This window comes from Apodemus sylvaticus, chromosome 16 (genome assembly GCF_947179515.1).
Source record: "Apodemus sylvaticus chromosome 16, mApoSyl1.1, whole genome shotgun sequence".
NCBI lineage: Eukaryota > Metazoa > Chordata > Mammalia > Rodentia > Muridae > Apodemus > Apodemus sylvaticus.
Window position 1 is genome coordinate 88,038,101 of NC_067487.1, and position 121,896 is coordinate 88,159,996.

The 121,896-nt window shown below is 41.3% G+C and overlaps 1 long non-coding RNA gene and 3 pseudogenes across 2 annotated transcripts; 1 reads left to right on the top strand and 3 right to left on the bottom strand.

Annotated features, from left to right (window-relative positions):
• Positions 1-13,198: 13,198 nt before the first annotated feature.
• Positions 13,199-26,422, top strand: LOC127666707 (serine/arginine repetitive matrix protein 4-like; annotated as a pseudogene).
• A 29,307-nt stretch (positions 26,423-55,729) lies between these two features.
• On the bottom strand, positions 55,730-58,911 carry LOC127666764 (PRAME family member 7-like; annotated as a pseudogene).
• Positions 58,912-65,731: 6,820 nt separating this feature from the next.
• On the bottom strand, positions 65,732-114,297 carry LOC127666768 (uncharacterized). 2 transcript variants are annotated; one of them, XR_007973704.1, is made up of 4 exons: positions 113,888-114,297; positions 69,501-69,793; positions 67,332-67,539; positions 65,732-66,039 (listed from the first exon to the last, which is right to left on the bottom strand). It is a non-coding gene; the product is annotated as an uncharacterized LOC127666768 (long non-coding RNA). The 2 variants fall into 2 exon arrangements; XR_007973705.1 differs by lacking the exons at positions 65,732-66,039; positions 67,332-67,539 and adding an exon at positions 67,546-67,665.
• Positions 100,540-103,620, bottom strand: LOC127666765 (40S ribosomal protein S15-like; annotated as a pseudogene).
• Positions 114,298-121,896: the final 7,599 nt, after the last annotated feature.

Genomic DNA, 121,896 nt, shown 5'->3' on the forward strand with positions numbered 1-121,896 from the left:
AACAGTGGTTCCTTGGAGCTGATCAAGATAATTCAAATAAAATAAAGGCCCTACCTTGAGTTACATCAGATTGTTTCCTCTCTGTTATTTTGGAGATCACTAACATTTCCCTAGGACTACACTTCTCTTCTTGTCCCTGAGTTCCTTCGAGTGTGTTTTTTTCTGTTTTATGTAATCTAAAAATTACTTGTGCCTTTTTCGCATCTTTGTTTATTTTGTGGATTTGTAAGCACCAGGTGTTGTGGTCCTTTGCTTGCCTCACCCACCTCTTTCATGATTGTGGATACCACCCACAGATGGAATGCAGAAGGCTCAGTGTCTTCCATCCCAGGAAACACACTGCTGATGTCCTTGTGTGCCTGGACTTAGGTAAGGAGAGCTGGCTTTTTGGTTCTTGTGTGTGAATAACCTGTCAAAGGATTCTGCACCAGGGGCTCCTGGCCTCCTCCAGTCCTTCCATGAGCCATGGCCTTCTCCCCATGATATCCCTGACTTAGAAGACCTCTGGTTTGACAGGTCTTCAAGAAACTGCTTTTGAGACTTGCCGTCTGTTTCCTTGTACATATGACTGTAGTCCTGGGAAGCCTGGAACCAAACTATCCCAGCAGATCCCTGACTGCCTTCTGTGCAGACACAGAGACTACAGGATGGAAATGTTAGGTGTATTCATCTCAAAGACAGGGCATAGAATATGAGACAGAAACAGGGGCTGGAGAGTGGGCAGGTGAAGAGGAGATTCTGTGTCCTGAAGCTTCTTTTTTACACTTAGCTCTTCCCCCCAACCATCATTCTGCTGGGAACACAGGATTAGCATCTGCTTAGGATGCCAGCTAAAAGCAAGAACTCTTAACAGGATTTCTAAGCTGGACATGTTGCCATGTGCCTTTAATCTCAGAACCAGGGAGGCAGAGACAGGAAGATCTTTGAATAATAGCCACTTTGGTCTATAAATCCATTTTCAAAACAGCCACAGTTACACAGAGAAATACTATCTGTGGTCTCTATTCTGTGTTGTCAATTTGATTACATCTCAAATTATGCAAAATCCAAAACTTAAGGACACACCTTCAAGGGATTTGTTGTTGTATTTGTGTAAGTTAATCAGGGTCTTTGAAGTAGGAGTGCTCCAATTAAATGCAGATCTCTTTGATCTTGAAAGACACAGACCTTTAATCTGGCTATGGAACAAGAAAGCCAGAGAACTGTGTTATTGTGATTGTTGTTGTTGCTATGGGCCTGGGTTTTTCTGCAATACCACTGGCTGTATGGAAACTTACTTTGTAGACCAGACTACACACAGAGATCCACTTGCATAATTCACTCCCATAGTGCTTGGATTAAAGGCATGGGTTGCCACCCTCAGCAGAAAACACTCATCCAGAGGCTTTAATACAGTCTTTAATCCAGAGATTGAATCTGGAACACACGCCTTTAATTTGGGCCTATATAAGAACACAGAGGAAGAAGTTTTCACATTGCCTGCTTGCTCTCTTCTAGCTAGCAAATCTTTTTACTTCGCTGGCATTAGAGATTCACTTTGCCTTGCTTCTCTATTATGGGGTGAGTGGTCTGTGCTACTATTTGTGTATAGGAGAATTTTACTAATTTTAGCGATTTCCAAAGCAAATATCTGCATCACAAGGGAATGCACTTGCAGAAGCAGGACTGGCTAAGTATGCAGATCAGGGCAGTGTTGGTCTTGACACAGAAAAACTAGCCATCCAGCCTTGAGATGGTGTCCTTCATGTTCTTCCAGTCTTGGAAGAACTTCTCATTTTTAAAGCTTTCATTTAGCTCTTGCTCTTCCACACTGTTTAATCTCTCAGTACGAAATGGATCTGAGGTAGGCATTTCACTCAGGCAGGTGGATCCCTGCAAGTCCCAGTCTGGCCTGATTTACACAGAGAATTCTAGCACAGATAGGTTTATATATAGAGAGAGGAGCAAATGAAGGAAGCAAGAAAGGAAGGAAGGAAGGAAGGAAGGAAGGAAGGAAGGAAGGAAGGAAGGAAGGAAGGAGAAAGGGAGTGTTAGAAGACTGAGTGATGGATGGGTCTGATTGACAGGCCTTGCTGCACTTTTGGAGAATAAAAGTAAACAGCTGTGTAAAACAGTGTTCAGGAACTCAGAGAGTCAACACTGACCTTTCTCATGAGACTTCACCTGTACAAGACAATGCCTGGAAAGTTAGTAGCTCTCACTCTGCAGCCCACCCTTTCCCTCCAGGGCCAACTGAGTTCTGTCCAGCCTGCCAAGGATCTGGGTACTAGTACTTAAGCATGGTTTATATCCAGTGTGATTCTAAGATACTATTTTTGTACTTGGTTGGACTATTGGTTGCATTTTTTCTTTTCAGTATGCCCTGAAATTTTAAGAGATATTTTCCCTATTAATACATAATCTGTTTCAGCCTAGAGAGTAGGCACAAAGCTGTCATTGTGAAGAAGACACTTGAGCATCATTGCTAACACTCTGTTCTCTGAACTTCATTTTTCAGAAAATGTATATAGGAAAGATATATGCACTACAGAGAAATACTGACGAGCATGTTTTCCTTTGAATTTTCTTTAATTTACATCACCTGGAACATTCAACAGAGACTGGAGGACTCAGGTAATACATCTTGGATTCACTGAGAGAATGACAGCCTTTCATAATTTCTTCCATAAAGAGCAGCTCTAGAGGAACTCCTGAGATCCAAATAGCCCTATTAAAATGGGGTACAGAGCTAAATAAAGAATTCTCAACTGAGGAATACTGGATGGTTGAGAAACACCTAAAGAAATGTCCAGCATCCTTAATCATCAGGAAATTTAAATCAAAACAACCCTGAGATTCCACCTCACACCAGTCAGAATGGCGAAGATCAAAAACTCAGAGGACAGCAAATGCTGGAGAGGATGTGGAAAAAAGAAGGACACTCCTCCATTTTTTGTGTGATTGAAAACTGGAAAAACCACTCTGGAAATCAGTCTGGTGGTTCCTCAGAAAACTGGACATAGTACTACCTGAAGAACCAGCTTTACCACTCCTGGGCATATACCCAGAAGATGCTCCAACATGTAATAAGGACACATGCTCCACTATGTTCAGGGGCCTTATTTATAATATCTAGAAGCTGGAAAGAAAGATCTCCTTCAACAGAGGAATGGATACAGAAAATGTGGTACATTTACACAATGGATTACTAATCAGCTATTAAAAACAATGAATTCATTAAATTCTTAGGCAAATGGAAATAGCTAGAAACTATCATCCTGTGTGAAATAACCCAATCCCAAAAGAACACACATGATATGCAATTACTGATAAGTGGGTATTAGCCCAAAAGCTCTGAATACCTAAGATACAATTCACAGACCACAAAAAGCTCAAGAAGAAGGAAGAACAAAGTGTGAATACTTTGATCCTTACTGAAAAGTGGATCAAAATACCCATGGCTTACAGCCAACCAATAGAATGAGCATAGGTGTCCCAATGGAGCAGCTGGAGAAAGGACCCAAGGAGCTGAAGAGATTTGGAGTCCTGCAGGAGGAACAATAATTTTGTTCTGTGGGAGCAGTACCCACAGAACTCCCAGTGCCGAGGTGGTCCAGTGAAGTCTGTAAACATGATATTTTACAGACAGAGGTGAAAGAAAAAAAATGTCTCCTGGGGATAGCAGGCCTCTCTATATATTTAGAAGCTAAAAATCTCACTTGGCAATTCTGATGGCCAGGACATGGTCTAACCAAGCAAACATAGATATGTAAGATTCCATCTTAAAGCAAAAACGTCTGCTTTGCTTTGCTCCAACCATTTATGTTATTATGGTAGAAAAGGTATTCCAGAAACTCCAGTCACTAGTTCTTTTTTTGGTTTTCTAGTCACTGCCTTTCAGGGCAGGTGTATTCTCAACAATGGGCCCAGACTAAGGATATTTACATCTGAAAAATCTTATGAGGTCCCTGCCATACAAATGAATATTGGGCAAGGTAAAAAGAATTTACATTTGAGGTGGTTTCCTAGGGACCTTCCCCCACAGGTTAATCCAATTCCTCCTTTAACTATTGATTTTGCTTGCAGACAGGCTATCTCAGGCCCACCTGAATAGCAAGGGAAGTTGATGAGTTTATTACAGACCCCACCCAAGGAGTCCTTGAACAAGGCAACCTTAGCTTATCCAGGTGTGATTCAGGAACAGTTTATACTTATTACTCAAAAAGGCTCACTTTAGAGTCTGGGAGAAAGACAGTAGATACTTTTTTCTACTCAGAGAAACTCTCAGAGGACGAATTAGTTAGTTCATTCAGGCTAGGCCTAATGGCTAACAGCCAATTAATTTACCAGGCTGGCCCAAAAAGCTGTAGCCAATTGGTTTTACCAGGCTAGAGGCTAGAGGCTGCTACCAGAGCTAATCATTAGAGCTGATCGCCCTGGGCCTACGAGGGCCCCAGGCATGACACAGAGAAGAATGAAACCAGCAGACTAGGCAGAAGTACTCTTGAAAGACAGCGTGAGACAGACAGCTTCCCAAGCTCTACAATGTCACCATTTTTTGCCAGGAGGCTGGGCACAAGAATCATCCTTCTTCAACTCCTGGGTCAGTGAGACATTGAGACCCAGATGAAGAAGCACTTTAGCCACATGGGCCCTGGACTTTGGGTAAACACCCTGTATTGCCCAAGAAAACCAAGCTAGCCTTTTACAGATGTATATGATGCTTAATTTGAGATGTTAACTTGACTGGACTTTGGGAGATACCTGAAAATACATTCAAAGTTCAAACCACCTCTGTAGTCATGTCAGTTTGTAACTCCTGTGGGACCTGTGTCTTCCTCGACCTAAAAATCCTGGTTATCCCACAGCAGACCCACAGTCTGTAACATCCCAGGGGCTGAATCACCAGTCAAAGAGTACACATGGAGGGACCCATGGCTCCAGCTACCTATGTAGCGGAAGATGACCATTTTACACATTAGTGAGAGAGGCCTGTGGTCCTGCGAAAGCTCAATTCCCCAGAATAGGGGAATGCAAGTCAGCTAATTGAGAGAGGGGCTTCATCAGGGGGAGGAGGATGTAATAGGGGGATTTTCAGAGGGATAACTTATTCAGAAAGAGGACATGTAAATATTTGAGATGTAAATAAAGCAAATATTAAAAAAAGAAAAAAAAAGAAAAAAAAAGAAAGAAAAAAGTGAGGGCAAGTCCCATGTTGTTTACCCAGAAGCCTTTTTTTTAGCTTAGCACTGGCTTGAGCTATAAGCTCAGCAGACATTGTTTGAAAAGATGAAAATGTCACCAAGGTACTACAGGACTCAGAAACCCTCCACTCAGCTGCTCTCTGTCTGCAAGGTGACTTTAATGTAATGTCATTGCAACAGTGCAATTCTTCTTAAGTAGCCACATATGCTGGGTCAATTTAATTGCTGTTAATGTGACACTCGTTTGAAAGTTTCTGTCTGCTCGGACAATGCAATCATACTGCCTCATTCCAATCTTATGTTTCGTTTTCATCAGCTCTATTGATCTGCAGACTGCTCAGAGCTTGCATTCTATGTTACACATAGATGACTTTAAGTTTTTGTTTGGTTTTGTCCTAATATTTCAGTGAAATAGAAAGGCCCAGAATATAAAAATATGTCACGAATTAATCGTTAGGAACTGCCTTTTATATAGAGAAGCTGAATGACTTCTAATAACTCTGACTGATTTTAGCATCGACAACATCAACATGAGTCCTGCTCTCCCTATTTGTTGTGCAACAAGGATGTGGTTTTCTGAGCAGGCCTGTGCAAAAGGTCAAAGCCACATTTTCCACTTATGAGTGAGTCACACCCCTTTCTCAAGAACAATTGGATCTTAAATGATGGAAGACACTGCTGGGAGCTTTGAGATGAATAGGGTTAAGTTCATGCTTCATTGTGACTGCATCTGCAGGAGGTGTTTGAGAGGTAGGGAGGCTAAAATAAAGGAAAAGAGGAAAAGTCATGCAGAGTAAGAACATGCCCTATGGACAAATCAATGCACACCACTGAATAAAGTAAACAACACAGAGGTTGCCAAAAGGATGCAGTGTCCATTTTGGTTCATTATCTGTGATAGTTGATTGGCTTTTTATAGAAATGCCAGAATCCTTGTGGTATCTTTTTTTTTAATTGGATATTTTATGCATTTACATTTCAAATGTTATCCCCCTTCCTGATCCCCCACAGAAAATCTGTATCCCACACCTTCTCCTGCTTCTATGAGGTGTGTCCCCGCCCTCCTGCCTCCTTGCCCTGGCATCCTCCTACACTGGGACATTGAGCTTTGATGGAAACAAGGGCCTCTCCTCCCATTGATGCCCAAGGTCATCCTCTGCTACATATAATGCTGGAGACTTGGGTCCCTCTATGTGTGCTTCTTGGTTGGTGATTTAGACCCTGGGAGCTCTGGTTGGTTGATATTGTTCTTCCTGTGGGGTTACAAACACCATTTGCTCCTTCACTCCTTTCTCTAAGTCCTCCACTGGGGACGCTGTGATCAGTTCAATGATTGGCTGCCAGCATCCACCTCTGCATATGTCAGGCTCTGGAAGAGGCTCTCAGGAGAGAGCTATACCAGGCTCCTGTCAGTGTGCACTTCTTGGCATTGACAATAGGGCCTGAGTTTGTTGACTGCTTATGAGATGCATCCCCAGGTGGGGCAGTCTCTGGATGGCCTTTGCTTAAGTCTGCCCCACCCTTTGTCTCTGTATTTTGTTACCCCTTCTAAAACGGATCAATACACCCACACTTTGGTCTTCCTTCTTCTTCAGCTTCATGTTGTTTGTGAATTGTATCTTGGATATTCAGAGATTTTAGGCTAAAATCCCCTTAGCAGTGAGTGAATCTGAGTGGATACCCTGAACAAACTTGTGAGCTAGTTCTTTTTTTGTTGTTGTTTTGTTTTGTTTTGTTTTTGTAGTTCATAAACACACATTTACAATCACAAAGAAATTCTTGTGAACCATACCTGAAAGCAAGTCTGTTTAGTCATTGATTATTTAGACATGAAACTTAATGTCTCATTTTATTTTTTACGTTTATCTAGTGGCCATTATGTTTCTAGTAAATGATTTCTACATACAGGACGCCATCCTGGAGAACTTCCTGAAGGGACTGATGCCAAGGTAGGATGTCATCCTTAATGTCACAGAGCATTTTGTTTGATTCATCACAGGAATGGAATGGTACAATGTACATTGATGGTCTTCTCTTTTATCTCTCATTTATTTTGATCATTTATTTCATACATTATATTCTGATTAACTCTCTCCTTACTCAACTGTTTCCAGATTTTCCTGCCCCATGCAACTATATCAAATCCATAACCTTTCTTTCTTTTTCAGGTGATAGAGCAAACACCTAAACATAATTATTATTATTATTATTAATTATTATTAAAATCAAATCTTGTAATAGGGAAAAATGAAAAATAAACAGATAAAAAGACAAAGAAAACCTCTAAGAAACCTCAACATACACCAACTCAAATTGACAAAAAACATTTACACAAAACCACAAAAGTATAAACCACACTATACTTAAAAAGAAACTTTGAGGTAAAAGCAAAAACAATACACAGCAAAACAAATAAACACAAAAATAAAACAAATATAAAATTCCTGGAAAAGCATTGTGAGACAAAGAACTGCCAACATTGTCTTTGAGTTTTTTTGGTGTTTTCCATCTAATGCTGGGCAAAAGGTTTGCCCTTAAGAGTAGTTTGGATACTCCGTGAATGTCCTATTGTTGAGCACATCTCTTGAAAAATAAGATTTTTGTAAATCATACCTAAAAGCAAGTTTGATATTACATTTTTAATTTAGGCCTAAACACTAATGTTTTCTTTTTGATTCATCTCATGGCCATTATATTTTCATAAATTGATTTCTAAACTACTTAGACACAAAAACATGCTTACACACAAAATCATGCATACACCCACACAAACATACATTTAAATGAAAAACATTGATGCAAAGAAAATTTGTATGATTTCTGGATTTTTTTTCAAATTAAAAAAATTTAAATGGCAGAGTGGGGGCCTTTGGTGTAGGACCTTGGCTGGACGCAAGCAGGCAGGAAGCTTTTCACACACAACTGCACTGTCTGTCCATCAGCTGATGTCCTGGTTATGCTCATCTTAGGGAAACTCATTAGTCTGCACGTGTGTGTGTGTGTGTGTGTGTGTGTCTGTGTGTGTGTTACATATGTATTACATTTCAATTCTCAAAGATTACTACCCTAACACATCCATTTTAAAAACAGTGACAATTAGAATAAATCTTCCCTAGAACTATGTGTAAGAAATGAAAAGGGGAAAAAGGGGATGAAATAAAAGAAAACACTTTATCACAATCAAAATCATTCGAATTATTGCCACAAAATACTACTTCATGCAGTATCTTCAGAGGTTAAAAACTGTTGAGAAGCAAGTAAGCACATTCATTTCCTAGCGTGCACTTGAGTGTGAAAGACAGTAAGAGGGTGGAACAAAGAATAATTATGTGGGAACAAACCTCAATAGGACAGTCAGAGGATGTGAGCATATTTAAGTGACTTAAATAAGAAAGAACAACATACCTCAAGTTGAGATGGATCAACTCCACAGCATGGGACTTTAAAATGTGCTTGCCAGTCCTCCTGGTCACCAAGCCTGTCTTCCGATTTGTAACTGAGGCAATTTGGAGGCGGGGAGGGCACAAAATGTGCCTGTTGAGAGATTAGAAGAGGAAATTTTATATAGTCTGCAGGCAGTATTTTACAGAAATCCTGGTTGCATCAAGATACTTTATCTTAAAAACTACAGATATAATATACTCTTCTGACCACTCAAACACTTGTAAAAAGAGTTAATTACTAAGGTGTATAACAACCAACAGTTAAATATATGAAGCATAAGAAAACAACAATGAGGAATAACAGAATAGCTCACTGAGGGGTGACAGGACAGGGGAGCCACTCAGGGCTTCTTGAGTGCAAGCCTGTGTGCTAAGAAGCCAAACCAGCATTGCACTTAAGATTCTTTCTTTAAGGAGGAACTGGACAGTCATGTGGGTATCTGACACCGGGGCTGCCAAACACAAGTTCTACCACTGAGCCACACTCCAGTCAATACCCCAACTTACTCCATTTTCTTCTACTAATCATCAAGAAAATCATTATAAACCTTTTTACTCACTGTTGAAGAACTATTTATCAAGCTTCACATACCAAGTACAAGAAGCTGTGGGGAACACCAAAATAAGACATGATCCCTGCTCACAGGTTTATAATCTACTACAGAATAAAAGCAATGCGCGAAAACGACCTTACATAAATAGAGATAGTTTTAAGGCAAGCACAGTAGATCCTTATGATTTAGGGAAGGATGCCTTCCCACTGATATGTGAAAGAAGCATCTAAGCAAAGGCTGCCTTTGTTCTAGGCCCTGAGAGACCACCAATATTCCTCTAGAGAAGTGATCTAGTTTCACTGGGGCGCAGGGAGGATGATGGAAAAAGCAGTAATAAATGGGAAGATGCGTGGGTAATGGAATTATGGGTAAGAGTCCCACAGTCCACTCAGTTGCTATTCTGTTATCCACCAAGCGATCAGCAAACTCTACAAAAAGACAACCTCAACACAGGGTAAATATTAATATTTTTAAAGAAAGTACATCTATGACAACACATTAAAATGTAACTAAAAGGAAGCTAAGAGATCAATCCGGGAACTATTATAATAAACAGGCAAAATAAGCAGATAAGGCTGATGAAAAAAAAAAGCAAAACACAAAAGACACTGTGGGAATGAAATTAAAGCCCTAAGAATGACAGACAGGACATTTGTAAGCACACGGGACAGATAGCTCACTGGTTAAGAGCACGCTGCTCTTGTGGAGAGCCCACGTTAATTCATGTTGGGTGGCTCACAACTGCCTGTAATCTTGTAATTCCAACTCCAGGGGATCCAATGTCTTCTTCCAGCCTCTGTAGGCACTTGCATGCATGTGCACACACAAGTCCCCCTCCCAAGATGCAGATACATACACACGATTAAACATGTGGATCACAAGAGCCAGTGTGACACTAGGGATCTGGCTGGCAGCACCTTCTAGAGAAAGGAGAATACAGTTGCACTCAGTCTGAGGAGCAAAGGAATGTGTAATTTGGGCAGGAACAGTAAAATAACCTTTGGATGAATGGAAGAAAACAAAGTAGAAGAAATGGGGCTTGAAAAGCTAGCAGGGTTTAAAGAAGTGTCCCTAGGAACAGACAGCTTGTTTTCCACTATGGGAGGTTTAAAAAGAAAAATCTAGAGTGAGAAAAGGGCACCAAGACAATTGAGAGAAGGATATTGAAGATCTAAACCAGAGGGAAAATGATATAAAGGGTCCTAGGAGAGAATGTGGTAAGAACACAAATGAAAAGGTTCTCTGAAGAGAGGGGAAAAAAATCCGTCAGACACAAAAGAATGATATAGAAATTTTTCCCTGGTAAGAAATTCAGGCATTAAGGCCAGGCAGTGATGAATACCCCTTTAACCCCAGCACTCAGGAGGCAGAGGCAAGTAGATCTCTGAATTTGAAGCTAGCCTGGTCTACAGAGTGAGTTCTAGACAGCTACGGCTACCAGAGAAACCCTATCTCAACCCAACAAAAACAAAGAATTCACGAATGGGTGTGTGTGTGTGTGTGTGTGTGTGTAAATAGGACCTACTTAGTCTACTCAGTTGCTTGCATATAAATGCTTTGAGGACCAGACACTTGGCACTGAATAACCAATTAGAGGGCATCTTCCATAGGGAAGACAACCTCTCTCAGCATCCCTTAGTTTCCTGTAGTTCTTGTCTGAGGTTGGGGTCCCACGGGATTTCCCTCTTCCACTTTTCCCCCCTCATTGTCCTTGTTCAGGCCCTGCCATACTGTAACAATTAAAGAAGATGAGGCCAGAAACTTGAGAAGGAGCAAGGGTGGGGCCATGGAAGTTGTTAGAGGAAGGAAAGGGAATGGAGAGAAATGATGTAATTATATTTTACTTAAAACAATAATAAATACACTTAATGTTTTTAAAAAGAAACACAGATATTACGACTCCAGTTAAGAGCACAAACTAGAGAACAACTGGAGAAGAGAAAAGGAACAGTCTACTTAAAAAGGCAATGAAGGTCAGAATCCATGAGCGGTGACCAGAAGACAGGTCAACTGCAGAGAGGGCTGCCCCTGAAAGTACTTAGGAAGTCTCCTCCCAGTCAAGACAATGTTGGCTTTAAGACACGCACTGGGCTTAGTAGTTAAGAACATGCACAATTTTTTTTTTTTTGCATGGGATCCACGTTCAGTTCCCAGTACCTACATGAGATGGCTCACACCTGCTGTAACTATAGCTCCAGGGGATTTGATAATCAGGTGCATGCATACATACATACATACATACATACATACATACATACATACATATGTACATAGGTGCATTCATTTTCTCTCTCTCTCTCTCTAAGATTTATTTATCTTTTAAAATTTAAAGAATGTTTTTTTTAAAGGCAGTATAGTTAGAAGTTCGAAATACTGACACTGAAATCTGAAATACTGAAAACCAATAAAGGGTTCTGAATGCAGAGAGTAATGCCTTGCTCCAGAACATATAGCCCAGGAAAGAAACAGAACTTTGGGAACTATAGTGATCACATACATTCCCACACTGAGGAGTTCATGTAAAAGAATTAAAATGCCAAGAATACATTTTAGACCAAATTATTTGATCTCTACTTATTCATAAACCCAATTCTAAATATATACAGAGCGTTTAAAAAAAATGGCTGCAAGTTTACTCCTGGCTAACGAAATTCCCCAAAGCAAATAAAAACTGGAAATATTTTGAACTATATCACATATATGATTTGAATGAAGGAGAGAGGAGATGTCTAAGAATATTGCTTCATTAGCAGACATGAGACAAAGCTGAGGAGGTAAGCCCCCCCCCACCCCTTACTGCTAACTCCTACCTCCAGGCCCATGTGATCCAAAGTCACATCAACTCTCTACCCAATTAGTGAGGATTGCATTAGGAGAACTCAGCACTTTTAGTCCAGAATCCCTCTAGAGACCAGGGAAATGATGAGTTCCATCACATGGCCAGTATCAACAGCCACTGAACAAACACCTCAGGGACATGGAGAAAGACATTTATCTGCTGTGCTGGCAGCAACTACAACCAGCCTTCCTAACAGAGTCCTTTCTGTAAGGACCGCTGTCTAAGTGACCTGTCATATAGCTTTATAAAGTAGCATTAATACTGTGGGCCAAAATGAGATTGATCTTTGAGCTTCGTGGTCTCCTGTTGTCAACAGTGCATTATAAAACCAATACTAAATACTTTATAAACAGGTCTCCCTACAGTGTATTAGAGAAACAGTGCATATTTCATGCTCCATAGTTAGGTAGCCACATATCCATCAGGCTAATAAATTATTTATTAGATACCCAGAAGTGCAATAAGAGTCAATAAACTAACTTCTGAATACTTGTATGCAACGATTTCAATGGAAATTGTAACCTGGATGAGAAAACATTCTCACTAACAATGGCAGATGGAAGACCCTCTCTCAAGTATACCATTAGAAGGGAGCACATACGTTGAGAGAGAGAGAGAGAGAGAGAGAGAGAGAGAGAGAGAGAGAGAGAGAGAGAGAGAAGAAATTCCTGTCTAGAAGATAATTTTTGTTACTGAACTTTAAGCGATAGCCAACACCATACACATTTCTTTTGTTCGTATATACAGGCCTCTGATTCCCCCATCCTCAGGGAAATAATAATAGGTAGATACATGTCTATCATACCTCAACTCAGATGACAGCTCCTACTAATGCTTTGCAGTTGTGATCTCAAAGAAACTATGCAATGCCTTGAGAGTGTATACAACAAGGTCTGTGATATACATGCAGTAAGGAACGCAGAAGTTATTAACCAAAGATTTAAAGGATCTTTAATTTACTTTTTTTGGGTTGGTTTATGAAGTAGGTGAAGGAGATCTGTAAAGAATGCTGTAATTCATGTCAACCAAAGGAATAGGACTGTTCGACAAGTGGGAGGGGCCTGTGTACCCTGGCGCTCTTGCCCAATGAAAGCACTCATCTCTGCTTCCTGGTGATGAAAAGCATTAGTCTATGTAATGCTGTCAGGTCAAACACAAAAGCCATATGTGCATTACGTTATGGTCAGGGAGAGAGACTCTACAAACATCCCTGTGGGCTCGGGTTGTGGGGCTGAGCATGCGCAGAAGGTAAGGTCCCTTCTCCATCCATGCACCAGCCTAGAGAGACTTACGTGCTCAACATCTTACCTCACAGAGAACCATAGCACATCAGGAAAATAAAACACTTCTAGATTGTAGTTGATACCATGAGAAAGTTCCTGAAAGAGGGAAAAAATGGTCTAGATGCGCCCAGGGAGCAAGCCAAAAGATACCAGACAGCACTGAACTCCCAGGTACCGCCGTTGAACTCTGCCAGCCTGGTTCCCTCCAAGATTGACTTCCTTTCTGATATGCTAGTAACCACACCATTCACTTCAGGTTAAAAAAAATGCCTTGATCCTTTCCCTGAATCAAACCCCAGCCAGAAAGCTCAGATCCGGCTCCCCGTCATGGTGGTTTTCCATTCGCGGTAGAGGTGATAGAGGTCGTGGAACTATTGGACATCAGAGGTGGGAAAGAAGTGACATCCGATCTACCAGGAGCTGAATGGGAACAGAGCCTGTATATTCTATTAAAAAGAGGTCTCACTTCAGAAAATTCTACCTGGCCACCTGATTTTGAGGTCTCACCTTCAAGGCAAAACTAGCCAGGTGAATATGATGTGTTTAAGGCAGGGCTGCACTGTACCTATAGGATTTACTAAGGCTAGACTATTACCTTGCTCATCCGCAAAGCCTTCTGGGAGGAACAGTAAAGAAAGTCCTACCTCCTAGCCCCAGGACCTAGTATTTCAAACTGTTGGGGTTCTCGCTTTGATTATCAGTTCCAGGTATGCACATCTCCCCTGAAGGCAGAAATGGTTTCTTAGGAAAGCTCAGGTGGCCCTTCTCTAGCAGGTCTTCGAAACAAGGGATAAAGTTGGGGGAAAGTAAATTTCTATTTTTAAAATAGGAAAATACTACATAAGGCCCAGGGCCAGACAATAGGACATCTATACTAGTCAAGATGTCTAAATGCTCATAAATAAAGTAACAATGCCCTAATAAGTATGTTAGCAAATATGTCTTCAAGGTGATATGAAAGTCACCTTTGGATGCAGAGTCTCAGGGTCTCTCTGCACTAGAATGGCAGTGAGAGAGAATCTGATCCCAAGGTCACAGGCTTCCCATCTTGTCACTATCTAACCGTGTGACTGGCCCCAGAAGGGCACTTGGACACCTTAGCATTATCATGCAGATTCTGGCCCCAGATTGATCCACCTGAGGCACAGTAACTTCTGGGAAGACAGAACTGTGGAGGAGACATAACCTCAGAAGGAGGCTCGGGAGCCATTTAAACAGAGAATTCTGGAATCCCAGGAGCCCGAGAGAGGTTTCCAGGGAGTGCCCACACATTTCTCTCCTCATAGAGATATATTACTAGCAAAGTCAAGTCCAAGGATACATCTTGCCCATAGCAACTAAACGGCCAGGAGCCAGAAGCAAACCCACCGTGTCCTCTCAGCCACAGCCTAACCTGACTGAATGTTGAAGAAAAACAAATTCTCGGCATAGAATTCCCTTCCCAAGGGCTCACTGCTCACAGCCTCCTAAAGCCTCGGTCTTCCTAGGCCAGGCCCCAAGCAGGACTCCGAGGCCTCTCTTCGGAGCGAGCGACCCCTAAATCCCCCATCACGATTGAGTTCCCTTCCGGTGTCCTCTAGAAATAACGGGCAGGTCTCTATAGTAGCTTCCGGAACCCAAGCAGCGAAAGTTTCCCCATCTAACCTGGGCAGGAAGGGAGTGGCAAGGTACAGCTATCCACTCGCTCAAAGCACTGAGTGCCCCAAAGCTGGAGGTGAGGGTGAAAGTTGACGTTGTGCAGGAAGGTGTGTGTTTTTTCTTGTCATTTACGACTCTGAGGATGGACTCACGTTGCCCGCTCTTTCCTTTCTCTTACACCTTTCCTACTAAAGGAGGAGTCCTTGCTTGGTGAGTGGATGTAATCCGCGAAGACACGAGAGACTTCATTAGAAGCCACTGAGGGTGCTTAGCTGCCTCCTACGAGGGAGAAGGACGCGCACAAATGCCTGTAGAGACTTTTCTTTTTTTTAATGGTTATTATTGTTATTATTTTTGGTTTGTTTGGTTTTTTTGTCAGACCATAAGGACTTTACATTTATTTTGCCCCTCCCTCTTGACTCCTTTAGTTGGAAACTGCCGAACTGTCAGCTTGTGACTGTGACTTTTTTTTTTAAAGAAAGAACGAGGGAAAGAAAGAGAAAGAAAGAAGAAAGAAAGAAAGAAAGAAAGAAAGAAAGAAAGAAAGAGACCTCATCTTTATTTCTTTGACCCATGTGACATTTCTTCAGGATTTTATTCAGCCAACTTTTAAGAGACAGAGACAGAGAGAGAGAGAGAGAGAGAGAGAGAGAGAGAGAGAGAGAGAGAGAGAGAGTTAGCTGAGGGTTCTGGTTAAAATATAAACCTTGGCCTTTTGCATTTTTTAATTTCCAAGCTATAATTTTTGAGGCCTGTAGCCCCTTCTTTTTCTTCCCCGTTCCCCTTTCTTTATTGTTTGAGGTTAAGGGTGTCTACAGCCCTCCCCTTTCTATTAATTTGTCTCTTTTGTTTGAGTTTAGTGAAGACTACATTTTTGTATAATTTCCTTTTTTTCTTTCATTTACTCTGAATCGCATGTCGTTTCCCTGCATGACTCCTAAATCTTCCAGTTCTTCTAGCAGGGGGTTTAAAAAAAAATCAAAACAAAACAAAAAGATCTAGAGATCTCCTATTTCTGTGGAATTCTTTCAGGAATTTGTGCTTTTGTTTTTTGGCGTCTCTCCTCTCCCCTCTCTCTTTGCTTTCGATACAGTGACTCATGACTCATGATGGTTAACATTCTAGGTTACTGACACACAGCCCGGGAGCTCAGGAGTGTCCGACGGTCTTTTTGCTTTCAGATCTCTGGGTCAGGGTCCACGGCTGACTTCTTTAGCAAATCGGCCAGCCCGCTCGCCGCCTCCCGAGGGCGCTCATAGGAGTACGACTCGGGCAAGGACACGTCCTCGCCGCCCTCCATGAAAACCAGCTCGGCTCTCGGGCCAGGAGAAAGGGAGTCCCGGTGGGGATCTGAACAAGAGTCGGGACCCCCAACAGTGGCAACACCTCCGATTCAGGGAACTCCTTCACCACCTCCTCCCCACAGAACAAGGAGGCTCTCCTACCTGCAGGAGCAGCTAGTCAAGGTCAGTGTATTTGGGGTGGGCGGGTCTTAGCGGCAACATTTCGCTGTCTTAGTATGGTGCCCTTTTCTTTCCTTTATTTGCAGGAGACAGGACATTCTATTCATGTATGTGATATGTATATAGCACAAACGTGCACCTGTATACACACACACACACACACACACACACACTCACACAGGCGTGCCACTCCAGTTATGTGAAATTTGAGACACTGTCAGTTAAAAACATACCATAATACTGACCAGAATAAATTAAAAACATATTCACACCAAAAAGCCCTTGCATATATATATATATGATTATAATAGTTATATTCATATTTCTAAAAGTTAGAGGCAACCAAGTCCTTTGTGAATAAGCTGTGGTATATCCAGGCTCTAGAATATGTTTTAATTCTTTTTTAATAATTGATTTATTTTTATTTTATATGCATCAGTGTTTTTTGCCTACATGTATCTGGGAGAGGGTATCAGATCCCCTGGAACTGGAGTCACAGACAGTTGTGAACTGTTCTGTGAGTGCTGAGAATTGAACTCCAGTCCTCCAGAAGAGCAGTCAGTGCCCTCAAATACTAAACCATCTCTCCAACCCCTCGGACTCTGGAATATTATTTGGCTCTAAAAAAAAGAAGAAGAAGAAGAAGAACATGTTAACATTGTATACAAAAGAAACATTTAAACATGGGTGCACGTGCATGCACACACGCACACACGCACGCACACACGCACACAGGCATGCAACTCCAGTTATGAGAAATTGTGGAAAATATTGAATTTTCATATGAAATATTGTTGTGCATGGTTGGGGGGTGGGAGATGACTGTTAGAACATGACATTTTTAGGGCCATGAAACTATAACACATGACATAGTCATGATGAGTTACCGTTCAGGGATTCACCCTAAGTCATAGGATGTATAACTCCAAGGGCCGGGGTGGGCTTTGGATGCTGATGTAAGATGCTGGCTCCTCAGTCCTAACACGTGGACCCCTTTGGGGAGGGATGTTGGGTACAGGGGATGAGCCCCTGGAAGCAAGGCTGAATTTTAACATGCTCCAACATAGTTTATTCACGACAACACACCTCCTGCCACTGTGAAGTTCGGGCCTTTTTGTTGGGTGCTGTGCTTGCTGCCTGTGTTTTTCCTTCAGAAAAAGCAGCTTCGTGTTTGTTCAGAAGCCAACGGCAGGGCCATCCCTTCTTCACCAACTGCTCTGTCGCCCAAGCAATCACAGCAAATGGCACCTGGGGCAATAGTTCGATGATTATAATGCTCGCCAAGCAAGCAGATGTAAATGCCAGGTGGGCTCGAAGGCCTGTCTTGTATCCTCAGGGTGCAGAGCCCAGGGTTCCCTGGGGCAAGCAGCCTAGTGAGCAGAGTCCTGTCAGCCAGCTCTGGAGTTAACCGAGAGACCCTGCCTCAGAGAAGAGGGGAGTATGGAGAATGATCCCTGGCATCAGTTAGCATACACGTGTGTGCACGCACGCACACACACCCATATCCATGCACACGTGTGCACATATTATACACGTGTGCACATGTTGCACACATGCCCAGGCACATGAAGAGAGTCTGGAAAAAATAAGTGAATCATAGCGTTAAGGACTCCATGTGCTCTCACAGGAGTAATTGTGTAGTCCGCACCATCCGTTCAGTTGCCAACGCCTCAACTTCTTACCAGGCACACCCTTACAGCAGCACTGGGCTTGGTAAAAATGGCAGGCCCCTGTCCCGGGTTTATAATTTACTAGGCAGATACCCATGTGGGGAAAGTCTGCTAGCATACTCTACCCAGAGAAGCACTGGGGCTCTCCTTCAGCTGGGGCTCCAAGTCCACCTTTGTTCTAAGTGATTCAAGTCTTCTAAATGTTGGCCACATGCTACTTAAGCGGTAATAGCAATAACAATGATATTAGTATTGATTAATTTAAAAGCCATTGATTAGTCTGGGTTTCTATTCCTGTACAAACATCATGACCATGAAACAAGTAGGGGAGCAAAGGGTTTATTCAACTTACACTTCCACATTGCTGTTCATCACCAAAGGAAGTCAGGACTAGAACTCAAGCAGGTCAGGCAACAGGAGCTGGTGCAGAGACCATGGAGGGATGTTCCTTACTGGCTTGCTTCCCCTGGCTTGCTCAGCTTAGTTTGTTACAGAACCCAAGACTACCAGCCCAGGGATGGCACCACCCACAAGGGGCCCTCCCCCCCCTTGATCACTAATTGAGAAAATGCCTTACAGCTAGATCTCATGGAGGTGCTTCCCCAACTGAAGTTCCTTTCTCTGTGATAACTCTAGCCTGTGTCAAGTTGGCACACAAAACCAGCCAGTACAGCCATTAACATTTATTGAGCTGGATAACATGCTAGACACTGTTAAAAATGCTTCTCATGAACAGCCTTCCTCAGGTCCTGTTAGTGTCTCCACAACTTTATGTCTATATCACTATTAAAATCTTTCTGTGAAGTGGTAGTGAAATTGAGGCACAGACCCGCAGACTTAAATTTAGTTAATAAGCAACAGTAGCGGCATTCAAATGCAGACCCCTCTCTTTAAAACTAGATTCCAAGTCCAAGAGATATATAGCCGTTACCTGCTTAATTTTGATATACATGGACAGCCCAATTAAATAATTTAGAAGCAGCCTTTCACGGCAGAATGTAAATGATGGTGAAATTATGGGTATTTATGCCCTGCCAGCTCTGGACAAAGGGCTCAATAAATATGGGCTAAGTGGAAGAGATAAGAGCGGAAACCAAGGGCAGCACAGACACAGAGGCAAAGGGATTGTAGTGGTGATGGGCGTGTGGCTGTGCCGCCAGACAGATCCAAGTTTGGAACTGTGAGTGACCTTGAGCAAGTCACCAGTCCTTCGGAGCCACCTCAGTAAATCAGCCATAAAAGGAGGGACAGCTCTGCAGCTCTTGGGAGGATTAAACAAAATGATGATTGTGACGAATCCAAGACATAGAGGATGACTTTAAGGTGACACTTGACAAGCTGTGTGTGGAGGGTATCACAGAGGGGCACACTCCTTCTCCAAAGAGTTCAATATCCAGAGCAAAAGGCACGTGGAATTATATGACTGACCAGAGGAGTCGTATAGAAATGGGACGAGGTCTAGGCAGGAGTAACCATGGCAACACAAAGGGCACCCTCAACCCAGACTGGCAGTAGAGAGAATGTCCTAAAAGGCTTTTCAGAGAAGACACGGTCAGGTCAAACCAGAATCACGTGTAGAGGAATGGCTAGGTGACAAGGACAGTGACAACACTGTCCTAAGGTCTGGAGATAAAGGACAGAAGAGGACATTTTGCTTAGGAGGGAACAGTCTGTTGGGTCAAGAGCCAAGACAAGAGGTGAACAGAGGTCGTCACGAATCTAGAAAGCTCTATCAATGCAATCTGAAGTTGACTCTTGTGCATCTTGAAATGAGCATGCCCGAGTAAGGACCTTGGAAGGAGTCCAGTAAATCCCGAGACAAGAGAGACTGTAAGGCAAAGCCCCCTACCCCTTGTCTGATTATGAACAAGCTTCTATCTGTTTGGGGGGGCGGGGCTCTCAATCTCTCCATTTGCAAAACGGGCTACGTCAAAGTTGCCCAAACTTAAGCTAATCACGGGTCACTTTCTTGATTAAAAAAAAAAACAACTATATTCACACTGGTTCATTTATTGTAATCATATCATGTCTTTTCTGTATTGAAATGTGTATCACTTTCTGAAACACAAAAGCTCCTAAATAGAAAGCACCTCTGATGATATGATTAACTCACTAACTCTGTCTTTAACTCTGGTCAGTTACAGTTCCCTTCTCGAGGCCCTGACCCCAAGGCCTGTTCCTTTATCTTGGGGAGATTACAAAGTGTTAGAGAGGTGCTAAAAACCCAGGAGCACCCAGCCAGGGCTTTCTCATTCATGCAAGCAGAATGACTGGACAAGGGCAAGGGAGTGGGGGATCTCTCACCGCACATTTGATGTCACTTAATTAACACTGTGCCCAGGAAGGCTGCCTGGGATGCTCTGAATCAGCCCCAGGTCATGATATGTCTCCCTTACCTGGGGGAGACAGAACTGTACTAAACATCCGTCTACCTGTGAGGGCTTCTCTACCTCTGCTCTTCTAAATTCAGACACCTGGCAGGCCATCAGTCACTGAAAGGAGGGAAGGTGGAAAGAGGAACAGAGGAAACTGTGGCCTGGGCAGATGTGGGGGAGGGAGCATCAGGTCGGAGTAAGGCAGAGTAAGCAGGGTGATGACAGCTGTGTTTCTTCCTGCAGAGGACTTCAGTCTCCATGTCTCCAGTGTGCAGAGGTGAAGTCTAGTTTGGTCCCATCCACAGCCCAGAGCTCCCCTATCAAAGAGTGCTCTCGTAGCTCCTCCTACACCAGCACTCGATCCTCCAGTCCCTCATCCAGGTCCCCAAACCCCAGAGCCTCCCCCCCAGTTACACTCGGAGCGCGGAGCGGGTCCACCTCCTCCGAAAAAAGGTGGGTGTGTCTTTGACATTTGATCCACTGTATCTTCTTCTTCAGCAGGGAGTTTTGGTAACTAGAGATGCCCAACCCTGACACACACACACACACACACACACACACACACACACATACACCATGGACTTGACTTTGAATACCTGCTCCAGCCATTACTACTGACAGCCTTGGTTAAGCCAAGGTCTCTGAGATCCTGCTTCCTTCTGTGGCAATAAAAAGAATAAGAATGCTTGGCTCAGCCCCGTGGCTCCTCCCAGGGGCAGAAGCCCTTAGAACACAAGGAACTTTCCTTGTTATTGTTTCCCTTGGCATGAGGAGGAGTTAAGCATCAATTAACTCGTGCTGTGTGAAAAAGTAACCAACACCATCCTTCAAATAAAAATGAGTTTACTTAGTTGCTGTAACTCTGTGGATTAGCGATTTGTGCTGGGCTCAGCAGGCTGGCTCAGTTGTCAGCCCCCTCCCCTCGTGTGTTTTTTGACCAGATGGTGGGTTGGCTGGGGGGCTGGGGATTTAAAGTCATCCAGTGATTAGTTGTCTCTGCACTCTGTTGTCTCTTATCAACCAGCAAGTCTATCTGCTTGTACACATGGTAGTGACAAGGGAAGAGAGAGAGAGAGAGAGAGAGAGAGAGAGAGAGAGAGAGAGAGAGAGAGAGAGAGAGAGAGAGAGAACTACAGCTGGTTTTATATTCTCACCCCCCAATTTCAACAGTCATTGGTATTGCTTGGTTACCTTATATGGAATAACTATGTCATGGAACAGTCAGACACAAGATCTCAGGAACTGGAACACCCCATCAAATACAACCCCCATGCCTCCTTGGTCCCAACTTCCCTCTTTAAACAGAAACCCCCAGACAGCAAGCTGGCTGTTCCTCTTCGACAACTATATAATCACAATGCAGTTGCTTCCTTGGTTATTTCAAAACCAGCACTTGCATTTTTTTTCTGTAAGATTCCTCAATGTGTGTGTGCAAAGAGCAAACCTGCAGGACACTTTTCCAGGAGATGGGGGCACCACCATACTTGATAGGAATGAGTCGTTCCTTCCTCCGTAATATTTCCTAAGAGTGGGAAGTCAGTTGTGAGAGAGGTAGAGCTTGGACCACAGAATGAGTAGCTGAGATGCATCATGAAGAATTGCTCTTTCTCTCCTGTCCGCAGGAGATATAGTCCTTATTCTCAATGGACCGACAGACGCCTATAGCCAACTCCTGCATCAGTGCCAACCCCCACAATGGCATTACCCATCTCCTTTTGTAACTAAGTACCTATCTTGCACTATGATGGGAATGTGTTCAATTCAAGGTTATCATAGCCAAATTAACCTGGGTTCTGCTCTTATTCAGTTGCCTGGAGACCTCAGTTCTTACCACGGTCTCAATACCCTCTGCATCCAATTGTTTTCCTGAATGGGGGATGCTTATCCTCTCTTCTTAGGGCAAGCATGTCCCTGCATCTTTCTGACATGTAGGAGTAATTAGCATCTCTGCTCACTTTTGTGAACCATTAGTAAGTAGCTATTGCTGGCACACAAATAATGCAGTGATGGTAGATCTGACCACAAGAAGGCTACTTAGTAACAGGCAAGTAGTCCACACACTGTGGATACTCTGCACAAGGAAACAATCTATTTCCTAACCATACACCTCAGAATGATCTGAAATGTAAAACTTGTGAATTACATGTTTCTAGAATTTTCCACTTCTTTATTTTTTTCCAAACTATTCATGAAGCCACAGAAGAAGCAAGGCTGTGGACAAGAGAGGAGGGGCTACTGTAATTTGCCCAAGGCAAATCATTTTGCAGCCAGAAACTCTTGGATTCATGTGTCGACTAGCTGTGTGACCCTGATCAAATTACATCACCTCTCCCTGCCTTTGTTTCTCCATCCATAATATGAAGTTAATAATAAGTGAGATGCATGCATGAGTTCATTAATAATAAGTGAGTTCAATGCCTGGCATGCACATAATAAAATGTATAACAGTCATAATATTTCCAATGTATTGGCTAATTAGATAGGTAGGTAGATAGATAGATAGATAGATAGATAGATAGATAGATAGATAGATAGATAGATAGAGACAGACAGAGAACTGATTTATTCTAATTTAGATTTACAACCAACTTTGTAGGGTTGATACTATTACTCCATTTTGCAGATGAGAAAACAGAAGCCTAGAGTAGTGGAATTACCTACCCAAGATTATACAGACAAAAAGTGCCCAGGACAATAAGCGTTCACTAAATAACAGGGTATTGTCCATATTATTATCAATCACTCAAAAAGGAGGAGATTTCATCCTCTGGTAAAGGGACAGGTTCCTTTATGAGACTTGCGCAAAGACAAAGAGCGCCACCTGGGGACCGGGTACACAGAGCCTTAGCCGCTGTCCCACCCCTAACAGGCTGCAGGCTGCTCAGGGGCTCTTCTGTCTTCCCCAGGTCCTACTCCCGCTTCCCCAGCTATTCGTCCAAGTCTGGCAAGCGGAGCCCACCTGGCAGAAGCTCCAGGTCTCGTCGAAGTCCCAGCTACTCCTGATACAGCCCCAGCAGGTATCACCCCACCCCACCCCCAGGGCGGATCCCGCCCCTCCCCTTCCTGAGCCTTCTCCTTTGACCTTGCCTTTCTGTACCAATATCCCAAGCCCTAACCCTACAAAAGTAGGGACAGGAATTCTTGCAATCCTTTTTGTCCAATCAAGAGTGGCAACAAGGCCTCAATGTGTCCCTTATTCTACTAACCTTTCGCATCCGGGTGCTCGACCTTGCTTGACTTGCTGCAATCTCTTGCCCCCATGTTCATAGCCCCGACTCTTGCCCACCCCAGGGCCTTCTGATATGTTCCTCCTCACCCACTAATATTTGTGCCTCTGCTAAGGGGCACACGCACACGCGCGCATGTGCGCGTGTGCATTCACAGAGGCCACTACTCTGGCTCATGCCCAGCTCACCCCATACCTGCTTCCCATGGTGCTCACGGAAGCAGATTCTTCCCAGAGTGGGTCATCTTCCCTTTCCTGTCTTGTTTGGGGCCCCTGACAAAGCCTAGCCTCAGTGAACACAGCTAAGCGTCTCACACAGCGTGTACCTGTAGAAAAGCCACTCCAGCCCTAGTTACCTAGCAACATCTCCTCCCCCTTCCCTCCCCGCGCCCGCTGTTGTACCCCTTCAGGGAACGAGACCCAAAGTATGGTGAGAAGGAACCACAGCCCCGAGAACGGGCACGCAGGAGGCGACGGTCCTACTCGCCCATGAGGAAGCACCGAAGAGACTCCCCAAGCCACCTGGAGGCCAGGAGGATAACCAGGTGAGACCCAAGAGCGGGCATTACCTGCTTCCAGACTTCTCCCCACTGCCACATACATATGGACGATGGCCTGACTAAGTCTTCTTTTGCCTCCCTGAAACTGGACTTAAGGATTCGCGGGGTCCAGAATGCCTCTTCCAACCCCTAAAATGATGATATTTGGTTCAAAGCCTTCCCTAGCACGGAATCTTATCAAGCTAGGCTAGCAGTGAGGCAGGGACCCGGATAGCATGTGGACCGAGCTTGTCCTGGAAGACAATGGGCCAAAATGAGGAATAGTACGTAGCTAGGGGGTGTTTGTTCCCACAGGGCAGGGCATTTGCCTGGTAGTACAACCTGGCCTTGTCCTATACCCTAGAATACTCAGATGCCAGGTTAAAATTAAACTATTTGTGATCACACCTTTAACTAAGTTCAGAGAATGCACATAATATTCCTGAGATTTCCAAGGTTGCTTAAATGGTGCTGTGGCGAGTAAACTTTTGAGTTAAGACCTGGTTCTGGGGTGGGGCGGCTAGAGACTTTTCCTCTCCTTAGGCTGATTCTTGCCCACAAAACAAGATATCACTCCCAAGAGTGTCATGTGGAGGAGATGAAAGGGAAGAGGTGACCTTGCTTTGTAAATTTAAACTTGGGACACACTGTGTTCTAACATTATTGACTCAGTGGTCAGAAGTGGTGGAAGTGTGACCTGTGACAGCTAAGGTCTCTGAGGAGAAGTGCAGTTGGCAGAGAGCGGGCAAAGGCTGTGAGAGAAATTGAATTTCTCAGGCTTTGAAAGCTGGATTGGCTGGATGTTGCCCCCTCCCCCCAGATAGGGATATCTTTCTAGACATCTCCACTCACCCCAGAGACCAGCAGGTATCATGGAAGCACACTGTATCCTTCCTGGAGAGGACCAGGAGGCAGAATAAAAACAGGGGGCCCAGAGTGACAGATGGAGTTGCCTGCTCAGCCTACAGTGCTCTCTTCCCAACATCTGGGCATCCATTGGCATCTTGGAGGCTGGTCACCAATGCCGCTGGCTAACTGATCAAGGATGTAGTTCATTTTCTTAAAAATCAGTGTGTTCTTTTTCACAGACCTCCCGCCCCTTATACACACACACACACACACACACACACACACACACACACACACCATGCACTTGTTTTGAAAAAGAAATGATATACTACAGTAAGTGGAAAACCAGCCTCTCCTGCCTAGAAACAGAACCTACTAGGAATAGAAGGTTCTAGTAAAAGTAAAAATAGCAAAGCAAAAACTTCAATTAAAGTGGCAAGGCAGACACTGTTGCTAGCTGGGAACTCTGAGCCCCAAACCTGATTTGATTTGTTGATTTTTTTTTTCTTAAGTGACATTATCCCTTTTTCCAGCTTCAGCAGGATTTTTTTTTGGTTTTGTTTTGGTTGGGGGGGGGGTTGTTTTGTTTTGTTTTGTTTTGGTTTGGTTTGGTTTGGTTTGGTTTGGTTTGGTCTGGTTTTTGGTTTTGAGACAGGGTTTCTCTGTGTAGCCCTGGCTGTCCTGGAACTCACTCTGTAGACAAGGCTAACCTTGAAATCAGAAATCCACCTGCCTCTGCCTCCCAAGTGCTGGGAATAAAGGCATGCCACCACTGCCCAGCAGGATACAGCAGGAAATAGCTAGGCCTTTACTAGTCTCAGAACTACAGGGGTGGGGTGATGGCTTTTGTTTGTTTTGTTGGGTTTTTTCTGGTTTGCTTTTTCTCACTAAGAGACTGGGGGATAGAAGGATATTGTTTTCCCTGAAACCGCACTGGGGCTCCCTGAGCCTCATTGAACCTCACACTTCCTATCTCTGATCTCTCTCCAGTGCCCGCAAATGCCCCATCCCCTACTACCGACCCAGCCCCTCCTCCTCCAGCAGTCTCAGCAGCGCCTCCTCCTGGTACAGCAGCAGCAGCACCAGCAGCAGCCGCCGCTCTGCCTGCCGCAGTTACTCCCGGAGCTTGAGTCCCAGTCGGAGCCACAGCAGCCATAGCCAGACCCTGAGCAGGACGCGGACCAGCCGCAGTTCCAGCTCCAGCAGTCTCAGCCTGGGCTTCAGGAGCCGCAGTCGGAACCGGAGCCTGAGCTACAGCTCGGCAGAAAGCTATGTACTCTGCAGTCTCCTTTACTACCTGCCCTTCAGACCATCTCCCGGGAGACAGATACTAAATGTTCCTGGCTCCTGGCCTCCATGATTTCCTGGGATGGTGGCATGGGATACAGGGACTTCTATTCCTTTGCCAAGCTGCTAGGAGCCTCTCTACCAGCACCATCTTGAGGCTCACCGGGGCGGATGGAGAGGGCCACCTGTGGAAAGCTATGATCTATGATTCAAAAGTTTGGGCCTGCCCAAGACATGTGACGACAGACGACTCTGTTCCAGTCACCCACTGCTTACAGGATATCTCCTAGAGGCCGGGGTTAATCCGTCCCTCGATCTATTTATTTTTATTTATTTATTATTTATGTGATGAGCTCTCTTCCCTCACCGTTAGCAGTATTTAATTATTTATTTATGTATTTATTCAGAGAGATTGTGTACCTTGATACGTGGTCATTCGTGTATTTGGTGGGATCTTCTAAATTATTTGTGTACCTTTAAAAAAAAATCCTGTTGCTATGGCTGCAGTGGGTGGGGCCAGAGGCATCTTGGTCTTTTTCATGAATGCTCTAAGCCCTGAATATCCTGGGACTGACCCAGGTCCAAACCTCACTGGGCCTCCACCCCATATACACCCGCTGTACCATTGCTATCACAGAGGTGTCAGAAAGATGAAGTCAGCCACAGAGCTCCTGGTTTTCTGTTCAGGGTTGGAGCCTAACATTAGCATGTAAAGCTACACAAATTTAAAAGAGCTGCGAAGAATTCCCTGAATGACTGCCTAGTGTCAGAAGTGCCATGTCTTGGCCAGAGACACTCCCTGTGCTTGGGGAACTATGTGGGTAAGAATAGTTTGATACTAGCATGGCTCTTGGAGACAAAGTATCATTCTGATGATGTTTGACTGATGCTTGCACATCCACTGGGAGATAATAGTAGGGAAGGGCTAACCCAGGGAAGACATCGTGCTCATCTCCATATTACTGGAAGGGATCTATTCCTTCCTATGAGCAGAACTGGTTGGTCTCGTGTAAATTACCCCTACCTGGTTCTCCTTCACTCCTAGCTTTTGTGATCAGAAAGCTGTCCTGCTTTGTCCGCAGTTGACAAACACTGTTCTGATAATAGGGCAGGGGACCATCCTGGGGGTGGGGGTCGGGGGACCCACAACCCCAAATCAAACCTCCTTTTGCTATGATCAGCAGCTGTTCCATTAGGGACAGCACCAAGCTACTTCTGAAACTAGACAATAAAAGGCAGATGGAAGGACAGTCAGATGTCCCTCCCCCCCCCCCCAAAAAAAAAGGTCACTTCTAAGCTCACACTGGAATCTAAGACCTGGAGACCTTTTTTGTTTTGCTTTGTTTTTGTTTTTGTTTTTGTTTTTTTATTTTTTGTTTTTTTGTTTTTTTGGTTTTTTTTGTTTTTTTGTTTTGTTTTTTTTTGTTTTTTGCTGCTGCATTTTTCTTTTTCTGTGGTGCTGAGGGTAGAACCTAAGACCTCATGCACATTAGACAAAGATTCTATTGAGCGCCGCACCCTCAGTCCTGTGCTAGAGTCCCCTGCCCTCATCCTCTTCTGTGTATATTATGCACAGTCTCATGAGTGTCTGTGTCCCACCCTGGTTTTCCCTCCGCTGAGTAGAAAATTGATTTGGTGATATATGTAGGACCCATGCCCCCTTCCGCTAGCCAGCCCACCAGAGACACTCTGGCCAAATGCAACATCATCAGACAACACTTTAAAGAACACTACACCTTCTCTGTTCTGCACCGATGAGCCAATGACAGTGACACCATGGTCACCCTCCCTCTGTACTGAATTTTTATTTTTGTTTGTGTATTTGGTTTTTATTTGTTTTGTTGTTATTGTTTTTTTGGTTTTTGTTGTTTTTTGGCTTTTTGACTTTTAGCTTTTGGTTTGTTTTGTTTCATTCATGATTCATCTGTTTTGATTTTTGTGGGTTTGTTCTTTTCTTTTTCTCGGAGGTTGTCAATTTTGCACTGTAGATACCATGATGTGAGCCTGACCTCGGAACATGGCTTACTTAATAATTTATTATTTCCTATTTATTGAGTGGTATTGGCAAGTGAGGGGGACCAGCTCTCTTGCTGAGTTGCTATTAGAAATCCATCCACCTCTCAGTTCTGGGTGCTGCTGTCTGTGGTGGGGAATTATCACCCAGGTAATGAGTGCTAGACTTACCAGAAGAATTGGAACCACAGAAACAGAGGCTTCTGTCATACAAATTAAGTCCAAATGGATCTAAAGCACTAGTTCTCTCTGGGAAAAAAACTCATTTAGATGGAAATTAATTGAGGAACTCAAATACCTGTACTCAAACCAACTTCTATTAAAAAGTCACAACTGAAACACTGAGAGAGAATCCTTTTTCTGTGGCCATGAGAAATTTCGTCTGTGTATTAACAAGCTGAGCCAAAGAGAAAGCAATGGGATTCTTTTGTGGTTCTCTTGCCTTTGTGGACAAAAGGAGTGGGTTTCAGGCCTCAGTTTTATCTTGGAAACCCAAGGGACTTGGCCAGTATGTTCTGGGAGGGAATGGGAGAGAGCTCTGCTCTGATACAGTGAACTCCATCCTGGTGCTTATTGTGGATGTTGTGGTAATTTTTAATCCCAGCCTGAGGTTTCTACCCCACCTTAGACCATTTAGTTCCTGGGAAAAAAGACACACACTATCTTTTTATTTACAATAAGCCTTAAACAGCACAAGAGCTGGGCAGATCTCTATTCTCTATGCTATGAGAATCTACTTTCCTATCGATAAGCCCAAGTTATTACTATGATTTATCTGGGCTGCTCTTAACTCCAATCTGCCAGCCCGCAGGGCCGTGTTTTCTTGACTCCTCACCCATGGTGGTTTCACCCTCCTCCTCCTGAACCTTCTCCCCTGTGCTTCTTCCTCCAACTCTGGGGAAACCTCAACCCCACCTATGTGTCCTCTGCCTAGCTTTTGGCTATCTTTATTTACCAACCAGAACTAACCGGGGGAGGGGGGTCACAGGTCTACATGCAGACTCCAGGTCTTGGGGTCCCATGCTTAGCATTACAATAGACAGCAAGGCTGCTGGATGTTAACCAAGGAAGGAAGCAAAGGGATGTAGGGCTTGGAATTTCCTGCCGGGCAAAGTAGGAACAGCTGGGATACAGGATGCACCAAAGTGATGATAATCCCTGAGCCTGACTCCAAGGTTTCTGTGTCCAATTTAAACTCTCAAGTCCAATTTCCCTGGAGTCACGCTGGGGGAAAGCAAAGTGGTTTCCTGCCCTAGATCTAATCACAGCCCATTGTCAGGCCATATCTTCTACAATTATTCTGATGAGCTGGCAACGAAGGTCCTATTGCTACTTTTCAGATGGGAGGGGCTGAGGCCTGTGGAAGAGGACTGTCACTCCCAGCTCCTAGAACTGGCATCTGTCTGACTCCGTCCCTTGTCCCTCAGTGGAACCTTTCTACGGGGACCTAAGCTGTGAGGACTCCTCACAGTGTCTCTTTTCTCCAAGGCTAAGCTATTTCCTCTAGTGGCCATTAGCCAAAAAGACCTTGCCAATTCTGCCCACACATACCTCAAAGCCAATTCTCTACAGTAGGGGCTAGGACTCCCATCTAGAAAAATCCCAAAGCAGAATACTCTCAACTATCCCTGCTCAGCCTGACCATGCAGCATCTGCCCAGAATATAGACACATAGGGTGTTGTCCCCTAGCATCCTGGGAGCCTGTCTCAGCATTACAGGGACCACAGCCCAACAAAACCTTCCCAAGGGTTTCCAGGCTTTCAGCCTGTAGGATTCACACCTTTGTTCTAGTTAAGGTCTGTGCTAAGCTATTCTCATACATGTCCCAGTGTCTTCTGTGTATGGGAAGTTCAGAGAAGGAAGACAGGGTGTTTGGGAGCTCTTATGGCCTGCCTGCAGTGTGTCACACATAGATCCACATGGCTCAGCACATGTGTTCAGTTGTGTGTGTGTGTGTGTGTGTGTGTGTGTGTGTGTCTTAGTGTTTTACTGCTGTGAACAGACACCATGATCAAGCCAAGTCTTATAAATGACAACATTTAATTGTGGCTGGCTTACAGGTTCAGAGGTTCAGTCCATTGTTACCAAGGCAGAAGCATGGCAGCATCCAGGCAGGCATGGTGCAGGAGGAGTTGAGGGTTCTACATCTTTATCCAAAGGAAGCCAGGAACAGACTGGGCATCCTCAGGCATCTAGGAGGAAGATCTCCAAGTCCTTCCCCACAGTGACACACTTCCTCCAACAAGGCCGCACCTTCTTAATAGTGCCACTCCCTGGGACGAGCATATACAATACAAACCATCACAGTGTGTTTTCACACACACATGCAGAGGCTAAAGGGATAACTTCAGGTGTCATTGTTCAGGTGTCATCCAATTGCTTTTCTGAGGCAGAGTATTTCAGCAGCCTGATAACCAGTGTGCCTGTGAAAGTAGCCTGTCTCCACCTCGTGCAATGCTAAGGTTACAGGTGTGAGGCACCAAGCCCTGCCTTTCACATGGGTTGTGGGGAACACATTTGTGAGTCAGGTGCTTTATCAATCGGGTCATCTACCCTGCCTGGGTTTGGGATACCTGTGGTATCCAGAGGGTAACAGCTTCTATGTATTTCCTCAGGAAACCTACTCCAAACCATCTCACCATACACCCTATGTTAGCCTTCACCGCAATGCCAACATTAGATTTTCTTCCTAACAGAAACTGAAGCATAGAAAACCAAAGTCACAAAGAGCCACAGTCTCCAGAATCAAGGACAAAATTCAAGCAAACTGACTCAGAACCCCAGGTTGCCCGCTGTTCTCTATAGCTCCAGAGTTTGTACACATCTAACCTTTTCGTGGTCTGACAAAGATTTTACATCCTAAACATCTAGGGCAATTCTACTGCCTCCTGTGTAGCTTTGGACAAGGATTGCACCTGTAGGTGACTGGTTTGCTGATCTGTAGAGTAAGTTAGCAGCAGTAACCTCCCTGGGATTCTATGGGAACAAAATTCGATAGTCAGTTCCTTAAATACATGAAAGTAGGGATAACATTTGGTTAATGCTAACAAGCAAAATTATCTTTTCCAGTACTGAGTCTGAAGTGGAATAGAGGGAGTCCAGGGATCAGCCTAACAGAGTCATCTTGGAACACAGGAGTTTTCTAGAAATATTCCCATGATAAAATTTCACATCTCCTCCCCTCCAGGACAGGTTGAAAGCACTCATGGGATATGTGGGTGTGGGTGAGGTTAGCTCTGGGGATATGGAGAGTACAATACACACATTTCCAGGCAAGAATCTCAACTCAGTGCTATCAAATCCTCCAGTTCTCAAGGGGACATTTCAGGGTAAAAGTCTTATATTTAAAATGTTCACAGCATCAAATGTTTCAAGTATCATGTAAGTCACTACTATTACCGCTACTCTTACACACACGCACACTCATTCACAGACAGAGAGTCACACATACACAGTCACACATAGAGTCCCACAAAGTCACACATAGTTACACACAAAGTCATGCACACAGTCACACACATAAACAGTCTCACATATACACATTCACACACATAAACACAGTCTCTCATCCATACAATCACACACATAAACACAGTCTCTCTCAAACACACTTACAGTAACACACAGAGTCACACAGAAACACAGTCACACAGACACACAGTCACAGACTCAAATACACAGTCACACACATACACAAAGTCACACACACCTATACACAGTCACACAAACCTATACACAATCACACATAGTCACACACACACACACACACACACACACACACACACACACACACGAGTCACACACACAGAACTAATTATTCTCTTCACTCATCCTGTCTCTTGTCCAATGAAAACCTGCCTTGGGAATCCTGAGGATGGGGTAACCTGCCTTGGGTAAGTCTGTGGTCACCTGCCTGCCACCCGCTCCCAACCCCACACTGATTTCATTCTTCCTAAATAGGTCGGTTGTGAAGCTGTACCCAGTGTCCTCTTCTGACATTCTCTAGTGACTAAGACCCTTTGATGACTTAACGGTCACATGCTCTTTGCCCACACTGGCACATCACCTTTGGAGTGCTCCATTTGACAGAAGATAGAGTTAAGGCCCCAGGGGCAAGCTTACATAGCTAGTGGGCATCTGGGTCCAGATCTGACATTTCCAGGAGCATTTCTTTTGTTTTTTTTTTAATCCCCGAGTGTATGGACCCCATCCTTGCAGAGCTAGACCACCTCACTCCCCCAGTAGCTCCAATTAGATGACTTGTCAGAAACTGTGTCTTTTAGGAGGCCGTCCCTGTGACTAATGTTGTCACTCTCTGTGGGTGACTCAGGGACAGGCCCTTCACCTTTGGATCTTCTGCCCAGACTCCCAGTTACCAGGAATCCTGCCTATTTCTTTATCTTGCAATTGGCCTGGGCAGATGCCCCACCCCCTCACCTCCTTCCCCCATTACCCCTCTAGTGCCAGCTGTCCTGGCTGTAGAGAAAAAAAAACAACCCTGCTTCTCAGATGCCTTCTTTCCTTACCAGATTGGCAGCTGCCTCCAATGCTCCTGCTTCTGATGATGGGAGATACATGCAGCCTCTCTGCTGGGTCCAATCGATGAAACAATTCAGGCCATGGGAGGAATGTTGGGAAACAGAGCTGACTTCCCAGGGGATGGAAGCCAGACTCTTGCCCCGGTGCTTGCAGCTTGAACACTGAAGCAAGTCAAGCCCTTCTTTAGGACCCAGTCGCTCTACCTATTAAGAGGGGTAGGAGGGTTACACAGAGGGTCTCAGCAGCAACTAGTATTAAAATCACTTTGAACTGTTAGCCCGCCGCAGATGATATATGTGTGTTCTAGGGAGAATGCCAGGCACCGGTGCTTCTAAAAATCTCCCTAGGCTACTCCAGTCTGAAGCCAGGGTGGAAAACCACGGAAGAGGATGGCACCCACATCACTACCCACAGCTGGTAGATGTCCTAGGGTGAAGGACACACATCTAGGTGGGCATAAAGCCAAAACTAAGATCAGACAGCATCTCCATGGTGCCGATCACAGACCGGGCAGGTGTCTGGGAGCTCCACCTGTGTCGACGTAATATACCTACATATTCATCTCCACAACATCCGCAGGAGATAGACGCCATGTTAGCGTCAATTTCATAGTTGTAGAAACTGGGGCACAAATGGTTGCTGTAGGTCTCACTGGTAGTAAGTGACACAGCTAGGCAGCCGGTGGGAGTGGGGGAGGGCGGGCAAGGCAGGAGGAAGACGAGCAAGGTAGAATAAGTACACTTTGGAGGGTGAAGCAAGACTTCTTAGGGCTGAGGAATGTGCCCTCCAGGCAGATGCTGGGTCAGGAGGGGAATTAACCAAGAACTGAAATGAAGCTTGGGATCAACCACAGGGGAAGCACGTGCATGGGGTGGGGGCAGGGCGGTGATTCCGTCAGCTCCCACCCCTCTCTCCCTCCCTGCTTTTTTTTTTTAACCTCAGTACTTACTGATAACCTGTAATTACTTCTCTTGTTTAGTGCCCATCTCTGAGGGCATAGGCCTTCTCTGCCTGTGTGTGTGTGTGTGTGTGTGTGTGTGTGTGTGTATGTATATGTATGTATATCTGTGTGTAAGTATCTGTGTGTGTGTGTGTGTGTATGTATGTGTGTATATGTATATGTATGTATATCTCTGTGTAAGTATCTGTGTGTGTGTGTGTGTATGTATATGTATATTTATGTGTGTATATGTATATGTATGTATATCTGTGTTTAAGTATCTGTGTGTGTGTGTGTGTGTGTGTGTGTGTGTGTTAGAAGGCTACAGCAAGGTAGTGACATGTCCCCAAGGGAGTGACATGTCCCCGAAGCAAAGTCGCTGATCTACCCTGGGAAGAGAGAAGGGAGCACAGGTGGTAGGGCAGACATGAGCACCTCCCATCCACCTGGCCTTACTCAAGGCACAGGGACACCTACCCTGGGCTACAGAATGACACAGATCTCAAAAGGAGCGGTTGGAAGCAAAGACTATGGTTCATCGTACCTGTGAGTCCATATGTGGATTTCATGGTCTCTCTGAGCGTCGAGGTTCTTACTGTCCGCTGAGAATAACAAAAGACCATCTTCACAAAATGACTGGAGAGCTTAGAGGAGCTGGTGTGTACCAGGCACTCAGCAGAGAGAGGGATTGACTTAGAATCCCATCCTACCCTGTGCCTCCATCCCTGCCCAACCCATCCGCACCCTCCACCCCTCCCCACCCCTCCCTATCCCACCCCACCCTTAGAAATGAGGAGCAGGAGAACCAAATGTCGAGATATGCTCACAAGAAGTTTCTGGAAGATTCCATGCCACCTAGGCTGGGAGAGCAACTGCTCCTACCTGTTACCTTCCATAGTGTCTCCTCCACCCAGAAGAACCCATAGTCTCCAGAGAGCTGGTACCTCCGCCATGCCCCAGCCTTCGGGCACTCCGTCAAAGCTTTCCATCCGGGCCTTTCAGTGCTATTGTGGAGAGACTGTGGGCTGTGCGCGCCTGTCAATCAATGTGGAAGACAGCTCTACTTTACCACACCCCGGGACTCCAGCTCCACATCGTGGGATAGCCCGGAGCCAAGCAGCCCTTGGTTGACTCACAGTCAGCTTTTCTTTTTGCTTTGTGTTTCTTTGCTTTGCTATAGAAACTTATCCGATGCGTTCTCGAACTGCAGCAAACACTAGGCCTCTTTGGCAATAGACTCTTGCACAGCTAAACCTGAAATGAGTAATACCAACCATATTCAATAGAGTCACATCACCTAACAGAAAGGGGGCTGGGGAGGTAGCTTAGACACTGAAGAGCCACACCCAAGGTTGTCCTCTTGGTTGTTTGTGTGCGTGGATGTGTGTGTGCGTGCGTGTGTGTGTGTGTGTGTATGCGTGTGTGTGTGTGCGCGCGCTCGCGTGCGCCCGCGCGTGTGTGCATGTGTATGCGTGTATACCTGTGCATATGTGTATGCATACTTTCTCACACATAAACATACTCTCCTGCACTCACACACACACACTCATAGGTATACTCACACACACACACACTCAACAACAGTCTCATACTCACACCCATACCCACTCCTGTACTCTACACACACACACACACACACACACACACACACACACACACACGCACGCGTGCACACACACACTTATACATACCCTCACACTCATACACTCACACACTCTCCCACATACTCTCTCACCATACACATACATGCACACTCACACACATACCCATATACAGTCTTGCACACTCCTTACACATACTCATGCACACTCACATGCACACTCACAGACTCTCATACATGCTCATACTTATACACACACACACACACCTGAAATAAACAGACTTGAAGAGGATAATGGGATGGAAATGGTACACACACAGAGGGAGTGAGAGAGAGAGTTTGTTTTGCCTCGACCTCTCTCCCTCAACTCCTATTTCTACATTAAGGAATCTTTTATTTATTTATTTATTTATTTATTTATTTAGGTTTTTTGGATTTGTTTTTTTTTTTTTTTCGAGACAGGGTTTCTCAGTGTAGCCCTGGCTGTTCTGGAACTCACTCTGTAGATCAGGCTGGCCTTGAACTCAGAATTCCACCTGCCTCTGCCTCCCAGAGTGCTGGGATTACAGCCATGCACCACCACCGCCCGGCTACATTAAGGTATCTTAACAAAAGAGAATCCATGACTCGCGCACTTAACTGTACAGAGTCTCTCCACCATTTGACGCTCTCCACAGAGGTACTGTGTGAAGGTATCTGCTTAGTGTCTACGCATTCCTCACCCACTTTCTGAAAGAGCTTAACTTAGAGGAAATGTAGGGTGGTTGGACAGCATTTCCCCTCTCTTAGGAAAGTGAAGATTTCTCCAGTGCCCCTCCCCTCCCAGTATCCCTTTCTCCTTCATCCATGATAATACAGGCCCTTCATTTTAACTAGACTTATAGTCACTGAGAAAGAAAACAACGATGCCTTCTCTAGGCTGGTTCTGCCCCAGGTGACTACTTTTAGCCAATCAGTGAAGGGCAGAATCTTCACACGGGTTTCTAGAGAGTGCCTCTCTAGAGTGTTTGTCTCTCATTGTCCTGTTCATCTTTCTTCAGGCAGAGATGCGGATGTGACTCAAGTGGCTCCCTGGTTCGTGAGGTGATGATGAGGGATGGGGACAGAGTCAGTTCACGTGTGACAGGTGCCGAAAAGGTCTCGTTTTCATGGGGTTTTGTGGGCATCGGACTAGCACTGGATAGACATCCCTGGACTTCGGGCAGTGGCAAGAAATCAGCTGTCCTCCAGTTTTCATGGGTGACCCTTTGCGTGATCGTTGTTCATAGACAAAGCTAATTATCATTCATCCAGGGTGAGCCTAGGGCTGCCATGCCAACAGAGCCATCTTCCTGGTATTCCTCTCCTCTCTCCGCATTATCCCAGGCTCTTTGTGCCCTGTCCCAAGCACAGACTCGGAGAGCTTCCTCAGGCTGCACGCGCCCAAGAACTGCAACTCCCAGTCCCAAAAAAGAAATTCCCAAAGCTGTTGCCCGGTGTCATAGTCACCAACTGGTCAGTCCAGCTCCTATTCTACCACAGTGGCTTCTGGGAGAAGCGGCCCTATGGTTATAGACCTCCTAGGTCTCTGTTTCCCAAGGAGCTCGCTTTCCGCTTAAGGGACAAACAGTATGCATCATAAATGTCCTGGACTGAGAGAAATGGGCACCAGAATACCAGACAAAACCTTCTCGATGAGACCACTGAAAGCTTTGCCCATTTAAGGGTCATTCATATTGCGAATGATCTTGTGAATAGAGCTATTCTCACACATGCAAAGGGAGCATCGCAAGGACTGCCTGTCAGAATCAGCTAGGTTAGGCTGCCGTCTAGGTTTGTGTCTCCTTCATATCCCTTTTTGAGAGCCGGGACTATAACATTGATAATCATAGCAGACAGCTCAGGACCCTGCCTGCAGATTAAATGCTTTGAAAGGCATTGACGTTTTGATGAGTTTTGAGGTCATTGGATATGAACTGTTCCCACAGGCTCATGCCTTGGGACGCACAGCTGGTAGGGTGTTTGGGGAGGTTATGGAGCCTTTAGGGGCTCTGCTGGAGGAAGCACATTCCCAAGGGGGCGGGACTTGAGTGTTATGGGTGGAGTCACTTCCTGCTGAGCTCTCTGAACTTGCTGGTGTGTGCTTTATAGCACGCAGCTGCCACTAGTTTCCATTGTCTTAGCCAGAGCCACTCCAACCACCTTAGAGGATGGCATCCCTGAACCGTGAACCAAAGCCTAGCTCTGTTCCTTTGCTTTGCCTCTGCTAGGAAATGGGCGAAGCGATGAGAAACCAGCGACCACAGACGGAGAAAACTGGAAATGCCCGACAAACACGCCCAAGGACAACCACAATACGTTTTCTTCAGCACTGTGTACCAGGTCTTGGTGACACAGCCATGAACGATTGGATTAAAGTCCCCTCTCTCCTCCCTCCTACCACACCCATGCCAAAGGAGGGAGAGAGATAAACAGAATTAGAGGTGAGAAATAAAGATCTCAGTGTCAAGTACAGGAGAGAGACAGTTGCCGCCAACGGTTAGGGAGGCTCCCCAGAGCAGATGAAATGTAAAGGTCCGAATGAGTCGGGAGGCCCCGGGGGACACTGTTCCTGTCAATGGGAACAGATGCTGCAAAGGTCTCAGGCGAGAGCATTCTTGACTCTTCTGTCTGAGAGGCAGGAGGCCTCTGTGGCTAAAGAGCTAAGATAGTGGGAAACTTGGCAGCAGAGAATCAAACAAGGTTGCTAACTGAGAGCTTACTTGTGGCCTGCACAAAGCTTTACGGCACTGGCAGCCATTTTAATTAGCAGTTTGGTTGCTTCTGGAGACTCAGGAGAGCCAGGGTTTCTCCCTTCCCCCATCTCCATTTCTACCCTTTAGGCTAGATGTTTGCACATAAGCATACAGAGGAGAAAGGAATGATTGAGAAACAGAGTAGACCACGCCCCCTCACCGGAGCAGGCCACGCCCCCTCCTCACCAGAGCAGGCCACGCCCCCTCCTCACCAGAAGGCCACACCCCTTCTTCCCTTTCTAGTGGGTTCTCCTTATTTGTAGCTCACCACTCTCCCAGTAGCAAGGTTTAAAATCCAAGTCCTTTGTATGATGGCTCTTTCTCAACCCTGGGATCATTCCAGTGACTCTATCCACATCCGGTTCCTTTATCTGCAGCTCAACCTGCTACCAGAACCACTGCAAACTCCCTCTGCTGGCTTCCTGGGAGTGGGACTCCCATAATACATACTCCCCAGTGTGTCAGTGATGGGGCTGCGGTCTCCTTCGTTTCCAAACATTTTCTGGCTCTTAAGCCAACTCAGGACAAAGTCAAATCGAGTTCCTGATTGGTTCCTCTGTAGGTTCATCAGGTCCATCGACCACGGTCCTCTTAACCATCTCCATGTTGCCAATGCCAGGTACTGTATTAGTCAGATTTTCATCACTATGACAAAAAGCCTGAGACAACCTGTTAAGAAGAAAGGTTTCTGAGGCTTCAGCCCACTATTTGCCTTTGGGCCTGTGGCGTGGCAGCAAACTTGAGGTAGGGAAAACCGCTCACCTCAGTTTCTAAGAAGCAGAAATAGGCCAGAAAGGGTAGGGTCTCAATATCCCCGCCAAGGCCATTCTCGAAATGATGATGGGGTGGGCAAGCGTAATGACCTCACTGTGCAGACCAAAGAGATCCAGGCTTGACGTTCACATAGACTGGGATTGAGAATCCACCAAATTAGTTTTCTCATCTGTAAAATGGGGGTTGCTCGGAAACCTTCCCTTCCATTCTACCCATTATGGATATTTCCGAGTGCTATGACTTGTTCATGCTATGCAGGGTGGGGCAAACCAAACCCAGAGAGCATCCGCTGCTCACACAGTCTCTGCTGTGCCCCGGCATGTTACCATCAAGAACCCAGATGGAAGGGACACCCAAGCATGGTGCTTATGTGCCTGAGGTGCGGCAGGCTGCAGATTCTATTAGTGTCGTCTTTAAGGCTTCTGGGAAAGTGAAGAGAGGGACACAGGTCGCCCTGGACCTGGAGTGTCAGTGAAGGTGGAGCGCCCCAGGAGCCCCCACCCCAACCCCCGCTTCCCCAGAGAGTCCTGAGCCCCAGGGCTGTGCTGGAGCAAGAGGGAAAATGCTCACTGGAAACCTGGCCTTTGAGAGACTTTCCCACAGTCTTTGATGATAGTGCTGGGATTAAGGAATGGGAAGATGTCAGACAATTACCTTATTAATGCCGGTGTGACTACAGCCCCTGCTTCTGCCTCCTGGGGCTGGGGGCTGGGGGGTGGGGGTTGGAGGGTGGGGGGTGGGGGTGGGGAGTGGGGGTGGGGTCCAGATCTGGAATGCAGGATGATGTCACCTTCTCCCTCAACTGTCTCTTTGGAAGATTAATTGTGGTATTTCCCGTGTGAAAGTTTTAAGTAGCTGGCAGGCAGGTGAAACAATGTTTGCTCTGGGTCCTGGGATCTAGCATCCTAATGCACACACTCACATGTGTACACACACATTTATACACTCCACACATATGTACATGCACATACATTCAGACACTTACATTTACACAGTCACACACATATATATATACACATAAAAATACACTCATACATACATACTCACACAAAAACACACTCATATACACACTCACACATGTACACACATTTAACACACATTTATATACATTTATATACACATACATTTATATAAACATACACAGTCACACACATGTATATGTACATAAAGACACACTCACATACACACATACACACTCACACAAAAATAAACATTTATATACTCACACATGTATATGAACATATAAAAACACTCATATACACATACACACACATAAACTCACATTCATATACACACATGTTCACGTTTCTACATTCACACACACACACACACATTTATATACACTCACACACATAAATACACTCACACACATATACACACAAAACACACACTCATAGGCACACACATACACACATTTATACACTTACACATATATACACTCATACACACACTCACACATTCATACACATGTGCACACACATACACACACTCACAATTCATACACATGTGCACACATTTACACACACACACATCCAGAGTTTCTCCTTTTCTGGAAGAACCAGCCCAGGCTTCCTCCCTCTCCAAAGCCTCTCTGAGTCTGACCCCATGTTTTTGGCTGGTCAGTGATGGCCTAAGGTGTCTACTGACCGCTTTTCCCACAAGTCATCTTACATTTCAGTCAGCAGGCTTAGCAGCTTCTCAATATCCTCAGGCAGAAAGCTGACCTGACCCAGAATGCAGTAAGATTCCAGAAAAGCATGCCATGCCAGGTGGTGCAGAGGAGCACTAGGCCTGGGTGATATTTTCCCTTCATGGTTATTGTGAGCAGTCTACATCCCATTGGCTGTGTGACCTAGAGGAGGTGTCTTCACCTCTCTGGACTATGTTGAATAAATATGAAGGTGGATGTTGTGAGCAGGAGCTGTAACCCCAGCAAATAAGAAGGCTAAGGCGGGAAGATATCAAATTCCCACCCAATCTGAGCCACATAGAAAGACCCACACAAAGGGACAGGAAACCTGCTGAACTAGGGCTTGGTATGTGGTCAGTGCTGCGCAAACACGAACTGCGACTCTTATTTCAGAGAGCATGACAGCTGGGTCAGAGCCAATGGCCTAGGCTGGAATCCCAGATCTGCCACTGAAGGTCACACAGAGTTAGGCAAGGAGGAGGAGGAGGAGGAGGAGGAGGAGGAGGAGGAGGAGGAGGAGGAGGAGGAGGAGGAGGAGGAGGAGGAGGAAAAGGAAGAAGAAGAAGAAGAAGAAGAAGAAGAAGAAGAAGAAGAAGAAGAAGAAGAAGAAGAAGAAGAAGAAGAAGAAGAAGAAAGCCTCTTAGAGCACATCCTCGGAACAGACTCACCCATAAATCAATACAGCCCAAGGGCACATTAAACACACAACCCAAAGCCCGCCCAAATCCACAGGCACTCAGCCAGAGACTGCTGCCCCCATCCCACCCATCATAGAGCCTCGCCTCTGCACCGGCATGGTCCATCACACAGGGTGACTCCCCGCATAATTAGCTGCAGGCTCACTCTGCCCCTCCCAGCTGCAGCCTGTTCCCAGCCGTGATGTCAGCTTAGGTCTTCTGGCATGATGAGCTCATTCTGTGTCTTATTGAGGCCACCCAGGTACTGGGGGGACAGTCAAGTTAGGATAGTGGGACCCTCTCTCTACCGGAACAAAAGCCAAGGGTCTCAGCCCACCCACTCAGTACAGATCTAAGATTCAAACAATTAGCTTTTCCACCAGGGTTCCTGGCACAGGACATCTGTGTGCACAGGCCACCAATTTCCTCATCTGAAAAATGGGTTGACACTACCTAACAAAGACGGCTGCGAACATTTCCTGCCATGTCTGCAGCTTGCCACAGTGAAAGACACACAGGAGCAATCCCTCTCAGTAATTGTTATTTTGAATAAAGTACCTCCTATGAGGACGGCTTTCTATCAAAATGGTTTCTCAACCTGGGACTCAAAGTCCCCGTAAAGAAAGCAGCATTGGGACTCCAATACTCTCAAAGGGAAAATGGCAAGTCCCAAGCTATCCATCTGCTGATGATTGGAACCCCAAACCCCAGGCACCTGTAAGTTAAAATATTCTGAATTCATTTTCCTAGCAAGATGGAGGAACAGAAGTTTCTAGAAATGTCTCTTCCTGGAGCTGGGCTTTCAAAATATCCCACCTGGAGAACAGTGCATCTAGATATTTGTTATTATTCAGAATAAAGATATAAACCCAGCCTGGTGCTGCTGGTCTGTCGTCCAGCCTGCACAGGAGGCTGAAACGGGGAACTCGAAAGTTCAAGGCCAGCCTAAGCTGAGAGTGAGATCAAGGTCAGTCTAGAAAGATTCATGAGGTGCTATTTGAAAATAAATACAGAAATAAAAGAGACTGTTTACTTGCTTACATAAACCCACTTAAACACACATCATTCATCACACACACACACACACTCACATCATACATACATCAACACATGTGTACAAACACACACACATCATACATATATCAACACATGTGTACAAACACACACACACACACACACACACAGACACAATTATAGATTAGGATTCCCCCCATGAGGAATAGCGTAGTTGGACAACATAGTACTATTTAGAAAGAACATCAAGGGAGGGCCATATTAGGTAATGAGGAAGGACAGAGCGTAGGCAACGGACACAAGTCATAAAAGACATTAGAAAACATCTTTTTCCTAGTTTCCATCCCATCACAGATTTTTGCTGTTTGGTTCTGTGTGGTGGATCTGTAAATAAAGATGTGATTGATAGTTAAAGTGTAAAGCGCATAGGAACGCTCCAACATGGCTGTTCTGTTGTACGGGGTTCACAAAGGGGGTGGGGCTCCAGGGTGCTGTTGTTCTGTGTATGGGGCTCACAAAGTGGGGGCTCCAGGGCGTGGCTGTTCTGTGTACAGGGGTTCGCAGAGCTAGACAGCATTTGGGACCGGGCAGGTGTTCGAGTTCAACCCACTGTGTGATGTTTTTATTTGTGAATCCATCACGTTAAATGCTTTTACAGAAGGAAGAGGATTAGAGGTGCAGCTAGCTCTGTGGTGAAAAGCTTTCCGGAATGTAAAAGGCAGTCAATGCAAAGAAAAAGTTGTCTGATGACTTCTGTTAACTCTCCTGCTGAATGAGACAGTCGTAGGGCTCACGGCTATCCGAGCGCGGAGGGGCAGGGTTCCACCGGCTAATGTTTATGAAGCACTTAAGAGCAAACATGCAACCGATAAACTGAAAGTTGAAAGCTTGAAAGCACAGACTCCCCTGCGAAGTTTATAACGTCATGCATTCCTGATGACAGGTGCAGAGCAGGCTCCTCTCCTGCCCCATTCCATAGGTGGAAAACCGGCAGCTCAGGCATGCCTTGGAAACTCTCATAGAAACTCTCATAGAAACGGCAGGCATGCCGCTCATAGAAACGCTCCCCTTGACCAAACTTCAGGCAGACTCCTCCTCGGAGGCCCAGGGGTGCGTTCTCTTCACCCAGTTCTAACTAGAACAAGTCAGTTTAGCCACAGCCCCCATCATTCCATGTATGATCAACCCCTCCCATGCCTGTCAGCTGCTTGTCCTCCCATGGCTTTCAAAGCAAGGTCTGATCACCCCAGTCTATCCGTACAGGAATCCAGTTAGATCAGTTTATCTGGATTTCCCTCTGGTCCCTGGATCCCCCTCGGTCATTTCCCACCCGTTGACCCCCATTCTGCCTCCAGGCTGTAAATCCCCAGTGGCTCAGGCTGTACTGGGAGTTGTGCCCGACCTGTTTTCTTACCCCAAGTCCTACCTATCCCAATAGATTCTGCCTGGCAACGTCCCTCTCTTCATAACTTCAACTGCCATTTTTAACAAAATCATTCTCAGAAGTCTGAGGCTGTAAGATTTGGGCCCTACTGTAAGTGGGATTCCGTGTGCTTCTCAATCCAATGAGAGGCTTGTCTCTCTTCTGCGAGTCCCTACAGCGGGAGGCAAGACAGAACACGCTCTGAGGATGGTATTCCAGAGTGTGACCTGAGCCCTCAGCCAGGCAGAGGGTTATTAATAGTCTGGCTTTAGTGCCCTGTGGGGCACTGGTGCCTGGAGTGGACTCTGCGGGAGGCAGAGGGAGGGCGGGGTGGAGCAGAGCAGGAGCAGGAGGAGGAGCAGGAGCAGGAGGAGGAGGAGGAGGAGGAGGAGGAGGAGGAGGAGGAGGAGGAGGAGTGCCTGACAGGCTGTCTGGATTCGGAGGCCACGGCCACTCCCAGCTCCCCACCCGCTCCCTGGGCCCAGTTGTTCTCTCAGAGGATTCTCAGGGGCGGGTTCATCACCTTGGAATTCTCCGGTGACCAGAGGCACTCGCAAAACCCGCCCCCAGCCCCCAGCAGCAAATAAATAGAAGGCTCCCAGCCCAGAAGCCCGGAGAAGTTTCTAGGCGCGAGCCTCCCGAGCTTTATTAAACTCCTCGCTGCGCTCGCTCAAGACCTCAGCAGGCTTTGGCTGGGAGCTGCCCGGGGCAGCCTGGGAGGAGGGCAGCCAGTGGTTTGCCTGGTGAGGTGGGACTGAGAGAGGCCCTCCGGGATTCTGCTGGGCCCGCTTAGGGGAGTCACCCTTGGGAGCCAGGACCCACCTGACTGCCTCCAAGTGTGGTCTAAATGTCACAAATCTAACAACACCCCATTAATCTTTGCAGATCACAGCTCATATTATCCAGGAGATTTGTGTTTTCTGGAGAGAGATAATGACCACCAAGCCTGAGCATGGACAGTGATCTCTAGCCTGGTCTCTAGAGTCCTTCCTTGCATGGGAAGTTTATAGCTGTGAAGCCCTACATGACCGTATAGTTATAAATTTCACTTTTTCATGGAAAAGACAAATTTTTAGCCTGAATGTTAAGAATCCTAATTACAATCTCAAAATTAATCCAGAATTAGTTCTCCTGTGATCTGAATCTGGAGGCTCAGAGATACAAGTTTCTGACCTGGATCTTGGCATGGAGATTTTGAAGCATAGTTTCTGTGAATTCCAGAAGATTAAGACAAGGAGATCTCCGAGTTTAAGATCATTTGGAATTAAAGTCACAGTAGCACATGGCTTTAATCTGGGCCACGCCCCCTGCTGGAGACTGACAGCCTTTAATCTGGGCCACGCCCCCTGCTGGAGACTGACAGCCTTAAATCTAGTCCAAGCCCCCTGCTGGAGACTGACAGACTTTAATCTTGGCACTCCCTCTCCTGGAGACTGACAGCCTTAAATCTGGGCCACACCCTCTCCTGGAGACCTACATAAGGACATTGGAAGGAGGCAGACACTCTTTTCTGCCTGCTTGCATCATGGGACTGAGAAACTGCTAGATCCTTGGACGTCCATCTAGAGCTACTTCTGACCATGGTTGGGGAGTTGGACTGCAGACTGTGAGTGCTCAAGAAACTCCCTAAATATATAGAGACTCCCCATGTGTTCTGTGACTCAGAAAAACCCTGACTAATAAAAGCATTGTGATGGGACAGTGGGGCACTGTGATGGGACAGTGGGGCACTGTGATGGGACAGTGGGGCACTGTGATGGGACAGTGGGGCATTGTGATGGGACAGTGGGGCACTGTGATGGGACAGTGGGGTATTGTGATGGGAGAGTGGGGCATTGTGATGGGACAGTGGGGCACTGTGATGGGACAGTGGGGCACTGTGATGGGACAGTGGGGCACTGTGATGGGACAGTGGGGTATTGTGATGGGAGAGTGGGGCATTGTGATGGGACAGTGGGGCACTGTGATGGGACAGTGGGGCACTGTGATGGGACAGTGGGGCCCTTTGTGGTACAATGGGGCATTGTGATGGGACAATAGGACACTGTGATGGGACAACGGGGCATTGTGATGGGAGAGTGGGGCATTGTGATGGGACAATGGGGAATTGTGATGGACAAGTGAGACATCGTGATGGGACAATGGGGCATTATGATGTGACAATGTGTCATTGTGATGGGACAATGGGGCATTATGATGTGACAATGTGTCATTGTGATCGGACAGTGGGAAATTGTGATGGGACAGTGGGGCACTGTGATGGGACAGTGGGGCATTGTGATGGGATAGTGGGGCACTATGATCAGAGAGTGGGACATTGTGATGAGACAGTGGGGTACTGTGATTGGACAGTGGGACACTGTGATGGGACAGTGGAACATTGTGATAGGACAAAATAACAGTATGCCAACACGGAACACAACAAAAGTGTTTACAAATGTGTAATGTTTCCAAACTATGAAGACCCCTTGTGTATGGCTCTTGCCTTAATAGCCTTCTGTTTCTCTGCATTCACAGCTGTGGTACTCTGTGTCTTTGTCAAGCACCATGACATTCCTATTGTGAGGGCCAATAACAGAATCCTCAGCTCCATATTACTCATTTCCCTCATGTTCTGTTTTCTGTGCTCCTTTTCCTTCACTGGCCATCCTAAAAAAGCAACCTGTATCTTGGGGCAAATTACATTTGGAATTGTGTTCACGGTGGCTGTTTCCATAGTTCTGGCCAAAACAGTCACTGTGGTTCTGGCTTTCAAAGTCACAGACCCCGGAAGAAGGTTGAGAAAATTCCTTGTATCTGGAACATCCAACTACATTATTCCCATATGATCCCTATTCCAATGTATTCTGTGTGCAATAAGGCTAGCAGTTTCTCCTCCCTTTGTTGATATTGATGAACACTCTGAGCATGGCCACATCATCATTGTGTGCAACAAGGGCTCAGTTACTGCATTCTACTGTGTCCTTGGATACTTGGCCTGCCTGGCACTTGGAAGCTTCACTGTTGCTTTCTTTGCAAGGAATCTGCCTGACACATTCAATGAAGCCAAGTACTTGACCTTCAGCCTGCTAGTGTTCTGCAGTGTCTGGGTCACCTTCCTCCCTGTCTACTATAGCACCAAAGGCAAGGTCATGGTTGCTGTGGAGATCTTCTCCATCTTAGCATCCAGTGCAGGGCTGCTTGGATGCATCTTTGTACTCAGGATCTACATCATTTTAATAAGACCAGACAGAAATTCTATCCAAAATGTCAGGGAGAAATCATATTTTTGAATAAATAATTCAGGAACTATTGGATTATAGTGCATGTATCTACTTTTGAAATCACTCTCACTGGCTCCTCTATTGATGACTAGAAGTATCATATCTGACAATCTTGTGTACATTCTCCATAAAATCTTTACCCCTTTACTTGCTTTGTTTACTCTGGAAGAAATAAAATTCTCAAATCCTTATTACAAATTTATTCATCATATTGCTTTTGCGGATATTTCCCCCCTTATAACTTCTAATAAAATTTGATAAGGCAGTTGAATCTATGCCCTTATATAGGAAGTGAGTTCCAGAACAGACATGTCTATAAGTAGAAACCATCTATCAAGTCAAATAAACAAATTAACTAAATAATTTACAAAGGTGAAATCAGATCACATTTTCTTACTTCCAGTAGGACCACATATATGATAGTGCACTGCCTATTTTTTCACCTAGTCTTCAATTTATTGGCCAGTAGTCTGAGGCAGAAAATTTCTTTTTCTTCTCACAAGTACAAAATATTATATTGAACAATGGATAGAAGCTGTGGAACCCAGTGGTTGAATTATGGAATAGCTGGAATAGGCTGACGAATAGGGTGACCCATAGGAAGACCAACAATCTCAAACACCCCAGATAGCCAAGATCTCTCTCACATTATACCACTAACCACGCAGCATAAACCAGCTGACACGAGGCCCTCACATATATGATATAGGATGGCCTGGTTTGGCCTCAGAAGGAGAAAACACATTGACCCCCTGAGAATTGTTAGGACCCAGGAATGGTTAAGGTCTGAGAGTTGTGAGTTGTGGATATCCTCTTGGAGATGGGAGAGGTGGTATGAGAAGAGGAAGTGTCAGGGGTAAAACAAGGAGGGGGGATAACAACATAAGTTAAAATAATAAAGACTGAAGAATTAAAATATACAGAATGAAACAAAGAAGATTGTAGATATGTGAACATGCTATTATAATGTAAGTATGGAAGAGATTGTTAAAACTACTGATATAGGCATGTAGCTATTTTTTTTCTCAGAGCATGCCCTTGGTGTGCAGTTCTGACTGAGGTCCTTAACTCAGAAAATTCTGGGAGGATGGAATGGGAGCCACCTGCTCCCAAGACAGTGATATTCCCAAAAAGACAATTGAGTGTTTGTGATTGTATTAAATCCATAACGTTCATCAACTCTGTTCTCATAATGGGATGAAGAATGGATCTAAAATGCATCAACATTAACAAATATTATCACTTCTCTAAGTAAGTCTTCATGCAAATATGCAAATATGATCATTAACAATGTCCCTTTAAGACCCATTCTTCAGTAACATCCACATTGTATTCATTGAAAATTCACGGAAGATGTCACTTCAAAAAGAAATATATATATATATATATATATATATATATATATATATATACACATATTCAAACTGGAGTTTAAAGGAAGTCTACACAACTTTATTATAATAACTGATCTCCTCTGAAATTACATTTATATTCCAACCTTGAATTTTAATAACATTTACTTATTTTTTTCATATTTAATTTTGTGTCCCTAAATATTTTCTAGTCACCACATAAGTGCAGGAGATGGTGGAGAAGGGAAATTGGCAACAGGTCAACTGGACTGTAGTAGTTGGATGGTGGTATTCAAGATTCAATGTCTCTGTGTGATTAATGAAGAGGACAAATGATTACTTGTAACATTAAAAATAAACTGATAACGAAATGACTAAAGATTTTATTCATGAGCTAGATCCCACATTTTAAAAATTCACATGATTTTATATCTATGAAGTTGTGGATAATTTTTGACTCATGATTTATAGAATGTGAAGAATCTTATATTTTATATTTTAATACACATACAGTTGCTGCAATGTTATGAGGTAAAATGTTATTGCACAGTTAGTCAAAATTATTAAAATTATGTTGTCAACTACAGAACCAGTAGTACTCAAAAGATTATTTGTTTACAAAAATTGCTCCCTACATAAAAAAAGGGAGATTGGTAGATTTAGCTTGTAATCATTTACAAAGAAATCAATGTCTTTAAAGGACACCTGTGGCCAGCCATGGCTAAGCAGCTATATCCATTAACACTAAATATGATAAAGTGAACCCATCACCAGGATTATATAATAAGTGAGATTACATAACCCTAGGAGGTGTCTGCTGAAATCCATACATTTTCACATAATACTTGCTCAAAATTATTATGAAATGAATTATAAAATTATTTCTAATAAAATGAGTCATAATCAACCCATTTAGAACAATAAATTTAACAAAATTTCAACAAAATGTTTATATTATTTTACTTATGTGTATGTGTGTGCTATAGGTACACAGGTGCTTGTAAGTGCATACAAGTGTAGCTGCAAGTGAGAGGCATTCATTGACCCTTGAGTTAGACACAGAGACAGCTCTGAAAAACCTGACATGGATAGAGGAACAGAACTCAGATGTTCAGAATGGGCAGTACATTCTCTGCACAGTTGAACTGAATGCCCAGGCACATAAAAACATTAACCTATAATTGCTTTCCAAAAATGCATTTCATAGAGAAAAATAAACAACACGATGGAAGCACATCTTCACTCTCTGCACATATCCCAAGATTCAGTCCAATTGAAATAATGCTTCTCTTTTTTCCTGTTTTAATTTTCTTACTTTAATCCTTTGTTTTATAGGCCAGATTTTATTTCCCCTCGCGGCCTACCTTCTGACTGTTCCACATCCAATAACTTCTCCCCTTCTCCACAAGGTGGCGCCACCCCACCCACATCCCTCACCCTACCAAACCTCCCCACTTCCTGGGGCCTCCAGTCTCTTGAGGAATAGGTGTGCCTTCTCTGACTGAGTCAGACCTGTTAGTCCTCTGCTGTATATGTGTTGTGGGCCTCATATCAGCTGGCGTGTACTGCCTGGTTGATGTTCCAGTGTCTGAGAGATCTAGGCGTTCCAGTTTACTTGAGACTGCTGGTCCTGGAAAATAATACACATGAAATTAAAGACATATTAACGATTTCTAAATTAATTGATTGGTAAGTAGAAGTTTTCTGGTAAAATTGAATAGTTCCATGGAAAATATTTCTGATTAAATTAAAGAAATATATAGAAAAAAACTAAACTACACGGCAGTGGTAAGTAGAAATAATTTCAAATTGTCAATTTTAAATCATTTTCTCAGGATATTTCTTCAATTTTATCAGAATTATTTTACATGTACCTTTCATTTTATCAGAAAATGTGTGTCCTTCCTCCTTCAAATTATTTAGAAATGTGTTTTAAATAAACGAATTTTTCCCTATTATTATCCATGAAAATGGTCACTTTTAACACTTAAAAATACTTTCCTTGTTAACCTTCAATTTTTTCATATAATGATTTTTCTTTCTTTTTCAATTAATTTAGTAAAATATTTATGCCTACATTTTTATCAGTATAATTTTCCAAGAAAATTGACAATTTTAACAGGATTTTCTACATATTTCTTCCATTTTATCAGACACACTCTCCATGGAAATGTTGCATTTTGATATAAAATGTTTATTATTTCACTTTCAATCAATTTACTAATGCTTTTTGTCTACAATTTAATCTGCATAATTTTTCATGAAAATCTTTAAGTTTATCATAATTTTTTTCTTTTTTGAATTAATTTAGCAATGATTTTTATTTTTACCATTTTATATGTATACTTTTCCTTGAATTCAGAAATTTTAACGTGTTTTTGATATATTTCATCAAATTTATCTGAAATATTTTCCATGTAAATCTCTACCTGTGTCAGTAAATATTTATAATTCCACTTTCAATTAATTTAGAAATATTTTTATGCCTTTCATTTTATCTGTATAATTTTCTATGATATTCTTCTATTTTAACATGTTTTCCTATAAATGTCTTCAACTTATAAGTATTTTCTAGATAAATCTTCAATTGTATAATAAAGTGATTCTACTTCATTTATCAACTAATTTAGCAACGTTTTTTTATGTATACCATTTTATCTGTATAATTTCCCGAGACAATAGTGTATTTTAATTTGTTTTTCGATGTATTTCATTTTTTTCTGATTTTATTTCCATCTAATTCTGTAATAGTGTCAGTAAATACTTATAAATCTACTTTCAATTAATTTAGAAATATTTTTATGCCTACCATTTTATCTGTATGATATTCCATGATAATCTTCAATTTTAATTTTTCCTGATATTTCTTCAATTTTTCTTCAGTTTTCATAAATATTTTTGATGTAACTTTTCTATTATTTTAGCCATGATTTTATGTATACCATTTTATCTGAATAATGTGCCATGAAAATCATCAGTTTTTCTGTGCATTTCTTCAATTTTATCTGAAATATTTTCCACTTAAATCATCCATTTTATCAAAAAATGTATATTTCCTCCTTCAGTTAATTTGGAAATATTTTCAATTCAACCAATATATCCATATTATTTTGCATAATAATCTTAATTTTATCAGAAAATGTTTATAATTCCACTTTCAATTAATTTAGAAATGTTTTTGATGTCAAACAATTTATTGATATTATTTTCCATGAAAATCGTCAAATTTAATACCTTTTTCTAGTTTACCAAGCATACTTTCTACATAAATAATCTATTTTTTCACAAAATATTTCTACTTCATTTCCAATTAATTTAGAAAAGTTTTTATGCCTACCATTTTATCTGAAAAAATTTCAATGAAAAACACCCATTTTAACATGTATTTCTATGTTTTTTCAATTTATTAAAAATATTATCTATGTATCTTTAGCTTTATGAGAAAATGCTTTACTTCCCCTTTCAATTATATAAGCAATGTTTTTATGTCTACCATTTATTTGCATAATTTTCCCTGAAAGTTGTGAAATTTAATGTATCTTTCTATATATTTCTTTAATTTTGTCAAAAATGTTTTCCACGTAAATCTCTAATTGTGTCAGGAAATACTTATAATTACACTTTTAGTTAATTTAGAAATATTTTATGAGTACAAATATAATTGTATAATTTTCTATGATAAGCTTCAATTTTTAACATGTTTTCCTGTGTTTTTCATCACTTTTATTTTTCATGTTTCTTCAAATCTATCAGAAAATATTTATACTTTCTTCCTCAATTATTGTCCAGATGTCAACCAATTGATCTATATTATTTTCCATTATAATCTTAAATTTCAATATTGTTCTCTATATTTCTTCAGTTTATCAGAAATGCTTCCCTTTACATTTTCAAGTTTATCAGAAAATGTTTACAATTTGCTATCAATTAACTTAGAATAGTTTATATCATCCAATTGATCTGTATTATTGTTCAAGAAAATTGCAAAACTTAACACTATTTCCTATATTTTCTTCAATTTTTTCCAGAATAATATCCATGTAAATCTTTAGTTTTGACACAAAATATTTCTAATTCCACTTTCAGTTAATTTAGTAATGTTTTATGTCTACAATTTTATGTGTATAATTTTTCATGAAAATCTTAGATTTAAATATGATTTAATATTAATTTCTTCAATTGTGTCAAATTTTCCATGTAAATCTTCTTTTTTTATCACAAAACATTCCTACTTCATTTTTCAGTTAATTTAGCCATATATTTTATGTCTACCAAATAATCTGTATAATTTTGCATGAAAATTGTCACTTTTAACATGTTTTTATATTTATTTTTTCACTTTTATCAAAAATATATGCCATGTAAATATTCAATTTTATCAAAAATGTTAATAATTCCTCTTCAAATTAATTTGGAAATGTTTCTATGCCTACCATTTTATTTGTATAGTTTTCTGTGAAAATTGTGATTTTTAATGTGATGTCTATATATTTCTTCTATTTGATCAGAACTATTTTCCATGTAAATCTCTAGTTGTGTCAGTAATATTTATAATTTGGCTCTTGATTGATTAAGAAATATTTATGTGCCTGCAATTTTATCTGTATAATTTTCCATGATTATCTTAAATTTAAAAAAAAAATTCTATATACTTCTTCAATTTTGTCATATTTTCCATGTAAATCTTCTATTTTATTACAAAATATTTGTACTTAATTTGGCAATTAATTTAGAAATGATTTTAGGCCGACTATTTTATCTGTATAATTTTCAATGAAATTTCTCAATTTTAAAGTTTTAGAGTTTCATTAGGGGAGGGATGTGGACACTGACATGCTTCGTAGCAACAAAAGATTGGCTCATCCACTAGGATTTCTTATCTTATTTCCCAGTAAAGGGCAGAGTGGAAGTGTGGGTAAAAGTAGCAGGGGTTTGGGTTGTGGGGATCTGTGGGTTCTGCAGGTTACATCTACAAGAAAGGAACAATTTGACTTCAGAACTTAGGAACTGGCTACAAAGAGATGACAGGATATCAGGTCCAGGCAAGAACAAAACACTTCCTTTAAGCCACCATCATTTCAATCATCCTTTCCCACTCTAGGACACACGTGAGTTCCATGTCTACAGGAGTGAAACAGCCTAGGTCAGTTGTCAGATAGGATGTGGACATGGCCACTCCCTCTGCAACAGCAGCCTCTGGGGTTTGACAGTTCAGAGATGCTTGACTTAGAAGGGGCCTGGAACTCCACACACTCTGGTTGCTCAGATGAGATCTGCATACCTGGGTTCTGTAGGTGGGTAAATTATTTTGTTTTGTATTTGTTTGTATTATCTCTGTGTGTCCTTGGTTGTCCTGGCTGATTTTTCTCTAGAACCTTTTTTTAAAAAACAAAATCCCCTGGCAGGGATTGCAGCCATCATTTAAAGGGGCAGGAGCTTGCTTCCATGAAAATCCTTCTACTTGCTCATGAGAGTCCTGCCTACTTCTCTCTATGTTCTTGACGGATGACTTTCAAGATATTGCCTTGACTGTCAGAGGAGACTTTAGAACTTTGAACCTTGCAAGAGGTCCTAAAGACTGTTAGGATCACAGAAGACCGAATGCATTTTCACCACAGGATTAGCATGAATCTATCATGACCAGGGCCACAATGCAATTGATTGAAACAAAAAGCATCTAGATAGAATAATGTCTTTGAATGCTTGTATGTCCTGTCTGTCTTTCTTTGTGGAGTTCGTGGAAAGTCATGTATGAGAGACTTTGCCAGAAATAAATTAATAAATAAATAAAATAAATAAATAAGTAAATAACCCCCTTAAAGAAATGCAGGAGAACACAGGTAAACAGTGTCTGCTTTCAAAGACACCACGTGAAAAAGTTGCTCAGGTGAGGAAGGATGGAGAACTATTCTGCACATCAGGATGAGTTTTCCTTTTACTTTATAGATTGTTAGGTGCTTGATGTGGGAATGTTAGGGTGGTAGTAGCTGTGCTGGGAATGGTATCTGAGCTGCATCCCACAGGTCTGTATCTCTATGTGTAATGTGTATGTTTTGCCTGCATGAACTTATATTCACTACACACACAGGATTTCAGATGTGGGAATAGGACTGAATAAATGTTGAGTTCCACAGAGCTGGAAGGATAAGAGCCTACAGGTTGGTAGCAGGAACGAATCCTAGTGCTCTAAAAGCATAGCAAGGGCTCTAATCTGTTGGACAATCTCTATTGCCTCTAAGGTGTCCAATTTTGAGGTAGGATACACAACAGAAAGCACAGTACTCAATCGTATATGAATAGTAAATGAGTTTGCTCTATAGGCTGGCACCATCTGGACAACACAACCTAAAACACATTATGCATGTGCTTGTGTAACAAAACAGTCCTGAGGTGCTGAGTCAGAGCTACAATGCTGAGGAAACAGTTTTGACATGGAGCTGTATCCAGAGTCAATGAACCAGAAGATGCAGAATGAATTCCCTCCATAGAAGACTTCATTGCAAAAATCATGCCATTGTCTTTTTTTTTTTTTTTTTTTTTGGTGGGGGATTTTGATTTTTTGAGACAGGGTTTCTCTCTGTTGCCCTGGATGTCCTGGAACTCACTCTGTAGACCAGGCTGGCCCCAAACTCAGAAATCCTCCTGCCTATGCCTCCCATGTGCTGGTATTAAAGGCGTGCACCACCACTGCCCGGCCACGCCATTGTCTTAAAAAACACTAGTAGCCCCTTCTCCATTTTTGTCCCTGCAGTTCTTTTCTATAACTGGGGGGCTGGGGTGCAAGCCAAGGCTAGATTATAAATCAAGAAATAAAATAATATAATAATGATAATAACAACAACAATAATAGGACACTGTTAGCACATGGAGAACATCAATCCCCAGTGGGTTTGAGGCATAACAAACCTGCTTATCCTGTCTCTACCTTTCTGTGGGTGAAGTGACCTGGAAGACAGACGGCCCTCAGGAGATGGATAGAGTATGCATTCTACTTGTGTGAATAAGTTGTATTGTGGGACCACACTTTCACAGATAAAACTATTCAACATTATGGAAGAGCAAGAAGATAGACTATGGTCATAGTAAGTCTTATGATAGCCCATGTCTGGGAAAAATGATACTTTTAACAACTCCCCCACACCCCATTTCTAGAGTGTGTGTGACTTCAGGGTCTAGTGTAGGAATGACACTGAGTCCACAATCACATCATATCACATCACAAGGAAGGTTCTGGACAGATGTTGGTTTTCAAGAGCCACTCACAATTAGTTTGACAATTCTGCGTACATACCAAGGAGCCAAAGAGTGGGAAGCAAAGAGTAAAATACAATGTCTTAATTGACTTTAATGCTACCAATATGTCTTACATGATAATTTCTTTGATCATATATCATGATGTCATAGGATAATATGAACATAAACCTAAAACTGAGGTCAGTGACTCAGTAGCACATGAGAGGAGAACATTCATAAATTGGCCATATATTTACAACAATGGGAAGTCACTGGCGATTCTGTCCCGATGGGGGCACATTTAGAAACGCAGTACCGTCTTTCTGATTCTACAAGACACCTGATGTTATTATCTTATTCTTCATTTCAAGTGACCCTTGTGGTCTCCATACACAGAACACCATTTTGATTCCAATGGATTTGAAACCACAAAGTTCCGGAACCCCATGATGAACGTACTTCCTCAGATATCATGTCCTAGCATCTAGAATCAACCTCTTCTTTACCGCCAGCAACGGCAAAGTCTGGTCTTCATATCATAGATGCAGCGACTCCAACAATAACGGCAGGTTTCTGAAGCAAATGTGATTGTCTTGGGCTGCCTTCTGGCCCTGAGAATGTCCATGAGATTTTGACACAGTTGGGAAAATCTGTCCACTATAAGATAACCCTCGTGATCATAGCACTCTAGTGGGGCAGGGTACTGCTCAACAACCAGCTTGCTTTGATTGGCCATGCATTGCAGAAGGTCCTTTATTACAGCAGTGGAGAAGTCATTCTCATAGAAATTGACAGAGGTGAGCTGTGAGCACTGGCCCAGAGCAGGCAAAAGGATTTTGAGCTGAGAGTCATTCATCCTGCTGTTCTCTAACTGCAGGGTTTGCAGAGTTTCAGATTCATTCTCTAGGAGAATTCAGAGACTCTTGGAACAGGACTTGGGAAGCACTACATCATCGAAGTGCAGGTGTTTCAGTTGATAGAGCCTCTGACACACTGACGTGTGTTTCAAGTCTGACTTGGAGAGTTGGCAGACAGTCATAGACAAGGACTCCAAGGGACTCTTCAGGCATCTAGAGAAAGAACAAGAAAAATTTTCTGACTCATGGTGCTGGAGGACTCTAGTAAGATTGATACTGACACAGAGAATCCACATATGTAGAGTCAATCTATGCTTATGTTGAAGGTCTACCCTGGGGAAACAGCATGTTGGTGTCTCCTCATAGCATTGTTTACTGAAGCATATTACACTCAGGTAGGGTGGGATCAGACCGCATGTCTGCAACAACCCTTCCTCACTCTGTCAGAGAACTAGAGTTTGCACCATCATGCTAGGAGAGCACACCTAGAAAGAACTAGCACAGAAGGGTTCTGGCAATATCTTGGCCTATGTCCTGCAGACTTTATCCATGTCCCGGCAATCTCCACAGTCTTTATCCCTGATCACAGTGTTTCACCCTTGACACTGATGACCCCCACCACAGTGTCACAGATTTCCCGTCTACTTAGTCAAAACTTGTGTTCAAATCTTTATGGAGAAGTAGAGGCTGACTGACTCCAATAGAGGAACAAACGGATTCCTGTTCTCACAAATCTTTGTAGAGGGTAGTTGTGGAGCCTCCCCATATCTGTCCTGTTACCTTGAATCAGTTTTGCCTGGATCCCAAAGGGTAATATGGAAAGCACACTTACAGCATCTGACCCACACAATGGACATGCTTACAAGACAGCTTTCTCAATATTCCTTACCCCAGCCAATACTCTTCAACATAAGTGGGGACCGAATCAAGTGAGCTCCATTAAGAAGGAAACAGTCCACACATTGATAGTGTAATAAGTGCATCACTGTAACATCCTCTATGACCGTCACACCTGAGATGCCCACAAATGATTGAAGTAAAGGGAAAGGTTGTTGCTATAACAGAAACAGATCACTATCCTTCCTTACCTGAACAACAGTTTCATGTTGTCACTGGAAAAGTAGCCACCATTCATGGAGAGGTGTTGGAGATAGTTGAGTTTGGAGAACTGAGAAAGGAGTTTGGCAGCACAGTCCTTTACATCTGCAAAATGAAGCACACCACTAACTGAGATCCTCAATCTTATTTCCCTTAGATGGAATTTGCGAAGATTTCTCATCAGGCCAAAGCAAGGTGCAAAGCAACCTAGAAAGGATAGGTCCTGTTTTGTGTATATTTCCAATTCCTCAATATAGTTTGGCTGAAAAATGTTCAAGATCTCCCTGATAATCTCCACTGGGAAGTGACAAATCTTCATCTTCAGACAGCATAGCCTCAAAGAGTCTTTTCTCTGCTGGGCCCATTGTAGTAAGTATGTTTGATGTTGTTGCAGAGAGAAGTCAAGGCTCAGGTCAGTGACCACCTTCAAACGCTGCCTCAGTGCATATCTAGGAATGTGCTTTGCAACTTGTTTCTCATTCCCAGTCTTTGCTGAGCAGACTTCATCCTTTCTTCCAGCCCATACATCCCCAAAATCCTGGTGCACATCTCTCAAGTCCAGGACTTGAAGCTTCCTGCTTCTGTGAAAGATAAAGGCAAAGTTTCATAATGTAAAATGAACCAACATGGAGTTAGCCTGGATCCCACATGTCTAAGATCAGCTCCATCAAAGTACATTGCACCAAGCAGGCAAGGAGCTGCATCTGGAGACATGACCCACATCCCTTCATTCATTTGCTCTTGACTTGTGTCTATTCCATATCTAGTGCCTGTAGGAAAGGCACAGAAAGGCTCATCCTAACATGGTTCCTTGTACCCTGAGCTGTCCTGACCTATGACTATCATTTAGGTCAGTTTTCAAATTGAATAGTATTTCCACAAATCCCCATGTCAATGGCATCATTATCCCCTGTGCTGTTTCCCCCATTCTTCCTGCCCTAATGTGTGTCTTACCACTATTCCCATGATTCCCCATTTAGCCTCCTTGGGCCTTGCTTACCTGGGACTAACATTCTGTGTCAGCACTATATCTATGCCATCCAGCACAGCTTGCAAGTCCTCCACATCAGGGGTTTTCATCAGCGCCCCCACAGGGAGGCAGGTAAAGGGCCAGGCTGCCACCATTGCCTTCAATATCTGTGTGTGTGTCTTCCATTGAAGGCCTCTAGGAAGAGTGGTGGGGAAAGCACAGTGGGCAGGTAGTCCAGATCGGAGGAGTTTATGGCATCTTTCCTCAGCAGCGCATCCAGTGCCAGCTACTGGAGTGTAGGAGGGTTGTAGGTGCTCATCCTGCTAGATATTCAGTCAGAAGCAACCTGGTGAAGCATTTAGGAGACATAATTTCAGGCTAAGTTTTCAGAAGTCCTATTTCTCACATATTGCATGAACCAGAAGTATAGAGCCCATGCTCTGGCAATAATGGAGAACACAGTCTGCCCAATTATACAATCCTTTGGTCTCCAAGCCACAAGTTCATCACCCTCAGCATGTGGATTCTCTTTTAAGTACCCACAGTAGAAAAAGTTATCCACTGTTGCATGGAATATCAACCCATGCTTCTCTTAATCTCATGTCTAGTATAAAGCAGAGGTTCAGACTGGACAAAGTCTTGTTTCAGGAAAAAGGACACTGAACATCTTTGCAGGCCCTGAAAAAAATATTCTGCTTATGTCGCAGATGCAACCAGGCTTATTGTCCTTGCAATAGATTGATCCCTCCAGGGAAGGGCTAAGGAGATCCTATGAGATGCCTGTATGTATGTATCACTTAACTCTTTGAAGGCCAGGGTGAGAAATCTGGGCTATATTATATTGTTTTGGGAAATGAGGTAAAATTCATAGCCACCTGGATATATAATCAGACCACATCTAAAATGTAAAACGTATGCCAGGTGGTTCTGGCACATGCCTTTAATCCCAGTACTTGGGAGGCAGAAGCAGGCAGATATCTGAGTTAGAGGCCAGCCAGGGCTACACAGAGAAACCCTGTCTCAAAAAACCAAAACAAATAAATATAAATTAATTAATTAATTAAAGAAGTAAATAAAAATAAATACATAAATACATAAAATGCAAAACCTAACTAAAACCTGCAACTTTCCCCAGAGATTTGAAAAGCCATGCTACTGAATGAGAGCGCCTGCTCATGTGAGTCTTAGAGGAGAAGCCAAGTTTACATAGGCTACAGGGAGGGGAGTTTCCCATGACAAGTTAGAGTTCAGACAAAGAAAGAGATGAGACATTATACCTATCAGTACTTCCAAATGTTTGTTTATACTTTAAAATATGTTATTGCCTAGAAAAGATGCTTCCGTTCAGTTGGCTCTCCTTCCAATCTTGAATGGAACTCATTATGTAGCCCAGGCTTACTGTCACACACTATGCTCCTGTGTGTGGTTAGCAGCCTTGGATTTTCTTTTTTTCCTCCACTATACATGCCTAGAGCCCTTTGCTTTTAGAACTCTGCGTAGATGCCAAACAAGCCTCTAAAACAACATAACTGAAGCCCTTTAGAGGAAGAGTTGGGAGAATTTCACACCAGTCTAATCTATAAAGTATATTTCATGCTAGTTCAGGTTCAGGAAAATCAAGTAAAGTAGGATTTTAGGGGCTGGAGAGATGGCTCAGTGGTTAAGAGCACTGCTCTTCTGGAGGTCATGAGTTCAAATCTCAGCAACCTTATGGTGGATCACAACCATCTGTAATGAGATCTGATGCCCTCTTTTGATGAGTCTGAAGACAGCTACAGAGTACTCACATATAATAAATAAATCTTTTAAAAAATAGTATTTTAAATGTCTTCATTGAAGTTATTCTGTAGTGGGGTCTGTTTCTACTACACAAATGCTCTTCCATTCAGCAAAAATTCCAGATAATCTACTTCTTTTTATTTTATTTCATGTAATGATGAGGTGTCTTCTTGTAGCCAAGTCTTGCCTGCATTGTGATATTTTGCACCCAGTACATTCATTTGGTTTTCAGGTGTGGTTGCTATATACATTTTTTTTTTACATTCCTGGATATTTACATACATACACACATACATATCTTACACAATGTCTAATCACCTGGACAACAATGAAGCAACCACATTTCCACAGCTTTAGATCCTGGGTGAGCTGTGGCTTCAGGGACACAAGCCAAAAGCCAGAATTTCCGGCTTATGTTCCTGAAACCTTCTCAAGTGTAATTTGTAAGGTCTACTTTAGAAGAAATTCTAGTTCATATACTTGCAAAACCATAATCTGTGAAACATAGTTTAAGAGACTACAGACGGATTAAATTATAAAGATGAACCTAACTGAAATTCCAGATAAAGTCTAGAAAACTGGATGAAACCAGAAGGACCAAGAGTTCCAGCCCTCCTATGGAGCTCTGAGGGATTAAACCACCAATCAAGAGCACACATGGAGGGACCCATGGCTCCAGCTGCATATACAGCAGAGGATGGCCTTGTTGGACATCAATGGGAGGAGAGGTGCTGGATCCTGTGAAGGCTCAGTGTCCCAGTGTGTGTGTGTGTGTGGGGGGGAATGACAGACCAGGGAAGCAGAAGTGAGTGGGTTGGCCAGCAGGGGGAGGGGAATGGATAGGGGACTTTCAGAGGAGAAAAGAGGAAAGGGAATAGCCTTTGAAATGTAAATAAACACCAGGCAGTGGAGGCACATGCCTTTAATCTCAGCACTTGGGAGGCAGAAGCAGTGGCAGAGGCAGGCAGATTTCTGAGTTCAAGGGCAGCCTGGTCTATAGAGTGAGCTCCAGGACAGCCAGGACTACACAGAGAAACCCTGTCTCGAAAAACCAAAATAAATTTTTAAAAAAGTAAATAAACAAAATATCTAAAATATCTTGTAATAAAAAAAGAGTTCAAGCCCAGATTCTTCAATGACATTCTATCTTTAAAACCTCAGCAATTCCCATGTAATCTGATTTCTCATTAAAACTGAAGTCTATCCTATTTAAACAATATACACTGGAAATGAAGTTATAGCTAGATCATGATAAGGCTAGGCCAGCTTGCAGGAAACCTCCTTATGGAGGTAAATTTTTTACCTGATATGGACACTGGCTCCAGGGTTCCTACTCCCAGCAGGACCAGGCAGTGATCCAAGCTTGAGGACACTGACATCTCTTTGCCTTCCTCTGAGCCTTTTATACAGTTTTCTTCTCTCACCTCCCCATAGCCCCACCTTCCTCACACAAGCTTCTTCTTTCTCATTGGTCCATTGAATCCCCACCCACTCAATCCTGTTAAAGAATTCCCCCATCCCCCACCCCAAGACAGGGTTTCCCCCTGTAGCCCTGGCTGTTCTGGAACTCACTTTGTAGACCAGGCTGGCCTCAAACTCAGAAATCTGCCTGCCTCTGCCTCACAAGTGCTGGGATTAAAGGGGTGTGCCACCACTGCCTGGCTTTTTTGTTTGTTTGTTTGTTTGTTTTTGTTAAGATTCACATTTCCTGCTGTTGGTTGATTGAATCAGAGTTTCTGATTCAGTCCTCCAAGGAGGATCTTCTTGTGTGAAATCAAAAACACAGAATTAAAAAGTCCAGATTCCACTGTCTGCTTGACTGACTTATGTTGTGTTAGTTCATATCTACACTTGTTTATATATGGATATAATTACTCTATGTGGTTTTAATGTCTCTGTTTGTGCATTTGTTTCAGTGTATTCATTACTGTGAACATGTACTTGACTGTGTAGGGAGTTGCATTTTAGCAAAAGTTTAAATACCGAGGTTTTCTCTCAAAACAACAAGACCACAACAATTAAAAGCCAAATACAAAACAAAGAAACGAAGAAACAAAACCCATATGCTCATGTTGATGATGTGAAAGTGTTGCAGTTGGTTGCATGAACCTGCAAGCCTTGCTACAGAGAAGTTTAGTTGGGATAATGTTTGGTCAAGGACTTTAGAACCATCATGATCAAGATGGGTACTTAGTTATAAGTGTGAAAACCAAGATCAAAGCATTATGAGATGGAAGTCAAAGAAATAATAAGGCTCTAACAACACAGCTGTGCAATCCCTGCACGTGGTACACACCATTGAACTCTAGCAGTAAAGGCAGGAACATGTCTATGAGTTTCAGGGCAGCCTGATCCAGACAGTGAGAACTAATTTCTTTAGCCATGCATAGAGGTACACCCCTTTAATCATAGCACTCAGAAGGCAAATGGAGGTAGATCTCTTTGAGTTCCTAGCCAGGATGCTCTAGAGAGAGAAATCAAGGACCCCCCAGAGCTGTACAAGGTGATACTATTTTAGGGATGACAGGGGCCTGGGGGCTGGCAGGCAAAGCTTTAATAAGCACCCATGCATTCTCAGTATTTGGTGCCTACCTTTGATTCTAGTAGTCCAAAAGCAAAGACAGGAGGATCTCTGTGGGTTTCAGGCCAACTGGATCCACACAGTGAGAACTTGTCCAACAATATCAAATTCCAAACACAAAACAGTGGTACCTTTCTCGAAGAAAACTGTAGAAACCTCAGTTCATCAAATGGACCTTGAGAACCTATTTAACCAGTGACCCTAGACAGGTTTAGAGTTAAAAGTACTGGTTCCAAACTCGAAGACCACAGTTGTATTTCTAGATCCCAGGAAGATAACACATCTGAAAGGTTTTCTCCCACCTCCACACGTGCACCATGACAAATGGCCCAATCACCAGTAATTAGAAATCAAAACTTGCTGGGAATTTGGTACCTGCCTTTAATCCTAGAACTTGTGAGGCAGAGGCAGGCAAATCTCTATGAAATATGGATCCCCTGTGTATTATCTTGGGTTCTCTAGAGTCAGAGAATGTATGGGCAGACTCTATATAGTTAGAAAATTTGTCGATGACTTACAGTCTGTAATTCAACTCCCCCAAAATGGGCAGCAGCAGCTGTGGATGGAAGTCCAAGGATCTAGCAGTTGCTCAGTCCCACAAGGCAAGCAGGCAAGGAAGAGTGAGTAAATCTTCCTTCTTCCAATGTCCTTATATATCTGAAGTAGAGGGTATAGCCCGGATTAAAGGCTGTAGGTCTCCAACAGAGTGTGTGGACAAGATTAAAGGCATGTGGGTCTCCTGCAGACGGTGTGGCTTAGATTAAAGGCATGCACCTCTATGCCTTTAATCCCAGATGACCTTGAACTGGGAGATCTACTTGTCTTAATCTTCTGGAATTCATAGCCTGGACACCCCTTCATTGAAGGGGTTCTGCATCTGTAAACTGGCTCAAGACTGTAAATGGATTCACTGGCTGAGGTTGCCTTTTGCCATGATCCAATGCAGCCTTTCTATTATTTGAGGATTTTTCTGCTTATACAGATCAAACAGATATGCAGTAGGTTTCCTATGTATTTCATCCCTGAAAACACCATGATTGATTAGCCAGCACCAAAGGTTCAAACGACTTATATCATTATAAATTCCACCTCTCTGCCCATTACAGGGTATGTTATTATAAACATTGTTTTGTTTACGCTGTCCATTATAATAACTACGATCACCTTGTCTCTGGCAATTCAATGCTGCCACCTGGCCCTTGTTCACTCGGGGCCAAATTAAACCCATTGAATTTAATTCATCTAATTGAGCAGCAGCATCTCCAACCCTAAGTTCTGGCACAAGGAAAAGGGCAAGAACAAAACTCTTTAAATGTGCTGGTGCCCCTCTCACCAGTTTGGGTCTTATAGGACTGGTGAAGGGCATATCTTCAGGACCTTCCCACTGTGGAGGATTGGGGTTTACACAACGTATCCACTCTAACATTGAAATTTCCCTAAGCCTTAAAATACCTTCATCAACACTAAGCCAAGGGATATCAGGCATCTCCAACTCCTTTTCAGTAGGCCATCAAACAAGCTTTTGACACCTTTTTTTTAACTGTGCGAACTTCCATGTTAAAACTAGAATCTCCACTCAGAGGGCCCATGCCAATAAACTCAGCCTGCTCTACTTTTATGTTCCTTTCACCATTATTCCACACTCTTAAAATCCATCCCCATGCATATTACCCAGACTTCTGCTTGAATGAATTAGCAAACTCATTAAGCTCCTTTTTAGTATAGTGTATTTCCTCATGGACTACACTTTCTATCTCCCCTTTAGGGGCCTGCTTTGCCTTGAGTCTGGTTATAGGTCTAGAAGAAACTATTGGTGGGCCCTGAGAAACATCAGTATTTTCAGCAAAAGTCACTGCTAGTTTATCAGGCTCTGAGGGATTAATATCCTCAAGTGGAGAAGGCATTATTTCAAGGGGTGGGGCTGAGGGTACTACTTCTTCAGGTGGAGCAAATTCTTAAAAATCTGAAGATTCAAAGTTCTCAATTTCAACAGGGTCTTCCCACACATCCCCATCCCAAGTTATAGGATCCCATTCTTTGCCAATTAATGCCCTTACTTTAACTGCTGACACCTTCTGAGGTTGAGACTTAAATTTTCCCTGTAATTCAGCCAACCTTATAATGAGGACTTCAGTTTGATTTTCTGCTACTTGAGGTCTATGGCTGCTAGAGAGTAGATTCTTTTCAAGGGCACACTTAGCAACTTTTAGATTGTTTACTTGAGTCTGGAGTTCTTCAATTTTATCACACAACTCCTTCCTTTCCTTCATTGTTTTTTCCCCCCGAGATGCTAAGAGCAACCAGCCAGCAAAATCATTTTCTGATTTTTTTTCCCCAACTTGGAGAAAGTATTGTATATCACCAAATCACCTAATTCATCAAGATAATCAATGGCATTAGCTTCTTTAATCTTAAGATATAGTTTCATCCATGGGTCTTCAATATTCCCCGAGCTCCCAGGAGGGAGAGAATCTGGAGAAGTTTCAGTAGTTGAAGGTGATATTGGATCAACCAACCAACTCCAAAATTTTGAAACATTCATCCTTATACTTCTGCTTCTCTAGAACCACTCCCGGTACCAACTTAGTTTGGGTTCTCTAGAGTCACAGAACATATGGATAGTCTTTATATAGTTAGGGAATTTGTCAATGACTTACAGTCTATAGTCCAACTCCCCAACAATGATCAGCAGCAGCTGTGGATGGAAGTCCAAGGATCTAGCAGTTTCTCAGTCCCACGAGGCAAGCAGGTAAGGAAGAGTGAGAGAGAATCTTCTTTCTTCCAATGTCCTTATATATCTCCATCAGAGGGTGTAGTCCAGATTAAAGGCTGTAGGTCTCCAACAGAGAGTGTGGCCCAGATTATTAGCTTGTGGGTCTCCAGCAGAGGGTGTGGCCCAGATTAAAGGCATGTGCATCCATACCTTTAATCCCAAATGATCTTGAACTCGGAGATCTCCTTGTCTTAGCCGCTATGCTTCAAGTTCTCCATGCCAAGATCCAGGTCAGAAACTTATATCTCTGAGCCTCCAAATTAGGTTCATAGGTGAGCCTTCCAATTCTAGTCTGTAGTTCATTCCAGATATAGTCAAGTTGACAACCAGGAATAGCCACTAAAATATCCAAGATTATTTTATAGTTTCTTATTCAACTGTACTGTAGTTTAGTTAAAGGGTGGCATTGAGAGATAGAACTACGTATCAATTTACATGTATAGAAAAATTTTCATATCATATCTAGTGTCTTACATCTATGAATTCTTAAATTATATTTATCTCTAAAGATCCCTCATTAATTATGATTATTTCAAGACATTTATTTAGAAATTTAGTATGTCTCATAGTAAAAACTTTATTGCAATTGAAATTTTAAGTTTCAAATATCTCCCTTAATGATTATTATGCCTTGTTTTAGAATACCAGCAAGAAGTTATGAGCTTTTTCTGGTAATGATTTTTGCTACTGATGAGATCAACAAGAATCCTTATCTTTTACCCAATATGTCTTTGATGTTCTCCATCATTGTTGGTTTGTGCCAAGATACATTGGGAGTTCTGGATATATTATATTCACAACAAAACAATAGCATGGATTTTATTAATTATATCTGTTTAAAATATGAAATTTGTGATGTAGACATTAGAGGACCATCTTGGAAAACGCCCTTAAAACTTGCCGTTCATTCTAGGACACCAAAGGTAAGAATGTATGACACTGAATAAATCAACAACATTAAATTCCATTTAAATGTGCCAACAATAAAAATTTTAAAGCATGAATTAATGAGTGTTCTGCTACAAATACACACAGACAGACACAGACAGACACAATATATATCACTGTATAAACATATCACAATATAGATAGATAGATAGATAGATAGATAGATAGACAGATAGTTATAAAGGAATTAAACAATCAGGTCATAAATGTACAGGACAAACAGTTGAAACTGTGTTCTAGAAAATTCAGACTTGTTAGGAACAGACTCGAATATAAATAGAATAATACATGCTATTTAGAATAAAATCATACTCTACTTGAGAGGAGTTTGGAAAGGTGTGCAACATTATTTGTATATAATTCCAAAGATTTTAATAATCATATTCCACATGCAGATATTTCATCTACTCTTTTACATCCTTTAGGTTTTCTTTGGACCATTTAATCCTAACTTAAGTGACCATGACCAGTTTCCTTATGTCCACCACGTAGCCTCCAAGGACACACATTTGTCCCTTGGCATGGTCACCTTGATGCTTCATTTTAGATGGACTTGGATAGGACTGGTCATCTCAGATGATGACCAGGGCATTCAGTTTCTCTCAGATTTAAGAGAAGAAATGCAAAGTCATGAAATCTGTTTAGCTTTTGTAAATGTGATTCCAGAAACCTTGCAGACATACCTGACAGAGTCTTTGATATATGATAAGCAAATTATGGCATCTTCAGCAAAGGTTGTTATCATTTATGGTGAAATGAACTCCACTTTAGAAGTCAGCTTTGGACGATGGGAATATTTAGGTGCTCAGAGAATCTGGATCACAACTTCACAATGGGATGTTATCACAAATAAAAAGGAATTCAGTCTTGATTTCTTCCATGGGACTGTCACTTTGGCACATCAAGGTAGTGAGATGACTAAATTTAGGAATTTTATGCAAACTGTGGATACTAACAAATACCCAATATACATTTCTGAGTCTATACTGTGTTGGAATTATTTCAATTGTTCAATCTCTAAAAACAGAAATAATATGGAACATTTCAAATTCAACAACACATTGGAATGGATAGCACTGCACAAATATGACATGGCCCTGAGTGAAGAAGGTTACAATTTATATAATGCTGTTTACACTGTGGCCCACACCTACCATGAACTAATTCTTCAACAAGTACAACACAAATACTATACAAATACAGATACCAGCAGAATACAAAGGAATATTTACTGACTGTCAGCAGGTTAAGTTTCTTATATTTCATTATGCGTAGCTACGTCAATATGATCTTTAAAATGGACCCAGAGAAACACATGTACATTTGTTAGAGATTATTCTCTCAGCAGAAATATTTCTACACTACAAAACTCCCTAATTAATCTTTTACATGGATGAACATCATGCACAAGGAAAACATTTAATAGGAAACAATCTTATTTTAAGATATCAGAGAGTTCTGTGAAAACACATCTCAACATTTCATCAAATTTTTTCAAAAGTCAAAATAATACCCAAGGGTTATATAATAAAGACTTATGTGATGACTAGAGTAGAATATTTTTCTAAAGAGTGATTTCTCCAGAATCAGTACATGTGCTGTATCTAATAGTTACTCATTTAAATTAACAATGATTTACAAAGCCACAAATGATTAAGACTGTACACATTATTAAGTTTATTTTTATCTCATATTTGTTTATTGACTATACATGAAAGGTCAACAGACATTCTTTATTTTCACACATATTCAGAATTCCTGTTCATTTGCTCATTCATGGCTACATTTTTAAAAATGTATTTTTGACTAACATGGACACACACATGCACTCATACACATTCACTCACACCATGTTACTTGTTATATGGTAATCATTTTTCTAGACCATTTAAACATGGATTATTAATATGACGTATATGAATTTTCAGATATAAATGAGTTATTACTCCCGTATTTTACTACACGGGATCACTTCAATGCAGCTGTTTTTGTGAAAGTCATTAAGAAATTGGGGGAAATTCTCAATTTGGCTCTCCCTTTATTGATATGCATATGTAAACATCTAATGAAGGATTTCATTTAGGTGTCTTCCTTGCTGAAGACCAGGGTATTTGTTAACCCTGTTGGAGAACTGGTTAACATGAACCATAGGGAATATCAGTGTACAGAACATGACATTTTCATCATTTGGAATTTTCCACAAGGCTTTGGATTAAAAGTGAAAATAGGAAGCTATTATCCTTGCATCCCACAGATGCAACAACTTCATATATCTAAAGATGTGGAGTGGGCCACAGGAGAAACTTTGGTTGGTATTCTACAATTTTTAGCTTTTTACAAGATATTTAATTTTTAAATATGAGGCAGTCAAGTAATATCTCTGTGGTTAAGACCAATTGCTACTCTTGCAAAAGAACATTCTCAGTTATAAGCATCAGAATGTGATTACTCCTAACTTCATGTAAATCTGGTGTTAGGGATCAAAGGCCTCTGGATTCCATGTTTATACCCAAATGCCAATTTACCCCTTGCCCGTCCACTGTCACTGCCCGGAGCACAGAGAGGGTTTGCACTCCATCCCCCTGCAAACTTTCCTGAGCGGTTAGCCCGTGTCTTGCCAGGCCTCTCCAAACTCACAGACTTCATCTGCGGAGACGACAAGAGGACAGCGTGGACTTACTCCAGCGCTCAAAAAAAAAAAAAAAAAAAAAACCAAACAACAACAAAAAAAAAAACCCGCAGCATGGAGCACTATCTTCATCTGAATGCGCAAGTGAATGCGGTTCCATTCCACAATGCTCTGAGCCCGGGAAGCTCAGCAATCGCAGCAGTCGCTAAATGTGCGCACTCACCTCCTTCTCGCCTCTGCCAGACCTCTGACCAATGCGCACATTCAAACTCCCAGCCCACGTTCATTCACAAAAATTAAAGACAGGAAATGACAACAGTACAGGAGGCTGGATGCAGGGCGGGCGCTGTGGTGATGTCAGGGGTGGTGCCAGCAGTTGCTGGGTGACGGACAGGGACGCCAACATGGCGCCTGCCAGGGGCTGAGGTTCACAATCACGGGGTGGTGGCAGGGCTCGGTGGACGTCAGGGGGCATGGCCAGAGGTTGCTAGGTGACAGTCAGGGAATCCAACATGGCTGAAAAAAGCACATGAAACAAAATAAAAGAGCAAAAGGGAATGAGGGGATGAAAATATGTGTGGCCATTATGGACGAAGTATGGAGGTTCTTCATAACTTCAAAAAATAGGACTGTCCTATCCAGCTACATCAATCCTATGTATATACCCAAAAGAATCCAAAAACAGCATTACCACAAAAGGTACCTGCGCGCACAATACTTACTGCAATTCTATTCACTATTAAAGATACAAGTCAGCTTAAATGTCCATCAATAGATGAAGCCAAATAAAATGTAATTATGTTTACAAAATGGAATTTTATTCAGCTATAAAGGATACAGTGGCTTAAAGGGCAAAGTACTTGTCATACAAGACCAACAGCAATTTTAATAAGCAGAATCAACATGAAAGTGAAAGAAGAAAATCAACTTGACAAACTTGTTCTCTGACTTCTACAGGCACTCTGTAGTACAACTGTGCAAACACTTACCCATCATATGTTGAGTGAAATAAGCTAAACTAAGATAAATATTTAATGTTTTGTCTTATAAATCTCTCAAGACTTTATTATGCATGTATATGTGCACATAAGTATATTTGCATGTGTTTGTATATCATGAATATAGAAGGAATACTATTTGAGAAGTGGAAGGAAACAAGCAGTAGGGGAGAGGAAAGAGAACAATAGAAGTGGTCATAGTGCAAGTGCAAAAACCAAAACAACTTAACAATGAGCAAAGCCATAAAAAAAAGCACACATTAAGATTGTTTTCATGGGACTGGAGAGATGGCTCAGCAGTTAAGAGCATTGACTGCTCTTCCGAAGGTCCTGAGTTCAAATTCCAGCAACCACAAGGTGGTTCCCAACCATCTGTAATGAAATCTGATTCCCTCTCTTCTAGTGTGTATGAAGACAGCTATAGTGTACTTAGATATAATAAATAAATCTTTTTTTTTAAAAAAAGATTGCTTTTATGTTAGCTCAGTGGGCTCATGCTAACATACATAAAGGCAAAATACACATACACATAAATTTAAGCCAAAAAAAAAAAAACCCTCAGCTGGGAGGTAGTGATGCAAACCTCTATTTGCAGTACTTGGGAGGCAAAAACAGGCCTATATCTTGAGTTCCAGGCCAGCCTGGTCTACAGAGGGAGTACCAGGACAACCAGGGCTACACAGAGAAACGAACACTGTCTTGGGGGTAGGGGAAAGGAGATTGTTTCTATGCAAGAGAAAAGTGAAGGTGAAGATGATTTACACGTTTTCTGAAAACAAGTGGTAATTTGCGCCACAGATTTATAGACACAATCAATATGGACACTGCTGAGCACTGCATGAAGAACAGTTGTTCAGTATCTTCATAGTTCTAAAAGACAAAAGATAAGTTGCAAAGCAAGCCATGAATTATTTGAGAATATTAAAAATTATACCTGGAGGCTAAGAGGATGGTTCCACACTTGACTTATAAGCACCAGAACCTAAGTTTGATCCCAGAACCCACAAAGAATTACCAGGGTTACAAAACGGCACATAGTTAGTTGTAATCCCAGTCTTGAAGAGGCCGAATCCCTGTGGCTCTCTGATCACCTATCTCAAAGGAAATAGAAAGTGTCCTGAAGACAACATGTAAGGTTGTTCTCTGGCCTTCACATGCACACATATGCACTGGTATGTTATGTGTACATACACATATACACTTTTTTTAAAATAAAAAAAAATATTTTTTGAGACAGGGTCTCTGGCTGGCCTTGAACTCAAGAGATCCACCAGCCTCTGCCTCTGAAATGTTGGGATTAAAAGGATATACCATCATCCCCAGCCTTAAGATATTTTTAAAATAATCCATAAGGGGGACTGGACAGATGGCACATTGGTCCTTGCTGCTCTTGCATAGTATACAGCACACACATGGAAGCTCACAATCACTTGTAACTCCAATTCAAGGGAACCCAATGCTCTTTTCTGGCTTTCTTAAGACACTAGACCTACACATGGTATGTATGTATACATATATACACACATACATGCAGGCAAACCCTCATTGTTAACAAATAATTCTTAATATATAATTAACTTTTAGAAACCTACAGGTAAACACTGTAGCACAGAAAGACCTATAATTCCAGCAACTAGCAAGCCTGATGGAGAATACCTAGGCTTCAAATCCAATCTGGGCTACAGAGTGAATTCAAAGCCAGTTTTGGCGTTAGAAAAGAGGAGGAAGGAAGGAAGGAAGGAAGGAAGGAAGGAAGGAAGGAAGGAAGGAAGGAAGGAAGGAAGGAAGGAAGGAAGGAAAAGAAAAGAAAAGAGAGAGAGAGAAAGAAAGAAAGAAAGAAAGAAAGAAAGAAACAAAGAAAGAAACAAAGAAAGAAAGGAAGGAAGGAAGAAAGAAAGGAAGAAAGGGGAAAGACAGAATGCCCTTCTAGCTCTTGCAAACTTGCCTAGCATGTTTAAGGACATAAGTTCAACCCCTGGTACCACAAAGCAAACAAATCTACAAGAATATTTAAAGGTCAGTGATAAAGCAGTTTACACAGTTAGCACAACTGTAATAGACTTCCCAGCTAACTATAGAAAACAATTATTAAACATGAAAATATTTAAAAAATAAATTTGGGGAATCTGGAGAGATGGTTCAGCAGTTAAGAGCACTGACTGCTCTTCCAGAGGTCCTGAGTTCAATTCCCAGCAACCACAGGGTGGCTTACAATTATGTGTAATGGGATCTGATACCCTCTTCTGGTGTGTCTGAAGACAGCTACAATGTGCTCATATATTAATTAATTAGCTAATTAATTAATAAGTCTATCTTTTTTTAAAAAAGGTGAATTTGAAGTAGTGAGATGGCTCAGTAGACTGCCACCAAGTCTGATGATCTGAATTCAAGCCCTGAAACCATTACATGGTAGAAGGAAGAGTACCAATTTCCACAAGTTGTCCTCTAACCTCCACATGAGCACATTAAACACACAATAAACACATTGGGGTGGTTTAAACTAAAATGTCCCCAACAGGCTCACGTATTTGAATACTTGGTTACCAGCTGTTGTTGCCATTTTGAAGATGTTATGAAAACTTTATGAGATTTGACTTTGCTAAAAGAAGTCTATCACTAAGAGATAATTCCTATTTTGGCCATGTGCTGCTATGTTCCACAGCCCCACACCCTTGACATTATATTCTTCTGGAACCACAGTCAAAATAAATTCTTCTCTAAGTTGCATTTGGCCAAGGTATTTTATCACAGCGAAAGAAAACTAATACATGGATAAATATAACAAAAAAAATTTAAATGAATTTACAATCCCAACAAAAAATTTACAAAGTCTTCTAGTGGAAACACATGTGGAAATAAACATAGTCTAAGAATTTGAATAGGCCACCATAAACCAAGTTAGAGTAAGAAAGGAAAAAACTTGCACAACTTTTTTTAAAAAGCAAAGGACTTTCTGTGCCTCTATTCTCTTATGGGTGTAACCAAATTTCTTTGACAAACCAAACCCGTCCTCTAAGATTTTACTGTATCTCAATCCTATTCGTCCTCTACTGATCTGGACTCCTGACATTCTCACGTTGCCTCACAGTTTCTTCCATCATTAAACCCTTCCAAATTGGAGGGCAACTCTTCAAGACATGGAATGAGACAAAAGAAAGTGAAACCATAGGATTTAAGACAGGACATTTATAGAGAAGTTAAACATTGTATGCAGCAAGGACACTCCTTAAATTGTGGGAGTAAACTACTCAAAACACCTTCAAGAAGTCCTTGAAACTCATTAGATTCACTAGGCTCCTCTTTTCCCAAGCATATGCATAATGTAAAGACTGCTGAGAGTTACTCTCACACATTCTGAGTTACCTAGAAGAGGCAGACACCAGCTAAAATGAATGCCCCCAGGGGGAGGGGGACGACGACTAGAAAGGACACCCCCAAATTGCTGAACTGCTATCAGGTTATACAATGAAGCCCAGGTTTACAATTTTCATGAGCTGTCACCCGTCTGGGTGGCTTTACTGATATAGTGTCTTCTGAGTCATTTCTGCTTTATCACTGACTTTTAATTTAAATATTCTTGTAGGTTTGTTTGCTTTGTGGTCATTTTTGAGCCCCCCATAAAAATTTTTTTTTAAAAGCTAGGGTGGTAGTTCATGCCTGTAATCTCAGCACTCAGGAGGCTAAGACAGAAAGATCTCCAAGCCAAAGCTGAGAGCTACAAATTAAGTTTTGGGCCAGCCTAAGCAAAGACTTTCTTTATATTTATGTGAATATATCTATGTGAGTTCCTCCTGTAGCTTCTATGGCACTTCTCCCTATGTAAAATGTTCTTTTTTTAAGATTTATTTATTTATTATATGTAAGTACACTGTAGCTGTCTTCAAAAGACACTCCAGAAGAGGGCATTGAATCCCATTACAGATGGTTGTGAACCACCATGTGGGTGCTGGTATTTGAACTCAGGGCCTCTGGAACAGCAGTCAGTGTTCTTAACCACTGAGCCATCTCACCAGTCCCAGAAAGGTTCATTTTAATCTCATTGATAAAGACATTGAAAGCAGAAATAACTTCACATGGATACAAACATTAAATTCCCCTAACTTGCAAGCCATTCTTTACAGAGTGAGGAAATCAAAGCCTCCATTAGAATAATGGTGGTTACTCTGGCTGTCCTGCTAAGAAACAAAGCTAGAGTATTACAATGCTGAGAAAACTTAGAAACACATTTTATAAATTAATTTTTAAATAAAAGTAAATAAATACATATTTTTAAGTAAACAAGTAAATTATAGGATACTCTTTCAACATATTTGGGTATCTATTAAAAGTACTTTAATACCTTGTGGGTATTGTTTAAAAGCCTTCCCTGAATTGAATGATTCAGTAAGCATGATAATGGTAAGTGTGCAGTGACCTAACAAATATTAACTAACAAAAGATACAACAATGTCTAAGATCCTGTTCTAAATTCATTGTCCTGTTCCCTGACCATAAGAGGTGCAGGTGAAAAAAACAGAAGCAAAGGAAGCTGACCTGTAAAACCTTTCTAAAGCAATCAAAACTTTTAAAGCCTATCTTCTTGACTTAGAAATGGCTATTCCTAGAAGAGAAATAACTGGAACATAAAATTATTTTCGCTGGAAAAATTCAATAATAATTCAAGTAATTTTAATTACAACTTTAAAAACTCAAAATGAAAGAAATATTATAGTACCAGGATATGAAAAAAAATTACATACCTATTTAGTATACTTTGAAAGAGTAGATGCTGGCATGAGAAAATTTAATTGTTTGAAGAATGAAATATGGCAAATATATCATCTATCTCTTTAAAAAACAGAAAGTGGGGTTGCAGAGATGGCTCAGTTGTCAAGATCACTTGCTGCTCTTGCAGAGAACCTGGGTTCAGTTCCCAGCATTGGCATAGTGGCTAACAAGCATCTGTAACTTCAACTCCAGGTCATCTGACAGCCTCTTCTGACTTACTTGAACTCCAGGCACACAGGTGTACAGACATACATTCAGGCAAAGCATTCATGTATGCAAAATAACAAATCTTCAAAACATTTTAATAGCAAAACAAAAACTAAATTCTTCAAGTGTATACATATAAAAAAAAAAAACCCTTTGACCTAATATTCTAGTCTATTATTCAAGAGTTCCAAAGTGCCAATATGAACCTAAGCCAATAAAAATTCTTAAATTTTTTTCAAAAACTACATAGTTTGCCCATGGTTCTGAAGGATGGAGACAGATGGAAGAACATGAACTGGTCAGCAAAGTGTAGGGAGCAAAATCCTCACAGAGGGGCTGAGGCGAAGGAGGAAGGCTAAATCTTCTGGGCAGAACCCCAGAGAGGCGCCAAGTCAGTGACCGATGAACGAGGAAGGTCAGTAGTGAGAAGTGGGACTGAAAACATCTGTCATAGCAAGAAGTCAAGAGAGAATGTCTAAAGTTGATAAACCAAAAACACAGACACTATAGACATATCATTTAGAAGCATGGAGTTAAATCCCCAGGAAATCTGAACCAAAAATATTTTATGAAAGCATTTGTCCCTAGGGAGCAGCAACAACTCTTTAGTAGCAGTTTATTAGTAGAATTTTAGGTATTTAATTTTTAAGCTTTTATTATTTGTAATTTACATTTTATTCATTTTGTCTGAATATACAACCATAATTTTACTTATTAAGTCAGGGCTATAACTTATTTGACAGTGTTAGTCACCAACAAGATGTGGAATCAAACAAATCTACCGTAATTTGACCAGAATTACTTTCTCCTAACAGAAACAAAAAATAGTATTGTTAGTAAATGTATCGTTTCAGTTATAAAACATTTGCTTATATGTGTATACTAAAATGCTAGCCAAAATACCTTCCTGTTATTTTGTTTTGTTTATTTTATGAGACAGGGTGTCTGTGTGTATCTCTGGCTGTTCTAGAACTTGTTCTACAGACCAAGCTGACCTCAAATCCAGAGATCTGCCTATCTCTGCTTTCCCGAGTGCTGGGAAGACTTCCACTTCCACCTAGCCTACCTTACTGTTTCTATGATCAATTTAGCAGCCAGAGAAACCCCTATAAACCTAAATCGTGTTGCTGTTCATATGGAAGCCTAATCTCACTTGGTGAGGGCCTTAAAAAGTCCTTCAGAATTTACCAGTATCTCACTCCCACCTTCTGTCTCTGAGTTCAGCTACTCTATCATTTTCCTGCAACATTCTCATCTATATCCCCGTTGCAGATGCTGCACTTGTGGTACCCTTCACACATTCACATTCACTCCCTCACCAAGCATTCTTAAATGTCACCCTAACTTTAATTATGACTCCCATGTTCTTAGGAAATGTAAACTTTTCCTTTCCACTTAGTATTCTACTACATTTTATTGATTGTGTTTCACTCCTTTACTTCACCTAGAATGCTAGTTCTGAAGGAACATGAATTTTTGTTTATTAAAGCCCCAGGATCTATTATCTATGGCAATAAGTGTTTGACAAGCTAATGGTTGGTTAAAAACAAAACAAAACAAAACAAACAAACAAACAAACAAACCCCAGAAACATCACAGGAAGCAGTCACAATATTGATAATTAAGCAAAATAGTTTAGAATCCTTAAGAGATTCTGAGATGTATATTTGCACCTCAGGGGGAAGAAGACAGAGAGAAAATTAACACAAACTTGCTCATGAGAGGACCTGCTCCATTAACAAGTGAAATGGCCTTTTTTATTCAAAGTCAGAGTAATAATCTCACACATTAACAACAACTAGTCACAGTCCCATTGTCCACTACAGCCTTCAAGTCTGAATAAAGATCAGGAGCACATTGTTCACCATCTTCAGTTTCCCACCCAGAACAAACACAAAGAACAAATTGGTACTCTGGAGAAATTCTTACAAAAGAACTTTTCATTGTGGTACACATGAGTGATAGAGAATACATCAGTCATAACGTCAAAGAATTTCATCTATTCTGCATGGTAACTTACTCAATAAAAAATAACCTTTATAGACTTTTAATGACTATAAGTAAAAAGTAATTAATCATAAGTAAAAAGTAATTAATCATCCTTTATTGATACACAGAAACATACACAACAAACAGAATTCTACTATGTGCAAGCAGTTTATACATCTTCAGAAAGAATTATCATTGAGCTTTTACCAAATCTCAAGTCATTAACAAAACACAAAATCTGACACAAAGACTTAATCAAAATCATTTGTTTTTGTGTTCACAGAGAATAGATTTTGACATGGCTACTCTACAACTGTTTTGAACCCATCTTCTCAAAAACAACATAGCTTCACCTTTTGACATTACAAGTACTAAAAGCATTTGTAAATAGAAGGTAAATTGAAAATCCTGCTCACAGACATACATAACAAAACTGAATGAAGTGGTGAAGCCACTATCAAAATGAAACTAACAAACAAAACAAATCCACATTATAAGTAGTAGTCCTAATACTGAAGAGAACAAACTTAGTAAAGATTATCAAGAAAATAACATATCAGAACAGAACAAAGGAAGCATTTAGTAAATAATGAAATGGAGCCGGAAATGAAGATGGGCAATTATATAACTAATGCTTAAGAAAGAATCCCAAAAATTAAAGCATATAAGATATCTAAGAAATTTTCCTGAACCCACCAATCGAGATGGCTTACCACTAACAGGAAAAATGTAATAGAGAATCACACCAAGAGCGAGATAAAAAAGAGAGTCTAATAAAGTTACCGAACTTCAAGGATAAAGAAAGAAATCTGCCAATACTCAGGCAGAAGTAGGTCGCCTACAAAGGGAAAAAAAAAAAGTCAGGCTGGTCCCAGACTTCCCTATAGTAACCCTATAGGCCAATAGATAGGGGAACAGTCTGTTGTGTTTTAAGGAAAAAGAAGTGTAGCTCCAATTCTGACTTTTAATTTAAATATTAAAATATTGTCAGACAAAACATCCTTTCACTTGAAAGCCATGAATAGTACTTCAAAGCTAAGAATGCTGAGAATATTGCCTTCATGCAACCGCTCTCAGAAAAGATACTTGATAAATATAATAGACTGAAGTGTATTAAAGCTTCGGCTTTTCAGTAACAACAGGTTACTGTACAGGTCAAGTACAAACAGGAAAGGACCATCATTCTAAAATGCACTCAATTTCACGTTTTAGCTTATTTGAAATCAGCATCCATATTACAACTGATGATGTCATGGTTTGACAACATTTATCCATGTTAGCAGTTTATTACATGTTGGCTTTATTAAAGGAAAATAAAACATTAAAACATTGATGGTATCCTAAACAAAATGAAATAAAGTATTTTTGTAAGATGAGAAGAACAATGAGAGCAAATTAAAAAGTAATTTTAAAAGATGATAAAAAACCAGGCAGAAACACAAGCAAAAACAACAAAAAATGACTAATATTACAGAAGTAAACCCACATTATGTGAACCAGTAAAAGCATTTTAAATTGGGTCCCCCCCCCCAAAAAAAACGAAAAAACAAAAAAAACTAATCCTGATCCATCTACATGGATCCATCTACAGGGTCTACATGAGACAAACCTAAAAAGGTGACTTTAAGAAGTTAAAAGTAAAGGTTAGACAAAAAAAAAGTATCAGGCTGATATAAACATTTTTGAAACTCATTAAAGAAAAAAAACAATGAAACATTGAGAGCCAAAAGACAGAGTTACTTTTTCTAGTGATCAAACTCCAGCCAGACATCGTGACCAACACCTCTAATCCCAGACTTCTAGAAGGTAGAAGCAAATAGATTCAGAGTTCAAGGCCAGCCAGGGATACAACATGGTAAAACTTCCAACATTTTTTAAGACCCACAATCTAAGTCCTTTCAACTGATCATAAATTAAAATTAAGTACTGAGCATTCAATTAAATGTTAGAAAATAAAAAGGCTAAAAAACAGAATAAAGGAATTTCAAGATGTCTTAAATTACTTAGAGAACAGATGCCTCCATAATTTTAACTCTCACTGGAGCTGAAGCCAGTGAGAAGTCTAGGCAGGTAAGGGTGTTTTGTTGCTAAACTTTGGGACTTGAGTTCAAAACCGAGAACTGATTTCCACTACACATGTGCCCATGGTACATATTAGCTCACATACACACAAACCTATGCAAAATAAATGTGTAATTAAAAGCAACATGTGACAGCACACACCTTGAATCCCAGTGCTCTGGAGGCATAAGTAGGTTGATCTCTTTGGGGCCATCTCAGTCTAACAAAGGAAATACCAGGCCAGCCAAGCCTACATAGTTAAGACTCAGTGTTTCAAAACAATAAAGGAGCTATATTTGATGGCTCAATATTTGAGATGGCTCAATATTTGAGAGCACTGGTTTTTCTTCCATAGGACCCAGGTTCCATTCCCAGCACCCACACGGTTGTCTGTAGTTCCAGTTTCCAGAGAATCTGACACTCTCACACAGGCATACATGCAGGGGGAAAAAATCTAGGTGAGGTGGTACACACCCTTGATCCTAGCACTCAGGAGGAAGAGACAGGTAGATCTCTGAGTTAGAAGCCAGCCTGGTCTTGAGTAAATTCCAGGACAGCCAGAACAACTCAGAGAAATCCTGTCTCAAAAAAATAAGTGTTGTTTTTTTTTTTTAAGTTAAAGTTCATCATTAGCTACATAGTGGGTTGAAAGTCAGTCTGAGCTATATGAGACCCTATTTCATATATTGATAAATAGAAAATACAAATATCAACTTATTTCCCCATCAATTTGATATTGTAAGGGTGGAGTGTTTACTGAATCATGAGAGCTAGAAGTTCAGATCATAGTCACCCACATAACAAGCCAGGTATCTTGCACACACATGTAACTTACCCCAGCTTCAAAAGAATCACTGAAGCTTACTGACTTACACCCTGGCCAAAAAAACATGAGCTCTAAGTCCAAGGCCTTTTTGGAATAAGTGTGGTCTCGTTAGAGGAGTGTGTCGCTAGGGGTTTGGCTTTGAAGTTTCAAATGCTCAAACAAGACTCAGTGTTTTTCTCTTTCTGCTGCCTGCCAATCCACATGTAGAACTCTCAACAACACTTAACACTATGTCTACATGCCTGCCTGCAAACATGCGTCCCAACATGACAATAGATTAAACAAGCTCCAATTAAATGCTTTTTTTTTTTATAAATAGTTGCCATGGTAATGGTATTTCTTCACAGCAACAGAAAACTGACACAGGCATACAATGACAGACACACACGTGCGCACACACACACACCCCTCTTTAAAAATTCTGTGAGTAAACAGTGTGTAAGAGCATCTGATGCGCAAACATGAGAACCGATGTTTAAGTCCCCAACACCAACAAAAAAGCCAGGCAAGAGCCAAATGTATCTGAAACCTGAGTGTGGAGTAGAGACAGATAGGTCTAAGAAGCAAGCTGGCCAGATAGCCTAGGCAAAAGAAGAGATTTGTTGGGCTGGGTAGCACACATCTTTAATTGTAGCACGGCAAAGACAGGCAGGTAGCTATTTGTAAAAATCTAGACCAACTTGATTTGCACAGAAAGTTTCAGCTAAGTGAGGGCTACACGGTGAGAACCTGTCCCCTCCCATCATAAGAAAGAGAGAGGGTGAGGGAGGGAGGGAGGGAGGGAAGAGAACAAAAGAAAAAAAAGAGAAAGAAAAAGAAAAAGAAAAAAACCTCTTCATGCCTGTGGTACATTTTCACTTTGCTATTTGGTCCTTGTGCTGATTAAGTTTTTTAAAAAAAATATTTTAAAACTTTCTTTCTTTAAGGACTGTCTTAAAGTTTGGTTTGATACTGCAATTTTTTGAGGAAAATATTTGCTTTGATTCACACAGTTTGAAGGCATAACATCCATTAAGATTTAAAAAAAAAAAGTCAGTGGCAAGAATCTAAGGTGAGGATGACACAGTGGGAAGAATCTAAGGCAACTGGTCATACATACAGTGTCTACCACAGTCAAGAAATAGAACAGAGAAACATTAATGCTATAGTTCCTACAATTCTTTAATAAAATTTTTATTCACAGTATTTCCTTCTATACTTAAACTTTTTACAGTCTATGTTCCTGAGCTTTTCAAGCATGTTCTCTTCCATAATTTTATTAAAGTACATTTTATATATGTTTGTGCTTCACTTTCAACTTTTCCTTTACATAAACCATAAATTTTTTTTTTTGAGACAATGTTACTGAATACTCTTGGCTAGCTTGAACCTTGAAATGTAGACCATTTCCTTCTGCCTTTCAAGTGCTGGTTAACTTACAAACTTGTAAGAACTCATTGGGGGATTGAGATATATACGCTGCTTTGAAATTTTTTCTTTATTTGTATTTAATTTTAACTTGAACTATTTATATCCTGTACAGACAGATACTACGCTTTCCTATCTAAAAGAGCACACTGTTAACTGAAATATTGCCTACAAATGTAGTCTCCTCATTAATATTGGCATTGTAATTTTTTTGTCTTCCTTACAGCCCTTCCCTTATATTAATGTTTTTGTAGACTACAGGATCCATTTAACTCATTTACAATAAATACTGTTTTTCAAATGTTGACTATTTTTATTAACAAATGAAGTATTTTGGAAAGCATTAATTCATTAAAATAATTTAGTTCTGTGGGTATACTTAAAATACTATATTTTACTAAAGATTGTTTGCTTAAATTATTTATGTTTACTTGTGTCCACCTGTGAACATGCAACTTTGAGTGTGTGGAGGTCAGAGGACAACTTGTGGAAGTTAGTTCCCTCCTTCTACCATGAAGGTTCGAACAAGCTATGATTTAAACACTATAAGGCTTGGTGACAAGTAAGTGCCTTTATCTACTGATCCATTGGTCCCTCAAATAGCATTTCACATATCTTTAACTACTTTTAAGTTATTGGCCTTTGATTCAAATCCAATTCTTCTCTAATTGTCCTCTTTAAGTTTCCAACCTCTCTGTGGTTTTTATTTTATTTTATTTATTTATTTATTTATTTTTTTTTGGTTTTTTTGAGACAAGGTTTCTCTGTATAGCCCTGGCTGTCCTGGAAGTCATTTTGTAGACCAGGCTGGCCTTGAACTCAGAAATCCGCCTGCCTCTGCCTCCCAGAGTGCTGGGATTATAGGCGTGCGCCACCACTGCCCCGCTATTCTCTGTGTTCTAAAAAGAGGTTTTGACCCTAGATCTTCTTTACAAATCTACCTTAGACCTATCACTTCTTTCCCAATAACCCAACAGAAACCTCACTAAGATATATCTGATTCTCCTTTAACCACTATCTCTCTAAAATATGTCCTGAGCTTATACACTAAACTGATACTGAGTTTAACTTTCTACATGTTTTAAAAAAGACATTTAAAATTTTTATATGTAAGAGTGTTTTGCCTGCATGTATGTCGGAATAACACATGCTTATCTGGTACCAGAGGAGCCCAGAAAACGGTGTCAGATCCCTTGGGACCAGACTTACAGACAATTGTGAGCTATCCTGTATGTAGGTGGTACTGAGAATGAGGCTAAGTCATCTGGAAGAACAGCCAGTGCTCTGAACAACTGAGCCATCTCTCCAGTCTCTTAAAAAAAAACCTTATTTTTATGATGTTTAATTATGGGAATGGAGTGAGAGGTGTAAGTGCAAGTCCCCAGAGAGTCTAGAAGAAACCATCAAATCCCCTCAATCTAGACTTACAGGCAATTATAAGCCATCTCATGTGGGTGTTGGCAAACTGAATTCCAGTCCTCTGAAATAGTAAGCACTCATAACTGCTGAGCCAAGTATCCAGTCCCTAATTTTCCAATCCTAGTTTAAAATAGGAATGAGTGCACGTATTCAAAGTCAGGGAGACTCTAGATAGACTTCCCAAGTATTTCCTGTTTCCAACTCTACAAAACGTATGTGACCTGCTCCAGCTTTACAATCAATCCTACAACTATAATTACAACTTTTTTTGTTGGTGGTGGTATTGTTTTTGTTTTTTGGACTTGGTTTTTTTGAGACAGGGTTTCTCTGTATAGCCCTGACTGTCCTGGAACTCACTCTGTAGACCAGGCTGGCCTCGAACTCAGAAATCCACCTGCCTCTGCCTCCCAGAGTGCTGGGATTACAGGCGTGCGCCACACCGCCCGGCTTATAATTAACTCAACTTATATGTAATTTCTCTACTACTTCTTTCTACTCAATACTGATAAGGAATTCAACTTTCTATTACACAGTTACAATTTCACTATAAGAACCTTTATTTAGATATTGAACACTAAACATCCTCTAAGGCCTTAAAAATCATCTGTTTCAGATTAAAACTATAAAACTCTTTGTCTTTCTGGGATATGCTTTAATAGTCTAGGTAGGTGGAACCTGTGGAGGCTAACACCTTGGGAAAGAAAAGATGACTTACCTACAAGTTTTGAACTCATTTACCTAACTTGAATGAATACCCAGTATTTCTGGAGTATTACAAGGGTGAGTAAAATAAACTAGCTATAGGAATCACAATGTAACTTCACAAGCAATACATAAAAACTTGCACAATTTAAAAACCAATTCTTACAGTTATCTCTCCAAGTGATAGCTGTAGTAACTGAAGAAATCACTAAGTAATTAATTCTGTGTTCAATAATGACTTTACAAATATTAACAAAGAGGAAGAATGGCTCAGCAGTAAAGAGCAGCAAGTGCCTTATTCTGACCCCTGTGGATGGGCAAACACACAAAAATATAAACATTTTAAAATGTATTTGTATTATTCTTATTTATGTACATGACCAAGACATGTATATGCAGGTATCCAAGGAGGAGAGAGGAAGGTGCCAGATCTCTTAGGACTGAGTTACAGACAGTTCTGAACTGCCTGGCCCTGGTGCTGGAGTGCAAAAGAAGCAAGCCTTCTTAATTATTTAGTCATCTCCCTAGCCCCATAAAAATAAATCTTGGGGGAAAAACAAATATTGACTAATTCTCATGAAAAGTCTCTATTCTTGTCCTAAACGGTTTCCACATTCTACATATTTAATCTTCCTGAGTCTCATATACTAACTACACAACCATCTTTCTTGTTTCAGATGAACTGATCATACTTAAACTGATCATAGCTAAATAAAGCTTCCAACACAGGCATTGATTAGAATCCCATCTTAAATTTTCTCAAAAAAAAAAAAAAAAAAAAAAAAAAAACACTTCCAGTTCCCTCCTGTGTCAACCATTCCTTCTCCACTAAATTCAATCTCAATATTAAATATGCTAACAATTCTGCAATTTTACCAAAACAAAAATGAAACACCCTAACTTCAGGTGCTTCCTTTTGCCCTTTGAGGTACAATTTAAACAGTTGTTTTCATTTCCTATACTCACTTTCCTTTCATTCTCCCAAGCTCAGACCAAGCTTTGGCCCACTTCACTGAAACTGCCACCCTCAAAGTAACATTCATCTCCAGTGGCAACCTCACCCTACCTTACCTGACCTCTATGTGAAACTTCCTTTGCTTTTCTGTGACTCTTAAAAAACTAGTGCACAAAGATTTAAGTTCTTTGTATCTACTACTTATTTCCTTATTGAACCATTTAGCCTCAAGAGGAGAGAGAGAGAGAGAGAGAGAGAGAGAGAGAGAGAGAGAGAGAGAGAGTAAAAGCCAACATTCACCCCACTAATACCAAGACCCCATGTGCCCCAGGCAATGTAAGTCCCTCTGCCCACTTCAGAGCTTCTGTGCTGGTTCTTCTCTCCACCAAGAAAGCTAGTCCCTCAGACAATCAACATGCTACCCCCAACCCATCCACATCACCAATCTTCTCACTCATCACTAATAGGTTAGAATTCCTAACTTAGGGCTGGAGAGATGGCTCAGTGGTTAAGAGCACTGACTGCTCTTCCAAAGGTCCTGAGTTCAAATCCCAGCAACCACATGGTGACTCACAACCACTCGTAACGAGATCTGACGCCCTCTTCTGGAGTGTTTGAAAACAGCTAGTGTACTTACATATAATAATAAATAAATCTTTAAAACAAAAGAATTTCTAACTTAATTGTCTAGCTCATTATCTCTCTTATGCTAGCAAGAATTTTATGCTGTTCATTCTTTGACTTACTTTATGTTGCTATTCTTAGAAGTATGCACTCAAATTATTTGGTAAATTTGGAATTAAATCTAAAGCTTTCATTTTATATATCAGAAGTTTAATGCTAGCAAGTCAAAATTTTACATGATCCTATGACTTAAAATATTGAGACTATAACCAGGGCAAGCCCTCTTGGCCTACATAGGAAAAAGAGATAATTTCACTACTGTTTTTCAAACTTTTATTTTTGCAGGTGGGGAGGGGGATCCCACGAGTAAATTTCTCTTCAACTGCAACAGATAGTCTTTTGTTGCTAGAGTAGCTACCTCTGGGTGGGTGGGGGGGGGGCAAATGATTATCAGGATTTTAAAAAAAAACTAGGGAAAACAAATGTTAAAACTCCACTGGGTTTCTAAAATAACACTAATGCTTTAAGACGGGGCCAAGTCACTATTCAAAAGTAAAGTAGATTTGTTAATGTGAGGAATTAATAAGAAAGAACAAATATAACAAGAAACCCAATCAAGAAATATTTTCTTTTGGGGGAGTCGGTTTTTTTCAAGACAGAGTTTCTCTGTATAGCCCTGGCTGTCCTGGCACTCACTCAGTAGACCAGGCTGGCCTCGAACTCAGAAATCCACCTGCCTCTGCCTTCCAAGTGCTGGGATTGAAGGTGTGCGCCATCACCACCATATTTTCTTAATTTCTTAAATCAATTAGTGTCTCTCTCTCTCTCTGTGTGTGTGTGTGTGTGTGTGTGTGTGTGAGTGAATGCCACTAGAAAAGGAATTTTTTGCAGTATAAAGTGCATACTACATGAGTCCTTTTCCTTTTTCACAATTTCACAAATTGAGTTCATTCCTAACCATACATCTAAATAACCTAAGCATATGATTTTCCTTTCCTAATTTTTTGTTTTTCAAGATAGGGTTTCTCTGTGTATCCCAGTCTGTCCTAGAACTTGGCCTGTAAAGCAGGCTGTCCTTGAACTCAGAAATCTGTCTGCTTCTGCCTTACCACCACCCAGTAACAGATTTTTATTAATGTAAAAGAAAGAGAGAGAGAGAGAGCGAGCAAAACACAAAACAAAAAAAAAAAAAAACAAAAAAACAGGGCTAGAGAAATGGCTCAGAGGTTAAGAGCACTGACTGCTCTTGCAGAGGTCCTGAGTTCAATTCCCAGCAACCACTGTGGCTCACAACCATCTGTTATGGGATCCAATGCCCCTTTCTGGTGTGTCTGAAGACAGCTACAGCGTACTTATATAAAAAACAGACATACAAACTTTTTGCTCAAATGAAGTACTTGGCAGGTCTTCTTTATGAGTTGCCAGCATCGCAGCTCTTAGTAAAGGGTTATTTGAACACAGGGATAAGGAAGCATTACAACTTAAGTGACTCCAGGCTACAGTATGAATACACCAAATAAAAGGATGGTTTGTATTATGGGTAAATAGAACAGGACAATTTGGGAGTTCATCCTAATATTCAGAAAGGTGTACAATTTAAAACTCAAAAATAGTCTTCTCTGCAATTGTCCATTAACTTTCACATATTGAGGTTTATTTCAGGTAAATGCAACATCTGAAAGCAATGTGATGCTTCAGACTATTACATGATTCCGATCTTAGTTCAGAATCCCAGCACTCAATGTAACACCCGGGTGTGCAGTATACTCCTGCAATCTCTGTACAAATAGAATCAGTAGAATCCCTGTAGTTGCTGGGCAACTTTTCTAGCTAATCATAATCAGCAAGTTCCAGGTTCAGTGGAAAATACCATCTTAAAAATAAAAAAAAAATAGTAGAAAAAAATTTTAAAAGCTGGATATAGTGGTACATGCCTTTAATCCCAGCACTTGGTTCACTGAGGCAGCTGGGACTCTTGAGTTCAAGACTAGGCTGGTTTACAACAAAGAAATGAAGGTCCAGGTCAGTAGGGGCTACAGAGAATTCCTGCCTCCTCTAAAAAAAGGAGGAGGAGGAAAAGAATCAACAAAAAAAGAAAGTGGGAGAGAAAATTAGAATTAGGAGTACTGGGTACTCTATCAGGGAACCTAGGTTGAATCCCAACACATGGCTGCTTACAACTATAATTTAATCCAGAGGATACCTTTTTTTCTGGCTCTTAGGCAGGAGGCAGAGGAGTAGTTCATAGAGGCACACAAGCAGGCAAAACACTCACACATACAGAATAAAAGTAAACAGTTAAAAAGTAAAATGAACTAAGCATAGTGGATTGCACCTTTAATGCTATCCCTCAGGAGGCCTAGAAAAGTGGATCTATCTCTGAGTTCAAAGCCAAATGGTGCTTGAACATACTGAGTTCAGGACAGTTAGGGCTACTAAGTGAGACATTGTCTTCTTCTTTTTTTTTTTTTAAGTGGGGTTGGGGTGTGCTAAATAAAGTATTAAGTGACAGATGAAGATATTTAACCTGACACTGAAATCTGCCTATACATACATGCACATAAACACGTACACCGAAACACTTGGTTCTTTACTATGCCCTCAGATAACTTGATTCTAAAACATCTTTAGAGATGTTTAAGGGTGTTGTGCTGTTAATAACTTTATTGTTATGTTAATAATAAGTCATTGTGCTTCAAATCCCAGGAATTATTCTTTCATCTGCCCATATTGTCTCAGTATAATCTGCCCAATATGAAGTCTTTCAAGCTACCAGTACAGTGATGGTTAATTATTTGCTTGCTTTTACTATGACAAGGTGTTCTAAATATTTCCAGCCCTGGACTTATAGTCATTGCTCTAGGTAGTACTGTTTTTTTCAGTGGGGAAAAAAATCAATATATTGTTGTACTTTGTAACCTATTCTCTTGAAATTGTTTTTTTTTCTTTTTTGGGGGAGGGTGGGGAAGAAGGGGGAGGAAGGGTATGTGTATTGGGTGTTTTGCCTGCTTTTGTGTCTGTTCACCAAAAGCCTGCATTGCCCATAGAGGGCAGAAGAGGACATCAGATCCTCTGAAATTGGAGTCACACAATTGTTATATCCTATGTAGGTGCTGGGAACCAAAACCAGGTTCTCTGCAAGAGTAACAAGTGCTCTTAACCACTAAACCATTTCTCCAGCAAATTTATTTCTTCTCTTTATTCCAGTCAATATAAAACACCCAGCTAACTAATAAGACAGCTTTGCACAAAACTAATCTACCCCATTCTAATAAAGACTATCCCAGATTAAGGAGGTAGAAAAATAAAAGGCAAAACTCAGAAGAAAATACTTTAACTTGGAAAGACAAAGTAAAGCTTCTTTTCTTCCTGAAGCCATCATGCCATCCAGACTAAGGAAGATCCAAAAATTACCACAATTTAAAACTCAGATAAGCGTTGTTAGGTGCACTTAATATGGATACTAAAGATCAAGCTTCAACTTGCAAACATGCGCATTAAAAAATTGAATCAGTTAACAAACAAATTATTTCATTATTAAAGTGGCATGAGACATTTGGTGTTCTCCCAAAGAATCTAGGTTCTGTTCCCAGCACCCATTTCAAGGTTGTTCACAAAAGTCTGTAACTCCAGCTCCAGAGAATCTGACACCATCTTTTTTGGCATGTAAGACATCTGCACCCATGTGGTGTACATAGACATAACCAAAAATAAATCTTTCCCAAAAAATGTCTTATGCAATCTGACACAATCCAGGTATCCAGAGGGGACAGGTAAAGTGACAATACTAAACAGCCAGACACAAATACAATAAAGTGCCAGATTTAATGGTATATGCCTTTAATTCCAGCCCTTGAGACACAGAGACAGAGGCAGACAAAGGCTGATGATGTCTATGTGTTCCAGACCAGCCACCTAAGGATAGTTAAACCCTGTTTTAAATTTAAAAAAAAAAAAAAGGAAAAAAATTAAATCCTGGCCCCCAAGAGTATTTAGTATCCATTCCTTTATTATTTTCCTTACATTTCTTTAACTGTATAGTTCGCTGAAGTATATAAACACTGTGTCTGGTTAATCTTATTATATAATTTTTAAATTTTATTTGCAATATTTTATCATACAAATCATGTACTATAATAAAATCATAAAATTAAAAAATAGTTGGGCATATCATTATATATACATGCCATAATATTCAGTAAAGATGCCATTTAAAATAAATATAAAGAATGAACGTTTTCAATCTAAGTCTTGACCAAAGTCTAGTGGCCTAAAAGTTTAAGGGTTGCTTAACTTGGATTTTAATTCTATTCAACTGTCATTTTATAATAAGAGATATAGTAGGGTTTTTTTTTATTTGTTTTGGTTTTTGAGACAGGGTCTCTTTATATAGCCATGGCTGTCATGAAACTCCCTATGTCAATCAGGCTGGCCTCAAACTCAGAGATCCTTCTGCCTCTGCCTGTCAAGTGCTGGAATTAAAGAAAGGCATGTGCCACCATCCCTGGCCCTCTTTTTTAAAGAGTTATTTATTTTACACACACACACACACACACACACACACACACACACACACACACACACACACAGTTGCTGTCTTCAGACATACCAGAAGAGGGCATCAAGATCCCTATTACAGATGGTTGTGAGCCACAATGTAGTTGTTGGGAATTGAACTCAGGACCTCTGGAAGAGCAGTCAGTGCTCTTAACTGCTGAGCCATTTCTCCAGCCCTCTCTTGGACACTTAAAAAGAGATTTAAAGAATTAAGTAGGCAGGTCTAGGACAGAGTACTTGCCTAGGAAGCACAAAGTCTTCTGTAACAATGCACAATAAATACATAGTAAATAACAGTTTCTTCAGTCATAGCACCAACAAGCATTTGGTATTACATTGCTAGTGCTTGGAAAAACAAACAAACAAACAAACAAACATCTCCAGATTTACCAAGACTTGTTTATGCCTCTAATAGTCACCTATTATACAACTCTCATCTTACAGGGGAATATCTCTTGCTGATCTTCAAAGCATGACAGCAGAGATGGCTTCAGTATGTTGACACACAAGTAAAAATAGAACAGATTTCAGGGACTCAAAATGAAAAAGGCAGAGGAAGAATATAACAAAACCACAAAATGGAGATGACTCTTCACATAATTTGCATTTAAAGTGCTGAATAACTCAACTGTACCTTTTAAATAAGTTTTACTAAAAGTAACACCTATTACTGATATTTCAACAATATAGAGTTCAGAATTGCTTGTCAATACAACTTTTACTTTTACTTTTAATTACATTATTTTTATGTGTGCTTGTACATGTGCAGCATACCACAGTCAGAGGACAACTTGCAGGAATAGTCTCTCCTCCTATCATCAAGTAGGTTCAGGGGATCAAACTCAAATCATCAGATATAGTTACAAATGCCTTTACCTGCTAAGTCATCTCATTAGTTCAACACAATTTAGTTTTTATAAATTGATTTTATACGATTAATCTGAAGACTAATTTTAACTCTCATGGATGCTTTCTACTTTCTCAAAGGCTTTACATGAATTTTTTATACTAATTCAATAAACACTAAATATTAATAATGCTAGTTCACAATAAGTATATATACTAAATACATGAATTAGACAGCCAATCATGCTCAGGTCCCACTGTTCATCATAGATGAATTGCTGCAGTAAGTTTTCATATGTAAAGCTTGCAGTTTTGACAAGAACCAAAGTGAATACAATGAGGAAGATAAGGAAGCAGAGGTGAAGGAGAAGGAGAAACAAAAATGTCTGAGGGAGGGCTGGAGAGATGGCTCAGCAGTTAAGAGCACCGACTACTCTTCCACAGGTCCTGAGCTCAATTCCCAGCAACCACACGGTGGTTCACAACCATCTGTAATGAAATCTGATGCCCTTTTCTGGTGTGTCTGAAGAGAGTGACAGTGTACTCACATACATAAAATAAATAAATCTTTAAAAAAGAAGATTTAAAAAAGAATGTTTGAGGAAAAAAAAACACTGAGAATGCTAATTTGACTAGAAATTCTATTATCCAAACGATTGCTTAGGTGGTGGAGAGATGGTTCAGTGTTAATAGCACTAACTGACCTTTCAAATAACCACAATTCAATTCCCAGCACCCATAACTAGCTATGTAATTCCAGTACCAGAGAATCTGATGACCACTTTTGGACTCCAAGAGTGAATATAAAACTTATTTACAATATAATGTGCCAGTAGCCCAAAACAAGTATTCCTTTTCTAACATCCCCAAAAGAGATTAAAATTAAACGGATTCTTTTAAATGACATTTTGTTCTGTTCTGTTTTGTTTTGTTTTGTTTTGTTTTTCAAGACAGGGTTTCTCTGTACCTGAAACTGGAAATCCACCTGCCTCTACCTCCCAAGTGCTAGGATTAAAGGCATGCACCACCACTGTCAAGCAAAATTAAACAGATTCTTATCACTACAATTCATTTAGCAAATATTTACTTAGTATCTACAATATGCCAAGTTCTACAAATACATTGTAATAAAATGTAGTAGTTATTAATGCTGCTGTTAACAGCTAAGGTTATCTTACTGGGCCTCAACATAATTGTGACTAGGTGTGTGGCTAACATAACACTGTAACTAGATGGAATTAACACCGTAAAACTCACAATGCATCAAAATCATTTGTAGTCAAGAGTATTTAAATTACTGTGCAGGAGCTTCCAGAAAGCTCTACCAACATTTCAGATGATGGTTACTCTGTTACTCAGTAATATCATGGATTAGAGATGCTTGCCAACTTTAACAAATAAAGAATCCCCTGTGTTTGAAGCCATTGAGATCTTAAGGTTATTTGAGGTTTCTCAAAACTTTTGGTTTTTTGTTTGTTTGTTTGTTTTTTGTTTTTTTGTTTTTATTTTTTGTTTTTTTGAGATAGGTTTTTTCCGTGTAGCCCTGGCTGTCCTGAAACTCTGTAGACCAGGCTGGCCAGGAACTCAGAAATCTGCCTGCCTCTGCCTCCCAAGTGCTGGGATTAAAGGTGTGCACCACCACAACCACCACCACCACCACCACCACCCAGCTTGCCTTTTTGATTTTTAAAGTTTGTAAGTCCCACACCCTTTCCTGAGCATTTATAAGTAGTTACCAATTGCTGGAGGAGGGTTTCATGAAGTTCCACCCCCTCTCTGAGGATTCATAGGCAGTTAGTGGTTGCTGGAGAATGGTGAGACATTTTCTTCAGTGGTGTAACCACTGGTAAGATATCTATGCTCCTGTAAGTAACACTGGTACATACATACAAATATACATACATACATACATACATACATACATACAGATAATACAAGGTGCTGAAGAGATGACTCTGCAGTTAAAAATGCAGGCTGTTCTTCCAAAGGATCCTGGTTCAATTCCCAGAACTTCCGAGGCAGCTCACAATTGTCTGTAACTTCAGTTCCAGGGTACCCAACACCCCCACAGAGACATATATGCAGTAAAAGTACAATGCAAGGCAGAAGCAGGTGAATCTCTTTAGTTTGAGGACAGTCTGGTCTACAAGAGCGAGTTCCATGACAGCCACAGATACACCTAGTGTCAGTTAATTAACTAATTAATTAATTTTAAGAAGGCTCAACACAAGGCTATGTGAAAGTTACAAGGTTACCTATGACTAGGTATCTGACTTCTGACTGGTTAAGACACCCTAATACATCATTCTATTTAATTTTTAGAAAATGGTCATTCAGCTGGGCAGTGGTGGCACAAGCCTTGAATCACAGCACTTGGGAGGCAGAGGCAGGTAGATTTCTCAGTTCGAGGCCAGCCTGGTCTACACAGTTAGTTCCAGGACAGCCAGGGCTACACAGAGAAACCCTATCTCGAAAAAAACAAAAAGAAAGAAAGAAAGAAAATGATCATTCAAACCCACAGAAAACTTTCTAAATTCTGTTCAATTAACTTAGTGATTGATTATTCCCTTCCTGTTCTTGGTACAACCTTATTATATATAGCAATGTCATATTTTTTAAAGCAATGTCTTAAAGTAATTCCAAGTACTTTGAAAGTAAATAAACCCAAGTTAAGGAACATAGATACAAAGCTACAAATACAATCTTTTGGGAGTGGTGGCTCATGTCTGAAATCCTAGAACTGGAGAGGGTAAGGCAGACAGGAAGATAGGAAAGACTTCAAGAACAATCTAGGCTACATGGTGTTTTTTTTGTTTGTTTGTTTGTTTGGTTTTGGTTTTTTGTTTGTTTGTTTTTTTGAAACAACAAACAGGGTTTCTCTGTATAGCCCTGGCTGTCCTGGAGCTTACTCTGTAGACCAGGCTGGCCTTGATCTCAGAAATCCGCCTGCCTCTGCCTCCCAGAGAACTGGAATTACAGGCGTGCGCTGCTGCCACCACCACCACAGGGCTCTACATAGTGTTTCTAAAGGTCACTTTTATAGGTGGGAAATTTTGCTCAGTTGTTAAAGAGTACTAGCTGCTCTTGCAGAGGACCCAGGTTCTGTTCCTACCACCCACATGGGCTGCACACAATCATTTAATGCAAGCAAACCAAACACTTGTAAATATCAAGTAAATTTTTAAAGGGTTCTGGGGGCTGGAAAAGTAGTTCATCAATTAAGAGTCCAGGCTACTCCTCCTGAGGACCCAGGTTTGATTGCCAGCACCCACTTGACAGTTCAGAACCATCTCCAATCCCAGACGATCTGAGCCTTCTTCAGGCCTCAGCAGCACCAGACATGCCTATGGTACACGTACATGCAGGCACCCACACACCAGAGCATAATTTTGTTTCGACACCTTTTGCTTTGTTTCAAGACAGGATGTCTCTGTGTAGCCCTGGCATTCCTAATACTCACTCTGTAGATCAAGCTGGCTTCAAACTCAGATTTTCCTGCCTCTGCCTTCTGAGTGCTAGGATTAAGACATGTGCCACAACCACCCAATTTATTTGGGTCCTTATGGCAGGTTAGGTATACAGCTTTCTGTCTTCTGGGGAAGTGGGGAGTTTAAGAGACTCCAAAACATGATACTTAAATTGTTGCCACAAGAGAGAAATAACAGGAAAGCAATAAGCAAGTGGTTTTCAAAAACTATCTTTTGGTCTCTCCACCAAAAGCATGTGGACTGTGATTGTTTCGAACAGATATTTATGTTAAACTAATAGAAATTCATGAAGCTTTCCATATTTTTACGGATTTGTATTCAGCTATAATGAAAAATGAAATTATGGATTTCACAGGAAAAATAGAGAAAATTAAAGTATATTGAGTTAACCCAGACACAGAAAGATAAATAGTACACTTTCATATGTAAATCTTAGTTTCTAGTTGTTAAATATGTGAATTTAAATGAAAGCAAGATGAGAGGCAATAGGAAACAGATATGAAAGCAGATGGACTGATGGGAATAGACAGGTTGATAGAGATATGGGTAAGAATCAGCCAAAACTAAGTATATATTAAAAATGCTGTAAGGAAACCTATTACTTTAGGAGCTAATTTTTAAATTAATACTTTTAAAACAGTATGTCACAGATCATATTGGTGCCAGTAGAGCCCAGAAGAGGGCATCAGGTCTCCTTGAACAGGAGTTACAGACAGTTGTAAGCCTCCCTCCCCTACCATGGGTACTGGAAATGTGGAGTCCTCTATGTAAGTACCTTTAACTATTGAGTCATTTCTCCCATCCTTTTTAAGTAATATTTTCTTAAACATGTGGACAATATTGATAAAAGTAAATGGTTTTCAGACTGCAGTTTTTATCCAAACACATCCACATATCTCTAGACTACAAAAAATAATTGGTTTACAAGAATATGGATTAGTTTAAGCCTTTGGCCAATTCTTTGGGGGGGGGGAAGTGGGGGAGGAAAAGAGGGAGGGATGGAGGGATAAAAAGAAAAGAAAAGCTAAACTCATCTTGGCAAAGCTGAATATGGCAGCAAATCTCAAACTGGGGTAGTGGTGGTGCACGCCTGTAATCCCAGCACTCTGGGAGGCAGAGGCAGGCAGATTTCTGAGTTTGAGGCCAGTCTGGTCTACAGAGTGAGTTCCAGGACAGCCAGGGCTATACAGAGAAGAAACCCTGTCACAAAAAAACCAAAACTAAAACAAAACAAAACAAAACAAAACAAAACAAAACAAAACAAAAAACAAAAAACAAAAAAACAAAACCAAAACCAAAAACAAAAAAGAAAAGAACGAAATCTCAAACTGCATTTACTGCCAAGGATCTATAAAGCAGTTATATATTATCTAACTGACCTACTTAAAGTAAACTTAGCGTAAACATCTTCTTGAAATGAAGTCTTAGGATACTTAGGTATCACTTAGTAACAAAGGATACTTTCAAGAGCTTAGTGTTCTGCATTGGCTGGTGATCCATCTCCACAACCTAAGTGTGCTAGACCACTTTTAAGTATCCCCAAGCAAGGGTTGGGACAGGATTTTGCTTTTATTCTCCTGGAAAAAAATAAAAACAAACCCCTGCCCAACTCGCACTTGTGTGTATGTGTGTGTGTGTGTGTGTGTGTGTGTGTGTGTGTGTGTAGCAGAGAAAAACAAAACATCCAGCTGATGTTCCTTTTCAACTAGTGTCCCAAAAGGAAAAACTTTCTCCTCCACACTGTCTTAAATACCCTTCAACGCAAAGACCCTCCTTCCTGCTTACTTATGTTCACTGCCTGTGGGCTGATTACTTGCTCACTGCCTCTTGACCTCGCACTGACTTTGGTTCTTGGAGTAAAGGAGTGTGATAGTGCTGAGATACACCACCACAAAGTCTTTTCAGTAAATATCAAAGTCTTTGGGGATTCACAGTATGATCAAATATCCTGCAACGCTCAAGTGCTGTGGGCCATTTCAACTTTACTGTTTTGTCTCACCCCTAGATGCCACAGCAATAGTTTACCCAACTCTCTCTACTATACTATTTTATAGCAATTACAAAGATTGACTGCCTTCTTTACTAAACAAAAGCATTTTTACTAGTGTCTAATAAACCCAATATTTAAAGACAATTCAAATAAGAAAACTACTTTGAAAAAGAACTAATTCTTAGGACAATTTTCTAATTGTCATTCTAGTAATAAAGGACAGATAGGCAAGTAGACAGATGTTCAATATAATATAAAGATAACTAATTTAGAAAACTCTCAATGGAGTTAAATTTTACCTAAAAGTAGGCTGGAAAAAAGGCTCAGTGGTTAAGAGTACATGCTGCTCTTCGAGAACCTGTGTTTAGTTCCCAGCACCCTTGTAAGGTGGTAATTCCACCAATTTCAGCTAAAGAGGATCAGACACTCTCTTCTGGCCTCTGCAGGTATGTATACCAGGCAAACACATATATATGAGTACACATAAATACATTTTATACACATACACACAAATAAAAACAGCTGGAGGGAGGATGTGGGGGTGGCATACTCCTTTAATCCCAGTGATAGGGAAGCAGAGTCAGATGCATTTCTGTGACTTAAGGCCAGTCTGGTGTACAGAGATAGCTCCTGGACAGTCAGGTTTACACAAACAAACCCTGTCTTGAAAAAAACAAAAACAAAAACAGTAATAGCTAGAAGTGGTGGCATACACCTTTAATCCTGACAATTGGGAAGAAGCCGGATCTCTGACTTTGAGGTCAGCATGGTCTACAAAAGAAAGTTCCAGGACAGCCAGGCTACACAGAAACCCTGTCTTGAAAACCAAAATAGATAAAAATATGAAAAAGCTGGAGATGCTTTAGCTGTTGGCAGCACTTGCTGTTTTTACAAAGGAACCCAGACTGGTTCCCAGGACTAACATGGTGGCTTTTAGGACATCTGCAACTTCAGTTCTAAGGGATCCAATGCCTTCTGACCTCTGCTAGCACCAGGTATGAATGTAGCACATAAAACATATGTGGAGCCGGGCAGTAGTGGCGCACGTCTTTAATCCCAGCACTTGGGAGGCAGAGGCAGACGGATTTTTGGGCCAGCCTGGTCTACAGAGTGAGTTCCAGGACAGCCAGGGCTACACAGAGAAACCCTGCCTCAGAAAAAAAAAAAACAAAAAACAAAAAACAAAAACAAAAAACCCATACATGGAGGCAAAACCACCCATTAACACTCACACACATTGGGCTGGGGAGATGGCTAAGATTTAAGAGCACTGTCTGCTCTTCCACAGGACCTGACTTCAATTCCCAGTACCCACAAGGCAGTTTGAAACTGTCTATAACTCCAGTTCCAAGGATCCAACACCCTTACACAAACATACATGCAGGCAAAACATCAACACACATAAAATAAAAAATAAACACACATTAAACAAACAAATCAAAAACATTATAATAAAAATAAATCTTCTTTGAAAATTTTATCTATAACATTTTGAAGTAATAAAGGATTCATAGAATATTTCACTTTGGGCATTGTTAATTCTCCAATTTAAACTATTTATAAAAATATGCACCCAGGGACTGAAGAAATCATTTAATTAAATTAGAGGATTAATGTTATCTACTCAAACCACTATAAAATAACCACATTATCTTCAGAGTATTGTCTTACCCTTCCTACAGAAAAAAAATAACTTTTTATCTAGCTCATTTTAAAAATGAAATTATGAAAGAACCATTTTAAAGGAAACCAGTCAGAATACCTCCCTTTTTGCTCCAATGTTATTTATTACTTGACCCATAGGGTCTATACTGTAATTTAAAAAAGACAATAGTCTCCAAGGGCCCCCTGGAATGATACACACAGTACGTGAAAAGTATTCTAGTTGGAGGAAGGCTGAGAAGAAAAGGGAGTATACCAATCAAGACGGAGATGGGTAGGGCATATGTTTCAGGTATTTTGGCTTTTGATTGTTGTTGTTTCCCCTGTTTTCATTTTTATACAGAGTTTCCTAGCTGTCCTAACATGCCATATGTGCCTGGCAGAGTTTGATCTCTAGACCCATAGTAGAAGAAATGAACACATGTAAGCTTATATGTAAGCGTATGTGTATGTGCCCTTACACACACATTCATACCCACACCATATACACAATAAACAAAACTTTTAATAAGAAATTAGAAATGAGGACTGGGGTGATTGCAGAGTATGTAAAAGTGCTTTTTTTCTGCCAACTCAAGGACCTAAGTGCAATAAATTAAAAAAAAAAAGCAGGGCATGGCCATGTATGCTTGTAACCCACACATAGAGAAAAGACAGAAACAAGCACATATTAATGGAGCTCACTAGCCTAGCTGAGACCTTAATCTTCAGGTTTAGTAAGAGACCCTGTCTCAAGGGCTGATACATAAACCAGACAGCGATAAAGAAAATGCCTGATGAGTCTCCTATGCTGCACGGGCCTGTACCTCCATGCACATATTACATATGCAAGTACAGGCATACAAATGAGTGGTAGGGATGGGGAGGGGGGAGGGAGACAAAAGGAAAGGGGAAGGGAAAAAAGAAAAAGGGAAGAAAGCAAATTTAAAACGATTGCCAAAATGAAAAATTAAATGGTCAGTCTAAATAATAAAACAGGCATAGATGAAAACCAAGCTACTAATCTGGAAAATAAAGGGGAGGATGAAGTGGAAATATCTGGTTTCTTTAACAACTCAGTTGTGTCGTGTTTTTTTCTTTTCTGCAAGCTGTCGTGTGAGAGAACATGCATGTGCTGTTTTGCTGAAAACAGACACTTCAGAGGGTACATGATGTTTAGAAAGGTCATAAATAGAACCCCACAATGAGGACACTCTTGCACTGCTACACGCCCGCAATGCTTTCTCAGTCTTAGAAACACACAAAAGAACTTCTCGTGGTATTCCAGCTCATTCTGGCCACTTTCCTGACTTGTGCCATTCGGCAGAGTCTTGCTGTTTCTGCTGGATCATGCTGCCACTACTGATTCATGTTTGGTACCTGCTATTGAAATGGACTGCTGATATCCTAACATCGAAGAATGGAATCGTCACAAGGAATTACTTCTGAACAGTCCACAACACCCTTTCCTATTATCCTATTTTCCCCATCCCCTGGTTGATGGGTTAGAAGAAAGGTTGAAACATTTAAGAACCCTAGATAAAGTAGATTTTGAAAAATCTAAGCCTTCAGAAGGAAGTCTATATGGGTAAAAAGAGCAACATTTAAATTTTGTCAAGCCTTCACAATCATGTGACCCAACTCTTCAATCCCTGGAAAACTGTCAACACACAGTTTATCCCAAAGTATAAAATAAAATATCAGGCTGTGAGGTAGTCACACCTGCCTTTAATCCCAGCACTCAGGAGGCAGAGACAGGCAGATCTCTGTGAGTTTGAGAACAGCTTGGCCTACAGCAAGGCTGTTACAAAAACTCTGTCTTGAGATAGATAGATAGATAGATAGATAGATAGATAGATAGATAGATAGATAGATAGATAGATAGACAGAGAGACAGACAGAAATATACAAACTCAGAATATAAGTATGTATATTCCACTTAGTTCCAACTAAGTGGAAGAAAAGATAGAACTCTTCCCTTATAAAATTCTAGGAGTTAGCAGATATCCCTCTTCCCAAGTGGAGCTTCATAGTGTTTCCAGTATGTGAGTACAGAGAAAACTGAGTGGGACAAGGTGACACAGAGCTATAGTCTCAGCAGTTGGATGGCTGGGGCAGAAATAGCACAAGTTTTGAAGGCAACATGGAATATAAACAAGTCCCAGATCAGGATTGCCTATATAGACAGACCCATTTCAAAAATCAAAGAAGGGAACATGATGGTGGTGGCACACACACCTTTAATACCAGCACTTAGGAGGCAGAGGTAGGCTGATCTCAAAGTCAGTCTGATCTACAGGGCAATTCCAAAACAGCCAGGGTTACACAGAGAAACCCTGTCACAAAAACAAAACAAAAGATCAAAACTTTAAATTCAGTCTCTTTAAAATATCCAAAACTCCCTCTAAAACTTCAAAATGCCTCAACTGTAGGCTCACATAAAAATAAAAAAATAAGTTACATACTTTAAGAGGTCAGAATCAGGGCAGTTACAAATCAAATCAAAGTTCAAACGTATAAAGAGTCACTGCCTAATGTCTGGGACCCACTGAGGATCCACTACGCTTTAAGGGTCCTTGGCAGCAGCATTTATCCAGCTCTGTCTTCCTCAGGACATGCAGCTTTTCTTGTAGGCTCAGACTGGCTCCACTTCATAGCTGCTGCTATCCTGGTCATCTCACAGTACAGGCATCTCCAAAATGTTGGCATGTCCACTACAACTGTGCTGCACTGTCACCAATACCCTCATAGTTTTTTTCTTCAGGGACTTGAACCCTGCCACATAGTGTGAAACCTCAATTTCTCTCCATGATCTATCTCTACAATCCTAGGTATTCTGAGGATGTATCTAGCTCCCACTACGACTGAGTGCCAGATCTGCCAGCAGCAGAAACAAACACTAAGTCCAATGTGACACTATTCCCCTGGGTGACCAGCCAGCAACTAAGTGGCAGGTTGACTACACTGCACCATTTACATTGTGGAAAGGGCAATGTTTTGTCCTTGCTGAAATACAACATATTCTGGTTTTCAATTTGCCTTCCTGCATATAAAACTTCTGCCAAAACTAAACCCACGGAATTATAGAATATTTTATCCAACACTATGATATTCCACATAGCATTACTTCTGACCAAGAAGCTCACTTCACAGCCAGAGAGGTGCAGGCCATCTCATATAATTCACTGCTTCTTACTATGTTTGTCACTATCCTGAACAGCTAGACTGTTAAAAAAAAATGGGATGGCCTCTTAAAGACATGCCTATAGGACCAGAGTTCTCCTGAAGGTGATATATGCTTTGACTATATGCATAGTTTTTCTTAAAGTTAGGATTCATGGGTCTAAAATTAAAGTGTAAACCTGTGATGATTCATCTTGGTTATCAACTGATTACATCTGAAATAAAAACACAAATAGCTGGACATGCCTGTGAGGAATTTTTCGTGATCATTTTAAGTGGGAAGATCCACCTTAAATCTTATGCCCCACATAAAAGGACACATAAGGAGTGTTTGTTTTCTGCTTTTTGTCTGCTTGACTTCATTGAACTTCATCTAACCTGTTTTAGACCCATTCCTTCATTGGAATTAAAATACATTCTTCAGGATTCCAACAAAGACTAAAGACCAGCCACTCTCTTGGAATCCTATACTCCAGTACCAGGTTGGAACTGCTGTGACATCTAGTCTCATAAACTGAATAACTACTAGGATTTCTGGCCTTTCCATTAGGAATCAGCCACTGTTGAACTATTTGAATGAATCACCACCTGTAAGCCAGTCTTTCTTTTTTTTCCCCTCCAGGGATTAAACATGAGTATTTGCCTCAGCCACTTGAGGATGAAGCAGGAGTAGGTGGCACTAATACCAGGCCAGCTGTGCTTAAAAGGCATATAGGTATTGGAGAACTCACACAAGTAGTGGCATGTCAGCTCTGTTTAATTTCCATCTGGTTGAAGGTATAAGCCCACCATGCTGCATACCATCTGGTAGGATGATCATGTTCCTCAGGTAGATCTTCACCACCTCAGGCTTCTCCATGGGTAGCACCTCCTACATGGTCTTTCTCAAATGCTTGAATAATGTAAGTACTGCTTCCACTGCCTCTAGAAAGCACTGTACAACTGCATCTGCTACTCATAGAACATGCCCAGTAATTGGTCCAGATCCATACCACGGCAGGCAAATTTGCAGAAGATCCACTTCTCCATTTCAGCCATCTTGGTGGCTGCTCAGAAACACTGGCTGCATCTTTACTGTTATCTTGAACTTCCTGTAAGCTATTCTTAATAACAAATGTTAACTACATTCTAGTAGATGATATAGATCATGGAAGAACCTATTTATTCCTAAGAAAGGAAGCATATTGCAAATAGTATCTGCTGTTCAGCTTTACTGAAAACTTATACTCTTCAAAAATAAATAAAGCTGCCAGGCAGGGGTGGCACACGCCTGTAATCCCAGCACTTGGGAGGCAGAGGCAGGCGGATTTCTGAGGTCGAGGCCAGCCTGGTCTACAGAGTGAGTTCCAGGACAGCCAGGGCTATACAGATAAACCCTGTCTTGAAAAAACCAAAAATATAAATAAATGAATGAATAAATAAAGCTAATAAAAATTAAGACAGGACTTGCTGATGTGGTGCACATCTTTAATCCCAGCAATCAAGAAGCAGAGAGACAGGTAGATTTCTTTCCTGATATACATGGTGAGCTGTAGGCCAGCTAAGGCTATATAGTGAGGACCTGTCCCAAAAAATAATAAAGCAACCATATATGTGGGTACAGACAAAAAAGAAATGAAAGAAGAGTCTTAAAATTTTTGCATATATATTAACAGCTGCACTAATCACAAGAAAAGAAGTGGAAAGAAGCCAGGGCATAATAGCACATGTCTTTAATCCCAGCACTCAGGAGACAGAGGCAGGTGAGTCTGTAAGTTCAAGGCCAGCCGGATTACAAAGCAAGTTCCAAAACAGTCAAGGCTACACAGAGAAAGCCTGTTTGGAAAAGGCCAAAAACAAAAACAGGAAACAAAATGTAGACTAGGAGCCAGCTAGATGGCTAAATGGACATCAGTTTGATACTAAAGACTAGCATAGTAGGAGAAAAGAGACTCCATCCAGCAAATTGCCCCTCTGACCCCCACAAGCATACCATGACATATGTGCCCAAACACACACAAACAAAAATTTAATTTAAAATTAAAGGTTTAAAATGGCTACAATAAGAGGCTGGGGAGATGGCTCAGAGGTTAAGAGCACTGACTACTCTTCCAGAGCTCCTGAGTTCAATTCCCAGCAACCACATGGTGGCTCACAACCATTTGTATATGGGATCCCAAGCCCTCTTCTAGTGTCTGAAGCCAGGGACAGTATACTCATAAACATGAATTTAAATGGCTACAAGAATAAACATGTTTTGACAATCAAAGAAACAAAAATATCTTCTGTGTAGTAGCACAAGCCTATAACCCTAGCACATGGGAAGCAGAAACAGGAGGATCAGAGGTTCAAGGTCATCCTTGGCTACCATAGACTGGGAAGGAGAGAAAGAAAAGAACTACAAAAGATTTTCTATGATTGCACCACTCCATATTCCCACCAATAATATATAAAAGATTTTCTTAGTATCTTTGCCAACAACTGGTGACTATGTCTACTCACATCTTATTTTTAGCTATTCTAATAGTTAACATAGTAATATATTATTGTGCTTTCAATTTGTATTTTCCCTAATGTCTACTGACTAATGACTACTGATACCAAACATCTTTTCATTTGCTTATGTGCCATCTGTGTATCCATCCTTCTTTAGTGAAAGGTCTGTCTTTTGTTTGTTTCCTAAGTGACTGGTTTTTACTGTATAGTTCAGTTTCTTACACATTGGTTTTTGCCAAACATATCTTACAAAGACAGTGGTTCTCAACCTTCTTAATGCTGTGACCCTTTAATACAGTTCCTCCTATTGTAACCTCCAACCATAAAATTATTTTCATTGCCACTTCATAACTGTAATTTTGCTACTGTTATACTATGCTTTCTGGTGGTCTTCAGTGACCCTGTGAAAGGGTAGCTTGAGCCACCCAACCCCCAAAAGTTGAGAACTGATACTCTAGGACTACAGAGGATCACTGGATAAAAACATTTGTCATATAAGCCTGATGACCTAAGTGTGATATCTGAATCCAACACAAAGATGGAAAGGAAAACAAAGACTCTAAAAAGTTGTCCATTGTCCTTTAACTCTCATATACATGACTTGGCATGCATCAACCCACAAACACATATCAAATATAATAAAAAAGTCATTCCAATTCATAACTAGTGTTTGTGTATATGTAGTATTATCTGTAGGTGGTGGTTATGTGACTAAAATGCATGAGGGTTTGTGGACTCATACCTTCACATGCTTAGGGTACAAAAGGATGCCAAGAGCCTTTCTCTTGAGACTGGGTCTCTCACTGAACCTCAACTAAAGCTCCCTGTTTTCACCTGGCTAGAAGGGCTAGCCAAGGAACTCCAGGGATCCAGATATAAGCTTGTCTCCATCCACATCTATGCTTGTATTAACAGACATTTGCAGCTATAGGCTCTTGCATGGGTGCTAGGAGCTTGAACTCATACCTAAACATCAAGCATTCTTACTGAGAGCCATCTTTCTCAACCTTGTAGTCTATCTTCTCATCTCCCTAAAAGTTTTCATACACCCAAAGGTTTTAGTTTTGATAATGTCTAATGTATCAATATTTTCTTCTATGGATTATGCTTTCATTCTAGTAATAATTTAGGGATCCTTAATTCACAAACATGTGGAAATATCACAAAATATAATATGTATTATTTTAAGTAAGCAACATATAGAACTATTAGTATTGCTTTATAGTAAATATATTAATGTGCTAATAATTATCTAAAAGCCACAGTTTAGTTCTACACTTAAACATATCAACCAGTATTTAAGATTTAGAACAGGTTATATAAGTATGGTGGCATATGCCTTTAATTTAAGTCCAGCACTCTGAAGGTACAGGCAAGTGTTTCTCTGTAAGTTTGAGTACCTCTATACAACAAGCATCAAGCTAGCCAAACCTACATAGTAAGACCCTGTCTCAAAAACCAAAAAGAAAGAAATAGAAGTGAGGTCATCCATTTTAAAGACTAATGCAGAAAGTATACTTTGTTCTATAATATTTTATTTACATTTAAAAAAATTAAATTGTTATTTATAAATACCTAAATTTCCTATTATTGAAACGATTCACTATGTAACTATTGCTTAAAAACTGTTTTAGTCCTTAACACTAAGAAAGCTCACTTATAGCCCGTGGTGCACGCCTTTACTCCTAGTTCTTGGGAGGCAGAGGCAGGCGGATTTCTGAGTTCAAGGCCAGCCTGGTCTACAGAGTGAGTTCCGGGACAGCCAGGGCTACACAGAGAAATCTTGTCTCAAGGAAAAAAAAAAAGGAAGAAAGTTAGTTCACTCATGGACAGAAAATGGCTCTTAAACTAGGTCATACTAGCCACTCAAGAAAACACACACAGTATAACACATCTGCCATACAAACTGCACGCCGTAAGAAGTTCATTAAAAGAACACACAACAAGGGACTGATTATCATGAAAACAAATGTAATACATGAGGCTGAAATATAATACAGCAATGGGGTATTACTGCACACCCATGCCAAGATGTGCTCTTGAGAAATTACTACATGCAAGAGGTCAGGTGTGAGGAGGTTTACTGGGAGACGGCAGAGGGGTGAGGACCTGCAGACTGGGTAGAGGCAGACAAGAGCAGAGCCATGAGGGCAGATAAGGGAAGAGGGGGCCAGAGGACAGAAAACACTGGCAGAACTAAACTGTACCATACAACACCAGGATTACCAAACGCTGACACGTCTCTAGCTTCAGTTTTAGGGACTAACTAGTAAGCTCATTATTAGATTAAAAGAGGCACAAAGACAAATTTTTCTAGCCACAACTTAGGCTATCACTGCATTATATTTCATAAATTAATACAATATTTACAGTGCTTTCGGTAATTATGCATGTTTATATCAAAGATTATTATATGAAGTATTAAACACCCTATCAAAGTCAAATTAGCTTTTGTAAGATTTATAAGAATCTTTTACACTTAAAACATATTTTATCCACACACATGACTCTTTAGTTTTTGAAATGACCTTTGATTTGGTTTCTCTTTCTGAAATTTGTATTAATGACATATTATATACATGAAATATGGCTAAAGACACACAGAAGTTGTCAGCTAAGTCATAGGAGTAAAAAAGAAAATTTAAATGTTTTAGGGGCATATGGAAAAGGCCCTGAGAATAAATTACTAATTCTGTGAACAGAAGAGTTTTGCTTTCAAATTTGCTCCAGGCAGGTGTGAGGGTTTTCAATGGTGTATTCATTACAAGCCCAGAACTGCCATGTTTCTCTTAAATTCTCCTTAAGTAGCTTATTTGCCAGTCCTGAAGACTTTATCACTTAAGAGTCAGAGAAATTCTTATTAGAAAATTACTGTTTCCAAGAAACTCTGAATCTATACACCTACTTTTAAAAGCAAATGACTTGAGAATTCTGCTAATGTGTATGTCACAGTCATTAATGTAACTGAAGAAGAATGTCCCCACAGACTCAGATATTTGGACACTTAGCTGGTGGTACTCCTTGGAAGGGATTAACAGATGCGGCCTTGCTGGAGGAAGTGAGTCCCCAGAGGTCAGTTTTGAGAGGTTAAAGACTGTTGCCATATTCAGTCTGCTTTCTCTGCTTCACACTTTGTGCCTGCAGATGTGAGCTCTCTGCATTCTACTCCAGCTGCCACGCCTGCTGCTTGCTGCATTGCTGCCCATCATGATGTCTATTAAACTATAAGCAAAGTTACTTTCTCATGGGAAGGGGAGCAGGAAGGTCGCTTCCTCAGGTTTGCAGCTTGCTTGGGAGAACATCAGGTTCTCTGCATGAGGAAGTGTCTCCTCTGTCTTGGTTGGCTGAGAATGACAAAGACCCTAGGTTGCCTGGAAACTAGCAAGCTGGGACCAATCTCCTCATGCCATTTCTCTACAGATAATAAAATATATCTTCAAATTTGAAGCCAGGGATGGGGTATTACACCTATAATTTCAGTGTCTGGGAGGTAGAATGAGGAGAATCAGGAGTTCAAGGACAGCTTCATTTGCATAATGAGCTCAGGACCAGGCTAGACTACAGAAACAGTATCTGTTCTGAATGAATACATACATACATACATACATACATATATACATAAAAAATTAAAAATAGTAATTCATTTGATTGCTCATTTAAGAGCACCTATGCTCACCAAGGTTTCTGCTGTGAAAAGCCAGTGAGAAAATCCTTATTGATGGTGTAATAAGGAGGGTAGACAGGTCTGATACTCAGATAGATGCTTAGACTATAGATATGGATCAGGAGTGCAGTACTTGCCTGTCTTTCAAGAGGCTGTGAGCTTGGTGTCTATATTGAAGGAAAAACAACACCAAGCAAAGCCCACAAGAAACTAAAACTGTTTTCTATACAAAATTGTCCCAACCAAAGACACCTCCCAAGTAATGGAAATTAGTCAAGTATCAGAAGAGAACAAAATTTACAAAGATCTGCTACTTCTCCCCAAATGGGGTTCTTTCCACTCTGAGACCAATCTGTCAACACCAGAGGAGTGGCTGAAAAGTAGCCATGTTTTTAACAAACACCATACTAAAAGAATGAGGACTGCAGTCTACAAATCTTCCAAATATTCTGATCTCTATATAAGGGGTTAGTATCTCAGAAATAAGAACAAACTAGAAGTAAACAAATCAAGTTTCCAGAAATTAAACCCCACCTCACTTTAGTTTATCTGTGAAGTGGACTGAAGTAACTGGCAAGAAGCAACTGGCAAGACCAACTATATTCCATGTAGTAGCTATCCCTGGTGGTCAACTTGACTATATCTGGAATGAACTCTGACCTGGATCTTGGCTTAGAGATCTTGAGACACAGTGCCTATGAATCCCAGAAGATTTTGACAGGGAAATCTCTAAGTTCAAAGTCATCAGGGAGCAGGGCAGTGGTGGTACACACCTGTAATCCCAGCACTCTGGGAGGCAGAGGCAGGCGGATTTCTGAGTTTGAGGCCAGCCTGGTCTACAGAGTGAGTTCCAGTACAGCCAGGGCTACACAGAGAAACCCTGTCTCAAACAACCAAAAAAAAAAAAAAAAAAAAAAGGAAAAAGGAAAAAGAGTTGAACCTAACCAACTCTACAGTCTACTATCATTCTATACACTTAAAGAAAACAACACACACAGATACACACAAACACATTCACAAACACACACACACAAATCCCTTCATGGGCTAGAGAAATGTCCCACTGGCTCCACAATTTAGAGTACTGAATGAATGTTTAAAAAAAAAAAAGGATTTGTATCTAGTACCTTTATAGGGGCTCACAATCACTACATATGAACAGATATCATAGGCAAAATGCCTACCATATTCTTTATTTTTACCTTCCCTAGTATAGAGGATCAAATTCCTGTAATCTTTTTTTTTTTTTTGAATTTTCAAGACAGAGTTTCTCTGTATAGCCCTGGCTGTCCTGGAACTCACTCTGTAGACCAGGCTGGCCTCGAACTCAGACATCCGCCTGCCTCTGCCTCCCAGAGTGCTGGGATTACAGGAGTGCGCCACCACCGCCCGGCTCTACAAATGTGTTCTTGATATTGAATTAACAAAACTTCCTTTAAGAATAGAGGATTTTCCCAGCACTCTGGGAGGCAGAGGCAGGCAGATTTCTGAGTTCGAGGCCAACCTGGTCTACAGAGTGAGTTCCAGGATAGCCAGGGCTACACAGAGAAACCCAGTGTCAAAAAACCAAATCCAAAAAAAAAAAAAAAAAAAAAAAACACACATTTGTAAAATGTTAACATCTGATGTTGGGTATTGGTTCTAATGCTTATTTCAGCTCCAGAAAAGCTGCACTGCCAGATCTGAGGGTCCCTGCCCCCCTCCCCTGATTCGAATGAGTAATAAAAAGTTGCCATACAGCCAAGGGCTGGGCAGAAAGACAGGGGCAGACTTAAATTTCAAGTGCAAGGGAAGGAGAGGGGGGAGGAAGAGAAGGATCAGATTTAAGAGCTGAAAGAGGGAAAGCATCCTACACTGTAGGTGGAAAGTGAATGCAACCCTATGGGAAGAGGGCGCAGAAGATGACAGGCAGCAAAGATACAACATAGATTTAAAATGCATTAAACCAGGGATACTGGAGGGAAATGTGTGCTACCCATCAGCAGGCTTATAAATGTCCAGCTATTGAGCTTAGTTAAGACATATCAAAATTAGCTAGTGTGTGTGTGTGTGTGTGTGTGTGTGTGTGTGTGTGTCTGGTGTGTCTTTGATTTACCAATCAAGAGAACTCTTGGGCAGGTGCAGTGACTGCACTACATGTCAGAAGCCAAAGCAGTTTAATTAATTCAGTCTAGTGCATTGAGGTCCCAAGAGAGTTTCACATTACCCTGGACACAGGGGGTACAGAGCCCAGTCAGTCAATACACAGTTTAGTCAAAGTTTCAACTTTTTTAAAGACAAAGCAGAATAAGATTTTCCCACATTTTCTAGTTCTCACCAGCTGCTGTTTCCTTAGCAATAGCATATCTCGGTTCAAAGTGACCCAAACCTCCTTGCAGACTGAGAAATCTGTCAGCAGTCCAACTCTGAGATGTGTTAGATGTGTTGTCTAATTAAGCTATAAACAACGTTACTTTCTCATGAAAAAAAAATGAGCATGAAGCCACTTCCTCAGTTCTCTAGCTTGCTTGGCAGAACACCAGGATCCTCTGCTTGAGGAAGTGCACCTCCTCGATATCTCAGTATGCTGAGAGTGACAGAACCATCCTAGGGTGCCTTGCAGCTAGCAAGGTAGGAGCATTATCATGCCATTTCTCCACAGTAAAGTAAAATACTTTCTTCTGTGATCCCTAGAGATTGGCCTGTGGTCCTGAATAGCCAGAGAAATGTTGCCCTCTGTGGATTAGCTGCCTACGTTTGGACTACAACAGGCAAAAGTCTCAACATTGTTTGTATTGCATCCACAATCTTTTTCAGCAACCTAGCCTGTACCCTAATAAACTTAAGAACACTTAATAATTTTAGTATTAGTAATTTATTCTCCATTTCGGCTACATAATTCAGACTGTGCCTAAAAGGGGAAAATGAAACAAAGTATATTCTTAGAATTATCATATGTAAGAATGATGGAGTTTAGAGAATTATACAACCCTTGCTGTATAACTAAACCTTCAAGAAGTTTCTGTTAAATCTTGAGTGTGATCAAGCAAGACTAAGTCAGAAAGCAACATTCTGCTTCCCTTTTATACTAGGCTCAAGTACAATCATATACAACACACATATCAATCACAGACATTTTTTGTCCTCCTGCTCTCATGGAAAGCCTTGAGTCAGATACTCAGTCCAAACATAAGAAGCAATTACAATAATAATAATAACAACAATAATAAAATCTGGTTTGGTGGCACACACTTGTGCCAGGGAGACAGAGACTCCATGTCCTCCCTAGCCAGCCATCTGAGCCTACCTGTCTAATTCAAAGCCAATCAAAAATCCTGTTTTACAAAAAACAGTGGATGGCACCTGAAGAATGACATCCAAGGTTGTCCTCTGGTCTCCACACACAAGCTTACATGTGCAGGGCCACAGGACCAAACTATCCTGTAAAAGGATTTTCATCCGCTGCTGTAAGAGAGCTCAATGGGTAAAGGTTCTTGCAGCCAAGTCTGATATAACCTGTCCAATACCTGGGACCTCTATTGATGAGGTTTGGTCTGTTGTATGTATTGTCCCAGAGACAAGAAAGTGCACAGGTAGATCCAAGTGAGGCTATGTGACCTTGCCTCCAAATTATTTCTGATTGGTGAATAGAGATGACAACAGTCAATAGCTGGGCAGAAGAAACCCATGCAGGCAGGGTTTAGCATTCCAGGACTTCCAGCATCAGAGAAGAACCACAAGGGGGAAGACACCATGTGTTAGGTGAGTCGTAAAATAAAGACCATGTGGGTTGGCTACCTGTAAATAAGAGCCGTCCAAATGAAACATGGCACATTCTATCGTGGGATTAGTAGTGGGAAATAGACAACAGCGAGAGGTGCACAATCTGCCCAGCTATTGTGCTGATTAAGGCTAATTGTACATAGAAAGGTTGTGTGTGTCTTTTATCTGAGAACTAAGTGGTTAAAGGCAGGGTAAAAACCTGAGTTGGGATTAAATAATTTCTACAACATCCACATATACAACTCCTGCCCACCCCCACATACACAAATAATAAATGTAATTTCAAAGGGGGTTAAAGCACTTGTTAGTAAACATGAGGATCCACGTTTAATCACCAGAACCCATGTGGTAGGACGATAACCTGCCCAGTCACTATCCTCTGGCCTCCATAAATGCACACTAACACACACATACGAACACAGAATAAATTAATGTAGTTATTAATTAATTAACTAATTAAAGGTTTTTCACATCATCTCTTGTTGGCACAGACTCACTTCTGTCTTTGGTTTACATAGCTCGCTTCCCCACATCTACCTCTCCTTATCTCATGCCTATCATGCTTGCATGTGTTTCTCCTCCCTAATCTCCATGTTTAAATCTATATTAAACTCTTTATAAACTACTGTTCTGGGGACTAGACCGATGGTCCCCAGGTTAAAAGAACTTATTGTGCAATCATGAGGCCTGGAGTCCAAATTCCAGCATCCTGTACACACCCATGAGTATAGCTTCCAGGAAACAGACATTGTCTTAGGAAGAAATAATGAAAAACTGCCAGTGATTTGGAGGAAAAAACACTTACAAATGTATGGCAAAAATACAAAACTCTGTTCTTTTAAAATATAGCTCACAAAAGAGTTAGGACCTGGGTTATGAATGAAAGGGAAGTAAGTGAAAATCCCGGTTCCTTTCCTACCATGTAACCCAACCAAGTACCATTATTATCTCTACAAATCTGTTTCTTGCTGAGTGTGCCAAATTTATATGCTGCTTCTCAATATCAAAAGGGAAGCCACTTAGCAAAGAGTCCTGGAACATAGTCCATACAGAGTAATTTACTAATTATTAAATTTTGGAACAAATGTTAAAAAGACAAGTAGTGTTTCATGTTTATTTTTAACTGTCAGGCACAAGGCTTAGAATCCTGACTTAAAGTTGAGACTGAGATATAAAAGGAATTACAAAAAGCCATTTTGCCAAGGACAAATTCTAAGTAAAAATATCTAGTACTATGGAAATATAATTGACATAGGCACAATCATAAGTTTATTAGAATAATTTGATGCATCACCTCAAAGTTTTCATTTTTACAAAGATATGGTTTCATTTTCATAAACAATAAAGGGAAAAACAACACATTAAAAAAAGAGAGCAAAGGTAGGAATGAAGAATATTACTAGGCTGCTTTACTTTCCAACTTAAGAACGAAAATACAACACAGGAAAAACTCCTCATACAAAAATGGTAGAAAACATCACACTAAAGATAATAAAACACCTCTCGTTCCTGAACACTTCAAGAAACAGACTTCCCTGAGATCTTCAAGTTTTCCTGTCTGGAAACAAGAAGCCCCAGTAAGTTATTTCATCACCACAATCCTATTTCCAACATCAAAGCAAAACCTAGGAAAGCCACTCTGGTGGCTTTCTCATTCTCAGAAATTTATTTTTATTTTATTCTAGACATACAGAGAAACTACTTAAAAAGTCAAATAAATTCTGATAGGCAGCAAAATTTCACTCAAAAAAAAAAAAACAAAATATAAAAACTAATTCTATTTTGTCTTATGACAACAATAAAAAATGTTGTCAGAAGACAGGCAATGGTAACACACCGTTTATTCCAGCACTGTGGAGACAGAAGAAAGTAGCCAGATCACTTGACTTGGAAACCAGCCTGATATATACGCTACTTGGGAAAAGCCAGGGTTTCCTGAAGTGCCTGCTCTGCAAGCATGAAGACCTAAGTACAAATCCTTATGCACATAAAATCTGGTGCAGGGCTGCACATTTCTTTCTAACTCCAACTCTTTGTCTCACAAGAGACAGGTCCTGGGAGTCTGCCAGGCCAGCTGAAATACAAGCTCCAGGTTCAGTGAGAAATTAAGGTAGAGACAACTGGAAGACACTGACCTCAGACCTCTGACCTCTACACAAAGCATGGGAAACTCAGGCCTCTGATCTTTAACATGGATTAACTCAGTTACTCACTGTAGAGCTACAGAGTAGGTAATACTATAGTCATCACACACAGCTGAATAAAATGAAGCCCCAGAAGTCACTAACCGGTCCATGGCCATGCAGTCAGTCAACAGGAGCAGGCAGGATCTGAACTGAAGATGTCAAGTGTTCAAATCAACTACAGCATTCATTTAGTTAGCAATTTTTACAAAGAGCCTATCAGGTGCCAGACACAGTTCTAAGTACTAGGGATAAAATTATGAATAAATCTAATGAGATCTTTGCCCTGTAATTAGGAAGAGAGAGCCAACAATTCTAATGGGAATAATTGACAAGTGTAAAGTGTATCTAATAATAAAAAGGAATGAGAAAGGGAAAATAATGTTTAATTTAATGCTAAACAAAAGAGTCAAATGACAAAGAGAGGGAGACTTGCTTCTATGTTAGGAACCAGGAGAAGTTCTCTCAAGTAAAGAACAGCAATAGAAGTCAAGAACAACTGCCACCAGCCAGAGATGGTGTCCCGTACATCTGCCAGGGTAGCATCCTAAAGCCCTAGTGAGAGTGAGAGTCATGGGGTAAGGCTGAGGTTAGGTTGGAAGCTGCCCTAGTGGCAGGGAGAAGCAGCTTAGATTCAGTTCTGTGTGTAACCCAGGGCTTTTGGAGGATTTGAGCACAAGCAGTTCAATCCAAGTTCTTTTTAAAAACACCATTCTTACTGTTATGTGAGGAACAGCAAGCTGGAGAACTGCATCTGGGGTGCGGGTAGACTGGGGGAGGAGAGGAAGGGAGCCCTGCCAAGATCTGCAAAAGCCTGAGGAGCGACCAAGCACAGAACTATCAGGGAATGAATGGCCAGGACTGACCTGCGCTGGAGGAAGGAGGCATCTCCAGCGGCGGAACTCCGAAGCAGATCCGTGGGCGCACAAGTCAGCGAACCACACAGCGCGGGTGGCAGGGCCGGGGTGGCCTTACAGTCGCGGCGGAGGGGGAACCGGAGGTCACGGGTTACACAATTCTGCAGCCTGAGCTGCAAGAGCAGCGCAGGGGATCGAGGTCTCCAGGGTCAGCGCCATTCCCCGGCCCCCCGGCCCGGGGGTCGCCGCCGCAAAACACTGCACCTGGGCCTCGGCAGCACCGCAGCCACTCAGTGACCTCGCCCCAGCCAGGAGGAAGGCCGGAGAAGGTAGCAGGTCCGCAGGCCTCCTAGGGGCACCGAGCCGCACCCCTAGCTCCCTTGGTCAGCTCAGCCTCTGGCTTCACAATGGCTCCGCCCCGCTCCTCGCCTCCCCCACATCCCTCTAGCGCGCCCCGCCCCCATCCTGCCTGTGACCCGCCTGCTGGGTGAGAGCTGACACTTTCAGTAGACACAGTGCATGCGAGCTGCTAGCACAGAGAGCAAAGAGACCTAGTCAAGGTCCTTCTCCCGAGCTGGGGGTGACATAGCCTCGGTGGTAAATTGCTGGCTGGCAAAGGAGGCCTCTGTGATATCAGACCTGAGACTCCATTGTTATGACAATAGTCCTTACTGTTGAAATATTCAAACTCCTCTCCCAACCAACTCCTTTCCCAAAGTTCAACACTTTCTTTCCTCCACCTTAGAGACTTGAAAGTGTTTGCAATCACTTAAACAATCAGTACTGTTTTCAAAACTGACTTTGCAAACCTGAGGTGTTTTCCCCCAGAAAAAACAGGAGATACTCAAAGAAAATCGCTCTCATTCTCCCTCCTTCATAAATTCAACTTCAATATTCCATCCCTATCCCTAAAAAGCAGCATGGTTCTCTGGACCCACAACTGAAAATATAGAAACAGCTTAATTTCAGGAGTAACAGACAGAGCTCCTAGCTGCCTTACCAGCAGGTCATGTCCTGAAATGTAACAGTGAAGAAAAAAAAGAAAATGAAGATTTGGGGGAATGATATTTTAAAAATTGTCTCTACACAGCTGTTATTTCCACTAAGAAAAATGAAAAAAACTGTATTTTTAAGGCTGAGAAAAGCATGTTCCACCACAGTTCACAAAAATTCATTCTAACCAATAGTTAGTCACAGCATACATTCTGTCCACCACTCACTTTACCACATCTTTTGTGCCAATGGACAAACAGGTCGATTCCCAGTGTTTAAAACACATTTAGTGTGGTGAGAGAGGCAACAGCTGCAGGATAAGTTCAGAGCTACATCTGAGGGAAAGCTTTGGGGGGCACAGCTAGAAAATGTCAATAAAGTCATAATATGAACTGAATGATTAGTTCTATTAGGTAGAAAAAATCCAGAGCAGCATGTGCATGGGCAGAGGATGGAGGTCAGCGTGTATTCTAGGAACTGTGAAGCATGAAGCAGAGAGTGGCATAGGCTGCAGAGTATCCAGACAGAGGAAGCTAGGGAGGCAAATGGAGGACTGAGAATGAAGGTCCTGCAGGGTTTGGAGACCTGGTGAGCCTATACTCCAGAGGAGGAATCAATGAAAGAGTTAAACAGTAAAAGTAACTTTAGTAATTCACCCTGGCTGCAGCCATGAGAGAGGACAAATAAAATGGAGGACAAAGTCATTTTAAAGGAGATGTTCAAAGATATGAAAGTTCAGGACAGAGATGGTTCATCTCTATATATATTAAAGTCATCAGATATCAGGGCTTGGGGGAAGGCTTAGTGGGTCAAGAATTTGCTACACAACTGTGAGGAACTGAGTTCAGATCTGTAGCACCCACATAAATGCAGGGCAGGGGTGGGTGCTTGCCTATACTCCCAACTCTCATGAAGCAGAGACAGGATTTCCAGAGGAGCTGAACAGTCAAATTGCTAAATAAGTGAATTCCAGGACTGGAGACAATGACTCAAGAAATCATTTTGAATCAAGTCATAATTATGAATATCATCTAACGTGCTAAGTTCTAATACAGTGATTACCCTACACACTGGGGTTCACAAACTCATTCTGTCCCTAGCAATTATGGCTCAATAATTTTTAAAATATTATCCATAAGCCAAAATAAATATGTAACTCTGTGATTACAAATAAATGAGGCCACATAACTTAAGTATTTGTAACTTAACAGGTTGGTAATTCGTCAGGCAAAAAAGTAATATACTTAAGTCAAAAACAAAACTACGAATTTTATTTACTAATGGGACATCTGTAGCCACTGGGGAATGTGCCACTTCTCAAACTTGGGACTATGGGACAATATCACTATTGTTCCCCACTCTACATTGGCAGGAAACGGTCAGGCACACTGCTCTACACTTAATATTCTATCATAGTGAAAGGGACAGGTTCCTCACTACAAATAGAATACAAAATAGAACCGCCTGGTTGAGTGGTAACAGCCAAATTTTTTTTTCCTTACTAAAATATAAAAATACATTTTCCTCTATATTGGCCATTAACTTGACAATGCTTTTATCAGCCTTAAGTTCTCACCAACAACTTGACATCTAATGTTTCAGCCTCTATTGATAAATTTGGTCTCAGTCAACTATTTTATTGAGTTGCAAAGGATGCTTTTCCAAATACATATTCCTTCTGTGGTTGTTGGCTGCCATTCCTGTTTAATGAGCTATCATGGTGGAGCACACCTTTAATGTCAGCACTCTGAAGGCAGATTGTTGTAGAAGTTTTTAATCCCGACCCAGGTTTCTAACCCACCTTCCAACCTTTAGCTCCCCGATAAAAGATACATACAGCCTTTATTTTTGCAATAAGCCTTAAATGGCACAAAAGCTAGGATTAGAATCCTCTTTGGTATTAAAATCTACTTTCCTATTGATAACCCCAAATTATTACTTACTATTTTCTCTGTTTCTTCTGGGCTGCTCGTAGCTCTAATTTGCCAGCCCGCGGAGCCATGTGATTATGGCTCACCTAACCTGTGGCATCTTCTCCTTCTCCCTCATGCACCTCCTTCTCCTTCTCATGGTTCTCCTTGGACCCCAAGCCGGAGAAACCTAACACCCATCTATGTCTCCTCTGCCTAACTATTGGCTGTTTCTGTCTTTATTTATCAATCAGAAATAACTTGGGGGTAGGGTCACAGGTCTATATGCAGATTCCAGGGCTTGGGGACCCGCACTTAGCATTACAATAGACAGAAAGACCAAACCTCCTTTTCTCTCAAATATGCATTGAATCCAATTACAACAATTATGAAAATTATAGTCACACGATCTTTAATAATGAAATAGCCGGGTGGTGGTGGCACCCGCCTGTAATACCAGCACTCTGGGAGGCAGAGGCAGTCGGATTTCTGAGTTCGAGGCCAGCCTGGTCTGCAGAGTGAGCTCCAGGACAGCCAGGGCTATGCAGAGAAACCCTGTCTCGAAAAAAAAACCAAATCCAAAAAACAAAACAAAACAAAAAAAAGAAATAACTTTCGATGCCATGTTCTGTGGATCACTGATGCTTTTGAAGCTATCTACATATAGCATGACTGAATTGCTAATCATTAATTTTTTTAATTATTTACTATTTGAATAACCTTGAAAACATGTTATTATAATTAACTAAATGAGAATCTAATATGACCATGAGTTTGACTGTCTATCCTAAACAGTTTGTAATAGCAGCAATTAAAAGGACTGGGTTTAAACCTAGTATTCTTAAGTGACTTGCATCAGCACAACACCCCAGCAGCTGTAGGACCACAGAACCACAGTGGACCCTTGGAGACAACCTGGTCCATGGGTATCACCTTAGCCTCAGGGGGTCGTGCAAACCACTCCCATCAATATGGCCCCCAGAGTCAGCAGAGCCACTGATGTCAGCATGGTTTCAGGCTGCAGCCATGGACAACCACAAGTCCTTGGTGTTATAAGGGGCCACAGGCCCTACTGAGACCTGATCAAGATACCATCATGGACTCAAGGAGCAGCACCCCCCACAGAATCCACTTGGTCTGAGACCACAGCACAGACTATGGACATCGTCACAGCCCCCAGCTATGGAAGAAGCAGACCTGGCTGTCAGCAGCATCAGGACCAAGACATCACCCTTAGAGCAGGGCTTGCCTCCCAGATCAGTGTGGCCTCCAGTGGTAGCTGGGCCCTCCTACATCAACAAGGCTTTAGGTGGCAGCACAGGCCATCCACATCAGCCTGAGCCTCACTGCCATCACATCTCCAGTGTAGCCCCTCTCCACAATATACAAACCTCTCCACCTCTCTGTCTCTGCCATCTCTCTACCACATACTTGTTTATGGTAGTGGCACCCTCTTGCCTGAAACTCAAAGAGACAGGTTGTCCTGTGTGCTTACACATGTTTTCCAATTTCTTTCTTGGGAGTTGGAGAGAAAACCTGGGATCTTCCTGGACTTTGTTGTCAATCTGTGTAATGGCTATGAACTTGGGCCCTCACCATGCCAAGTACCTTATCACTGAATGACCTAAGCCTGGCAGTATTGTTTGTAACCTCTGAGAAGATTACATGCTGCCTGGTTGGTTTCGTGGGGTTTTGTCCTTTTTTTGGGGGGGGGGTGTTTTCAAGACAAGGTTTCTCTGTGGGGTCCTGGCTGTCCTGGAACTCACTCTGTTGAACAGGCTGGCCTCGAACTCAGAAATCTGCCTGCCTCTGCTTCCCAAGTGCTACGATTACAGGCGTGCACCACCACTGCCTGGCTTGTTTTTTCTTAACAAAGCCTCATCCACAGAGTGACAGTGGAGACCCTCACTTTTAGACATAGGCTAAGATGGCTGGAAGCTCCGAATTTTGATGTCCCCATTGTTGGAAGTAGCCAGGCCCATTACTGTATTTGATCAAACGTATTTTCTAACCAAGGTGATGGCACCCACATATCATCACAGCACATGGGAGGCTGAGGCAGGAGATTCTCCTGCAACTAGGAATGTGAGGCCAGATTGGGCAACACAGTCAGGTGCAATTTCCATATCCATATGCAGCCACAAGCCAAGCATTCAGACATATCCAGTCCTGGGAGACATCAACGTGGCACACCAGAAACAAAGGGAGGCCGTGGGTGCTCTGAAGAGGCAGCTGTAGCTGAAGAGGCAGGGCAAAAAAACGAAGAAACAGGTGCTCATTAGCCGAGAGGGGATGTTCCCAGGGTTGACCAAAGAAGCTGAGGCCTAGGAGGCTTGAGACTGTTCCTAAATAGGAAACCAACTCCTCTGAGTAGCTCAAGATGTCTTCTGGAAAATGTGCAAATATGCCACACCAACTCCAGTGTCGTCTGTGCGACAGGACAGTACATCATTAAGGCAGAGGAGAGATAAATGCCCCTTGGGGCTAGGCTCCCTGGAGGTCTCTGGCAGAGTGCCCACCTCTGGCCTTGAAAAGGGCCTCGATGTTCTCCACAGATACTGTGCTTTCTATGTTATGGGTTCTGCACTGTGTCTTTCTTCTTCCTATTCTTAATTCTTTATATCACACGATCCAAGCCTACAAGCTGGTTAATTGATAAAGGAGGATTTGATGTTCTGGTAGAAGGAAAAGAGGATGTGGCAGTTATGCCTACTGCTCCCAGTCTTGAACTCAATGAACTCATGTTGAACCTTACTGAAAGAAGGTCTTGGATTGTTTCTCATCAGGGCCCCTCTTTATTACTAGCCTTAGCAAAAGTAGTGACCAAAGAATATGAGATATTAGGGAATGTTATGGATAGTTTGTACCAGGAAGAACACAGTAGGAGAAAATATAGGACTACTGATGAGCCATTGCCTTATACAAGTGCTTATGGTAAAGAAGGTTACAGATGGGTAATAGCATTGAAGGGCAGAGGTCCTGTAGTATTCTTTAAATTTAGAGATATATTAGCTTGAGCCAGATCACCTTGGGGTTTGCTTTCCAGGGCAGTACAGAGGACTCTTGTAATGAACATTGCTCATTCTTAAAGCATTTTGACTTTTGGTGGCAGAAGAAGGCTTATATCATACAAATTGGCCTGAAAGCCCAGGTTCTCCTATTGATTATTAACACAACTTTAAGTAACCAAAAATTAGACTCAAATGCCACATGTCTAAAGTTCATGGCCTAAGTCTGCTTTTGACCATGGTTTACAGAGCAATAGTTCCTGTGGGCACCATGTCATGTCTACTTACTCTTCTAATTAAGATGGAAGTCTACCTTGTTTAGAAACTGTATGAGTGTTTCTGGAGGTGTTCCAACCTCGACCTGTTCCTCAATATACTAAAAATATGCCTGACTGAAAAATTAAAGTTTCAGCAGATTCAAACCGCTCTCTTGTGTGTCTGTCTGTCATTACCTCGCCACACCTATGCCTTCCTGAGTACCAAAGCCCTGGTTTTCCCATGGTCATGACTTCCCCGGCTGGGTCAGTCCATGGCACAAATACAAGTGGCTGGTCCCATAAGCTCATAATGCTGTGAGTATCATAGAGTCTGGGCCAGGATCAGAACTCAGATCAGCTCCATGTTATCTCTTTGAGGTCAGGTGGTTTCTTCATTCAGAATTCCTGTCTGTTGCTTTACTTCCTAGCCATCATGTATGCAAGGACTGCTTAATCCCTTTCCCCTTGTAACCAAGAAAATTTTATACAACCTCTGACTTACAGGAATACAAAACAAGCAATTCAAACATTCCTTTATAAGTTGGAAGCAAATTTATCTTAAGGCCATTTATTTCTTTTGACAGGAAGACTTAATTCTTGGCTCAATTTTTTTATATGGAAGGACAAGGGCCACCTTCACCACTTTAACAACTGATTAACATTCAGATTTCATAGGTTCCCCCCCTTCTTGCTCCAGCCCCACTCACTAAGGCCCAAAGATTTATTTATTTATTATATGTAAGTATACTGTTTCTGTCTTTAGACACACCAGAAAAGGGCATCAGATCATATTACAGATGGTTGTGAGCCACCATGTGGTTACTGGGATTTGAACTCAGGACCTCCGGAAGAACAAATCAGTGCTCTTAACCACTAAACCATCTCTCCAGCCCAATTTCATAGTTTTTTTCATAATTTTTAATACAGAAAAACATGGTACAAAATGGAGGAACTACATGTAAGGCCAAATCTGAAGTTGCTGGATTCTGTCTTACTCTGCAGCTGTACTGGATGGTTTTGTGTGTCAACTTGACACAGGCTGGACTTATCACAGAGAAAGGAGTTTCAGTTGGGGAAGTGCCTCCGTGAGTTCTAGCTATGGGGCATTTTCTCAATTAGTGATCAAGGGGTAGGGCCCCTTGTGGGTGGTACCACCTCTGGGCTGGTATTCTTGGGTTCTATAAGACAGCAGGCTGAGCAAGCCAGGGGAAGCAAGCCAGTAAGTAACATCCCTTCATGGCCTCCCGCATCAGCTCCTGCTTCCTGACCTGCTCAAGTTCCAGTCCTGACTTCCTTGGATGATAAACAGCAATGCGGAAGTATAAGTTCAATAAGCCCTTTCCTCCCCAACTTGCTTATTGGTCATGATGTTTGTGCAGGAATAGAAACCCTGGCTAAGACACCAGCCAAGATTCATTGACTGATTTCTTTTTTGCATGAAATGCAAAACAGTAACTTAAACAAATTTAAAATCTTAAACATAACCAAAAGATTCACTACTTTGATGTGTGCTGAGGAATGATGGTAGGCAAATATGAATTCTCAGTTTTCTGTTACATTGCTCTAGAGTCAGGAAACCATGCGTGTTCTGTGGAAACAACAGCTTGAGTCTGAGCAGAGGAGCTCCTAACAGTGTTTGCTGGTGCTGCACAGAGTGATGGCATGCACGGTACAAAAAGAATTCAGACCCACAGCTTCTGGGAAGCTGAGAGCTGCCACACAGTTATGACTGCTTCTGCAGACACCTGAGATCCAACATAAATGTGACCTTGAATTAACTTCCTTAGGCAGCACCACAGTGTGCCATCTTCAAGCACTGCAGGATGCCAGCTCTACACCCAGCAGCCAGC